Source organism: Colias croceus, chromosome 27, assembly GCF_905220415.1.
Source record: "Colias croceus chromosome 27, ilColCroc2.1".
Lineage (NCBI taxonomy): Eukaryota > Metazoa > Arthropoda > Insecta > Lepidoptera > Pieridae > Colias > Colias croceus.
The window spans coordinates 5,758,320-5,861,535 of NC_059563.1; the positions used below are offsets into that span (position 1 = coordinate 5,758,320).

Consider the following 103,216-nt stretch of genomic DNA (forward strand, 5'->3'; position numbering starts at 1 on the left):
ATCAACTGTCTCTGAGACGGGAGGCTGTATCGTTTGTCATTGTGGCGAATCAATGAGATCAGAAATAGTAGCTAGTGCCGAGCGGGGCTTTGTAAAACTTAAATAAATATGTATCTATGTTATATACGGCGGCGTTTTTCGGTTCGGAAGCCTTTGTTTTATAATATGTAAGCTCTGGACCGGCCAGCGATATTTTATCTTTCAAGTTGGATAAAACTGCACGCAGTGTGCAAAATTTTATTAAAGTCGGTTCAGTAGTTTAGGATTCGATAGAGCTCCCTGCTTTACATCCAAAAATATCATGATTTTAGCACAGTAGTTTTTGCGCATAATAAAACTGTTGAGACAGTTAGGTCAGTTTTCTTTCAGTTAGTTTAAAACTATTTCTTTAAATCCTTCCTATTTTATTTTATACTTCCGTGAGTTGAGGATTACTACAATTTATAAAAAGATGTCAAGTCTTTAAACGCTCTTTCAAAGGAATTTAATTAAAATCTAGAAGAAGAAGTAATTATGGGCGTTGAATTCAAAATGGTTAAAATAGTGTATTATGCGAGTAATTGAAATTGTATAAGAATTGAGAACGATTTTTAAAAAAGAACGCTATTAATTTTTTAAGTTTTATGTATCAAAGGTTCGACTTTTGTTACTACCTACATAGTAGGTACATACTAGGACTGTTTAGACTTTAGAGTAAGTCGTAATCGTTAATTGTAAAATGCTCTACCGATGATAATTTAACATCCCTATACTATAATATTATAAATGCGAAAGTAACTCTGTTTGTCTGTCTGTTACGCTTTCCCGCTTAAACCTCTCTACCGATTTTGATGAAATTTGGCACAGACAATCTTTAGACCCTGAGAAAGAACATAGGCTATCTTTTATTGCGAAATATGTACAACGGGCGAAGCCGGGGCGGACCGCTAGTTTATTATAATTTATGACATTGTAATTCATATTGATGAATAGTTATATAAAAATGTCAAAGCCCAAAGGAAGGATAGGATATGCGTGAGCGCATCGTATCCGATGATTGTCTATTTTTTTTCCAAATATATTTAATCTATAATTAAGAGCATAAAATATTATATAAAAGCTATAGTATAAACCTATTATACCTGATACGCCGTATATTATACGCAATTAATCATCGATGAAACTTTATTGACAATAGTTAATTGAATACAGCGAATCCTTTCTATTCTGACCTAAATATAAACAATTATGTTTAGCAACCAAACATGCGCAGGCGCAGAAAAATATAAATTTTTGATTTCACTGTACCCTGTCAATAGGATCGTGACTAAAATCTATTACACGGAAAAGCAATGACTACAATGATCTTTTCGCTTCAATAAAATAATATTTTTTTTTATCAATATCGGATGTCAACTGATAAGGCATTGGATATTCAGGTTAGTTGACAAGTATTTGATAACTGTGTCATGCTCTCAGTGTAATTGAGTTCTGCTTTATACTTGAATTTCAATCAGTTGTGCTCCGACACTCGTGGGGGGCGGACGTGTCGCGCATTGCGTTAGGTTGATACCACGATCGAGTTTTAAGTAATGTAAAAACATTTTACTATTACGTTTACATAGCGAGTACAAGGAAAAGAACCATCGATTATAATGAAACGATTGCAGTGATTAATTTATTTATAATTTATTATAGTGTGTGTAAATAAAAAATGGTGAGAGAATAGTGTGCAAAATGCGTCGTTCCAAACTGAATATCAATCCGGATCTGGGTGATCTGGAGGAGATGTTAGCGCATGTGCAAACGCAAATCGAACAAGAGATAGATCTAGAGAAAGAGAGCAAGATGCCGTCTTTAACCAGCGTGCAAGAGTCGCCAAAGATGAAACGCGCTTCTTCTTTCAATCAGGAAAACATGGAATACAGACGACCGCCTCGTCCTGTTAACAGAGTTAACAGTGAAGCGAATCAAGCGGTTGAATACAGAAATGGGGACTACGGTACAGTGCAGAATGGCTTCAAAGGGTCCCAGTCGAGTCTGCGCTCGAACGACGAAGGGTCCCAGGTGTCCTTTCAGTCGTTTCGTTCGGAGCCCGTTCAGAGGCACTCGGTGTTAAGCTTGCCGGATAAAAGGGACGCAGCGTCGTTAAATGGGCGGTGCAAGACGGCGACGCTGCCGCGTGGCTACGGGTCCAGTAAGGAGAAGAATTGGGAGGAATATTGGTCACAGTGAGTAGCTTTTATAATATTATCAGGTTGTATCGAGACGAAAGAACCAACGATGTCATCAAGCTTTAGGGGTCACTATGAAGTCTTAAAATGATGGCGACAGACGAGCTATAAAGCTCTGTCATATTTGCACACTTACTGCTTTAAGACATGGTAATTCTGCAGGAGTATCTAGTAACTAGTATTGCCTTTTTAAACGCTTTTGTTACGAGCTGGCCGTAAAAATGTAATATAATTTTAGACGATCAGTTTAATTTTAAATTGTACTCTTATCATGATGAAACTTTACAATTATACTTAGATTGAGGTGATCTGGAGCTCTAAAGAATAAATACAACAATATTGTCTGATGATTGAATTCGATAGAAGTAATCACATCGAGTGTGGGCTTGTCAGATTTCTCCTGTCATACTCTGTAGTAGTTTTTTAAACCACATAATCATTTAATATAATATGTGGGAGGGTTGTAGGTTGATGTTAGAGTAATGTATTGCGAAGTCGTAGTATGTTGTAATGTTAGTTTCCAGTATTCCGTACATGGTCAAGATTGGCCAGTTTGATATTACGATAAGCATTTTTTGACTATTTACAGTTTGGCCTGTGGTATATCTTCGGTAAGGTATGCATATAAGTCAGGATTGTAGTTACATCAGTTTGTAGAAGAGTTATAGTTTGATGTCACTTTATAAGCGTTATTTTGTAGTTATTTTGCTTATGATCAATGGTTTTGTAAAGTATCTTCCTGTTTACAAATTAATATTATTATTTATTACGTAATGTAACTCGTAGTCTACATAATATTTATACATTACCTTATAAGTTATAGTTAGTTGTTAAACCGGTAGACCCTAAAAGAAAGTATCTTATTTTATTTAGTAATTATAGAAAGAGTGTGTGTGTCGAGCACACGTGTTAGAAGTGAAACTTCTTTGACAAGATTTAAAAATACCAAAATCGTTGCCTTACTCCATCACGTGAGGGTATTGCCAAGCCAAGACGAAACCTTGTAATTTTATTCTCACGCGCCTGGAAGTTTTACTTCAAAAAATCTGTTCTATTTTGTTTCAAAATTATTATCACGTGATTTTTATCGAATGTCTTGTATAATATTAGTTCAAGTTTACAAAAAACTATCTCCGTGAGATAACTAGATTCCATGTCCACCATCCATCAAAATGATAAAATATAGTACCTGTGTTTATGTAAACACGCTCGTTTTAGACAGAATGGATGTGAGAACATCTTGTAGGATAGTGTGAATGTGGGATTGATATGTAAAAAGTTAAATAATTTGTGCTGATAATATAAATGTGGATGTTTATGAAGATGGATCCATGTTTGTTATCCTTTTACGTAAAAAGAGCTGATCAGATTGAATGAAATTTTATGGAGAATTAGACTTAACAGTGTCGGTTGTTATTTTGGTATTGTCTAAGTACGATGTGTAAATTTCTTCTTATAATTTTGGGAGTTTTTATAAAGAAGTATAGGTATTTTTTTATTTAGGGTGACCTACTAACATCTTAAAATATTTAACTAAAAAAATAATAATAAGATAACAATATACAGAGTGTGTACTAAATCCCACGTGCCGAGTGGAGTTTTTATCTTAACTGATTGAAGTCAAATACCATGATGTTTTATAGCAGCATTATTTCCAGTGTGGGAAAGTGATGGCGCTAGATGACCTATAGCTATACTTAATACATATTATAAAGCTGAATTTTGTTTTTTTTTTATTTGTTTGTTTGAACGCGCTAATCTCAGGAACTACTGGTCCGATTTGAAAAATTCTTTCAAAAAGCTCATTAATCGAGGACGGTTCTAGGCTATGTTATCAACAAGAGCGGAGCAATGCGGGTGAAACCGCGGGACAGAGCTAGTATAATTTATATACTTATAGCGTTGTTACTTTTACACACTGGAAATAATACTGCTTTACAATTTAACATTTAAATATTACGTTTTTACATTGCAATTAAGTTGAAAATAATAATTAATACCTTTAGGGCTGAATATTAAAAGTATTCGTGTCGCATAATTTATTTATTTGTCCATACGAATACTTGGAATTGTTAAAGAGGTCAGTGTGTTTGTGTGACCATAAATTTTAGTTGATGATCGAGATTGTAGTTTAATTAATCACCTTTTCTTGTAAGTAATGAGAAAGTGATCTTAAAACTACTTTATATTTAACCAGCTTTCCGCCCGCGGCTTCGCCCGCTTTGTCTAAACATAATAAATTAAATACTAAAACCTTCCTCTTGAATCACTCTATCTATTAAAAAAAACCGCATCAAAATCCGTTACGTAGTTTTAAAGATTTAAGCGTAGGTACATAGGGACATATGCATAGGGACAGAGAAAGCGACTTTGTTTTATACTATGTGATTTTACATTAGTTTGTTTATCGTCACATTCACGTCTTCATGTCCGAACTGCGGAATTCATTTTGATGAATTTTGTTAGATAAATAAATTTACATTTATTTAAATGATCGATACTAAATTTAGTACAGGATGGTACGGGCGAATTGAAAATTTCCTCTATTTTGAAGTCAATTCAGAACATGCTCATAATACTACATATTATAAAACGAAGTCGCTTTCTCTGTCCCTATGTCCCTATGTATGCTTAAATCTTTAAAACTACGCAACGGATTTTGATGCGGTTTTTTTTAATAGATAGAGTGATTCAAGAGGAAGGTTTTAGTATATAATTTATTATGTTTTAGATAAAGCGGGTGAAGCCGCGGGCGAAAAGCTAGTTTTGAATAATTAAGAGTAATGGATTTAAAACTCATATAACCTTTTTATTGTTCTGTGTATATACTATATAACCTGACATTTATTACGCTGTTAAACAAGCTTGAAACAATAATACTACAACAAATAAAGCGTGTTTTAAATCCGTTAAAATTCCACCTAAAATTAAACACGAGGAAACAAGTCTCCAGTTTAGACATGCTTCATTCGACTGACCACTAGAGTAGGTAGGTACTATATTTTTGTGTCGTAATACAATTCGGAACCCATTATTATAACGGTATTCAAACAATGGTTGGTAGGCGAAAACAATCGCTTTTGTAGAAACACAATCGGGTACGGAAGATGAAAGTTATCTCAGGTAGCCTGGTTTCGTAATAGTATAGTTTGGTTAATTGAGATGGTGTTTTTAAAGTGTTAGCCCTAGAGGTGGGATAGTTGCCTAAATGTGATTTAACGAATGATTACATAAACTTGAAAATTTGCACACTTAATACTACCATACTTATCTAATATATAAAAATCAATGCCACTTTTCGTTGTAATTCCATAACTCGAGAACGGCTGAACCGATTTCGATAATTCTTTTTTTATTATATTCCTTGAAGTACGAGGATGGTTCTTATGTAGAGAAAACGTTAATATGTACCACGGGCGAAGCCGGGGCGGACCGCTAGTTACTTATATGGATCAAGGGAATGAAAAGGGCTAGGTTTGTAATATTCGTCAATTTAGGATCTAGACAAAAATAAATTGTAAATCTTCGTGTTTTTGGACAGGAAGTTTTTGCGTCTTCTATGAGATGTCTCGAGGATATTCTTTTTTTATAATATGTATATGATTATTTATTTATTAATCTTTGAGACCTACCAATGAAGGATTAACTAGAGCTAGTTTTAATTATTGACAATATTTAAGCTGATAATTTCATTTTTTTTACAATGTAGCTTCAGTGGTCTCGATTTACAACACATACGTTTTGGGATGAATTATTATTATTTTTGTTATTTTTATATACGTTTTTTTACTGCAGATACATGAGTGTACACAATATATCCCTAGCATATCCTGCACTAGAAACTTGGAATATTTTCCCAGCATCAATTTCACTTTCGGGTCAACAATGCTCGACGTGTGTATAAATAAAAATATTAATATTCTGGTTTGTTTTATATTGCAGTCGCTTTTTATTCTGCACTCGTGAGTGTGATATGATACAGGTAATTTATTGTTGACTGGCTGGAGCCTGTGGGTTCGCCCGCGTAGTCGAATTAAATGGCATGTTTCGAAGCGCTTCTATAGTTAGTATATTTCTACTAAAATAGTTAGTAGATACTATTCTACTAAAGAGTAGCTTATGTCACTCTATAGTCTCTTTAGTTAGGACTAGCTCCAGGCATAAATTCGTACCATAAAATGGTTTTTTTGCGATGTGAAAGATACAAAACCACTTTCGCATGTATAGGTATTAGTTAGGATTCATAGACATGTTATTCATGTCATATTCATATCTGTATGTAACATTGTAACAGCATTTTTTAATTTTCATTATCGTCTTGTTATCTTTTTACATTTTATTTAATGAATCTGTAGAATACATGAAATTATAGCTGTAAATCACTGAGCTCACGGCTCTTACTACAATCTATACTTACCCATAGTAGGTATGGTACCAGAATTTGCTCCATTTTCTATGTAAGTCGGTGAACTTTTTTGTTAATAAGCTGTGTTGTTATTTATATTTCGGCTATTGTTTACGTTACCAAACATCTGGTGGCCATGTTTCGTTTGCGGATAAGTTGTTGCGCTTGACGAAATGAATAATGTGCGTGAAATATTTGGCAGTTGGTGTTTTGGGTGCATGGTTTTGGTTTAAAGGACATTGAATAGTTACAGGATGTAGGATATGTCAAGTGGACTTGTACATAAAAGTGTTAGTATGAATGATAGTAAAGATAAATTTTGTACAGTTTGATTCAAACTTAATGGCGGTTCGGAAGTTAGCTGCGAATGCACGAGCGCGCAGGAATGTCGGACCCTAAACTTTCCGGTAATATCAAAAATTGTTTTCTGCGCATCAGATTTTTCGATGTTCCGAGGTGGTTTGCTGGGTTTTGGTTGATATTTGAGGATTTAGTTTATGCAAGCGCGGTGTGAAAACAGCTATGAGATGAAGTTTGTTTAAACTTAAAAATGAGTGTCTCGTATTGTATAAAGTAATAGGTACGTTCTCGGTACGTTGCTCGTATTTCGAGGGGCGGTGAATGGTGATAATGAGAAATTTTGCAGACTCGATTTTTTAAACGGCTTAAAAAATTAAAGAAGTTATCGATTGTTGTTTGTGTTATAACATTTTCTAATGTGAAACCATATTTCATGAATTTTTAAGCTGTTTTCGGGTGAGCACATTTGATCCAGATTTGAGGAGTTGTTTTTGAGCTATCTTTAATAACGCTTACTTTACCTTCATCAGCTGTTTATTCGTACCTTTTTAGTGAATTAATTATTTTTTACCATATTATATTAATTCATATTTTCATACAAGTTAACATAATCCGATTTCGCGACACAACCTCAGCGTGGGCGTACCGTCCCGCGTGGGCACAGTTACGCAACACGTTGGGCAACACAGACAATGTATGTCTGTGTTGGGCAACGTTGGGCGACTGTTGAGCAACCGTCTGCGTCTGCGTGCCCTTTGAGTGGGTTTTGCATAATGTTGTAGGGTGTAGCTGGTTTTTGTGACGTTTTAATTTGGTTGGATTGTGTGAGGGGGGGTATTAAAAAGTTATAAGAGGTTTTTGAAGTGAGACTTTTGTAGGCGCGTTGAGTTGAGAGAGTAAAAATTGAAGGTCGCGTCATGGTAATACCGTCACGTGATGGAGATAAGCGACGATTTTGTTATCTTTGAATCTTTCCAAAGAAGTGTCACTTCTGAGTTCTGACACGTGTGCACAAACACTCTTTTTTATTTCTTAAAATATTTGATAATTTAATCGTTCTTAACATTAAGTATTGTTGGCTTACCTAACTTAATGAATTATTATATTACAAAATCATGTATTCATAACTTTCGCAAAATAAATTCGTTCTAATTCAAGTCATTTTATTTTATATCTTTCGCCATAGCGAGATACTAAACTAATATAATTTTGTATTGATATTTGCGGTCACCGAATCGTAGATAATTCACCAACCAAATGACTTAATCCAGAAGCGACTGACGAACTTAATTCCAACTTTCCCATCACTTTGAAAGCAAAACTTTCATTGGTACACCGCTACTGTGGTCTGCTTCTTAAAATGTACTTGTAGGTACAGTTTGTTTTGATAAACTATATGTAGGTATTTGTTTATATAAAATTGACATGAAAAAAAAACTGTATTATTTACATTTAACTAGATCTGTGTAGGTAATCAGGTAGGTACGGTAATTACGATATTCTAAAAAATACAAAACGTTTTTTTATTAAAAAAACAATTTACACAGTCTAGCCCATTTCAATGCTCCATATAAATCGATTTCTGAACTTAAAATCAACTTAATTAGGTACCTTTTATCTTGTGAAAAGTGGTATATTTACTCAATCAACAAAATAGATAGCAATCTACGTCAATATATTAAGTTTTGATTTGTCCTTTGCCTCAAGGTTGCCTGGCAGAGGTGGCTTTGAGCCATAAGGCCGTCATTTGTACATTTTGAATGGTTTTGTTTTACTTTTATTTTATAAGACTGTTATACAATAAAGAGTAAATAAATAAATATATAAACTAAATATTTATGTTGATTGGAACAATAATTGGATTTAAATCAATTATACGCTTCTTTTCATCTATCTATTTCACGTCATAAACATAGCATTACATAAAGCGTCAAAATCTCTATGACAACAACATGACTCTATGATTCTAATTACACCATCCCCTTTGTTCACAGCGAGCAATCAATAAGCAGCGCGCGCGCATCGGTAATGGTGTACGACGATGCGCTCAAGCGATGGATCCCCTCGGGCTCCAGCTCGGGTCTGTCCAAAGTGCACATCTACCATCACACGCAGCACAACACGTTCCGAGTTGTTGGCAGGAAACTAAATGACCATGAGGTTAGTAGCTAACTATCTTGAGGTTGGTATTTTAGTAGCCAAGTTCTGTGTAAGTCAGTCAGATGGTCAGATGGTCCAAAGTGCTCGTCTACCATCACACGAAGCACAACACGTTTAGAGTGGTGGGCAGAAAACTGAACGATGATGAGGTTGGTAGCCAAGTTTGTAACAAAAAAACTTTAATAACTTTTTAAGGAGACAATTTATCATCTTCAGCAGCATCAAATGTCGTATTGCATTAGCTTAATTCTCCTAGGGTATTCCGTCATTTTCAATAGCTTAATTACCAAATGGTGTTAACCTGGAAAAGAATGAACCAAGTGGCCGATCATATGGCTTATTATGGTAGCAAATTGAATACAGCAAAGAAAATCAAAGCAATACCTCAATTTCAACAATATATCTAAATGCACTATTATTTTTACTACATCATATACCACAAACATGCTAAGATATCGTTAATTATTATCAAATGGTATACTGCAATCCCTCATAGGAGGCCCGTGTCCCAGCAGTGGGAACATATATGGACTGATGATGATGATGATAATGATACTGAAATCAAGCGAAATCATCATTAAATTTAACCCTCCTCGTTCCAGGTGGTAATAAACTGCGGTATAGTCAGAGGCCTCAAGTACAACCAGGCGACGGCCACGTTCCACCAATGGAGGGACGCGCGGCACGTGTACGGGCTGAACTTCTCGTGTCGCGAGGACGCGGACAGCTTCGCGAGGGCCATGATGCATACGTTGGAGGTGAGGGTTTAGAATCTTCGCTATCAAAAGTTTTGTAGGTTTTTTTTTAAATTCAGAATTAGGCAAGCATTTGACCATCGCTTCGCCTGATTGAAAGCGACAAGCGTGGTCTAGGATGGAGCATGCTGACCTAAAAGATGCCTATTCACTTTTCTTTTAAATAAGCCCAGATTATAATTATTGGGAAAAACGCAGGCCGGAAGATTGTTCCATTCCTTACTGGTACGCACAAGGATGAAGCGTGGTGGTATTGTGTCGCCACTGTGTGGCCAAAGGTAATTTTGGGATAACTTCTATCAGCACGTAATAGCATGGCCAGGAGTAAGAACTTCGTTTCTCCATAACGTGTGTTCTTTTGGTAATAGTTTAGATTCTCTCGGGTAGATTATCAGCCTTTTATGTCTGATGGAGACTTTAAATTGCAATCATTTGTTACTATTTCAAGCTTGCTTTGCTTCAATGTCTTTTGGTATTGTATTGCCTCTAAGTGTTGCTAAAATTCTAATAAAAAAACATCTATAACCACCACGCAAATTCTTCTTCTCTGAGAAATAAAACCACCCAGTTCAGAACTTGAATCTGGAGCCAAAACATAGAACTAAACATAATAGGGTTTTACAAATTTAAGTGCATAAATTGACTTTGATAATTTCGTATAATTAGCTACATATAGACAATAACAACGATGTGCACGAATAAACTACGTGACTGTAATCACGCGTGTTTCCTTTACAACTGACTCACGGTTGGGGTATCAGGAAATTGACGGTAATAGTGCGAAAAATGCATTTTTGGTTGGGAAGTTTCTCTTCTGGGATAGGATTGATTAGAATATCTGTTGAAGATAGACTCAGTCAAGCAAATAAATACTTCAGCTGAGGCTTAACCCATTGAGCCCCGAGCGGCCCGATCCGACTACGACACAATAGATTTTCTATTGTGTCTGTGATTCCGGGGGCTGAGTACATAGAGGCCCTTTTGATTGGAATCATTTTGACTGATAAGATTTTACATCTACAAATTCACACTAAAATCATTGACTGTTGATTTAGATTGTTTTTAAACTAGTCATTCAATTCTGATTACTGGATGATAGATACAAGATAAATGCTCAGTTCTTATGAAGTTAAAACAATATTTGTATTGATGGTTTTACCGTAATATTTTCCGAACTTGTATGTAAGGACATTAGAGCATTAAAGCTGACTTATAAAGAGTCACTATTAGACTTGTCTGTTTCTCTTTACTCCACAAATTCTTTTTATATTAACATGTTTTTCAGTTTTATCCCGAACAAAGTTGTTTCACATAGCTAATCCTGCCTGAAATCCACCCAAACAACTTACAGGTACTAGCGAACAAGGCGAGCAACAACACCGCCCCCCCGCCCGTGCAGCCCAACCCCCCCGTGCCGTACAACGGGCATAACGCACATTATGACGAAGATATGGGATACAGGTGAGGTTTTATATAATTTAGTGTATAAGATTGAAAAAAATAGCCTATGCGTCTCTCAAAGGCCGGCAAAACAATCGCAAGGTTATCTGACGTTGTAATTGCTTATGGGCAGCGGTGATCACCGTACATCAGTGCACCGCCCGCTCCTTTGCCGTTTGTAGTATTAATAAAAAGATCTGATAATAATACTTAAATTCTGAAAAGTTGTTAAAAAGCTAAACGAAGAAACCAATTTGTTACACAATTAACACGCATACTCTATTATATAGTTTATTTTAATGTTTTATTAATGAAAACTATTTTAAAAACAAGCTATGAAAGTTCATTCAATAAATATTTCATTTCATTTCAATTTTTTTTTGTGAATTGTTAGATTAATATTTCTGTTTTACAAAAGTAAAAGAGAATACTTAAAGAACAAAAGCAGAATACTACACGCACGCACACTTTTTCGTCATATAATAAATACGCAAAAAAATATCCAACACCTTTTACAACACACTTTCAGAACGATGACGCGCGAAGACGCAGCGATGCTACAACAGCCACAATACCACGCGCCACACCACCAAATACCGCTTCAGTTACCACACCAAGCGATACCGACGCAACACCAAGCGTTGCCGACGCAACACCAAGCGTTGCCAACGCAACATCAAGCGTTGCCAACGCAGCATCAACAAATACCAACGCAGCATCAACAAATAGCGACGCAGCATCAACAAATAGCAACGCAACATCAAGCGTTGCCGACACAACACCAACAAATAGCGCAACAGTTGCCGAGTCAGCACGCGGTGCAAACGCCGCAGCATCATGCGGCGCAGAGTCAATATCACGCGCCGCATCATCATCATAATGTGAGTATCTTTTTCTATCTTACTAGATGATTCCTATAATTTTTCAATGTGTGTTTCACATACATTTTATTTATATAGCTAACCCAACAAAAACAGTGTCCAATACAATATGCAAGAAATAATATTTTTGGCATAGATAGGATCCTTAAGGAAATGAAACGATAAGTTAATTTTCCTTATATTTTTTATCTAATTACATTTTGGAGAAAAAAAAAACCAAAAAGGTATATGTCGCAGTGAGAGCGTAAAAATCGTTAGATTACAATCTAACTAGCTAGATTTTGATTGCGATTTAACTGTCGAAAGAAAGGTAATATGTATATATTTTTTTAGAGATTTTGTTTCAATATTAAATTTAATATAATAAGTTTACATTGACGTATTCCAGACGGTCCAAACAACGGTACAAACGGCGCCCACCCCGCCGCCGCACGGCGTGCACACGCTGCCGCACGCGCCCGCACCGCACTCGCACCACCGCACTAACAGGTGCGTACATAGTACATACATACATACAAACATATACAAACACACAGAATAGCTTACGAACACACACACGCAAACATACAGTAGGTACGTATACATGCAAAACATGCTAAGGCATACACGCACACACACACGCATGCACGCACAAAACAAGACGTGGATATATATTATATACTCCCACACGCACTAATAAGTGAATCATGTTTCACACAGCCGGAGGCCCAAAAAAAAAAACTACGAATTTACTTATAGAAATATACTTTAATTGTAAAATTACAATGTGTCTTGCACGATGCAAGTCTTAAAAATTTATGAATATAATACTAATTGAATTTAAAAGGAAAACTTAAAATTACGTCGCGCCAAAGGAATTCGCTAACGTTCATATAACACGTTCCCGTGCGAACCGTCGACTCAGCGATATATTAAGGACCCGTTGGCGTAACTAGTGCGTACATATTATATACAGACAAAACATTAGAAAATACAGACTAACATAGATGAAAAACATACGCAAACACGTGCCAACAAATGAGTACACACATATACGCATATTGACAATATATTATGCATACGCAAATAACACAAGCACACGCGTCCACATACGAACTCAGAATTCATTCACATCACAAACACACACACGCATAACAAAAAACGTTATTTATTTTCTTCTACAGGAAAATAAATATTATTTTGCAATAATAATAATATTGTACTTATAATCTTATAATAAATAAAAAAAAAATAACAAAAAATTATATATTTACTAGCGCAGTAAGTTCAACTCAATATATGTATTTCGCCCCATTGCCCCCAGTGCCCCAATGCCCCCGAACATGTCGCTGTCGGCGAGCGTGGTTGCCCCGCCGCCCGTGCCCCCGCACCAGAATCTGCCCGCGCCTGCTAATGTGAGTATTGTTTATTTTATAATTAACTAGCGGTCCGCCCCGGTTTCGCCCGTGGTACATATTTCGCAATAAAAGGTAGCCTATGTTCTTTCTCAGGGTCTAAAGATTATCTGTGCCAAATTTCATCAAAATCGGTCCAGTAGTTTATGCGTGAAAACCATACATACATACATACATACATACAAACCTTTCCTCTTTATAATATTAGTATTGATTATTTAACTAAATAAAACATTTTTAAATGGTTTAAAACAAAATTAATTTGGTGGTGTAATGTAACCATCACTAATATGGAATTTGCCTGTCTATTTTTTTCCTCGTTGATTTTTAAAACATTTTTTAAACAGATCCATAATGTTATGTACAAATTTTGAAATGTCATAATTATTCAATAAATACCATTTATTTCGAAAATTTATAAGCACGTTGAATATTTCAGGGCCCCGTTGCCCCACCGACACCGCCAGCGGCCCCACAACCGCCGCCCATGGTAAGATTATTTTTCATTTAATATTTATCATATTGTAATGTAAAATATGGTAAAAAAAATTGTGCATAGATTGCAGTTGTATTTTTCAGTTGTATATCTGTCGTGGTCATATCGTAGATTTGATCATTTCGTGATATGAGTGGCCATTTCACGAAATGGTCGCATATCGTGAAATGGCCAATTTAGTTTGGCCACATCATGATGTGGTTTGGGCAGATCAATGATAAGAAATCGTTTCACGATATGGCCAATTAACGCACGGTTTTTTCATGAAATGATCAAAATTATTTGATCATATCGTAAAATAGTTACATTAATCGTTGGTAGAGGCGCTGCAAGCTCTGTGTTTATGTGATAAGATGGCGGCCGCTGGCGAAAATTAAATTATTCGCAGTTAAAAACTTCATAATTCGTTTAATAACAATATTATGAAGAAAGTCATAGCAAAGAATTTACGACGAGAGGTACGAGTACTATGGAAAATGTGGATATCTTATATGTATTTAAGAAAAAATGCGACTTAAATAAAATAATTTAAGAAACTACTAAGTACTATATTATTATAATTGTTTGTTTTTTAAAAAGCGATCCGCTTCTGGCACTCGCCGGCCGCTGCCGCGGCACGCTCGCTTTGCTCGCTCGGCTCGTGCGCTGTTTATCAAAGTGTAACCTAACCTAACCTAATTGTTTTCTATTGCAAAAACGATTCGCTTCTGGCATTCGCCGGCCGCTGCCGCGGCACTAACTTAAATGACATTAAACAAGTTTTTAGAATATAGTTATTCTGAAATTTTTTAATATTTTATGGACTCTTTATATTTTATACGATCTGGCCAAATGTGGATGACCAAATCGTGAAACGTTGACGATTTAACGATCTGATCAAACTATGTTGGCCATTTCACGATATGCGACCATTTCGTGAAATGGCCACTCATATCATGAAATGATCAAATCTACGATATGACCACGACATATCCACTTATAAACATTAAAAAAAAAAAAATTGTGTGGATAAATTTTAAAGAATAGCAATTATATATTCTATCACGAGATGCAAACCTTCGTCTTTTTGCACGATCCGAAAACTCTAGAAAATTCTCATTTATCAAGCATTTGTATGCTGTCAGACAAAATATTAAATTATTGCGCTATTAGTTGAATAAATTGACTTTGATTTAGGGCCGATTTTTCAATCATTAGTTAAAACTTATTCATCGAATATCGTATTAAACAACAATTTTAAAGATGTGTTACTTTCCCACTTTTTGACAGTTTTTAGGTGACATGTGTATATTATTGTGTTATACTTTATTGGACGTATAAGATTTAACCAAGGATAGAAAAATCAGCCCTTAATGATGTAAGTTTAAACTGTACAGATAAAGACAGTTTGCTTGGATGAAATGGCGTATAGCCACGAAACAATCAATCATACACAATAAACTTGTGGACTTTACTTCCTGTGTACAATAAAGTATACATAATACTTCCCGTGTACAATAAAGTGTACATACATATAAACATACCACTATGTGTAATTACAGCAAGGCGCCCCACCCCCACCGCCCCAACAGCCCTCCACCACCACAGCGCCCCCTCCCCCTCCTCCCCCGCCGGGCGCTACAGCGTCCCCCCCTCCCCCACCGCCTCCCCCCCAGCCGCCAGCGGAGCCCCCGGCGATCGCGGGGCTCGCGGCGCAACTGCAGCAGGCGAGACTGAAGAGACAGGCGAAGGTATGTACATACATACGCACAAACACAAAGATGTAGACACTATAAGCACACTTACATAGCTATAGAACACTATAGATACTCCTAAACATGCTATACACAATATATATAACAATAAACACTTTGTACACACTATACACGGCAATAAACACGCTATACACACTATACACGGCAATAAACACTTTGTACACACTATACACGGCAATAAACACGCTATACACACTATACACGGCTATACACGCTATACACATTATACACGGCTATAAACACGCTATACACACTATACACAAACAGACTGGGTGCTATATATAATTATGAGAACTTTTTCCACACAATCATTTCATGACTTATAAAACGGAAATAACAAAATGTATTATTTTACACACACATTTAATACGCCATATCTCCAATTCCAGCAAGCCATCAACGCCGAAGCGGCATCTCCCCCCGGCGGAACGGACCAATCCGTCGGGTCCGGGTCCGGCGGGTCCGGCTCCGGGTCCGGTCGCGCCAGCCTGCACTGCATGATGCACGAGATGCAGCGCACGCTCGCCAGGCGACGGGCGCATCTCGATAGAGCCGAGGTATACATCCATACTAATATTATAAATGCGAAAGTAACTCTGTCTGTCTGTCTGTTACTCAATCACGCCTAAACTACTGGACCAATTTGCATGAAATTTGGTATGGAGATATTTTGATACCCGAGAAAGGACATAGGCTACCTTTTATTGCGAAATATGTACCACGGGCGAGCCGGGGCGGACCTCTAGTGTGTATATAAATTTGATATGCGGTTATTCTAAAATTTAAGAGCCGAGGTATTACATATATGTACAGATCTGTGATAGGATTCCGGATCCCGATGTATTATATCGGGATCCCGAGCCGGATCCGGAATCATTATGTGTGTGTGTATGTGTGTCTACTTACGCTAAGTAGTGTGTAATATAATTTATACTTTGTATTGCAGTACAAAAAAACTCGGGAATCTGAACGTAGTGTGTAATATGTATCAACATGTAATGTTGCTACTAAAGCCATCTATGTTAAGATATATGATTATGTCTCTTCAGCTTTATAATATTAGAACAGATATGTATAATATTTATCATTTCCAGGAGACATCAACAGACAACTCAGTAAACTCTACACCGATGAAGAGCTGGGAGCGATCAGCGACGTTGCCGCACCGCCTGCCCGCCAATTGTAATGGCAATACGCGTGAGTCGCTTTTTTGTGGGATTTTTTTGCGATTTTTTGTGATTTTTTGTTGATTTTTTCGAGTTTTATGGGAGTATGAATATTAATAAACGATTAAAATTAATTTGTATGTTTTGTTGATTTTTCGCGTGTATAAATGTGATGTAAGAATGAAAATGAAAATGCTGTGGGGGGGTAATTGAAAAAATGTATCGACTTTAAATAAAAAAAAAATAGTTATGTTTTTGAAAATATCTGCGTAATAATGGAAAATGTTTCACGTTTTCACTTAGTTTTATGTTTATAAATGTCTACTTATCTTTTTTATTTAAAATCATCTGCTTTGATACATCACGCAAGCAGCTATAGTGGCACGCATTGTTTTTATTCAAGCCTCAATTAATAGACACATTTTTCTATTTGTGTATGAATTATTTTTGAAATTATTTTAAACACATACTAATAATGAATAACGAAATATATTTGCAAATTTTGTACATTTTTCCAACAAAAATGATTACAACATGTAAAAAAGTAGTTTTGTTTTTCTAAAATGGTTTTAATTTAAAGTTATTACTAGTTAACTTCCATATAGTCTAAATATTATATTGTAAATCTTGAAATATATATTTTTCTATTCTTTAGCAAGCTCCGAGTCTCCCGCGCAACAACAAGCTCAATCCCCCCGGTCTGTCCGCAAACGGTTCGGTTCTGCGAGCGAAGAGACTATATTGAAGGTGAGTGTTATTTACTTACCTGTATAAAAACTTGCGAATAAAATTGTGTTTCTTTGCGTATGACTTTACGTGTGTATTATAAGTTTTAAATTATATAGCTTAGCGTGATGATATATAGCCTATAGTCTTCCTCGATAAATGGGCTATCTAACCCCGAAAGAATTTTTCAAATCGGACCAGTAGTTCCTGAGATTAGCGCGTTCAAACAAACAAACTCTTCAGCTTTATAATATTAGTATAGATTATAAATGTTGAAAGCGTATAGATAGACGCAAAGCGTACCTATAGATTTCCGCCTTTTTTTTGTTAAACTAAAGTACAATTTTATGTTACTTATAAACTTTATTTATTTATTTATTTATATACTCTTTATTGCACACACAAAGTTTGACAAAATCAGGATATTATACTAAGCAATTGGCGGCTTTATTGCTTAACAGCAATTTCTTCCAAGCAACCAAAAAATAAAAGCAGAAAGTTAATACAATTACAAAATTGGGAAGATAGTGTACACAGAAACAAAAAAAGAAGACAAAAAGAAGACAACATATCAGCGTAATAGGTTAAAAGGAAAAAAGATAACAATAATTACAAAAAAAAAAACACACATAAATTGAGGCAAAGATAATAAAAACAACACACACACACACACACACACACACACAATTATAAAGGTGAGTGCATTTAAAAGAAAAATAAAAGCAGATAAAAACAAAAACAAAACAAAGAAAAAAATAATAATAATAATAACAGTGAAGATTAGCAGCTTTGCAAATAATGATCCTTTACCAATTTTTTTATTGTGTGTCATAATTTTTTTGTTATTGACACTCCCCGCAGCAAGTGAAGAAGACTTTTTTTAGTGAAGAGAAAATGATTGTTTTTGTAATTTATTATGATATATTAATATTTATTGTCTCTCAACAGCAAGTGAACGGCGGTGGCGGTGAAGGCGGTTGTGTGACCGCCGCAGAGTGGGAGAGCTTCAAGCAGGAGCTAGTGAGGGAGATGCGCTCACAGATGGCGCTGATGAAGCGGGAGATACTTGACGGTGAGTGGGGAGGTGGGAAATGGGGAAAAATACAAAAAATGTGGGAAAATCTGCGAAAAAAATGCGAGAGAAATTGAGACAAATGCGTTTGGTGTAAGTGGCTAGGCTTGAAAAAAATACATCAAAAAATTGGGGAAATTCAATAGAAAAGTAAATTAATTTATGTATTGTGCTCGTAAAAATGAAACTGCATTATAAGTCACTTATATAATTATATTAGTCTAATTTAATATTACGTATTATGAAAACAAAAATATAAATACACCAAGCTGTTTTTTAAAATCTTTTTCTCAATTATAATTTATTTTTCCTTTTCTTTTACAGCCATGAAGGCGGAATTCGCTCGCAGATAAAAACGCCAGGCGACGCCGAACGATGCAACTAGTCTACCGCTGAGCTACACCGACTTTTTTATATATATATATACTTTTATATATACAAATATATCAAGATTTTTGTTCATGTTGCAGTCAAAGGAGGAAAACTATACTTTGAACAAATGCCTATCTTTTCAACGTCAATCAATTATTTACATATGTATGTTTTTTGTATTGAACGGTTGAATAGTTATTAAGGAATTATAGGTTTTTTGAATCATGAATACATCTTGATCTGTATTTATGTGTTTTTATATGATTTTTGCTATATATTGTTTGTAAAAAGCGGTGTTAGTTCGGTATATTGTGATTTAAAACAACGTAATAATTTAATGTTGCCAACTTCGCATTGAATATAACAACGATCGGGCAACATTGCTCCGCGAATGTTGTATGTAAAGAAAAAAGATACGAACAGCACACCGTCGAGTCGATGAGTAAAGTTGTGTTTTTCTTTTTTAATTTTATACTTAAAATATTTATTCTAATACGTATTAATGTATGTAGGATAAGGATTGCTAATGTGTTAATTTTAAACTGGACTTTTTATATAACGTCTGTTTCTCACACTTTATTTATTCTATAATAAAAAGTCCAGTATAAAGTATGTATTAAATGTAATCATTTTAGCGTGGAGTTAAATAATGGATAATCATATTTATCATGTAACACAAGTTTCCGTGTTGCAATGTGCATGAATATTTTCCTTTTGGTCGGGTTCAATCAGACGTTTAACAGTCTTCCACGTAAAGTAATAGTTTAAAAGATTCACAAATTAGTGTATTTATTTTTCGTCCAATTACGCAAGAGATTTATGTTTTTTTCAGATGTAACAAATTGTGTTCAAAATTAGTATTCCGTTGTTATTTTAATTGTTTTCGTACTTAATAGAAATTTTATTTTTCTATATAATTAACTGTATTTTATTTGAAAGTTTCATTCAATTAGTGCAAATAATAGGCCAAAATAGTCGTTAAGTGCTTATAGTGACTTTGAAACCCGACCAAATCACTTAATATTTTGCAATCACGATAAAGAAAAACAATCATTAAAAACACCAATTTTATATTTATCGTTCTTTTGTGTGCATTTTATAAAAATACATTTTTGACAGAAGTATAAAAGTAAAAAGATAGACGTTTTGTATTATGACTTTATGATAGTATTGACTTTAGCACGTGAAAAACTGGTAAAAAAAATAACAAATTTAGTACGAGTGTTTTATATTTCGGATTTAAAACGCGTTTTTTATCACAATTCTCAATATAACATACTCAACGAACAGTTTTTGAACGAAATAAATAAATGCGGTTTAAATTCGTTCTAAAATTTTACATTAAAAAATAATAAATACTAAAATAGGTTATTTCGAAAAATTGCGCGCAATACATACGCCATTTTGATTTTTAAATATGCACAAAATCAAATAATCGTGTAAGGGTTGGTATTTTAGAGAATAAAATATGAATAAAAAATAATTAAAAATAACAGTATATTGGAAGTACATTTTTAGAAAATAAATAAAAATTAGCCCCGTTAGAAGTGTCATAGTGTTAAGATAGGTGATGGTTGCGAGACGCTGATTTTATTCCGAAGGTATTTTTAATGATAGCAATTTCTTATTATTTTTTTCTTTATTGAAATTAGTTTTAATCTATAAAAGTGGAAATTTTTATGATGTTTAAGTTATTGCGTAATTAAGTTATACATTATTTTCGAAATAAAACGATTTCAAAAAATACATACAAGATTTTTTATAAAACCGAAATTTTTTTTGAATAAGAATACTATTTCACGTGAAAATATGTAAAAGATACCATATTTTAATGCAACGTGCAACAATTGTTTTTTTCAAATATAGAATAAAAAACAACCTCATTATTTATTACATACAGCCCTTTTTTATTAAATTCAATTTTCGTTAAAATACTTCGGAATAACATCGTTTCGCAGCTACATTCTCGACTGATAGTTCATTCCAATGAAATAAGGCCGGCGGCCTACACACGGCTCGTACAAAACTATATTATTATACAGTATGGACACCATTTTTTTATTGATTTTTTTTTCTTTTTTGAAACATTTTTTTGCATAATCCTCTATTGGGAGATTTACAAGGCATTTTCTTTGGTGCTCGAAGTCTGGTACTGTTGGTTAGGTGGTGTGGGAGCGAGATAGCCTACGTTTTTTTGAACTGTTTTTCATAAAAAAAAATATTTGGAAAAATAAAAAATGCTATGATCTTTTACAGATATTTTGAATCAATTTAAATTCGTATTTGCTAAATCAAAGAAACATTTTTTTTGCTTTTTGGATTTTTGTATTTTTGACGTTTATATCATAGCAGTTATGTTTAAAATCATTTGTCCATAAAGAAAATAAAATTTATTTGTATACATAGACGATATTCATAGAGAATATCCATTTTTTTCTATCACTATAAATAATTTATAGTCGTTAATCGAAATTATATATGTACTTTTTTTTTTACATTACTTCAAAACGTACCAGGCAATTCCATATCCTATTTTGACTGAGTATACGCATTTGTTACAATTCAGTTGATGTGTGTATTTGATACTTGAATTATGTCGTCTACTGATTTACATAGAAAAGTTATATAAACTACTGTTTATGTTCGTTATTAAATTATAAATTTCAAGTTTTTATTTTGAATGGTAGATTTTTTCTTAGAATTTTATTACGCAGTTAAAGAATATCGGTTATGACTATAAAACAGACAAACAAACATACATCATACATACATACATACATCATTTATATAATATGCACTTTTCTTTTTAATTTTATTCGTTCTTTTAAGCTATTGCATAGCTTCTATCGCGGGCCTTGAGTGCGGGGACCGAATCGAGAAATTCCGTAACGAAAAAACCTCACGCTCCCCACTCCGACGGGCGGAGGTGTGGCTTGAAGGTTATGCAATATGAAGGTTATGCATGCAATAGCGCAACCGCCCCAGACCTCGAGTGACACACGTCTTTTTTTAAACGGTGTTTTTTCTTGTGATTTTTGTAAGTTAATTCTTTATCATACATATTTTGAGGAATTTAGGAACTTAGGCAGTTATAGAATATCGGAAATGACGATCAAACAGACAAACAAACAATTGTAAATATGTAGTTTTCTTTTTAATATCATTCGTTATTTTTTAACAGCACAATAATCATTTAAATTTATTTTTCGTTGTGGTAAATAAATTTTCACGTAATAAAAAAACTAACATCGCGTTTAGATAATTTTCTATGTAAATCAGTAATTTATTAAAACAGCACTACTGTAATGATGGTGATTATAATGTAGTGATATTTATAATTATATTGTAACTGTAAGTTAAGTATAATGTTATCGTATTAGAAACGTAATAAATAAAAAACTAACCAAATTCTTAGTTCGATTATACTAACAAATATACAATTTTTGTATTGGTCTCAGTTATGTCAAAGATTTTTGTCGATCGGTATTTATTCGTATTTAATATATTGAAAATATTGTAACGTGTAAAATTGTATGCCATTTCGATGAATATATTATTGTAACGCCTAATTATTAATTATTGTAATCGCTTAGTTGATTTTAGTGTTGCGTATTTGTATGGGGGAAAAACGCGTCGGAAACGCGGCGTTTTGACCGCGCGTTTTCTGAACGCACATGTGTTGGTTATGATATGTCTATTTCGGTCTCAGCGCGCTACGTTTATATATTTGTATTGAGTCAACCGTCTTTGTATTGATGCAACTATATTTGTATTCAGGCAATTGTATTTGTATCGATGCAATTGTATTTGTATTGAGGCAATTGTATTTGTATGTTTATGTATTTGTAAAAGAGATTTTGTTTTGAACAAAGCAGAGCGCGCCTCACGTTTATCACAGTATTTAAATGATTTTTCGTGTGACGTCATTTATGTATATTTTTTTTGTGTTTGTAATACGCTATTTACCTTTTATAAAAATTATTATTTGTCACTAATGTTTTATTATGCATTAAGTACAAAATTATAGTTTGCAAAAGTGAAATAAAAGAAAGGAAAATATCAATAGTTATTATAAAAGGTGAACAGCGGAATAGTGATGTCCCGCTAGTTTAGGTTACCAAGTGATGTTCCATCACACAATTTTATCGACATTTGTAGTCAATGACATAGTGTACATATTTTCAAATTTATTTTTTGTGATCACAATGTTTTTTTTTTTTTGTTTCTTACACACGCTAAGAATCGAATATTGGACGTAGTTGTAATGTGAACGCCCAGGCTTATACACACTGCCAAAATGTTACTTATATTCCTTGATTTCTATTTTGTATTTATAACAATAGATGGCGTTTACGGATAGCTTGTTGTATGTGTACATATGCTGGAGTCAATAAAGTGATGACTTAATTTTGATGTTTTTTTTTACCCTTGATACTTCCTACTAATATTATAAATGGGAAAGTTTGGGAGGATGTGTATTTGTATGTTTATTACTCTTTTACGCAAATACTACTGAATCAGTTACAATGAAATTAAGCACACATTTAGAGGGTAACTTGGATTAACACATAGGATAGGTTTTATCCCGAAAATCCCACGGGAACTATACGGGTTTTTCTTTAAAATGCGGGCGTTGCCGCGGGCGGAAAGCTTGTTTAGTATAATTCTTGATAACTCTGATATGTAAAACATAGATAAATATGGTATTCAGTTATAGAAAGTATTTAAATATAGTGGTAGTAATAAAACTGGAATTTCATGTGTGATTTTTTTAAATTACTTATATTTTTTTGAGAGCTGATAATATGCTATTAAGAAATAATGAAAATAACCTATACAATATAATTAAAGAAACAGACATCTATCATCGTAACCCTATTACTTAGCTCAGGTGCTGATTTCTGGACTATTTCACACTGAGTACGAACCCAATTACTCAGAATATAGGTACCTATTCATTTATTTAATCGCAAAATATTTGATAAAATACATTCAGTGTAGTAACTACTGAACCAGCATATAGATTTCTAGATTTCTAACAAACTTACTTTGGTTAGTCTAATGTGTGGTACGAATCACTGAAATTTTTATTCGAAACTAAACTACTGAATTCTTATTGATCACAAATTGTTTGGAAATACATTAGTTTCTCTGACACAATAATGAAAAGAAAAGAACTAAAAAGACGTATGGTAAATCTCATGAGTACTGATAAAAGCAAAATATATCCGAATTGCTAACCTTTTTTAAAGTCGCATACATATCTTTAGTCCAAATTAACCCTGCATCAATCTAAATATTATTTAATTACTACCTATTATCGTCTCTGCAAAAGTTATATAGCCCGTACCTACATCCTAATCTCATAATAAATGTGAAAATCTTCACTTCACGAAGTAACAGAATGACTGAATTATAAAAAAAAAACAATTACAAAAAAAAAAAATCCAGCTTTTTGCCAGCTAAATTGTCACAAACTATATAATCTTATAAGAAAAAAAAAAGAATTAATTGTATGAATTTTCATCCTGACCATGCTCCAATGTCCAAACACATCTTAACAATTTAAACTTAACAATTATACTTAACCGGTGAAACACGAGCGGTTATAATAATTGAGTTAAAAATATGACGTCTTCTTATTATAAAATTGTCAAATGGCGCAATTCATATTTTTCCTAACCATTTACTATAACAAGGTTTTTATTGCTAAAGGAACATGGTGCAACCTAGCCTTAGAGAACCTAGTAGTTCTTTGCAATCTATCAGTGCAACTCTTACATTACATAATGTCAACTCTTTAAAAAAAAAACGTTATTAATACATAATGTAGACCGTACATATTACTTGCTCTGTGGTAGGTACTAAAGAACGGTTGATGATTGATTGATTTGATGATTTATTTAAAAAAATCAACGAAACACTGACAAGAAATTATGTATTATTACTACTTTTAACTAGGTACTGTATTCGCCAAAATAAAATGTATGCGTTGCCCGCAAGAGCGACTTGACAAGTCAACGCATCTGTTTGCAAAGTGTTGTAGATTTGTACTTGAGTACCTACACTTTATATTATCTGTGCACACATATTGTGATAAGCCGCACCCGCGGTTCGATCTTTTAACACAACAAACGTGTTTCAGTAGAGAATATGGTTTTCTTAGCGTGTACCTATGTAATGAAATAAATTTATTTGTCCACTAGATTTCCGCCCGCGTCTGCAAAGGAAAACCCGCATAGTTCCCGTTCCCGTGGGATTTCCGGGATAAAAACTATTCTATGTGTTAATCCAAGTTACCCTCTATATGTGAGCTAAATTTCATTGTAATCGGTTCAGTAGTTTTTACGTGAAAGAGTAACAAACATCCATACAAACTTTCGCATTTATAATATTAGTAGGATTTATGTTTTACAATGTGTTTTATCCGCCAACCCGCACTTGGCCAGCGTGGTGGATTATGGCCTGTACCCTCATAGGAGGCCCGTGTCCCAGCAGTGGGAACGTATATGGGCTGATGATGATGATGATGTTTTACAATTAATGTACGACTGTGGGTTCCAAACTAAGTGATATATCTTGGGACCCTGAGATTTTGTTAATTTTTCTATGAGAATTTGTTCATTTTTTATGATTACCAGAATAATAAATATGGCTCAAAAATACACTTTCTTTTTAATTTAGCCTGCTCTAATTGTGTTACTACTAACAAAATGAACTGAAGATTGTTATAATCATAACACTATTCTATTTTTTTCTCATAAGTTCAATTTCATAGAAATCAATAATATTTTTAACTACTTAGCAGCTCATCGCTCTCGACAGCAAGAATGTCACTTTCTGAAGGTGAAATAATAATTTTTCAAATCATACCTACCAGTTATTTCCTCTTTAAAGAGGAATTTTCGCAGATGGATAGAGAAATAAAACAAAGGTTAAAAAGGCATCCTTTTATTAAAAGAAGAAAATAAAATTACAGAAACACAATGCCAACATTTATAAACAATATTACTTGTATATAACCACATAAATTATGCAACAACCTTAATATAATAAAGTACACATTTGTCATGTAAGATTTTTACGACAGATAATATTTTACAATTACTCACAATTAAAAAAACATTGTCTATGTTATTGTGAATAAAATAACAGAACACATTACAAATTTCTGGTTTTACAACATAAAATAAATATAATAATCAGTAAAACACTGGTGGTATTACATGTTAAATATATTAAAGTTTATTATTCGAGAGAAGATTTCATTTGTAAATAATTATTGCACATTTGGACTTCATAGATTGTGCGTAAGCACTTATAGCTATGTTACAATCAAAATAACGATTTAACAGCTGCAGTTATTACTGTCACTACCGTCATTTATAACTTATAAAACAGATAAAAAGTATAAAGTTTTCGTTTGGTAACTTCGCGGTAAAGAGAAATGAGGTAGGGATTTTGAAAAATCGACGAACATTGGACAATTTTTTTATATAAGACTTTCAAAACAGTTTGATTAATGAATTTTTAATTAAAGGTGGGCTCTAGCGACGCTAAACTACTCTATAATTAGCCAATATAGTTATAGCAAGCAGATAAAATACTACACAGAGCACAAACTGCATAGACGCAATATGCACTTGAATGTATTTAAGGATTTTCAACTACTTCTTACCTTCTATCTCATATTTTATGAGACGAGACTTCGTAATATTTTAACAATTAAAAAATGTATAATCTCATACTCGACTCATAAAGTATGATGTATATAAATTTATATAATAAATATGTATAAAAAGCCTACACATTTCAGCGTGTTGTACTTATAGTATGGGTGTATATTATATATTTTTTTATAATTTAATAAACAATTTATATATTAAGTAACAGCTCATTTGTGCGTAAGCTACATTTATATAAAAGATCACAACATCCGTATATTCTTATCCGTGTATGGCGATGAGATGTAAGCCCTGAAAATAAAAAAAATACATTAATTTGAATTAAAAATAAATAAAAAAGAGCATGTGTGCTGAGCACGTGTCAGAAGTGAAACTTCTTTATATAGATTAACTTCTTCTTTTATTCATAGATACCAAAATCGTCGCTTTTATGACGTGACGCGACCTTGAAATGTTACTTTCAACGCGCCTAAAGAAGTTTCACTTCAAAATATGAAAGTAGAAAAAAAATGGTAACGGTTTACACGTCTTTTAAAACAAATTAATAGATAAACTGTAATCAAACATGTGCAAAAAAAAACTTTTTATTTGTGTTGTGTTAGGTATTGAATAAAATAACAAAGAAGTAGTTAGAAATAAAAATAAAACGCGTACATTAAAAAAATAATGCACATTTTGGTTAATGATCATTAGTATAAAAAATATCGTAAAGTATAGAATATTTCTTACATTAGATATTAATAATAAATATTGTAAATATTAAAAAGCCATGCAACTTTCTAACAAAACTACAAAATAAAAACATTTATTAGAGTATCCAATTTATATGAAAAAAAATGTTAATAAAATGCAAAAACAATCATGCTATAAAGCAAAAACGAGAACAGACTACAACATTATTTTTTAAAGAACCTGATTTTTTTGGATTTTTATTTTTTTTCTTGCAGTCTTCTTAGCTTGACTATTCATTTAGCACTGGGAGCATGGATCTAGAAAAATGTTTGGGTATTTTAAATATATATATTATACAAATATAAATTACAAGAATATATTTGTATTTTTTATAATTTTGTAAATATGCATTTCAACCATTTAATAAAATAGTTTTTATGTTGAAGAATATAGTTGAAAAACATAAAACACAAAATATATTATACATGATTATACACAATACCTAAATAATTATTATAAATGACATTTACGAATATTACTGTATAAAATAACGTCATATTACAATAAAACACAAACTAGTATATTAAAACTTGATTACAACAAATATCGCGATGTTATAATTTAAATTTATAAAAATGATAATAATTTGACGTTATTTCTAAGCTTAATTAAAATCATTAGCTTCGATAAATGCAGTCGGTGTAGCTTCTACCTTAGCTATGACATGATAATAATACAGATAGCTATAAAAATAAATCATAAAAAAAAGATAAAAAAAATAATACGCGTACCTAGCATTTCTAAACGTTTTGCAGGAATAGTTTTCTAACGGCCAAATACCAAAAATAAAAATTGACAACACCGTTGTATCTATTATTGCCACACTTTAAAATGAAGAAATTAGAAAACACTATAAAATCTTTCAAATCAAATTCCTTCAAACGTTTAGAAATGCGCAGTGTGCTTGGCAGTGTGTTATTTCAACACAGATATAAAAAATAATAAAAACAATTTTGGACAAAAGACTTTCACGAAAAATAATAACTGGAAGAAATACGCGAATTATATAAAATTACAATATACCTTCCATTTCCAAAACTATGGGAATGGGACCTTTGCAGCGTTGAAATAAAAAATATATATAAGCAAATATCTAGATTTATTTTTTTATTATGGCTCAATGTTACAAATATTAAATTAATAATTACAATGGGGCTTGAGCGATGAAGTATATTTAATTTATAACGGTAAAAATAATTATTTTTCATATTTTTTTAAATTAACGATTTCAAAAAAAATCTGATAGAGATGGTCTATGGTCTATATCTTATAGGACAGGGTTGCCAAAAGTGTTTCTATATTAAATTATTTAAAATCTAATTAATTTTTTATATATAATTCATCGCCCTACAATCGCTTAAGCCAAAATACGCCGAGTTTAATAAATTACAAAAATGCCACCAATATTTTTTTTACTTTGTGTCTTTAAACTATCGAAATGACTCGCTTAACTACAGTGTGTACTTGCATGATTTTTTTAAATGACAACACAAGATGATTAATGTCAAACTGAAATTATAGTTTGACAACCAAAAAAAAAGTTTTAGTTTTTTTTTACTTAATATTTTTCTGCATAAAATTGGAACAAAAATAATTGCATCTTGTATTGACAATGTATTACTGCATTAAGTAAGTATTACAAATTAGCATATTTTTTTTTCCAACAAAATGTGAATGTTAGTGAATTATAATTTAGTAATTAGTCCAACTTACCAATAAATTTAGCGTATGTTATTAATTATTGAAATGTAAAATGGTGATTAATATAGGATTAAATATGGCGGCATGGCAACTACGATAGCTTCAGGGTTACCAGTAAAATAATTCTTGCGAGTTTTCCCTTCATCGTCGGGAGGGCAACAAAATAATATTTTAATTAGTATGTGCCTTTGATTACGGGTGTGTGAAAGAGGGGTTAATACTGAATAGCATGCATGTATCATTTAGAAATTTAAAATATCTACGATACAGTTCTTTCCGCTAATTTGTTGGATAAAATGTACCAATTTAAATATTTCATTTTATAATGTCTTGAAGTCGTAATTGTTATAGGAAATTAATGTGTGTGTGTGAATATCATTAAGTTTTTTAATCCTCTTCTGAAATTGTTTTAAAATAGTCCATATTTTCATAGATAGTGTGAACGTAATATAAGATTCTTCGCGCCGTTCTCTTGTGTTAACTGTTATGAACTAGGTACATGTTGTGTGTGTGTGTGTATTTTGTAGTGGGAGAGCTGTGTGTATAGTATGTGTGTGTGTTTGTTTGAAGTATATGTATGTTGTGTATTGTGTGCAGCGTGAAGTATGTGTGTTTGGTGTGTGTGTATTGTTTGGTGTTTTGTATACAGTAGCGTATAGTGTGCGTGTGTGAAGTGTTTGGTGTGAAGTGTTTAGTGCAGTGCAGTGTGTAGCGTGTAGTGTGTGAATATTGTATTATGTATTTTCGTAGTTAAGAATTTAATTATGTGTAAACTGTGTAAATAGATGTAAGCTGGAAGAGACTATTCTCCACAACACAGGGAATCCTAGTGTGGAGATTAGTGCATTGTACTATCTACTAAATGTTTAAGTAACAATAATACGATTTTTGTATTTTTTTGTGTGTGTACACTCACAGCTCCATGTTGTGCACGGTGGAGCGCGGGCAGTGTGTAGCGTGTGTGTACAGTGTGTGTGTGTGCAGTGTGTGTACACTCACAGCTCCATGTTGTGCACGGTGGAGCGCGGGCAGTGTGTAGCGTGTAGCGTGTGTGTACAGTGTGTGTGCAGTGTGTGTACACTCACAGCTCCATGTTGTGCACGGTGGAGCGCGGGCAGTGTGTAGCGTGTGTGTACAGTGTGTGTGTGTGTGTGTGTGTACACTCACAGCTCCATGTTGTGCACGGTGGAGCGCGGGCAGTGTGTAGCGTGTAGTGTGTGTGTGCAGTGTGTACACTCACAGCTCCATGTTGTGCACGGTGGAGCGCGGGCAGTGTGTAGCGTGTAGTGTGTGTGTGCAGTGTGTGTACACTCACAGCTCCATGTTGTGCACGGTGGAGCGCGGGCAGTGTGTAGCGTGTAGTGTGTGTGTGCAGTGTGTGTACACTCACAGCTCCATGTTGTGCACGGTGGAGCGCGGGCAGTGTGTAGCGTGTAGTGTGTGTGTACAGAGTGCGGTGTGTAGTGTGTGTACACTCACAGCTCCATGTTGTGCACGGTGGAGCGCGGGCAGTGTGTAGCGTGTAGCGTGTGTGTACAGTGTGCGGTGTGTAGTGTGTACACTCACAGCTCCATGTTGTGCACGGTGGAGCGCGGGCAGGGCGCGGGCACACGCACGTGGCAGTGCTTGTGGCAGCGCATGGCGCAGTCGCGGCACTCGTAGCCCTGCTTGCCGAGCCGCCGCGCTACCGTCTTGTTGCACACCTCGCACACCGTTCCGCTGGACCGAAGGGTGGGGGTTATGAACGTCTTCAGTTAATAATTCCGCGGCAAAAGTATAGGTTAGAATGAAGGCAGCGTAGTTCTTAAAAGTGCAAAACTATAGGCACTCATTATAATAAGTCATTTCTGTCGTTCAAAAACGTATACTATCGTTATATAGGTAGGATGGGGTAACAATTGAAAGCGCGACAACATACTTCATACAGTTTTTGCAAATCACGCACTCTGACACGCTATCAATGAGCTCTCATCTCTCATCGAATGGTTAAAATATGACAAAGCCTAACTGCAGAGAAATTCAACAAAATTTATGAATTTATGACCTAGAATAGATCCCTGTGGAACACCAATTAGTGGATTATTAGAATTAATCGATACACTGCAAGAACTTTTCCCATTGTCAACAATATTTTATATTCTATCCTGAAGAAATCAATCTATGAGGTTCAGAGCACTCTTTAATTTAAAATTAGGTAAGAATTATGCAATAAAGTGGAATGTTGTACACATTCAAAAGCTTTTGACATTTCTATATCAATTTTAATAGTAATTTAACACTTTTATCAAATACTTTTATCCATTATTTGCCTTGTTTAAACAGATAGGCTAAATACAAATTACAAAAAGCGGTCAATGAGGAATTGAACCAACATAAAATTTCAATTGTCATCAAGGATTTTTCTTAATCTATCATTTTCTCCTAAGAACAACTTACCCGCTAAGACGTTTAGCAATACATGTATACTCGTTACAAAATATAATAAAATTCAATGACTATTAGGAATCTATTTAAAAATTGAATAACCCCATTTTAAATTACAAAAATAAACCCCTTCCTCTTATATTTTTCCAAAAATATACCTACCACTTTATAAACAACTTTTAAATCAACATAAAAAACAAATAAAACAACAAAAAACAACTCACCCGCTAAGATGTTTAGCGATGAACGTGTGCTCATTGTAAATGTGCAGTTTGACGCCTTTCCGCCGCCATCTTGATCTCTGCGCGACGGTCAGAGGAACAAGGTAATGTTTCTTGATACCAGCCTCTATTGTCTCCAGTACCAGCGTGGAAGCTTCGTGGATGAACGTCCTTGCTGATGCGGTACTAAATCCGGAGACTTCACTGAGAGAGGACCTTTTTTTTGTCAATTTTCCGTACCGATATTACGTGGACAATTTTGAATATGATTGCAGCGATGTTATGTTGATTTAGAATCGATAATGTACAGAAAAAATGTTTTGGAAACGTCAATTTTGAAAATTTACGGATAATAAATAGTAGAGATTGAAAAAGAACACGAAGAAATGAATTTATGTACAAAATAGTGCAAATGTAAAGCCAATTAGATCATGCAAAGTCGTTACAGGAAGAATTAGTTTGAAATACCGATGTTTCCATATTGCAGTGCGTTTGCCCCCGCGTGTGTTGAGATGGAAAGAGAGAGAAAATACATATTTAGTTTTAGTGTTACATAAATATATCAAATAAATACATAAATAATTAAAATAGCATTAGTTAACGATACTGCTATTAAAATAATATTTATTAAAGCATTTTTTATATAATACTAGCTTTGACCCGCGGATTTACCAGACAAAATCACAGATAAAACATAACAGACAGACCAACTTTCGCATTTATTAGTATGTATGATTGTATATCATTAACTAAGCCAAAAATGGCAAGACGGCATTATTAAAAGCATTTGCTTCTAACTACTAAATTTAGTTCAATCAATTTTATGTTAAAATGTAATTTGTTTTCATAATGTAGCCTTACCATGCAAAAAATCTGTGATTATTATCTTTCTTATTTTAATATTTCTCTGTTAATGTTTTAATATTCATAGTTTTCATAGACAAAAATAACATAGTGAATGATTAATTTCACTTTTTTTGGAATCAATTATTTTCACACAATATCGTAAAAAGGCACTTTTCCTAATTATATCAATTTTATACGTATTCCACAAAAAACATTTTTACAATAATAAATAAATTGTTTTAAGATGTAATTAATTAAATTCTTTTAAATTATTAATTGATTTCTTCAAAGAATATTGCTATCTATTATTTATCCTTACAAATAAGCATTTTAAATGGAAAAAATGAGATTTTCTCAACAAAATCACCAAGAAAATTACACTTAGGACAAAAAAATTCCTCTCCAAATAAATTAAATATTATATTATATCCAAGAAAGTACAATTACACTTATGAAAAAAAAAATTAAAATCATGTTACAATATTTAGAGTTAGGTCTCACCTTCTCGATGTCCTAGATTCGTCCCCGGACTGTGCAGGCGACGCGCCGGCGGAATAAACATTTCTATTCGCTAGTGATAACGTTTTATCTGAAATATAGATATTTTGTATCTATAGGTACTTGAGTAATATTGTGATTCGTAAAATTGTAGAAATTGCCAAGTCAAGATTCCGACATTTAATTCAACTAGTATTTATTTTCTTATTTAGATTTCAATAATAATCAATTTTTGGGAATAGATTCGTAACTATAAATGAAGTCGTTACGTTTTGCATTTTTAAATTCTCTTCGTGATTCTTGTATAGATTGAAATATACTTTGAAGAGTAATCTATACTAATATTATAAAACTGAAGAGTTTGTTTGTTTGAACGCGCTAATCTCAGGAACTACTGATCAGATTTGAAAAAATCTTTCAGTGTTAGATAGCCCATTTATCGAGGAAGGCTTATAGGCTATGCGGGTAAAACCGCGGGTCGCAGCTAGTGTTAAATGTACATCGTTGACATTATTACTAAATTAAATCTTAACTTCTACATTTATTACAAAATAAAATATGAAATTAAATTCTTTAACAGATATTATATTCACTGAAAAGAAACGTCTGGATAAATAACATAATGTAAAACTCGATCCGGCTCGAAGGACCAATATTTTTTTGATCCTTCAAGCCGGATCGTAGCATTTTCGTTGTGTTTTGCATTTTTATACTTATAACACTTTTTTATAGATGTCGACCGAACGATATATTTAAAATTTCAAGGTCGCGTCGTGGCAATACCGTCACGTCATGGAGTAAGGCGACGATTTTGAATAGAATAGAATAGAATAGTATCTTTGAATCTTGCCAAAGAAGTTTCACTTCTGACACGTGTGCTCGGCACACACGCTCTTCTTTGTTTTGTTTTTGTGCTATTTATCTCAACCTATGTGTTAGATAAACGTTGTTTCTTTCTTTTCTTGAAACTTACCATGGCTATTTCTCTCAGCACTGATGCTGCGTAAGCGCTGATTCTCGATCTCAGAGTCAGTCAGATCGAGCGATTGGCCTCTTGTACGGGATCTACCTAGCCTGTGAATGAATGAATGAGTGAATGAATAAATGAATGAATAATATTGTGAATAATTTATTGAATAAAATCTATTAATAAGACTTTAATATAGATTAAAGATTTGTTTGTTCGTTACTATTTAACTCAAAAACTGCTTAGGGTCAACTCACACCTAAAGAGCGTCGAAGCGCAGCGAAGCGGAGCGCAGTTTCCGTGCCATATGAATTTTAACTTTATTTTAATAACTATAATACTTATTATCGCATGAGAAACTCGAACGAGTCTCGCGGATGCTCGCCGCGCGAGTTTTTATAAGTTTGTTATGAACAAAACTTACATAGTTTTGTTATTTTTTTTCTTACCTTCTCTTAATGGTTCCAAAGAAATCTCGTTTCCTCTTTTGTCTTGGTGCAGGTTCTGGTGGTGGTTCTTGGTTATTTACATAGTCTCCTTGCTGGAAATACAAATAAATACCTATTAAAAAGTAAAATGTTATCATAATCGTTACGATACTAATCCAAATGGTAGCATAAATAGATAAGTATGCCTGTATTTAATTTCATAAAAATAGTAGGTAATTAATTGGAAATAAAAGTTTCCTGTTAAATCTATTCCTATTGTCTTTCATTCTTATTAATCGGTCCAGCTTTTAAACTGTGAATTCATACCAAATATGCCTGTTTAAGTCAGGTGTGTTGATATAAGATAAAAATTAATTAAATCTTGTAAATTAGCATAAAATCACAGCATAAAATAAATACAAAAAGTTGTAATATTTATATATAAAATTATTTGTGCAAAAATTGAAAAATGTGCCGATCATGAAAAAAATTTATAAATACCTACCAAAATATAAATACATCATGCCAATACAACAATCATACAAAAAAATGCAAAAATTAGTGGTTAATAAAAAAAAACACAAATTACCGCCTCCGTGCCGTTCGATTTCGCGCCATTTTCTTTTATCCTTACACTTTTGGCGGGAGATTGGCTCGGACTAACCGTTGATGACGTCACATCTTTTTTTTCCTCCACCGTTTCCGATTTTTTATCTGTGTCACTTGTGTTTTCGTCTTTTTCACTTATTTTGTCATTTATTTCGTTTGATTTTTCTTCTGGACTCTCTTTAATGCTTGCTTCGCGCTCAACTTCGATAAACTTGCCAGAGTCTGTCATTTCAACCTTTGGATGGGATTTAGTTAGTGGCAACACACACGCGGTTTTGAACATATTTTGTGATTACGATAAAATTAATACAGTAATAAAAGATTAACTGTATCATAAGAATGAAAGTCGAGTTCTTAAATTGAATTTTGATCGAGTTTTTCTTTTATAATATTGTAATTTCTAAATTTTCATAGTAAATATTGTTTTTTTATTACCAAAAAGCAAAAAGTTTTGCAAATCACAAAATCTTTCAAAACTGTATTAAATCAAACATGCTTGAACAACAGTATTTAAATTTAGATAAATATTTTTTTAAGGATTGTGACAACCCTATTATAATTAAGGTACCAAAATGCAATTTAAAACAGTTAATTCAAAATGCAAAGAAATCAGAAAATAACTCACCTTTATTGATTTCGTCGGCTCCTATACACAGACATGCAAAAAAATAAAAATTATTTCACACACACAAGGGTAAAACAAAAAAAATCACAAGTATACATTTTCGTAACTGTCTTACAAGTATCTTATTAGGAAATAAAACTTTTCGAAATTGTCATTTATACAAAAAATATTATTCATAAAAAACAACACATCAAATGTAAAAAAAACAAAAGTGACAATTGACAACCCTAACTCACGAGATCACAAAAAATTAGTAAAGGAATTTCACTAAAAAAAATTGACAACCCTGAAATAAAAAATAAAAAACATACCCTTTGTACTGAATGTATAATCAGTGTGGATTTGTTCGCGTTGCTAGGACTCCGTTCTAATTCTCTTAGGGCTGTCTCTGTTAGTGCTGAATTTTCGTGACCTGGAAAAAAATGAAAAAAAAAATATTTGTAACACGTGCTACCAGTATAAAATATAACAATATGAAAATGACAATAATGAATAACTATAGCAATATTGAACAATTTTTTTTAGTAAATCCATACTAATATTATTTATTTATTTAATTAAGGTCAGCCAACAGTTGTTTACATCAACACATACATACAGAAACAATACTTAACACAAAATAACTTATATAAATGCAACAGCTACTTAAAGGCTAACACACTTATATAAATTATAAATGCGAAAGTAACTGTCTGTCTGTCTGTTACTCAATCACGCCTTAACTACTGAACCAATTTGCATGAAATTTGATATAGAGATATTTTGATACCCGAGAAAGGACATAGGCTACTTTTTACCCCGGGAAATAGGATAGGTTTTGTTCCGGAAATCCCACGGGAACGGGAACTATGCGGGTTTTTCTTTGACTGCGTGGGCGAAGCTGCGGGTGGAAAGCTAGTTACTATTCAATTAAAATTTGAATTTTTTATCCGTCCTAATTCTTACCATTCTGTTTAAATATAGTTTTGGTCATTGTTGTCATTTGCCCTTGCGGTGATAGTGTTCGTAAACTCTCCTTGATTTTCATTGGCTTAGATCCTAAGTCTGGTATATCAGCGCCCTCTATGAAAAGGAACTGTAAGGTAAAATATTTTTTTTAATAGATTAACAAAAAAAGTGTGGGCACACGTGTCAGAAGTGAAACTTCTTTGGCAAGATTCAAAGATACCAAAATCGTTGTGGTAAATGATAAAAATACACGATTCGAAAGTGCTTCTAAAAGGGTATCATTTAAGCTATCACCAATTTAATTAGTTTTGTGTTTTGGTAGATCTGTCACCAAAATGTAGTCACCAAACAATGCAAAATCAGTTCCACAATAAATCACCTAAAATCCTGAGATATAAGGTCTAGTACCAAATAAATGTTTTTGTATGTATTATAATAGGTGTGTCCTAATAAGTTTTAAAGCAAACTAATTTAAAGAGATCACCAATAAATCATATTATGTTACTAAAAGTTAAAATAATCAATATTTATTCTTAAAAATAATAACCACTGAATAATCAGCTCTGGTTTAATAGCTGGCTAATGGTTAGCATAATTGTAGATAAAACACTTAATTAAAGTTAAAATAATCAATATTTATTGTTAAAAAACAATAATCACTGAATAATCGGCGCTAGTTTGGATTTCGAAGGGCGCCCCCTTTTTCTTTTCTGGCCGATAAGCACAATTTTTTTGCGTCTGGTGGGGGGTTGGCCAGCTTTAAGCGTATGGCTAATCCGATAATATGTTTGCACATGTCAATTTTTAAAGTGCGCCAATTTGTCTCCGCCCCTTTGATCATTTTTTCATTCAAATTATAAATTGATGTATTAAATTGATAACGAATACTATTAATTTATTATCTGAACGAAATAAAATGTTATTACTGTATTGGTGACAAAATATCAAATAAAAAGGAGTCGCAGTCAGGGATCTATAATCGATTTATTTGGTGACAGATCTACCATTCTGAGCACAGAGCTATTATTTAAGTAACAAAACTGTTATTATAAGAACGAAGTTTATATTCATGTAATGCAATATAATTTTATTGGTTATCGATCTCTTATTTTACACATATATTAACATTAATTTGATAATTCATTCCTGGGAACAATTTTTGTTTATCTGAGAACGAAAATATTTCGTGGTGATAGATCTATTTATAAGGTGATACAACTTGATGACAAATATAAATTTTGGTGATAGAAAATATAGTTCCCCTTCTAAAAGAAGTCTAATTGAATAAATAAATGTTTGAGTTTGAGTCGTTTTACTCCATGACGTGACGGTATTGCTATGACGCCCGCGACCTTGAAATTTTACTCTCAACACGCTTATAGAAGTTTCACTTAAAAAAATATCTTTACTTATTTATACTTAATATTATAAAGCTGAAGAGTTTGTTTGTTTGTTTGAACGCGCTAATCTCAGGAACTACTGGTCCGATTTGAAAAATTCTTTCGGTGTTAGATAGCCCATTTATCGAGGAAGGCTATAGGCTATATATCATCTTGTAAAAAATAAATAAATACCTCAACAGTAAGACAGCCGCTAACATCGTGTTCCTCCATCGGTCGAGTCTGTAGCGCTATCTGCTGGCGTTGTGAAGGTGCGGCCAGTAACTCGTCTATACCTACTAGACCTAGACCTAGGAACCTAGAATAGGGATACATTGAGTTTTATTACCAATTTTGACAAAAAAAAATATGAAAAAAATAATTTTGCATTTTTTAAGAATTTTTTTGAGCAAAGTTTTTCAGTTATTTTCAATGTTTTTTCAGCAGTTTCTGATTAATATTACAGTCATAAACATAAAAACTATTATTCCATACATTTATTGTTCATACAAATCTATTTATTTTTAGGAAGAGAAAAAGTTTTGTTTTTTATAAAAATAGATTTTGAGTCTTTCAATATATTTTATTACATATACAATTAGAATATAATAAATAATAATAATACCTATTTTGTGTAGTCGCCCCACCAGGGGAGGGGGGGCCGGTTCTGTCATACACTTCGAAGAGTAATTCCGCAGTTTGGGGCGATAGATCGCTGTGAAATAAAAAATTATTATGTTAAATATTTATTTAGGTATAAAAGTAGTTTTTGTTATTTTATATTTATTACTAGCTTTCCGCCCGCGGCTTCGCCCGTGCATTCAAATAAAAACCCGCATAATTCCCGTTCCCGTGGGATTTCCGGGATAAAACCTATCCTAAGTCCCGGGGTAAAAAGTAGCCTATGTCCTTTCTTGGGTATCAAAATATCTCTATACCAAATTTCATTGAAATTGGTTCAGTAGTTAAGGCGTGATTGAGTAACAGACAGACAGAGTTTTCGCATTTATAATATTAAGTATGGATTGCAGTTATAAAATTACATATTTCACTTGTTCTTGGGAAATAAAACAACTTTATTTTTGTAATAGCGGAATATTTATAACAATTTATGTCAGATAGTATTTATTTCAAGTAGCCATGAAAAGTTGTTTAAAACTTGTATCTATTTGGTATCAATAAATACGAATTACTAAGCTCTAAAATAGAAATGAATCCCAATCCCAAATGATAAACAAAATTATCACAATCCCAAAAAAGCTCTTACAATTTTTTTTTGTAAATAAAACACGTTCTTAGTACTTTTGAAATAAGGTTCAATTTTCAATATCTAGGCTATACTCAACTTTTTCGCAAATTAAACACCCATTTTCCTAAACATTGTTGTTATAAAATTTAGATAGGTACCTATTTCTCTGGAAATAAGGTCCAATTTCCTATATAATTAAATACTTACAATAGAAAATGTTCTTCCCACTGAGGGCTTGAGGTGTCCTTTTTGAATGCTGTCTGATTCCTCTGCGGTGGTTCATCCATTTCTACCACGCAGTATGGAGCTATACACCCGGTTTTGCCTGCAATTTTATATGTATTTTAGTAGGTATATTATACAGATACAAAAAACAAGTTTTTTTATTTGAATAAATAAATAATTTATTATTTACATTTTTATTTTTATTAAAACACTAGCGGTCCGCCCCGGCTTCACCCGTGGTAAATATTTATGTTTTCTCTACATAAGAACCATCCTCGTACTTCATGGAATATTATAATAAAAAAAGAATTATCGAAATCGGTCCACCCGTTCACGCACGCACGATGCCGAGACCAAGGAAAACTGGTTTCATTTTTATATTAGAAAAAATATTCTGAAAGTTTTTCCATTATTTTGTAAATTGATCCGAAAGAAATTGCATTTAATATCTTTAAATATGAAATTAAGAAAACATAGATAAGATATAATTATTATCTTCTTTCCTATTTACTCTATTTTAAAAAACTTATAATAATCTATTTTTAATAATTAAACACAATTATTACATTAATAGCTTAACGCCCGCGGCTTCGCTCGCGTTTTCAAAGAAAAACCCGCATAGTTCCCGTTCCCGTGGGATTTGTGTTGTGATTTGTTAATTAATTTATTTATTTATTTATTCAGGGCCACTTACAAAACATACACCAATAAAATAACAGATATACAAGTTACAAATATATATAGCTAAGTGTTGTTTTACTTAAAAGTTGCCACGGCTTGTTAACGGACAAAAATAAAAGAAAAATATACAATTTATTCAAATGACTAAATGACTATTTTGATAATTAACAAAATAAATCTTAGTTAAAAAAAATACATATTTAATTTTAATACAACTGCAGACTACATTAAAAATAAAATTCATTAAAATATAAACATTTAAATTCATAAAAATCAGTAGGGAATATAAAATATAACTTAATCCACATTTAAAAAATTAATATCACAGCAAAATAAATAGGTTATTAATCCAAGCAATAATAGTATTAGTATTAGTACCAAGTTAATAATAGCAAATTAATCCAAGTTACCCTCTATATGTGTGCCAAACTTTGTATTCGGTTCAGTAGAATTTGCGTAAAAGAGTAACAAACACAACCACACACATCCTCACAAACTTTTACATTTATAATATTAGTAGGATATATTAATTCCTCTTACCTCCAATATCCTTAGCACCAACGACTTTGACCAACAATCGTTTATCACCCAAGAGCTGAATGCAACCGGCCGTCGAATTTGGTGTTGATGTGTACATGTGTCTGTCTTGTTGTAACTGAAATAATTATTGTTTTATTTATTTACTAGCTTTTCACCCGCGGCATCGCCCGCGCAGTCAAAGAAAAACTCGAATATTTCCAGTTCCCGTGGGATTTTCGGGATAAAACCTATCCTATGTCCTTTCTCGGGTATCAAAATCCTCGTCCAATGTTAATTAGGCTTTATTTGGTAAAAAGCCATTTTATAAAGCTGTGTTAGAAAACTGTAATGATGCATGACCGTCATTGCAATTAATTAATTTAAGCATTATTACAAATGCATATAACTTCAGATGACTTCCAATTACAATAAACATTCTATTTCCAAAGTAGTCTTTTTTGTCTTTCTTCTTGACCTACGAATTTGTATTGAATAGTAATAATAAAACTTATCTAATCATTCAAATCACAAATTTAACTTAAAATCGACTTTTATTTGATTATCCTATATATCTACACCTTTTTAGTTATCCTAATATCATTGCCAATAGAATATTATTTGTGCACACTCCCGTCACATAAATTCACAGACTCAATATCCAACTACCCGCATTATTCACAAAAAATAACTTACCATAGAGTCATAATGTAGGGGCAGTCTCGGGGTAGATTCCGCCGTATACCGCCTCAGTCTGGGGCAAGTGGGGTAAGGGGCCAAATTGAACTTCAAATTGGTGTTGCGAAGAGCGCTTACTATGATGTCACTGAAAATTGATAGAAGTTATTTTAGTAACAATTTTTTGAAGTGAAACTTCTTTATCGGGGTTGGAAAAAAATTTAGTGTAACATTTTTTCGTTACGCGTGACATTTTTCCGTTACGCGCCATCTTTTTCTTATCCCTACCACGCGTGATTCGACGTATTTCTGTAAAGTTGCATATAGTAAATTATTTTTTAAAAATAAGGTCATAAAGAAGTTTCACTTCTTACGTGTGTACACTATTACACGGACAATTTTTTTTGTTAAGGAAATTTCTATGCGAATGAGCTGTTTCACTGCGTTAAAAAGAAGCCTGTTACTTTTTTTTACTTTTGTCAATTTTTATTTTTATTGTTATCCTACTAAGAATCTCTGGACACTAAAAAATATCGTAAAATAGCTCTATTACGGCGTGAATGAAAGACAAACTAACACACTTTCTATTTATAATATTAACCATATTTTTTTTTGTACATTAAATTTATTTACATTGCTACTCATTATATTACAAACTAGATTTCCGCCCGCGGCTTCGCCCGCGTTTTCAAAGAAAAACTCGCATAGTTCCCGTTCCCGTGGGATTTCCGGGATAAAGCCTCCTATCCTATGTGTTAATCCAAGTTACCCTCTATATGTGTGCTAAAATTTATTGTTATCGGTTCAGTACTATTTGCGTGAAAGAGTAACAAACACACACACATCCTCACAAACTTTCGCATTTATAATATTAGTAGGATATTTATTTTCTTTATTTCTCTCTATCCATACCTAACTAGCTGTTGTAGATTGCTCTCAGCGGTGTTCGGCCGTAACGGCCCCACGGGGGCAAGGGCCACTTTCACCTCGGGCCAACCGTCACATTTGAGTTCTCCTGTCAATTTCTCCGTTACGCATGTCACGTGGAGACGCGCGCGAAATCTAGAAAAAAATGGAAAAAAGTTAAAAGTAGGTAACTAAGTATGTATTATTTGGAAATGCTAAAAGTATGTATTTTTTGTAAAATTTTAAGTATTGATAAAATTAATTTTTGTTGTAAAAATTACAGGACTAGGGCGAACCGAATATTTAAAAACTATTATAGTATTTTATTATCATCTGGTAGAGATTTTTTTAAATGTTAGATGTTATTTTTATGTATGTAGAAACAATATAAATTGTCTGGAAGAAATCGCTACTTAGCGATAAGACCGCCGTATGTTATAATGTATCAGAGGTTAAGTCTCAAATTGTAAATCTAGAGCAATAAAGCTATTTTAACTTTAAATTTAAAATAATATAGTTTGTTGTTAAATATTTGTATAAGGTACGATGGGATTGTCATCGTCCTTTAGGACAAAAATCCCCAAATAAAAAAAAGATTAAAAAAAATGTAGGTAGTTACATTTTGTAAAATTAAATTGTAATAGTGAAATGATTTAAAAAGAGCAACTATGGAGTTTCTTGCCGGTTCTTCATTCGGTTTCATTCGGTCCATAGATACTGCTTTCCGAATCGGTGGTAAATGTTAAGAATGTTATGACGATTCAAGCTTTTATAAGAAGTCTAATTGAATAAATAAATGTTTGAGTTTGAATAGATAAATAAATAATGAGTGGCTACCATTTTGGCTCCACTTCTTAATTTTATATCTTTTAATTTAGTTACCTATATATATTTTAATTTTTTCTGTCATATTCTAATTGTATTGTGTGCTAATGTGTGTGTGTTGTGGAGTCAAATAAATGATCTTTCTTTCTTTCTTTCAAATAATAATTACCTGTTAACATTAACTCTATAATGTGAGACCTCCACTTTATCCCCCATTTGGCTGAAGGCTTTAAGCTGGAATGCGGGTGTCGCTTCGCAGTCGCAGGTGATCGTCTGGAATTAGTGAAAAATAACTATAATATACATAACTATTATATGATATTTTTCTACTATATAAAAGTAAGTCGGGTTTTCCTTCCTGACGCTATATAACTCCAGAATGCACGAACCGATTTCCACGGTTTTGCATTCGTTGGAAAGGTCTCGGGCTCCGTGAGGTTTATAGCAAAGAAAAGGTGTCTCTGGTGGCGAAACGGAATTCGCCCGGTTTTGCTAGTATTATTATAATAATATCTATTTTTAATGTTTTGATATTGTTTGTTTTTTTTTCTTTGTTTATTTTGATTTGTATGTTTTAGTATTATTTTATTTGCGTTTTTGTGTACACTATCTTCCCATATTTGCAACTGTATATTAATTTTCATGCTTGGTACTGGTTGCTTGGAAGAAATTGCTATTTAGCAATAAAGCCGCCAATTGCATATATATATTTTACAATATCCCTGTATTGTAAAATTAAAAATTGCGTGCAATAAAGAATATATAACTATAATATCGTAGGAAAGTCAAAACTCCTTGGGGCGTGATTTACAATCGATATGTAAGCCAAATATGCATAGTTATCTTAATATATATAAATCTCGTGTCACAATGTTTGTCCTCAATGGACTCCTTAGGACCTTAACTTATCTTATCCGATTATAAATTAAAATTCGCACACCATGTGCAATTCGATCCAACTTGAGAGATAGAATAGTTTAAATCTCAAATCGTTTTAGAGAAAGCGGGCGAAGCCGCGGGCGGTAAGCTAGTTACCTATATATAAAAATGAAACCCGTTTCGCGTTGTCACGGCATCACGCGTGAACGAGTGGACCGATTTCGATAATTCAGTAGTACGAAGTACTGCATGTATTTACATCAAAATATTTCAAGTATCAATTTTTGGACGATTTTAAGTCTCTTAAATCTTAGTTACCCATAAGTGTTTCGAACCCTGGACCACCATTTCTGATATAAACCATTGCACCATTTCAATCATGAATATAAATTGCATTTAAAATAACATTGACCCTTCCCAATTAAAAGTGAAAGGCACTTAAGTTATACTCAAGTTACACTGACATAACCACATGTCACCATTTTAAGTTAGGCTAAGTAATTTGTTCGCTTACTCACGACATACAACGCAATCCATTTATCCATACTTAATATTATAAATGCAAAAGTAACTCTGTCTGTCTGTCTGTTACTCAATCACGCCTAAACTACTGAACCAATTTTCATGAAATTTGGTATGGAGATACATATTTTGATACCAGAGAAAGGACATAGGCTACTTTTTATCCCGGGAAAATGACGCAATCCCGGAAATCCCACGGGAACGGGAACTATGCGGGTTTTTCTTTGACTGCGCGGGCGAAGCCGCGGGCAGAAACCTAGTTACGTATAATTAAAAAGTGTCTTTGATTTCAACATAATACCGAAACACATGTACGCGATTGTAAAACAAACTAACTGGGTTAATCTGTGAAACGGCTCTATCGATTTTAATGCATCTTACACTGGGAGATAGATTAATAAGTGGTGTCATATAACCTTCTCTCTATTTTTATTTAAAAATTCTCGTAGCGTAAAATTAAAATTATCGAAGCAAAAAATTGACTCCCACGTGAATGAAGACGCGGGCACAGCTAGATAAAATGTTTCTAAATTAGTGTACCTACACATATTTTGTTTGTTTGTATTTCAAAACAAATAATATAAAAAAATGTGTGCGTGTACTAGTGTACACACGTAAGAAGTGAAACTTCTTTATGACCTTATTTTCAAAAAAAAATTTACTATATGCAACTTTACAGAAATACGTCGAATCACGCGTGGTAGGGATAAGAAATGGATGGCGTGTAACGGAAAAATGTCACGCGTAACGAAAAAATGTTACACTAAATTTTTTTCCAACCCCGATAAAGAAGTTTCACTTCAAAAATAATAATTTACCACTCAAAAATTGAAGCGTGGTAAACATTACATTTTACGCGGACGAAGCCGCGAGCGTGAGCTAATAAGTAATTTGATCAACTAGTACTAGCCTAGTTTTCAATCTAAAATCAGGTTTATCTTACTATATTACGCCCGCGGTTTCACTTCTGTGGTGATTGGTGAAATATGTATACTAATTCAGACTTGGTTATACACCTCTATGAAAAATTTCATCGAAATCAGATAATCAATTTTGCACAATAGAATAACAAACCCATCCTCACAAACTTATAAATTATTATAAGTTACTTTATTAGTTATAATTTTTTTTTTTTATTATTAGTTTTCAAAGAAAAAACCCGCATTGTTCCCGTTCCCGTGGGATTTCTGGGATAAAACCTATCCTATGTGTTAATCCAAGTTACCCTCTATATGTGTGCTAAATTTCATGGTAATCGGTTCAGTAAGATTTGCGTGAAAGAGTAACAAACACACACAAACTTTCGCATTTATTAGGCCCAGTTTCATCATGCTCTGTTAGTTAGTTCTAACCTAACCTAACTTATTAGGTAGATAACTAATAAACTAATTACTTAAAAGGCTTACTAAAACATTAATAAACAAAATTGATGACGTCATGGCGGCAAATCCCTCAGACTCCGAGACGCCAACAATCCATACTAATATTATAAATGCGAAAGTAACTCTGTCTGTCTGTCTGTTACTCAATCACGCCTAAACTACTGAACCAATTTGCATGAAATTTGGTATGGAGATATTTTGATACCCGAGAAAGGACATAGGCTACCTTTTATTGCGAAATTTGACCACGGGCGAAGCCGGGGCGGACCTCTAGTAATTTATAAAAATGTAACTTATTTCCATTCTTCTATAAAAGCCACCTATCGGTCAATTAAGCAAAGCTGGCATGTTCACAGTACTCACACTTATGCAATTTCACTTACAGTATGTTCAAAAATAAATGCGACTCTAGTTTCATTTTAGAAAATATTCAAGTTTTAGACTGGCTTGCATATTCGCTCGTCTTTTAATTCTATTGAATATGCTTAGGATATGTCACAACTAAGCGCTCTAAAAGATTTTCCGCAAAATTTAATTACGGATCAACAACTTTACGAACACTTCCAAAGAACACATACTGCAATAAGACATTGGTATTCAATTTTAAGTAAGAACAACCGATATCGTTTGTAAATTAATGTAAATGGTGATAACTCTGATTATTAATTAGTAATTTGATTTTTGAAAAAAAAAATGCCGATTTTAGTCAAAATTTATATTTTTCTAACAAGATCTTTATCATCCAAATTTCCACCTTGGTGAGAAAAATTGACATTTCTAATGAAAATGAACAAAAAATTAAATGATTTTATTAAATACTGTAAAATAGTATATAATTCTTCCATTTACTGTATCACAAAATTCTTCATAGATTTTTAGATATTCGTACTACACCAATTACATCACCCTGTATTTATAAACAATTGCAAAATATGACACATACATAGGCCGGGAGATACTGACACAAAATTTCGGGTCATTTGTAACAGAATGGCGGTTCTACAGAGGTCTTATTACGCAATGACAAAAAGAAAAATGATGGTCAGAACGCTGGTACCGGCGGACTAGTCGCGTGGGCGTAAGTCACACTCGTCGGATAAGTAAGACCCCTCTAGACCGCCATCCTGTTACAAATGACCCGAAATTTTGTGTCAGTATCTCCCGGCCTAACATGTGCAATGTGTAAATGTGTTGACGTTCCAGCTCTTCTTAATATACTTTTACGCAAAACCTTAATTCCATTGTCAATCCATTTAATTCCTTATCGTAAACGAGATAAAGTCGCAAATAAATTGTTTTTATCAACCACCCACATGCAGTTTTGTTGTGAAATACGATAGCTTTATTTACGAACACTGGATATGGGGATATAGCTCAGTGGTAGAGCAATCGACTGCAGATCGATAGGTCCCCGGTTCAAACCCGGGTGTCCCCTGAGAACGGCCTTTTTTTTTCTTTTTATATTAATGACGGAATATTATTTAGTTTTGGGCACGAAATATCAAACAATGAAACTTACATTTTCAATGTTTTCATAAATATTTGGAAACATTTTACTTAAAACTTTTTGCTATAAAATAACACTGAAAATGGGGGGAAATCTGTACTTAGTAAACTATTCATTCTTTTTCGCTTTTTTAATAATTTTAGATTAACTTCAGTTCGTATCCGCTAGGACTATTATCCAATTGAAATCTAGATACGTTAGCGCAATTCAATTGCTGACTAAGTGACTTGTAGGCGTTTATAAGAACATGACACAATAAACAGTTAATCTGTATAAATCAATCTGTTTGTACGCGCATAACTTCCAAACGATTGTAGCAAATTGGATATGATTATATTATTCTTAATCGTGCACTGATTGTATATTATTATAATACAATTGAAAAACTTTCCAAAATGAATTAATATTGAGTGATAAAACTAGTTTAGTTTAGAATAAGCGTGGAGTTACGCTAGGATCAATATTAGGTACACTGCTTTTCATTATCTATACGGTTGGTATTATTAACATTTAAGGTAGTTATACAGTTAATTAAACAATTCTATTCATATTTATTTAAATACAAAATACATATATTACTTACGACGTCATCTTTGCTGTCGCACTCACAGAAGATGTTTGAGATGCTAGGCGGGTGGCTGTCTAACGCTCTCACTAGCTCCACGCCGATGCCTTGCTGAAACAGATAACAAAATCTATTAAAATTTGTTAAAAATACGAACAAAATAATCATACATATATAATTTATAGTAATATTAATAATTGAACTGGTTTGAGATATATATGAATGAAGTTATTTTTGCGTTGCGTTTACGCTCCCATATTAAGTAAAGATAAACAGTAGTAAATTGTATTACATACACAATTTTTCAACTACATACATAAGTATCAATATAATAATGTATCTTTTAACTACGATAATAATCTATCTACCCTCTCATAATCTCCCTTTATTTAATATCCACGAATTAAAATCAAAAATTTGCAAAGGGGCAGGTCAGCCAAGTTAAGTGGTTACCATTTAGGACAGCCTGCCTAATACAAATGAATTTTGAGTAGGCCAATATTTATTTGATATCCAATACCTTTTATTCACAAAAACTAGTTACATAAATAAAGTATATAATACTAGGCGAGTATCAAAAGCAAAAAGGACACTTAAAACCTTACAAAACCATTAAAAAAGCTACCTAATAACGGAAACAATCCATAAAAGATAAAGAAGACTGTTATTATCATAGATAAGGCAACAGACTAAATATATTTACGTGGGAACTGTCAAAGTGACATTATGAATACATTGAACTCAAATGTCAAGGTCAAATTTTAAATGTCATTTGTTGAGTGTTGAGCTTTTTATGTTTACAGTTTTCTCCCAAATACAGAAACTATTTTACATTTCTTATTGATGTTCATCATGTTGGATGGTTTTATTATTTATTTATTTAAATTTATTCTTCTAATTTTATACATTATAGATGTTGCGAATTCCCTCCAAAACGGCTGTCTCGATTTTGTTGAATTTTCATTTGAGGATAGGTTAACAACGGCTATTCTCTTATGCTATATTTGTCGCAACAAGAAAACTTAGCGATATTGTAATAGAGGGTGAATACTTGTATGAGGTAGACTTGTAACATTATAAGTAGAATGCACGCATGCAAAACGTGGGGCAGAAAGCTAGCATACATACATATTGTTTATTGGATAGGTACCTAGGCATTTCAGCGTTTTAACAATGGTGACTCAGTGGTTATGACCTTTGACTTCAACCAATTGATCTAATATTCGACACGGCGAGCGTTCTAGACATAAAAACAGTATTTTAATTTTATCCACTCTAGTCTCTACACATCATAGGTTAAGACGTCCGCGTCGTTGCCACTGCCCTACCTCTATAAATATAAAAACAGTGATTCAATCGCACAAAAATAAAAGCTACAGAAACTAAAGATACAATTTTAGATCTTCTCTTCATCGATCTCAAGAAACCAAAAATTTCGAGGACTTGACGTGACATCTGCACTTGGCCAGCGTGGTACGGAGCATTTACATCAAACGAACATAGAGCTAGAGCATACTTTCGTGACCTTTAGTGTAAACGAAAACTCGTATTCAGTGTTGTTCATTATTAGAACATTGCATGGAATATTTTCGAACGCACTAAGAGTCTAAGAACAACGAAAGAATGCTCTACGCCTGTTTACACTAAAAGAATTTGACATAGTAGGGTTAGAATGAGCATTCGCTCGTTTGATGTAACTGATCGGTAGCCTGTTCTACTCTCATAGGACTTAGGAGGCCCGTGTCCCAGCAGTGGGAACGTATATAGGCTGATGTATGTCATATATAGCAACAAGATACGACTCTACTTAACCCGTCCGATTAGGGCCCTTCTGGCCTCCTCCACTCAAGCGACAGCTCAAGCCGAGGTTCGTGGTCCCCGTCAAGGGGGGACGCCCTTGTGCATGTCGCTACCAGGGTGAACCTTCAGTTCACCCCCGCGTCCGCGTTAAAATGTAGTAGCCCGGCTAACATTGAGAAACACCTTACAAAAAAAAAAAAAAAAAGACTCTACTTATCTTATAAGAACTTGGCTTGCATCCAGACTACAAAATTAATCTTCGGATATCGTTTTCATGCATTTGATATGAATGGTTCATTGATAATAATCTGCAAATAGTTTCACAAGTTCTGGATTTGCTTAACTTATCTGCCAGTTAAATTACAAGTATATGAAAATTTAAGTTTCAAATAGGTTGTGACTTTATCAGCAAGGCGTAGAATTGGACCCGAATACATAAATTTTGTGGACAAAACATTTATGGTAAAGCTGAAATTCATCGAAATCTGTTCGTCCATTTCATTTAATGTTAAGACGTGTCTTAGAAAAAGAATAAAAGAAAAGAGCGTTTGCGCTGAGCATACGTGTCAGAAGTGAAACTTCTTTGGCAAAATTCAAAGATACCAAAATCATCGCCTCACGTCCATGAGGTGACGGTATTTCGATTCCGCTTCGATTAGTCGTAGCAAAATATAAAAATAAGTAAATCCCAAAACGTACGAAACCCACTAGAAATATGACTCACGTTTTACCACTTCAATGTAAAATGAAGAGCCAAATTAGGCTCATACATTGTAATGACAACATAATAAATGATTCAAGCCTAGCTCGCGACCGTGACACAACAATGATGTAATGTACTTATGTCACAGATAATGTAATTAAACTGACACTTAGTATTCTGTGAATAAATATGTCAATATTCTGTTTGTGGTTTTATGTTTAACTTTTGTATAACTCTCGTTCTATAGGTAACTATATTTATTTCTATATGATGTATTATAGTAATAACAACAATACAACAAACTACGCAACGCGTTTATTATATTTTCAGTACGTATCGCAAATTCGTTTGACTTTATCGCTAATAAATTCCTCTTCATTTTATTGTTATTGTATAGTTGAGTTTTTCAGTTGAATACACGTAAGATTAAATTACTTACAAGAGTTGACACTAAACATTGTTTACATAATTTTATTGACAGAATTGTTCATACTCGTACTGTTTATGTAAACATCTTTAGCACATTTTAAAAGTAACAAGCATTTTTTATCTGTACACTATTTTCCCAAATTTGCAACTGTAAAATTTCTGCTTGGCACTGGTTGCTTGGAAGAAATTGCTATATATTTACTAATTATTCAAATATCTTTATTTGCACTTGCATGTATATGGTTCATAAGGGTACTATTTAGCAATAAAGCCGCCAATTGCTTCTGATGTCTTTGTATTGTAAAATTAAAAATTGTGTGCAATAAATAACGTAACTATAGATTTTTTTACCATTACATTTTATGATTTTAGTACCGACTGACCGAAAAAGTTTAGAGTTCTAGGTGGTGTAGAATGTCCGTCCAAACGGCTGTACAGTTTTTAACATATGATTTGTGTAACGTAATGTAATTATCAGATTCATGGTAGTGACTAGTGATAGAACCCCTCGTTTTTAACCGACTTCAAAAAAAGGAGGATTATCAATTCGGCCGGTATATTTTTTCTTTTCTTACCTAAACAGTATGGATATTTTGATATCGAGTTTTTGATGTTTGAAATCCAGGAAGATCTTAACAATTAAAATTGATGCGTTTTGGGATATTTTGCTTCCATTAGTTATTATATTTTTTGTACTAACTGAACTGCAAAATTCTAGAGTAAACTTTCTGTTTTATTTATTGCTGAAACGATGCGTTTTAAAAATTGCAGATACTTCACAATTGTCAGTTTTACAGACTTTACATGTAACATAATAAATACAGTACAAAAAATTCAAACAAATTGCTTATAGAATCGTGTAAAAGTATTTACAATTAGACAATTTGATAAATGACTTGCTATTAACTTCATAGGTTATAGTAAAACTTATAGTTCAGAAAAGTTTGTGAAAAAACTATCCGTATTGTGATAGAAATTTATAACTAAGAAACTTTGTATAAAAGCAGCCATGGAAATAGTAGAAAATAAGAAAATCTACTGAAAAACGAACATAAGTTATAGTTACTAGCTTCCGCCCGCGGCTTCGCCCGCGTTTTGAAAGAAAACCCCGCATAGTTCCCGTTCCCGTGAGATTTCCGTATCCTATGTGTTAATCCAAGTTACCCTCTATATGTGTGCTAAATTTCATTGTAATAGGTTCAGTAGTATTTGCGTGAAAGAGTAACAAACACACACACACACATCCTCACAAACTTTTGCATTTATAATATTAAATAGTGGGATAGTTATAGTTGTATCTTATCTATACTACTATATATATTCTGGGTCTTCAGCTACCTACATACCAAATTTCATTGTAATCGGTTCAGTAGTATTTGTGTGAAAGAGTAACAAACATCCATACATCCATACAAACTTTCGCATTTATAATATTAGTATGATTAACAACTAACGAGCTTCATAGTGAATAAAATTAAAGTGACTAAACATTATGTCAGTTTTTAATGGAACATAACATTATAAAGATTTTTTTACTTCCCGTGTACCTATATAAAATAACATTACCTACGTTGCTATCCGTACAGCACACATAAAGTATCAAATCCATCAAGTACCGGCCAATGTACGGTCAACAAAAACGACATTCATCATAGTTTTTATATCACAGGTTGACTAAACATTATGTCAGTTTTTAATGGAACATAACATTATAAAGATTTTTTTACTTCCCGTGTACCTATATAAAATAACATTACCTACGTTGCTATCCGTACAGTACACATAAAGCATCAAATACATCAAGTACCGGCCAATGTACGGTCAACAAAAACGACATTCATCATAGTTTTTATATCACAGGTTGAACTGGTGTTCTGCCAACAACCTCAGGGTTGTCACACATATAATAAATTAAAAATAATTTATATTAAAGGATAATTGTCCCTATCTCTGTGATTGAAAGAAAATTGACTTGAAAATATTTTATTCCACATGGTTGTTTTGTACAATATTTATTTCATATGATTAGTTATTATCTATATTAAATACATTCTAAAATAGATAATATCTATCTCTAATAATTTCCATAAAATTCACTTGTCAATTCAATTCTTTAGCTAAAAATATTATAAATTTTTTAAATATTTTTCTATTAGACCAAAAAAAGTGACAACCCTATTCATAGTGTTAACTAAAAAAACTGGCAGACCGCCATTTAAAAACTGGGCAGAGCAATTTGAACTGCTATCAAGGACTCAGTTTGTTTTTCGAGTGTCGATATTAAGTTTTCAGCTTGTATTTATTATTTTTAAATAGATATCAGAAGCCAGCTGTTGTTTTTCCAAAAGGGTTGTTAATAATCACTATATGGTACATACATATTTGTATTTAAAGTAGCTTCCCGCTGTCTGTCTCTAATCTCTATGTATAAAGGAGGAACATTTAAGTTTATAATTTGTTAAAAGGCGAGCGAAGCCGCGGGCGAAAATGTAGTTTTATTTAATAGCTTCTTCTTTAAATTGCAATTAAAAAATCTCTTTAGGCTACATTTGTATGTGGATGCTTAATTTTATATATAAAAATCAATGCCACTTTTCGTTGTAATTCCATAACTCGAGAACGGCTGAACCGATTTCGATAATTCTTTTTTTATTATATTCCTTGAAGTACGAGGATGGTTCTTATGTAGAGAAAACGTTAATATGTACCACGGGCGAAGCCGGGGCGGACCGCTAGTATATAATATATTATGTAGGTATAAAATATTTTCAAACGATAGAAGAAACAATTCACACAGACTTGCTAATTTAAAAAGCTTTAAGAAATTATTTATTTGAAAGGTCCTAAATAATATCTACTGTATTGTAAAGTAGAGTAATTTGATAAAGTTTTTAATTTATTAGTGTATCAAAGTCGATACAAAGATTTTAATTCATAATTCATATCACTATCAAAACAACGTTCCAACTTTGTCATCTTCTTAACTACTTAACAAGTTGGCAACTTACGGCTTTTTGCAACATCAAGTACCTATTGTATAGCTATTATCAGGCTACTATACTATAAGAACTTGGCAGACTTTTCAGTAATGTCAGTTTTTTAACGTACTATAACAAATAATTGTAATTATTTATTTGTTTTTCTATTCTACCTTAGCTTTGAAGTAGTTTAATTTTAGAAATATCAAATAACATCTATTAGAAACCATAAACAAGAAAGCTTTGGACTATCGTTGTAATTCTTGTTCCACAATAATTCATGATTATACCTACTTTATTATAAAGTCTGTAATTTTCAATGCACTTATATGTATATGTCCTCCCCATTGTGCCAAAAATTCTTCCTCTTTTCTAAACGTAGGTACCTAGTTAGTAACTTAGAAATATTAATTAATTCTAAATTCAAAAATTCCTAACCGCCACATTCAGAACTGGCTAATCACCACCAATAGAATGCAATTCCAAATTCAAATATTCAAACTGCCACTAACGAACGTAATTCCAAATTCAAATAGCATTTTTCTCCACTGCAGCGGCCATTACAAGATGTTGACACTTCCTGCGCATGATACGCAATCCTATATCTAAAGTAACCTAAGACTTGTCGCAATGCATGTAACTTGTCCGGTTAAAGGATTGATCACATTATAGGTATATGGTAGCTTTCCGCCCGCGGCTTCGCACACGTTTTCATAGAACGCTGGTTGCGGCTTTGGTGGTTCCCGTGGGATTTCGGCAATAAAACTTATCCTAATAAGAACCTATCCTATAAGTTAATCCAAGTTACCCTCAATATGGGTGCTGAATTTCATTGTAATCGGTTCAGTAGTATTTACGTGAAAGAGTGACAAACATACGCATAAATCATCGAATCATCGTGGCATCCATTTCCCTTGAACATGCGGGCGAAGCCGCGGGCAGAAAATTTATATGTTACTAGCTGCGCTTCGCGGTTGCACTCGCGTGGCTCTGCTTCTGTTGGTCTTAGCGTAATGATAATATATAGCCTAGCTTTCCTCTTGGTTCGATAAATTGGCAATCTAACACTGAAAGAATTTTTCAAATCGGAGTAGTTCCTGAGATTAGCGTGTTCAAACAAACAAACAAACAAACTCTGCAAGCTTAGAATATTAGTATAGATTTAAATATTGTGAATAATTATACACACGTTATTAATTTATCAGTCTGCCCGTGACCACTCCATCACTCTTAAATTGGAATAATTAATATATCAAGTTCTTGCCATGTTCATAAAAAAAAAAAAAAACTCCCACGAACAAATCAACTCATCAAACTATATTTATCCACAGATATAAAACCTCTTTCCCATAGAGAACACGAATCAGAATTGCGTTCTAAATTTAAATCTCCCGCCAATCGACCTACATTCCCGCGCTAACGTTTCCTACGTTTTGACGGCTTTGTTTTAATTGAATGGATGGAAATTCTTGTTATTTATTATATTATTTGTGGCTATTTTTAGTTAGGTACCTATATTATGTTTATTTATTAAAAACGGAACAAAAATATCGTAAAATATGTTACATACCAACACAACATTCGATCTTCAAAAACGGCACACTAACGCACACACGATTAGTCGTCAAAGTGAGATGGCATGATTCAACTATCGTGAGCGAAAGAGACAACTGAAATAAATTGTGGCTAATTAGCTCCATTTACCTGATGTGCCACAGCATCTTTTAATTATAATAAATAATATTGCAATTTGTATGTTTGGGTGAAATCATAAGAATTGCTGAATACCGCATTTAATAATAATTTATTAATTAGGTACATACGACCTTACAATAACTAAAAACATATTTACGTTTATTAACAACCACTTTCGTTATTTACTATTTTGGAAAAGGAATTCCATAAAAAATTATATAAATTATAAAAAAAAGCCTGCAATAACATTGCACGGTAATGGTAACATATTTGAAAAAACTTAGATTAATAAGCAACAATATAACTGCATCAGAAGCTACATCCTTACACTACCCCTAATGACAGTTGATTATCCAGACACCTAGATACCTACTTCCAATTCCTCCAAAAATAATAAGAACCATCTAAACTTAATAGACTAAATAACAAACATAGGTACTCAAATAAACGCCTTCGTTTGACAGCTACACACATACAAGCCTCTTGTTTACAAGATTTAAAAATAAACTACCGCTTCTATAAACGTTATTTTCCATACACAAAATCATTGCACTTGCAAAAGAATACTATAATACATAATCTCCGAGTGATATGTACTATAAATAGGCCGCTGACACATCTTGTAAATGGCTGATGACGTCACGTATGACGTATGATGACGCGCCATATAAATAAAGAAGTTGCCCGCAGCTTCTGGCCGCGCGGTCTAAATAAATTTTCATTGTAACAACATATTTTTATTCCCTTTTTTTAAGGAAATTTTGCATAAGATCACGGCGCTCGAGGAAGGCGTGGTTATGTCAGAATACTTTTATCCTCTTAGGGAAAGAATTTATTAAATTGCTTTCTTAGCGAATGCCTACATAATAGTGGCTATCTGTAAATTTCAGCTCGATCGATCTAGTAGTTTAGGCTGTGCGTTGTTAGAGCGTGCGTTCAGCCACTTTTACTAGCGTTTCGCTTTGTAGAAAACTTAATAAATCACATACTAAAACCTTCCTCAAGAACCATTCTATCTATTTAAAAAATCGCATCAAAATCTGTTACGTAGTTTTAAAGATTTAAGCATACATAGAGACGGGCAGATAGCATCATCGACTGTGTTTTATACTATGTACTATGTAGTGAAGATTTCGCAAACCATGTGTAGCCCGGATAAACATGTGCCAAGCTATAGGCCGATCAACTTGTGCCAAAATAAGATAACCTTCGTGGCTTTTATTATGCAAAGTAGTAACTATTTGTATACGCGAGTAGTATTTACGGAGAGGATGAATCTTTGCTAATATCGTAACTGTATGTAAATAGATACATATCTACAATAATTAAAATTCTTCGAAGAGAAGGAGAGAAGTTGTTACAGATTTGGTTTCTTGTAGGTTGTTACTTAATAGCGTCGAGCTAGCGCGCAAGAGCAACTTTTGTCTCCGCAACTATTTTGTCTCTCCCATCAACGCTATGGGCTAGAAGAAAGTGCGCGCACGTAGCGACGCAACTCCCCATAGAGTTAATGGGAGAGACAAAATAGTTGCGGAGAAAAAAGTTGCTCTTGCGCGCTAGCAAAGAACTGAACAGGCTGATGATAATTGGCAAAGAGATAGATAGTCTGGATTATTACACAAACTTTTATACGTATACGACGCAAATAAAGTCTTTATGTTCCAGCTTCTGCTTATACTTATGGGCCCCCTTCACAAAAGGGAGCGTTGGCCCAACAAATGATGGTCGATGTTTGCCACCATTACAACGATAGCGAATAAACATCTACAATTACCGATCGCGACCATAGACATTTACTTTTAACTACTGGTCCGATTTGAAAAAGTCTTTCGGTGTTAGATAGCCCATTTATCGAGGAAGGCTTTAGGCTATATATATATCATCACGCTAAGACCAACAGGAGCGGAGCAATGCGGGTTAAACCGCGGGGCATGGTCGGTGAAGCTCTGCAACCGGTCTTAGGTATTATGAAATTTTCATCTAAATAGAGTCGTATTATGATCATAGATATAAATTGGCATAGTAACAAAACACAATCGTTTGGCAATCAGACAAATTGTCGCTCATGTAAGTGTCTCGTCGTCTCAAATACTTTCCGGTTATAGAAGTTTATAAAAATTCTCAATCTAATGGCATTTGTTGTGACTATAAAAAATCATTGAGAAAATCGAGAAATTATCTTGTTAAATAAATAGCGTTTAAATTCCTTGAAAATTCTTTTTCTAATAGAGCTATCGAAGCTACATACAAAATTAAATGCTTTGTAATTAGCTAAAAAGAGACATACAGACTGACAGACATATGTAACATATAAACTGGGGACTCAAATTAAGTGTATAAACTGTTTACGTGCTTCTATAACTATAATAAAAATAAACCATCATCTCTCACATCAGCAATTTTTTTCTGAAAGAGGAACTCATCTCATTCTCAACTCAAACAAACAAACATTTATTTATTAAACTAGCTTTCCGCCCGCGGCTTCGCCCGCGCAGTCAAAGAAAAACCCGCATAGTTCCCGTTCCCGTGGGATTTCCGGGATAAGACCTATCCTATTTCCCGGGGTAAAAAGTAGCCTTTCTCGGGTATCAATTATATCTCTATACCAAACTTCATGCAAATTGGTTCAGTAGTTAAGGCGTGATAACATATTATGTATAACATTTACCACCGATTCGGAAAGCAGTATCTATATGGAGCAGAACCGGCAAGAAACTTACAAACTAAATCTATTTAATAATAATAATGTCACATCTATTTAATACTCTTTGATATGTAAATCTCGGTCATAAACATCTTTTAACACATCCGTTCCCTCCCGTGACCTCTTTATTGCAAAAACGAGTAATTAATTGGATCTTATTACAAGGCAATTGGGATTAATTTCGCGTGACTAATAATACTAAGAAGCCATATGGTATTATGTAGTCGATGTATGTTTTTGTTAATTGTATTAGGACATCCTTTTATTATATTACGATAGAATCTATGCTCTATTTATATAAAAGACTAACTGTGCTCCGCGGTTTCACCCGCGTGGCTCCGTTCCTGTTGGTCTTAGCGTGATGATAATTATAATATTATAGCATATCCTGGCTCGATAAATGGGCTAACAGGACTATCTAACACCGACAGAATTTTTAAAATCGGACCAGTAGTTCCTGAGATTAGCGTGTCCAAACAAACAAACAAACTCTTCAGCTTAATATAAAATTAGTATAGATATGAAAAATTGTACTTCAAGATAAAATAAACGAATTTTAAATACATTTAATTTGGAAGTTGGTTATTGTCTCTTGGAATTTTGGAATGTTTTTGTGTTCAAAATGTCAAAAACTTCAATACCTATAAAGAACAATATTCAGCCTCGATAAACCTTGCATATACATAATTATATGACGTATACGTATAACTTAAATATTTTTAAAGTAACTGAAACTCTCACTCACGATTTCAATATTTCAGCTAATAAACTGATATATAATTATTAAATAATTTAAACTGATAAAAAATTCAGCACGTGTTTTAATACATTTGTATGTCAATACATAAGTGTTATGTACGTGACATAGACGTTTTTCAATCAATCAATCAATCGATATGCAAATCAATTATTAACATAGGAAATATTAATTGAAGCCGTTACCCGTCAGCTATACATACTCGTAAAGTAGTATATAATAATCTTCTTATATAAAAATGAATCGCAAAATGTGTTGGTAAGCGCATAACTCGAGAACGGCTGAACCGATTGCGATAATTCTTTTCTTATAATATTCCTTGAAGTTCGAGGATGGTTCTTATGTAAAGAAAACGTGAATATGTACCACGGGCGAAGCCGGGGCGGACCGCTAGTTAATAATATAATATACTACTGCAATTTCACTACATACCTAGTACATAGTATAAAACAAAGTCGCTTTCTCTGTCCCTATGTTCCTTTGTATGCTTAAATCTTTAAAACTACGCAACGGATTTTGATGCGGTTTTTTTTAATAGATAGAGCGATTGAAGAGGAAGGTTTTAGTATATAATTTATTAGGTTTTAGACAAAGCGGACGAAGCCGCGGGCGGTAAAACCCGCATAGTTCCCGTTCCCGTAGGATTTCCGGGATGAAACCTATCCTATGTGTTAATCCAAGTTAAATTTCATTTTAATCGGTTCAGTAGTATTTGAGTGAAAGAGTAACAAACATACACACACACATCCTCACAAACATTCGCATTTATAAGGATTTAGTAGATTCATAATACTATATTTATTTTTATAGCAATATATAGTTTGTTTGTTTGTTTCTCTTTAAATTCGAACAGAGCAAAGGTATCATGATATTTTGACAAACTTACTTTCTACAACATTGACGATTGACCAAAGAATGCGCTTACGCAGTACCGGATTAGCCACGTAGCAAGAGTAGCAAATGCTACGGGCCCCGCGACTCGGGGGGGCCCCGCGGTCTAATACCTGTCTGACCGTAAAAAAATATCAATTTATAATACACGTACCGTAAAAAAAATACACGTACCTACCACGAGAAACGTTGGTATCAAAATCTACAACAATAATTTAAAATTTTACCACGTTTCTACAATTGAGCGCTGGCTACACCAAAAGTTGGTAGCACGGCAAAGCTAACAGGGGAATCCCCTGATATTGTCATCGAACGAGCTAGTCGTAACAACCCGATCAAATAAAATAGGATTCTATTGACTATCAAACCTTAGATTACAAAATAAAAGGCAGATGGAGCATGACAATCATCCATCGCCCTTGTCAAAGAAAATACGAAATCAAAAACGAATACGAACCTCCGCCAGTGCTATAGCGATTATAGTGTCATGCAATACGTCAAAAGGGGTTTGCTATTTTAGTAAAAAAATGCTGTCTTGTGATATTAAAACGCTGTAAAATTTGTTCCCGAAAACAAACAAAAAGATAAAATATCGTTTTACAGGTTGTCTGTAGATTATTTGGCTTATTTAATTTTGTATACAAATAATAATTTTACATATACGAAGGAATACAAAACTTCAACGTATGCTGCCAGTATTTTGAAAATGAATTTGCCATTTTTATAGGTAAAACGGTAAAATGGTTAAAAGATCTTCGAGGTAGTGCTGTTGGATTTTTCGATCGTGAATGTGATTATTTCTATTGTGCAATAAAGGTTCATGATCATTATAAGCTAATTTGATAAGTATAATACTTTTTTTTTGTTACTTTTATATATAGCTTAAAAACGTCAGAGTCGTTTTCGCCCGCGATTTAATTCATTTGAACTCCGTATGACAAAATTATTATTCAGGAATTATATTTATTTATTATCCAGTAAAGCAGCTGACAATCTGGATGTCGTCTGAAAATCAGTGTTAAGGTATTATGCCTCAGGTATCCTGAGTGGCTTCCTTTTTTAGCGCAAGCAACCATACATAAATTTATGTTTTCTACTACCTATTATTCATAATTTACAATGCTATTGTTGTGTGTTTGTGTGTATTGGAATAAATGGTTTCTTCCTTCTTTCTTTCTAAAAATAAAATGTCCCGTGTTCTAGACTAAAAACTACCGCTATCCGCATTCATATATTTTGAAAATAAAAAATAATATAGGTAATCATTGTAATTTTGAAACATTTTTTTATGTAATTTATTTAATTAAAAATTTATCGTTTATGTAACAAAAGAATTTTTACAATATTATAAAAATTATCATACACAAATATTTATATTAAAACTAGCTTTCCGCCCGCGGCTTCATCCGCGTTTTTAAAGAAAAACCCGTTCCCGTAGGATTTCCGGGATAAAACCTATCCTATGTCCTTTCTCGGGTATCAAAATATCTCCATACCAAATTTCATGAAAATTGGTTCATTAGTTTAGGCGTGATTGAGTAACAGACAGACAGACAGAGTTACTTTCACTAAATTTATAATATTAATAAAAATATAAAAATTAAACCCTGACAGCTAATTGATGTAGAACGTCACTAACACCACTACCATAATAATTCAGATGATTGCAATGTCACCTCATAAATCAAAATCGGTTCAGCGGTTTATACTGCAGGGCGGTCTTGAGAAACTATAGCAAACGAAGGGCCTCTTGACAGAATTTGCTACAGGCCCCGCGCTGGCTTAATCCGGCACTGCGCTTACGCATACCCAGAGGAATACTTTCCACGATTGGAAATCTTTATTTTAAACATAAAGAAACTACTAAATACTATTAAGTTATTAACTGAATAATTCATCGTAAATTTCCTTAAATTTCTATGACATAAAACATTTATGGATTGCTACAGTACAAAAGTCGACCTTAAAGTTTATTAGCGATCTCTACCAGGCTGCTTATGTTATTTAAACAACTTGTTAAAAATTTTGGCTTGACCGGATACGTTTCAAATGTTTGAAATATAAAAAAAGTATTTTTTTAACAAAGATAATTTTTCCTCAAAATTGGTTTTTCAAATTTACAAGATTTGGTTTGAGGTTTCTGTGTAAAATGTATAAAATAAAGTATAGAGCAAACAATTTTTTTATAAATTTTCTTACAATTTCTTTATTTTTCAATTTAGGGCCAAAATTTATTTACCTAAACATATTTGTTTGTGTAACAACTTGGTAAGTTTGTACATTTTGTGTATTTTTGTTACAAATTATGTTATCAAATCCATACTTAATATTATAAATGCGAAAGTAACTCTGTCTGTCTGTTACTCAATCACGCCTAAACACACTTTGTGCGTACACTTGTTGCGTCAAAGCGACATGTCTACGCGTAGAGTGTCCTATGGTGGATTTAGTTTTTAGTTTTTAGATGTAATTTTACTAACATTAATACTTAGGTTGATTTTTTTACTAACAAATGGATCTGCGATATCCGAATTTTTGATGCTAAATAAATAAATAAAATAAACTACTGAACCAATTTTCATGAAATTTTACCAGGCTACTTTTTATACAAAGCAAACTCAGAGAGATTGATTTTGCTGAATTTCATAAAAGTTGCGGAAAGATATGCAGAGACACATATCATAAAGTGTGTCTTGATAAAGTGTACAATGAGATTATAGGAATTCTGTCCCATGCTGCCTCATTGTCTCATACAGAAATTGAGAAGAAAAAAGGTCAAGTTATTGGATGGAATAAACATGTACGCGAGGCTCACTGTGAGGCTCGGTCGAAATACCACATATGGCTGTCATATAATAAACCAAAAACTGGAAAGATCTGGGAAGATATGTGTATGAGCCGTAAAATATTTAAAAGTAGGCTAAGATGGTGTCAGAATCATCAAGATGAAATAAAAATGGACATGATTGCTTCTTACAGGTCAACAAAAAACTTTTCCAGATTTTGGAAAGCAACCAATAATCTCAATGTTCGACCGAGCTTACCAGTGAGTGTCGCGGGCTGCAATACTCCGAAAGAAATTGCAAATATGTTTAGGGATCACTTTAAGGTATCATCACCTTTGGGACCTTCCAAGCAAATGTTTAGCCTTGATAAAGATCTAAACAATGATCTTATTACTTTTTCAGCTAAGCAGGTGGCGAGTGTCATAAATAAGATGACGAGAGGTAAATCACCGGGCTATGATAGCCTCAGTGTGGAGCATTTGAGACATGCAGGTGTGCACTTGCCCCGAGTGCTTGCTAAGTTTTACTCTCTTTGTGTAAGTCATTCTTATATTCCCGCTGAGATGATGAGAACTATTGTGGTCCCTATTGTCAAAAACAAAACTGGCAATATTTCGGATAGGTCAAATTACAGACCAATATCACTGGCCACCATAGCAGCTAAGGTTTTGGATAGTTTGTTTGATAAATGTCTTGGCGAAGCGCTGAACCTGGATGATGCCCAATTCGGCTTTCAACCAGGTCTATCAACAGAAAGTGCGATACTCTGCCTAAAACAAACTATTCAATACTATACTAGCAGAAGAACCCCAGTGTACGCCTGCTTTCTCGATCTTTCTAAGGCTTTTGACCTTGTATCTTATGATATACTGTGGGAAAAGATGGAGAAGGCGGGAGTACAAAGGGAGTTGATAAGTGTACTTCAATTTTGGTATGCAAACCAAGTGAACAATGTCAGGTGGGGGACAGAGTTATCCGATTCATATAGGTTGGAGTGTGGCGTGAGGCAGGGAGGTTTAACCTCGCCAAAGCTTTTCAACCTATATGTGAATGAACTCATATTAGAGCTGAGGAAAAAGGGAGGCTGTTGGATAGATGGTGTATGCGTTAATAACATCAGCTACGCAGATGATATGGTTCTCTTAGGACCCACTGCAGGTTCCATTAGAGAACTACTGAATTCCTGCCAGGAGTATGCTGCCAAGCATGGATTATCATATAATGTCGCAAAAAGCGTTTATATGATCTTTGGAGTCCCCCGAAAGCACATTGGTTACGAACCGATACTCAACTTAAACCAAATAGCGTTAAAGAGGGTAAAACAGGTTAAATATCTCGGACACTGTGTTTCGGAGGACTTGAATGATCAAGTAGATATTGAGCGTGAAAGGAGATCCCTGGCGGCTAAATGCAATATGCTGGCCCGCAGGTTCGCCCGATGTAGCAAAGAGGCAAAAATAACTTTATTCAAAGCCTATTGCCAAAACTTCTACACGGGAAACCTGTGGTTCAAGTACTCCAAAAAGAGTATGAATGCATTACGGGTGCAATATAATAATGGGTTTAGGATGCTGATGGGCTTGCCGAGGCATTGTTCAGCGTCTGAAATGTTTGCGCAGGCTCATGCAAATGATTTTCATGCCATTTTGCGAAAAAAGACAGCTTCATTACTCCAGCGGTTACGTGCAAGTCCCAACGGAATCCTAAACACATTATCACAAAAAGTAGACTCACCAATACTAGAACATTTTATTAATGTGTTGGTGAGACGTGAAGTTTTTTAAATTGTATACCGAATAACTATTTGTATTTTTAGATTAATTATTTTTGTGCGTACTCTAATTTTAATTTTTGCTTAATTTTTCTGTGACTTTATGTATGCTTCTGATTATTTGTGACATGTCAATTTTATAATTTGTATTTCTAGATTTAATTTTATTGCGTATTTTAATTTTAATTGTTATTTCTATTTAATTTTGGGTCTTTGTTACTCTGAAATAAAGAATTTATTATTATTATTATTTATCCCGGGAAAATGACGCAATCCCGGAAATGCCACGGGAACGGGAACTATGCGGGTTTTTCTCTGACGGCGCGGGCGAAGCCGCGGGGGGAAACCTAGTTAAAATATAATTTTACTAAGAGACTATTTCTCTTGCCGGCTCTTTGTAGAAACTACGAACTGCTTTCCGTACCGTGGTTTTTCTTTCTTAATTTTGTCCATTCAAAAGCGCTTCACTACGTAGTATAAAACTAAGTCGCTTTATCTGTCCCTATGCCTTAAAACTATATGCAACGGATTTTGATGCGGTTTTTTAATAGATAGGAGGAAGGTTTTAGTATATAATTTATTAGGTTTTAGACAAAGCGGGCAAAGCCGCGGGCGGAAAGCTAGTCTAAAATAAACGATTCTAAAACCCTCCTAAAATATGTCTAAATGTTTGTGTTTAGAGATATGAAGCCCTTACTAACAAACATAACTCAATAATACACTTTTACTATTTATTTACAAAGGTTTGGCCGCTTATCAAGTGATAAAAAGACGAATTTAAATTTAATTTTACGTTCAACTATTACATTTGGAAATTAACAGGTGGCTTTGCCAAATTAACTTTTAGTTTCTGTTTCTAACTAGTTAGTTTTAACGTTAAAGGTCCGCTTATGCTTTGCAGAATTTGCGAATTTTCTTTTCCCACAACTTTTTGCTTTGGTCAAATTATTTTTTCTTTGAAGTTGTAGTTTTTTCATTATAACTGACTTATTCAGGAGAACATTATTATTAATCCAAATTATATTCGCATGGCCATTATTCGACCCTGAATCTACCTATTTATACCCCAGTTTACTCTAAATACCAATAACAACATCTTCTAAATCTGAATCTAAACTATATCCAAGGCTCTATCTCAAACAAAATATCATTGTTTCCCTACTATCAAATAAACAATCAACTCACCTCCTCCACCGATTTCTTCGAGAACTCGTTCATGGACACGATCCATTGCTGCACAAGTTCATTCACAATAACCAGATCATTATATAACCACGTCAACAGCTCGTTCACCCATTGAACGCTCGCCGCGTCCGCGCCCGTGCACGTCGGCACTATGACGCTCTGGTGCTTCTTGAGAGACAACTGCTCTGGTCCAGGGGACATCCGACCTAATCTCTTCTTGTTCGGCGGAGTCGCGGGGATAAATCCACTCGGCTTCGACGGCTTAAACGCCCCGGTCTTTATCTTTGCGCTCGTCGCCAACACACTATCAGCACTGCTGATTATCTCGTTCGCCGTCTTCTTCGTTTCGTCACTACCTTTCTTCTCCACCTTCTCCTCTACTTTCCTCGCCCCGAACTTGCCGTACGCCCATTTCGCGATCCCCAGCAACACTATCGAGAATACAATCCAAATGAATACGAGCATCACTAGGTTATCCATCGCTGTGTCCATATAGTCGAAACTACATATGAGGTCGTCGACGGCTTCTGCAAGGTCAGCCATAGTTTTCCATGGTGTTTCCCACCATGCGGCGTGTTCACCCGCCGACGGTCTCCCCGATACTGACTTGGAGCCCAACATTTTTTCACTATTTTTGAATGTTCTATTTTCGAATCCAGCTGTGCGTCTCGCTCGCTTCTCTTTCGCGCGTTCTAAAACTGCATCACAGTCGGTTTAATTTAATCTGTACGTTTCTGAACGCATCGCACAGATAAATAATTCGTTCGTTCGTATTTATTGGCGGTTTCCGAGTGTTCAAATCGTTGACATTTTGCAGGGGACTGTAACAAAGAAGATAGTGGTTAAAATTATAGTAATGGTGGTTTTAGAAATATTTTACGAAACGGTTTCTATTGAATGTGACGCGTGACTTAGCGTAATAAAAACTTTACAGTTCGTAAAACGTTGCGGAACATTCTTGTATTCAGAAAAATAAATCACGGCTCAATGAAACATAAACATTGTTGTAGTTTACTGCAGTATGACAACTCTCGTGTAGTTTGGTGCATTATAAGATATGACTGGAAGGTATGGGAATCAAAATTATATTACAATAAATAATATAACACAATATGCATGTGTAAGTGCCCACAAACCGCAAAACTGTGTAATATCTAATACCTATTATAGTAGGTAATGTAATAATGTGGTAATAACAACTTTTTACTGATAAATATGCAATATGTATTAAGGAATGATCTAGTGGGTATTTAGGATATAAGGTACCTACTTATTAGAGGTCAACCTAGATGACCTAGACGAGGCCGGAGCGAGTTGCTATAGTTTTTCATTTAGTATAAACTAGATTACCGCCTGCGGCATCGCCCGCTTTATCTAAAACCTAATAAATTATATTATACTAAAACCTTCCTCTTGAATCACTCTATCTATTAAAAAAAACCGCATCAAAATCCGTTGCGTAGTTTTAAAGATTTAAGCATACAAAGGGACATAGTATGTAGTGAATAGTGATATGTCTCAGTTCAATATAAATATGTAAATATATAAGTACGTATTAAATATTATACCGTACATAAAACTATTTAGTATCGAAAAGATCGAAAAAATCTAATTAGACCCTTTTTAAAACCTTTATTTTCATACAATATAAGAAATAATAATCAAATACATACAACCGATAAGACAAATAACAAAATAAAACATATAATTGGACATTACCTCACTCCTGACTCAGTGACCTCAACGTCTGACCTCAGACATGTTAATGATAAACCACTTCGGGTAACGAATTCAGATTAAAAATATTATTAATAATATCTTAATTATCATTTGAAACATATTAAAAAATGGATGGAGGTCTGTATGGGAAAAATAATTAAGAGACTTCACTACATATTATAAAACAAAGTCGCTTTTTCTGTACCTATGACCCTGTATGCTTAAATCAAAGTACGCAACGGATTTTGATGCGGTTTTTTTTAATAGATAGAGTGATTCAAGAGGAAGGTTTTCGTATATAATTTACTAGCTTTCCACCCGCGGCATCGCCCGCGCAGTCAAAGAAAAACCCGCATAGTTCCCGTTCCCGTGGGATTTCCGGGATTGCGTCATTTTCCCGGGATAAAAAGTAGCCTATGTCCTTTCTCGGGTATCAAAATATCTCCATACCAAATTTCATGCAAATTGGTTCACTAGTTTAGGCGTGATTGAGTAACAGACAGACAGACAGAGTTACTTTCGCATTTATAATATTAGTATGGATTAGATTTTAGACAAGCGGGGGAAGCCGCGGGCGGAAAGCTAGCAATATTTTAATATTATGTCATTGCATCTACCATAGAAAAGAGACATAAAATATAAACACACATACAAATAAAACGTCTTTTATGAGAGTCGTAAAAATCCTGCAGTAGTTATTTTAGTACTATTTTAACTGCTATAGAAAATGTGGTTAACAAAAGACTATAATATTTTATTGCAAAACTCAAACTCAAACTCAAACATTCATTTATTCAATTAGACTACTATTTAGTAGCACTTTCGAATCGTCATTACATAATTATTTTAACATTTACCACCGATTCGGAAAGCAGTGATCTATGGAGAAGAATCGGCAAGAAACTCCATAGTTGCTCTTTTAAAATCATGTAAATATTACAATATATGAAACTTATATCTAACTACATAATATGCCAATGAACTGTCTTGTGGTTTTTACGCGACAACCCTCCATGGGTTTTTATCGTCCATATATTCCTGAATACTGTAGTACGCTCTCTGAACTAATACATTTTTTATATAAGTTTTAAATTTAGAACTACTAAACTCTTTAATATTGTGAGGAATTCTATTGTAAAAGCGTATACCTTGACCCATAAATGAATTTTTAACTTTAGCTAATCGGAAAAATGGCATTTCAAATGGCAAAATAAATAATATCCTACTAATATTAATTATTATAAATGCGAAAGTTTGTGAGGATGTGTGTGTGTGTGTGTGTGTGTGTTTGAAACTCATTCACGCAAATACATACTACAGAACCGATTACAATGAAATTTAGCAGACATATAGAGGGTAACTTGGATACATAGGATAGATTTTATCCCGGAAATCCCACGGGAAGGAAAACTATGTAGGTTTTTCTTTGAAAACGCGGGTGAAGCCTCGGGCGGGAAAAAAAATTACATAATTTTCTTATACATTCAAACCCGTAACTCTTTCAAAGCACAACAATTCACCACTGAGCCACTGCTCCGCTATACGCTACTGGTGCCATACGATCTCTGTATTCAAGCATGACAATCCTTGTGACAAACACAAGGTCAGGTCAGTCATGCCGTGACGGCCATCTTTATGCCTAACCTAGAACATGACCTAGTGTCTTGACTCCATTGTATATTGTTTAGTCCTTGCGTAGAGATAAAAGAAACTTTTATTGTTTACTCCTTATTAGCAGGAGGTCCTCAAACTTGTAAGAAAATATGCCACGAACGTCAAACTACCTAATTTACAAAAATAACAATAAAATTTTGCCAAAAAAGATGAGAATTGAACGTCTCCGGACTCCGATGTTTTTAGGAGCGCCAACTAAATAGTATCTAAAATTGTAAATAATATTAACATCATAATAAAATTATAAATAAAACGTATCCGCGTATCATTCGCAAAATGTTCTACTACAAAACTGCATCCAGATAAAAATAACAAATGATTGTATTTTAAAAGGACCTGTTTTATCACAAAACATTGAAAATAAATTTTCATAATGTTAGAGGTACCTACACTACGAGTAGGTAGGTACCATTTGATAACCTTGGTAAAACCACATATTTCCTGAAGTAAATGATATAGTTATGAAATATAATTATGAAAAATAACAATAATTAAGAAAATTATATAATTATGAAACAATTTATACTATTAAATAATTTATTTGCACTTTCTTTTTCGGTGTACATTAAAATTTAAAATTATTGATGGAGTTTCTTGTCGGTTCTTCTCCATAGAAACTGCTTTCCGAATCGGATCTGATTGAGTAAATGTTTGAGTTTGAATTAAAAAAAATAAAAAAAATGAATTCTTTCAATGTTTCGAAAAAAAATTGTTACGCGTGATAAATAATAATTTATATAATATCATGTAAATTTAATTAACATTAAAATTAATTCGTTATCGCATAACCAACCTCGATGATGTCACTAGCAAGGTCATTAACTACTGCTTCGAACCATGGAGGTTTTTTATTTTATCAACCGACTGCAAAAAATGCGGTTTTCAATAAGTAACATTTTTTTCTGGGAGATTAGGCGTTGTACTATTTTCTTAGTGTGGATTTTTTGATGTGACAACGTCTTATAATTCGATAGAGCCGCGTGCATGCACGAAAAAACATGACTCATGCGGCGTTACCTCGCTCTGAGGCGTTCCATGTAAGGCTTGAAGTGTGAGCGAGAGCTCGGAACGAAAGACGAAGAAGCACAATCGGACGTTGTCACGTTTAACTATCGTCAGTAAACCGACTTTACAGACAACCATTTTTTTATACTACCGAAGTAAATATTATACATGCTCAGTAAAGCGTGGTAAAGCTCGTTATACATATACTAGCCGTGCTCCGCCGTTTTACCCGCAGTGCTCCGCTCCTGTTGGTCTTTGTCTTAGCAAGATGATATATAGCCTACGCCCTACAGCCTCCCTCGATAAATCGGCTATCTAACACCAAAGAACTTTCCAAATCGGACCAGTAGATCCCGAGATTAGCGCGTCCAAACAAATAAACTCTTCAGCTTTATAATATTAGTAAGGGTTATTGTAAATTTGCCACAAAGTTAATTCGTCACGTTTTTAAAACTCCATACATTGAAAGTAAATTCGTCACATGCCTTAAAAAGTATGTGTAAGTTCGTCACAGGTATATTCGGGTTATTGTAAATTTGCCACAAGTAGTAAAGTACCGCCAGCAAGCAAGGCAAGTGAATTATACCTTTCAGCCTGCGATGAAACCAGCAATATAATGATTTACATTTTAATATTACAGTCATCATTCACATAAGGTAAATTCATCAATAACATAAGGTAAATTCATTATTGAGTCAAATTGATTTGCGCTTTTTAAAAGTTTGAAATGATTTTTTATGTATTAGAATTTTTATTTCTATGGAAAACGAAAGTTGACTTATAAAAATAATTAATGTGATTTTAACTGTGATTTATTAAGTGTCATGATAATGAAACGCGCTAGTCTGTTTGAGTTTTGATTTTTATTTGCTTTGTGTTTTTCTAATATGATAGGATATGATTTAAGTAAAGTAAGAGCAATATCTTTACTTGTTAAAATAAAAGAATAATATTTTATCCTTATTTTTATAGGATTGTTATAAATATTGTAGAGCCGCTTTTAGTTCACTGTTCATTGCATTTTAAAAATATTTATAGAGAGAACTGTGATTTTTACGATTACCTATGTAGAATAATATAGATGTTAAGTAATATTTTTTATAACTGTTGTATATTTTTAGAACGTTCAGGGTATAAGTGACAGTCTTTCGAAAACTTTGACCATGGACTCAGGTCATCTTTCTGAGCAACTTTCCCCAAAGAAACCATATTGCGGAAATGAAAAAAAAAAATTCGGCTTCCCATACAAAATTTTCGAGTGAGATGCTAATTTTGTATGGGAGGTTGAAATTTTTTTTTTTCATTTCCACAATATGCTTTCTTTGAGAAAGTTGCTCAGAATGATTCCATGGTTAAAGTTTTCGGGAGGCTGTCCCTTACACCCTGTATACAAAATAGGTGAAAAATATTTTATCCTTATTTTTATACGATTGTGATAAATATTATAGAGCCGCTCTCATTTCATTACATTTTAAAAATATTTATAGAGAGAACTGTGATTTTTACCATTACCTATGTAGAATAATGTAGATGTTAAGTAATACTCTTTATAACTGCTGTGAATTTTTAGAACATATACAAAATAGATGTTCCTTGTTTTCCTTATGTTTTTAAAAAGTCCATCGCCATCCAATTTGACTGTGATTTTTTTACATGTAAGGTTGAAAATCTAAAACTGATTAAGAAATAAACATTTTAAATTAATTTATTGTTTAATTTTTTTGCTATCTGTACTTAAATTATCGATGTGACGAATTTACAATACTTGATATTAAATCGTGACGAATTAACTTTAAAAAAATAAAAGTGTGGCAAATTTACACATACTTTTTTAGGTGACGAATTAACTTTGTGGCAAATTTACAATAACCCATTAGTAGGGTTAGTTAGTAAGTAGTAAGTACATATAGTTAGATAAGCAATCTGTAGACTATTTAATATTTATTACGCTGTTACGTCTAAACCATAAAGCACAGTCCCATATTAAATAGTGCCTAGATTCGAATTTATTCCGTGAAAATATTTGAAGACAAAATAAATTTCGAAATAAAAAAATATATAAAACACACTCAAAAAAAATACCGTTCGCATTCCATCTCTCTTTTTATCACAAAAACCGGTATATAAAAATAAAACAAGACATAGCACACCGCAACCTTGCGACAATGTAGTATACAAGCTAATTAAAACATTAGACGATACAAGAATCACTCGAATAATTTATATGCTCGGCTAGAGTAATTAAAATCGTCTACACTCAACAGAATGCTTCAGAGGTTTTCGAATACTATTACTAATTTCTATTGTTTTGGGTAGGCTCCTTTTGACTTGTAAATATTAAAACTTTGTATTATAATTTCCCATTTACATATATGATATACATTAAATGAAAATATATAGAAAGACATCAATAATGAATTATCACTAACTAATACCTACTAATATTATCAAGCTAAAGTTTGTTTGTTTGTTTGAACGCGCTAATAAAAGGAACTACTGGTCAGATTTGAAAAATTCTTTCGGTGTTAGATAGCCCATTTATCGAAACAGGAGTTGAGCAGTACGGGTAAAAAAAAGAGCGGAGCACAGCTAGTCACTAATAAAATTATTTCATCTAAAACAATAATTTGACTGTCACCATTCATGACCCCAAGTTCAAATTAACAAATCCCTGATCAACAAAGATCTTAATGGTGTGTCTGCTCTCATGTCATTAACCTCTTGGGGTACATAAAGACGTCTTTGAGCAACACTTGATCTCATTTCCTGGAAGTAATTTGTTTATAAACACTTGTAAAAGCCAATTATGAAAATGTATTTAATTTGATAAGTAATACAGCGTTTATTTCATAAGATATTTTCCGAAGTTCTGTGTCCCCTTTTGTTGTATGGGCCATGGGGCAGATACATTAACATTCGTTTCACTGATCGATTTTCTTTACAAGCGAGTAGGATCAGCTGTATGACCTACTAAGTACTTTAAACTACTAACATACTTGGTACATCTTAGTAAAATATCCATGCAAAGCAAAAATACAGAATCCATAAAACACTTACCACTAACAAACTTCACAAATTAAATTCCAATTCAAAGTAAAAAAAAAAAATATACAAATATCGATTTTAACCAACCTCAACACACACACACACAACCACTCGCTCGGACAACCGCGCGGCGCCAAGACTCAAAGACTGATTAAATTGTGCAAAAAAAGAAACATTTATAAACAAACACGATTTACAACTTATTTAATTGGCAATAAGAGCTATTTTCGGATGCCGTAGGTGTAAGGCCGAGTTTATGCAAACATTGGTAAATGTTGCCAGAATTGTTTTTATGGAAGTACATAATGTTTTTGAATTCTGCTTTTTGTTGTGAATGAAAAAATATTTTTTATGGTAGTTTATAATGCAAGGACACGATTTATGTTAGCCTCATTTTATGTATGTGAAAAAGTGAGTCTATGTCCTTCAACATTCCATCTATTATATTAAATTAAACTTATCCAAATCTGGTCAGCAGTCATAACAGATGGACAAAAGATTTTTAATTTTTTTTTTAATAATATACCTAGTGCTTAATAGAATATAAATTATTTATAGATTGATTGACAAATTTTAGCGAATTTCTGTGAAAAAAAATGTATAATATAGTTGTAGATCAAGATAAAGTATGTGCCTATTACCTATTTAGCATAAAACGTACACTAGGGCACCAATTTTTTATATACGTTCGTCAATCACCCAAAAACGGCTGATGAATTTTCAATGAAAAATACAAACAATTTTTTTTCATACATCAATGAATACTACTGATTCATCAATTAGCACATTCCTAGAACATTGTAATACTAAAAAATAAAACCTTGTATGTAATAATGAATGATACTCAAAAACTAGATTCCTTTGCCCATCATATTAGAGATATGCTAATTATTAATTAATATGCATAATTTGTCTAATTTTTTGTTTGTACGCGATTTAATCATCACCTTATATTTTTTTTATAGTTTGTTTGTAATTCTAAATTAATGAAAAACTGGATAGACTTTTTAAGGGGAGTCTCTTCAGCGAAGCGGAGTAAAATTGGTTTGCAAGATCGAATTTTTCATGTATTTGCAATTATATGACGCTTTTAGAAAAAATCACTTCAAGATATTGCCTAAAAAGTGTGCTAATTTCATAATTTGTTACACAACCACGTGTATTTTGCTCGATCATATTAAATCATAAAAATAGGCTTAAATAAAAATCGAAAACGAATTATTTAATAAAGCAGAAACGTACATTACACGAAAGTTTGAAATAATGTGTGTAAGTAACTCTTTTACGCAAAACAGCTAATCGAATCTGTGTGAAACTTTAGTATACCTTATTTTTAGATTATAGTGTGGAATTCTTGATTATTTTTAACACGTTTTTTATTACATTCACCTGTATGTTTGTATGTATCCGATTCTTTTAGACTATTGTAAACGGATTGATTTAATTCAAACTTTGTACACTTATCAAGCATCGGTGACAACACGATAATAATAATTACAACAGTACATATGTATATTATCTTGTCAAGCCGTTTTATACATTTTTAAAGAACAGAAAGTAAACAGAAAAGGTGTTTTTAGTTTTTAACAATGCACTTATATATCTTTAATTTATAATTTTACTAGCTTACCGCCCGCGGCTTCGCCCGCTTTGTCTAAAACCTAATAAATTATTTACTAAGACCTTCCTCTTGAATCACTCTATGTATTAAAAAAATCCGCATCCAAATCCGTTACGTAGTTTGAAAGATTAGCATACAAAGGGACATAGGGACAGAGAAAGCGACTTTGTTTTATACTACCTATGTAGGGATGATCAGGTATTTCGCGAGAAAATCCGCGGATTTCGCTAGTTAGTTCTAAATAATACATAATATAGATTATGGATAAAATAAAATACACACAAATCAGCACTTTGGTAGGTATTTCGATATATTAGATAGTGTCGTTGATAACGCAGATGTCATTGATAAGAGCAAAATTATCTCAATCGCACGGGAATGAGGAGAAATTTTGTTTATTATATTTAGAAATATAAACTGAGGTAAAATATGATTCGTTTAATTTGAAAAAAAATGGGGGGGGGGGGGTTTAAAAATTGAGTTATAAGGGTGTTTAATTATTTGTCGATGGTTTAAAAATTACATTACCACATAAATAAACATCTGCGATTTTATAATATATCAGTACTTTATCTACAGATGTATTCTGTGACGATCAAATTCATCTGCTGAACAGATTTTGATGAATTTTGATACGTATTAGAAGTGTATTTTGTGGCGAGCGTGGTAGTTACGTACCATAAAACATTTTAAGTCCCAAATCTGTAACAATCTATGTTTTTTTCTACAGAAATGTCGGGCTTTTTCAAGTCTCAATTCTCATTGAATAAATAAATGTTTTAGTTTGAGTTTTGTACTTTAGACCGTGCTAGTATAGTGAAATAAAGGGCGATGACCAGTACCCTAATGCCAACCTAGTTGAAAATTACGTCACCATGACTTCACTCCACAAAAAGTGAGGCTGATGACGTCACCACTTAAATGCTAAGTGAATCAGGTATAATTAGGCGTGCCGTATCCACCTTCGAAAATACCTATGTACCTATAGATGAAAATGGACCGTATTTTACAAGAGTTAGAATTCGTTTTTGTTTGTTTTGGTTCTGATATTTTTAGTCTATGGTCATTATAGATTAAGATTGTTTTTAAGAAAAAAATCAAGGAGCAATTTCAAGTAGATACGTATAATGTACATGTATTGGTTTAAACTGTAATACAATTATGAACCAAAATACCATGTTATACTTTTTGATGCCTTTTTTATAGCTCGAATAGCACAAATTAATTTAATATGTACAAGAAACCATCCGTGTATAGAGCCTTACCTTACAAAATAACCTGAAAAGCTTTTTTTTAAGAATTGATTACTTCTTTCTGAAAATATTTCGTATAATAAATAATAATTACAATACTATATATAATATTCTACTAATATAATAAATGCGAAAGTTTGTGAGGATATGTTTGTGTTTGTTACTCTTTCACGCAAATACTACTGAACCGATTACAATGAAATTTAATAACTCAGCCCTCGGAATCACAGACACAATAGAAAATCTATTGTGTCGTGGCCCGATCGGGCCGCTCGGGGCTCAATGGGAATACACATATAGAAGGTAATATGAATTAACACATAGGATAGGTTTAATCCCGGAAATCTCACGGGAACGGGAACTATGCGAGTTTTTCTTTGAAAACGCGGGCGAAGCCGCGGGCGGAAATCTAGTCTACATATAAGATTCGCCAATAAACTTACATCCACCATTTTATTTCTTTAAATTACAGACCTATAAAAATGTAATATTCTACGTACATGCGTGCTTCAATTAAATAATATAATTTGGGCTAAAACGAGAACCAAAGGTGAAGGTCTGCCCCTTTGGGACTTAAGTATTGTAATTTGGTAATTTGATGATAAAGGTCAGTTTTTATTAACCCTGTTTGAAACTACTTTTACTTATGTAAGATTATTTTTATTAAAGTGTATTAATCTTCCGTTAAACGGAACGTTTTTCTTCCGGGTAATCTTCGTAATGGGTACCCACTACCCAGTTTTATTTAAAAAAATAGGTATACGAAATAGAGAATTTTAAGGTAAACTATTGGATGAATTTCTGATTATTACTTTAAATAATAAGGTTATAAAAATTAACGCGAACGGAATCAGTGAAAGAAGTCGGTTAAAAAAGAAACAAATACTATTTGTTAGTTTTCTTGCACGCGCTTATCTCGAACACAAATGGTCCGATTTGAAAAATTCTGTCAGTGTTACATAGCCCATTCATCGAGGAAGGTTATAGGCTTTAATACCTTCACGCTTAGACCGTAACGACTACGAGCGGAGAAAAGCGGGTAAAACCGCGTATCACATCTAGTTTATAGCATTAGTAAGTAGGTACAGGATATATCCATATTTAGCAGACTAAAGACATTATAGTGTTTTTACCCCACAATAGACGAAAAGGCGCCTGGCAAAATGCCATTTACAAGTAATATCGACCGAATACGCCACGCCGGGCAATCAGCAAGTTACAGAAGTACTAATATTTCAAAATAGGACAATAACAAAGGTACTAAATCTAGACATCAAAGGGGATAGATTTGATCTGTCTGAATGGCTCGAAAAAGTTTCTTTCTCTGTCCCTATGTAAGTATACTTAAATATTTAAAACTACGCAACGGATTTTGATGCGGTTTTAATAGATAGATTGATTCAAGAGGAAAGTTTTAGTTAATTTACTGGGTATTAGACAAAGCGGGCGAAGCCGCAGGCGGTCCAGCATGTTATATATAATATACATATTTACAATTGCATCCGGGTAATGCCAGGATAAGTGGCTCGTTAATTATAAATATGTACCTCGTTTAAAAAAAAAAACTACAAACAGTCTTGTTTTTAATGACTTATCTTATATATTATCTATGTTTAATCTTATATAGTTATTTAGCGGCAATTTTTTGCTTATTACATCATGCTTAAAAATATATGGAAAAATAACAAAATGTTACTTCAATGTCACACAGGCCTTCACGTAGGTACTGAGTTGTAATCTTTCCCACGATTATATAAAATAAAATACTTGTTTGTTTGTTCACATGATTATTTGAGAAATACAATATTGTAGGAATATTTGTGACTGTATATATTTTACAGAAACTCCCAAAAACAACTGAATAATAACAAAATAATCAATTGTGTTAGTACCTTAGAGCATTAAACGTTAGTACTAATAATCACTACATAGTATAAAACAAAGTCGCTTTCTCTGTCCCTATGTCCCTTTGTATGCTTAAATCTTAAAAACTACGCAACGGATTTTGATGCGTTTTTTTTTTTAATAGATAGAGTGATTCAAGAGGAAGGTTTAAGTATATAATTTATTAGGTTTTAGACAAAGCGGGCGAAGCCGCGGTCGGTAAGCTAGTATTTACATAGTTCTTTTGGTGGAAGAATCGCCCGCATTTTGAAAGAAAAAACCCGCATAGTTCCCGTTCCCGTTGGATTTCCGGGATGAAACCTATCCTATGTGTTAATCCAAGTTACCCTTTATATGTGTGCTAACATTGTAATCGGTTCAGTAGTATTTGCGTGAAAGAGAACAAACACACACACATCCTCAGAAACTTTCGCATTTATAATATTAGTAGGATAAAATTTGGTGCAGAGATAGACTATAGTTGGATAAGCACTTAGACTTGAGTACCACGCGAGTGAAGCCGCGAGTTCAGTCTAGCAAAAATATAAACGAGATTCGAATGTTCGAACTCCTAGCCTTATTCCTCAAACTTACATTATATACATACTTGTCATAACCACTGTACATTAGCGGTCATTTACTCCATAATACATATTAAAATCCATGACAGAACCAGTCCTACAAGGTCATATAATTATATAGGATAACCGTATATTTCATAGAGTACCAACGAGGTATATTAAAACTACTAACTTAAAAATGTATACGACATGAAACATTGCATAAATTTATCCATTAAGACTAGATTTCCGCCCGCGGGTTCACCCGCGTTTTCAAAGGAAAACCCGCATAGTTCCCGTTCCCGTTGGATTTCCGGGATAAAAGTTAAAACCTTATATTCTATGTGTTAATCCAAGTTACCCTCTATATGTGTGCTAGATTTCATTGTAATCGGTTCAGTAGAATTTGCGTGAAAGAGTAACAAACACTAACACACATCCTCACAAACTTCGCATTTATTATATTACTAGCTTACCGCCCGCGGCTTCGCCTGCTTTGTCTAAAACCTAATAAATTATATACTAAAACTTTCCTCTTGAATCACTCTATCTATTAAAAAAAGCACATCAAAATCCGTTGCGTAGTTTTAAAGATTTAAGCATACAAAGGGACATAGGGACAGAGAAAGCGACTTTGTTATATAGGTATGCTATGTAGTGATTATAATATTAGTAGGATATTTATGGTAAAAAGTATTAATTTAAGGTTTTATTATTTAATGTTACTGAATAAACCAATCTAGACGAATAGGTAATGAGGTTCTTAACTTCGTAATTTTTTAATATTAGTTATTGCTGTAGCCATTTTGAAGTCTTTGTTTTATTACAATTTAAAGTTAAAAGTTCTTACCTATCTATCTTCTATAATATAAAAATGAATCCCAAAATGTGTTGGTAAGCGCATAACTTGAGAACGGCTGAACCGATTTCGTTAATTCTTTATTTATTATATTAAGTACGAGGATGGTTCTTATGTAGAGAAAACGTAAATATGTACCACGGGCGAAGCCGGGGCGGACTGCTAGTATCAAATACCTACTACAGTTATTCTATATCAGGAATCAAATCCTAGACTTTTTACGAACTACAGTTAAAGAAAAATTTGATTTTTTTTCGCTTGCTTAAAATTACTCTATTTTAATTTTTAATAATTATTTCACCATTATAAAGCTACATTTTCCGAGCAACTGCATAGACTATTTTTATTCACTGTCAACACAAGCGAATCCTGGACAACCATCTAGTTATGAAAAAGTTACTACGAGGTCGGAACAGTGAAGGGAGAGCATAATATAACATGACGTAAGTATTTTTGACCTTTGACAAGGGCGCCTTGCATATTTTCGACAAATCGGTCAATGAATTCAAAACCACATCTCTGATTTTGGTGGGACTTTTAATGCATATAGTTTCCGGTTTACTTACATAATCTATAGGTACTTCTATACAACTAATATAAAACTGAAGAGTTTTGATTGTTTGTTTGAACACGCAAATCTCGGGAAGAACTTGATCTGCTTCCGAAAATTCTTTCACCGTCGGGTTCTATACCTACATGTACAATATCTTATTTACATCTCGCTACTCATGTTTAAATGTTTTTGTGATGATATTTTTAAACAAAGCTAATAAGCAGGTAGGTATTTAAAAGTTTTTTCAAGCATTTTTTTCTAGTCTAGGTCCTATTTAAAAACAAAAAAGTACAGTTGGTGTATGTTTATTTCATTTTCCCCAAAACATTGTTTCACATACTTAGTACTTAGTACTTACCTACCTTATGGCTTATCACATAGCTTCAATAGGTACCTATAGGCTATAACTATTAGGTACTACGATTCATATAGTGCACTAGCTTACCGCCCGCGGCTTCGCCCGCTTTCCCTAAAACGATTTGAGATTTAAACTATCCTATCTCTCAAGTTGGATTGAACTGAACATGGTGTGCGAATTTTATTATAATCGGTTAAGTGGTTTAGGAGTCCATTGAGGACAAACATTGTGACACGAGATTTATATATATTAAGAAGAAAGATAATAATGTAGGTATTTAAAGTTTAATCACGTTTTACAACTATTTAAGTTACTTTTATCAACCATGTCAGTTTATATGCAAAATGTAAATATTTAATTGCAAAGATAAATAATGTTTTATGTACCTATGTCGCGGAATCCATCCAGGATTGGTACCTACCTAGGTACTTATTAATTAACACACACATCACTTCAACTTTACATAGGTAGGTATCTAACCTATTTCTAAACTTACGATAAAGAGGAAAGATTTGATTGTTTAAAATGAAGACTTCGAAACTACTGGACCGATTTGAAAAATTCTTTCAGAGCAGAAAACAACATTATTCCGAGTTACTATGTTGTACCATGTTGTACCTATGTTGTTTAGGCTATACCTACCTGCACATTTTATTTATTTATTTTTCATTCCAGGACAATCCAGGTGGAACATTCTAAACTAACATAGGTAACATAAACACACACTCACACACACACACACACACACACACACACACACACACACACACACACACACACACATAAACACACACACACACTCACACACGCACACTCACTCATACATACACTGGAGTTTGTTAATATTTTGTCAATATTTTATTTTTCGTTTTTTATTATTATATTTCTTACACTGCAATTAAAAATACTTAATTTTTAGAAATTAAAAAATACTTCTGTTACATAGGAAGAGACTAGTTTCCCACAACACAGGGGATCTTAGTGTGGGGACTAGTGTATCTATTAAGTGCCCGCTATAATATGCAATTTTTACTGTACTACATATTCGAAACTATTGTACACTGTGTTATGAATCAAATACCTAAACGATTTTTATTTTTATTATTTTATATAAAATATTTAATAAGTGAAGTTTCAATGCACTATTCTCCGCAGGCGCTATACTATATGTACCTACTTGATGCCTCAGTGCTATAGGCTATACTTAGGTATATAATATTTATATGTACCACAAGCGAAGTCGGGGCGCACGTATTACATGTAAATCGATCGATATTTCTTAACGCCCCGTTTAACCCAATGACCTAGCTTTTAACCACGCGGCGACAATCGACGAAATTATTCCATTACTTAATTAATTTTTAATTCCAATGAGTGTAGAAGGTTCTTTATGTGGTCAGAGAAGAAATGTGTGTATCAAAAAATAATAACATAAAATATTGTTTACAATTAAGTGTAGGTAGGTACCTAGTAAGAAGACGTAACTACTGCAGTTTTTCCATATGCTTAAAAATATCTGCATAATGTGTGCATAATATATTAAAATAAGATATTTATTTTAAAATTCCAGTAGGTAATACATATTTTGATATGCAAGATACTTTTAATAAGTACTTATAAATTATAAATAACGTAAATAATAAACAGCTGATATACAAAACTTGGCCTAACAAGATTCAAATTAAGAACAACAATCGCAAAGCTTTCCAAATTAATTATGTGAAAATTAATATTCAGATGAGAAGTAAATATGTGGAAGCGTTAAGGAATTCTAATTTTATTCGCATCTTTACACTCTATTGATCAAGTTTAGTCGATTCTTAAACACGTATTCCATTATATTATGCGCATACATTTACGTGATGTCAACTACACTTGGCGTATCAAATTTTTATATTTACGAGCTTCAACGAATAAAACTGCATTATTTTATACCTTTACTAATAGGCCATAAAACCTAACTATTTACTTGATAAGTATCACTGTACATAGTTAAATAAAAAACTTTATTTACCTTGCTTAGAAATATAAACACAGGTTGGTCAGTCAATAATCAATATTATGATTGTTTATTGAATACTTTATACGAGCACACTCAAAGGAAAGCACATAAATACGATACGAATTTATTCCCGTGTCAAATTCGGCATGTTTTTAATACAAACACAAGAATAACACATTACTAACGAAGAAATCGATAAGCGAGCAGAAAGCGACAACCTCCAGTTACGAATTCAAACACCGCACTGATAAAAAAAATTAAAAATTCAATATGGCCGATGGCGACAAGTCCAGTGTTGCCACGACGCGGACGCAACGGCGACATGAAGGACCACAGAGCAATGAAGGACCATGGTGGACATGGATCAAGGATATTGTAATACCTCATCTACACGATGCGTTACATTTGCACAAGTTGCTTGTGCATGAAAGGGAAACGAATCAGGAACGGTATGTTGGAAGATAGAGCAGTTTTACGACTATTTACAGTTAAATATTTAAATTAAATTACTTACTTTATCTTAATCTTATTCAGTGAAGAAAAATATGAAATTTCGTAGTTACAATCTCTTGTTCATTATTCAAAACCATACAATTTATTAACATAATTGAATTTTAATTTACAATTGTATTGCTTTTACAAGTAGAGAAATCTATGAATTAAAACATAATTAAAATAACTATATAGTGGAATGTTAAACGGGAATAAATATTGTTTTGTAATTTACTTTGGATTATAGCAGATTTCTGAAAATCATCTTTGATTTTAATATTTAACAAAGAAATCAAATTTTTCACGGTTGGTACTTCGTTTTGCACCTGAAATGTGCCTGAAACTATATAAAAAAATGTGAAAAATACAAACATATTATAAATAATAAAAAAGTTTTTTGGAAGCTCGTCTTAAAAGACATATCTTCTTGCCATTTTAAAAGTTAGAGCGTTTTCACATTATCCGATCCGATATCGGATATCGGACGCCGATAGCCGATATCCGATATCGGATACAATTTGCCCTTTCACATTGTCCGATAAAATCGTTCCGATATCATCATGAGTGTTGCCAGAAATTTTTAGAGAAAACTGAGAAAACTAAACTAAATTGCCAGTTGATAAAAAAGGTATAATTAAAAAAAAAAAACAAATGATAGATCAAAGTTGTACATACACATTAAAAATAAATACGTTAAAAATAACAACTAATAAAGAAAAGTAAAATGTAAAAAAGATTTTATATCATTAATTACTGCATATTATTCAGATGTGCTATTTACTAAATAGTTTTGATATCGGTCATTTGTATAGCACATATATGTTAAGACATTATAAATTATATAAATTTATTGCACGCCTCATAAGCGAAGCGTTGAGGTGGGTACTACTGTCACTTCGCGCAAAACATCTGATTTTTCAAACTTAAAATGTATTTATGTATCATACATTGCACTTGTAAGATAATACATACACACACATATTAAGAAAAAACACTATTTTTAACATTCATGATATTTTTGATGTCATTTTTGTTATTTAAACTAGTTAAAAAACAGTTTAAAAAAGTTCTGTCTTGGACGTCCGTGTGTCTGTATGTGCGGAGGATTTTCTTGTTAACACGATAGCGACCGAAATACTTTACTAATCGAGTCTTTTTTTTTCTCTTACGCTTGAGTAGGTATGCTCAGGAATAGAACCCTTTCATTTTTCAGGGTCTGATTCGATGTGGTTTAATTGTTATTAAATAAACAAAAACAAAATATCGACTGTTCTCCATAATTTTAGTATATCTATATATTATATTCTTTATTTTTTTTTATTTTTTTTATATTTATAGTGTACTCAAAATTCACCATTATAAACTCGATTCTTTATACTATAAGCCAAGGTTTAAAAAAATAAGTTGGTAGTCAGTCCCTTAAACCTGCGCAGTTTCACATCTAGGTGGGGCGACAAGAAAAATAGCTCAATTATTACGGTACCGCTTTCTTTACTTTTCCAACTGTTTTATTTTATTTCTTTTTTTTTATATTTATAGTGTATCTACTCTTTATAAATAATCAATTTTATTGTAAAGGGTGAGATTATGAGGCGTGCTCTTTTGGATTTTCCAAACTATATCAATACCTACTATAACATAATATTAGTTATTAGTTTTAGTACCTAATACATATTAGTAAATACCTTTCAAAATCTATTAAATGTATTTTTAGCAAGACGCACCTAGTAATTTAGTCATTTTTTCACTATATACTATAACTATTGTCACCCGTTCAAATATATTTGTAATATGATTGTTGTAATTTCCTGTAAGTAAAGATACATAAATTATTTTACTGTCATAAGCAATTATTTTAGAATTAATAGTTTTCAAACTTTGTATTCTTTGTTGTAAATTCAAAATAAAAATAAAATTGGTGTGAAATCTCCTCCTTTTTTTGAAGTCTCTTAAAAACAAAGCACTCAATGACAACAATACAATAAACAGCACAACCAACATCCGAGTAGGAGGAGGAGCGAGGCAGAATGAGTTTGTTATGTACCTACATATAAGATTAGAGGATGCATGGGGCCACCCAAGAAGCTGCACCTGTTAGGAATTGCGACATCGCGCACACCTGCGCTTCCAGAGAGTGTTGCGGCAATCATCGCCACCGCGACGCTGCAGCTACCCCGCCAAGGAGGACGAGCACTCTTAGTTCTAACATCGAACGGGAGGGACGTAGATTAAGTTAGGAGTAATTTATTATGTAATTTTTTTTACAATAAATAATTTAAAGTAAATTTCGGTTTTTTTTGCGCCTTCGCGGGCCGGTCGATATAATTGGCGCAGTCTTGTGGATGATCCTCGAGAGCCGTCTCTCGGAACGCGAAACTACAAGCATCGAGAATTGCCATTCCATCGGAGGGACGACGACGGGGACCAAGAACCTACATCTATTGGCCGCCGCAACGCGAAGGGTATCCGAACATTGATACTGCAAGAAAGGCCGAAATGAAAATCCTGTAAGTACACTAATTCTCTTAGTGACTTGCCATTCCTAGATTTGTAAGTTTTCCTAGATTACCCATTCACGGGAACCGAGGAACTGTAGCGCGTAGGTTTAAAATATTAATTCATCGCGAATTAATTTTCGAATTTTACAAAATCAAATTGTAAAATTCAAATATAGATATTAGGTTGATAAAAGATTAATAAGTTTAAATATTAATTAATTACGAATTAATTAATTTTCAAATTTTGCGAATTAATTCATTTCATAATTCAGATATATTAATTAGGTAAAGATTATTATTTTTTTATAATAGTTTAACGAAGTAAATAAATTTAATTAAATTTAATATATTTTATATTATAAGTATAGGAAATACAGATATCTAAAATGTCAGATTTGGATAAAATTTTTAATGCACTTAGGCTTTTGCCAGAATTCGATGGTAATGTTAACGTTTTAACAAGATTTATACATTTAAGTGACCAATTGGCTGAGGAATTTATAGAAAAAGATCCCGGAAATACTTTAAAAACTGCCGCGTTATGTAATGGTATTTTAAATAAAATCACTGGGCCTGCAGCCCGAGTTATTAATGCAAACGGTATACCTACTACTTGGCACGGTATCAAAAGCGTATTAGTTAATAACTTTTCTGACCATAGAGATGAGACCGCCCTTTATAACGATTTAGCCTTATTAACGCAAGGTCGTAGCTCTCCTCAAGAGTTTTACGAAAAATGTCAACATCTTTTTAGTACTATAATGACGTATATAGCATTACATGAAACAGTCGTTACTACTCGTGAGGCAAAAAGGGACCTGTATCAAAAATTAACACTACAGGCTTTCCTACGTGGCCTACGAGATCCGTTAGGCTCACGTATACGTTGCATGCGCCCCGCAACCATTGAAAAAGCATTAGAATACGTGAATGAAGAACAAAGCACTTTATACCTTCAACAACGTAATGAAACTTTTGATAGGAAACCACACGTACCCTTTAGAATGCCGTACTCGAACCGTTTTATAGACATAATGATTTTAGTGAACCTATCTCTTCTAAACTACAGCCTTTACATTCGTTCAGACCGCAATTTAAGCCACCAAATTTTAATCGAAATTTTAATCAACCACAGGGACCAGCACGTCCTACTCGTACTATGCAAATTTTCCGCGCTGCACCCCCTAACTATAACCCGCAGAGCAATACGTTCAGATTACAGCCTAAACATCCCGCGCAACCGAAACCGCATCCTATGAGTGGCGTTAGCCATTACGTTACAAAGACTTTACCACCAACACCTTTTGCACGCGCTCATGATTGGTCAAAATTTGGTAATCCACCCCCGAGTAATTACTTTAAGACTAGGGAGATGAATCATAATGAATATATAGATAACGAAGAATATTACTGTACCGATTTATATCCTTATGAGGATAACTATTATAATAATGAATATTACTGTACGGAATATGAACCTTATGTACATTACGAACAGACAGACGCACCTGAAAATTCTGATGAAACGTGTGACGTACGTTCAGAACACGATCAGGATTTTCAGAATCCACCAAAATTAGAAAAACCAAAATAGAATTAAATCTACACACGCAACGTCAGCTTCCTTATATTCAAATTCATAATCCTCCACTTAAATTGTTAATTGATACTGGAGCTAACCAATCTTTTCTTAGCCCTGATGCAGTACAGAGATATTTTCCTGACGTTACTCTTAATTATGACCCCTTTGAAGTAAGTAATGTTCATGCTGTAACTCGTAGTAATTATTCTATAACATTACCTAGTTTTCCTGAATTTAATGACCCTGACGATATTACATTTTTCGTTTATAAATTTCACAATTATTTCGACGGCTTAATAGGTTCAGATTTGTTAGATAAATGGGAAGCATCAATTAATTATAAAACTAAAACTTTAAATACTTGCAATGCTACGAATCGGTTATTAGTATATGACTCACGGAACGCTAATCTTTATGAGGACGTCATACCCGCAGGAAGTAGTAAATTAGTTAGATTACCTATAGATGTTGAGAATGGAGACGCTATTATACCGGAACAAATTATATGTAATTGTCATATTTCTGAATGTTTAACGAAGGCGAAAAGCAATCGCGCTATCGTGGAAATTTCTAATCCAACCCGTAATGACGTAATTTTTTCAATGGATCGACCAGTATGTGCCGAGGTTTATAATAACGAGTGCACGCGCACCAAACGTTCGTCCTACCGTGTGAAACAGGTATTATCTCGCTTGCGTACTGATCACTTAAATAATGAGGAACGTTTAAATTTAGAGTCATTATGTTCACAGTATGCGGATGTATTTTATATAGAAGGAGAAACCTTAACATTTACGAATAAAATTAAGCATTCTATTAGAACTAAGGATGAAATACCGGTTTATACGAAAAGTTATCGCTATCCATTTATTCATAGACAGGAAGTACAGAATCAGATAAGTAAGATGTTAGAACAGGGTATTATTAGACCATCAGATTCAGCATGGAGCTCTCCTATTTGGGTGGTACCTAAAAAGGCAGATGCATCCGGCAAAGTTAAATGGCGTTTAGTTGTTGATTTTAGAAAGTTAAATGAGAAAACTTTGGATGACAAATATCCGATTCCTAATATTACAGATGTCTTACATAAATTGGGTAACTGTCAATACTTCACAACGTTAGATTTAGCAAGTGGGTTTTATCAAGTAGAAATGAACCCAGCTGACATTCCAAAAACCGCTTTTAGTGTAGAACATGGTCATTTTGAATTCTTAAGAATGCCCATGGGTCTAAAGAATAGTCCGTCTACTTTTCAAAGAGTAATGGATAATGTACTGAGAGAATTGCAAAATTCTATTTGTCTAGTCTACCTAGATGATATAATAGTATTTAGCACTTCTTTACAGGAGCATATCGTTAATCTTGGGAAAGTGTTTCAGAAATTGCGTGAATCCAACTTTAAAATACAAATGGATAAATCGGAATTTCTTAAACTCGAAACCGCGTATCTAGGTCACATTATTAGCAAAGATGGGATAAAACCTAACCCAGATAAGATATCTGCCATCCAAAAGTATCCCCTTCCGAAAACTCCAACCGATATTAAACGATTTCTAGGTCTATTAGGTTATTATCGGAAATTCATACCAGATTTCGCTAAAATCACGAAGCCCATGACACAATGCTTAAAAAAGGGTTCAAAGATAACATTTTCTAAAGATTACATTGAATGTTTCGATAGGTGTAAAACATTATTAATGAACGATCCAATTCTCCAGTATCCTGATTTCAATAAAGAATTTATTCTTACGACTGATGCGTCGAATTTAGCCATCGGTGCTGTACTCTCGCAAGGCCCCGTTGGTTCCGATAAACCAATTGCGTACGCTTCACGTACACTTAATAGTAGCGAAATTAATTATAGTACGATTGAGAAGGAATTATTAGCAATTGTCTGGGCAACGAAATATTTCCGTCCTTACCTTTTTGGCCGCAAGTTTAAAATTATAACTGATCATAGGCCCCTTCAATGGGTCATGAATTTAAAGGAACCTAATTCCCGTCTCACACGTTGGAGGCTCAAACTTAGCGAATACGATTACACCGTAATTTATAAGCAGGGAAAGCAAAATTGTAACGCCGATGCTTTATCGCGTATTCAAATTAACAATGAGGAAACAGATTCTTTAGCGGTTAATCCAACAGAAACAACACCTTCGTTAATAAGAAGAAGTTCAGATACAATTACTGTTAATTCAAATTCAAGTACGATTACTGCACATTCGAAATCAAGTACTCTTACAGCAAATTCCGACACCGTCACAGTTCATACTGACGCGGAGAACCCAATTCTAGATATACCTATAACAGATCACCCGTTGAATAAATTTAAGAGACAGATAGTTATTACTTTAATAGATAGAGTACCGAGTAAGCCTATAATTTCAAAACCTTTTGAAAATCATACTAAGATAGATATTAATGTTAACAAAGCGAATATTGATAGCGAAATAGTTTCACTAATTAAAAAATATGTAGATCCTAAGATAAAAACTGCAATTCTAGTTCATCCCCCTGATGCTATGTGTACTATAGTTCCAATAATACAGAGTAATTTTAAAAGTTCATGTATGGATTTAGTTCTTACAAAATTAGAATTGCAAAATGTCAAAGATTACTTTAAGCAACAGGAAATAATACGAAATTATCATGAAGGCAAAACTAACCATCGCGGAATTAACGAAACTCATTTATCTTTATCTAGGAAATACTTTTGGCCTAAAATGAAGGAAGCAGTAACTAAATATATTAATGAGTGTAGCATATGTGGTCAAGGGAAATATGATAGAATTCCAGTAAATCCAAAATTTCGAATCGTAGTTCCTCCTACAAAACCTTTTGAAATAGTACATCTCGATTTACTTAGTATTGATTCTCAGAAATATCTCACTATAATAGATGCATTCTCTAAGTATGCTCAAGCATATTGTTTAAAGGACGCAACCGCAATAAGCGTAGTTCAGGCTCTTTTGACGTTTGGTACACATCATGGCTTACCTATGACTGTCGTAACGGATCGAGGTCCTGAGTTCACGAACCAAATATTCAGTGAATTTGTAAGGCTTCATAGAATAAATCACCATAAGTTATTAGCTCATGCACCTAACGAAAATGGTATGGTAGAACGGCTTCACTCAACTTTATTAGAACACATACGTTTACTAAAACTTGAACGACGTGGTGAATTAATCATTAACTTAATGCCGTATGCTGTTCTTGCCTATAATAGTTCGATCCACAGTTTTACGAAGTGCAGGCCTCTTGACATTATAACCGGTCATTTAGATCCCCGCGATCCTGTAGATATCGATCTATCAGAAAATGTCTTACAGCAATATATGCAAGAACATCGCGATAGTATGCACAAAGTATTCAAAATTATTAATGAATCGTCTTTGGAACGCCGTACTCAAATTACAGAAAACATTAATAGGAACCGCGAACCCGAAATACAGTATTATCCAGATCAACAAATTTTTGTAAGAAATCCTAGGGCTAGTCGACAAAAGACCGCACCGCGTTTTACGCACGATACTGTACTGGCTGATTTACCTATTCATATCTATACTAAGAAGAAATATGGCGCTGTTGCTAAATCTAGGCTTAAGAGGGTACCTAAATTGTTACAGAATCCTTCCTCTGATCCTGTGCCAGATTCAAGCAGAAGATCCCACCCTGACTAGCTTGGATGACGGACCTGGTATATTACCATTTAATATTGGAACTGCTAGAATTGTCACTCATTATCATTCATTTTTGCAAATTATTAATTTAAAGGATATTCGTGATAGTATAACCATAGTAAAGGATCAATTAAATTCATTAACGCCTAATTTGCACGATAAATTATTTTCGCTTTATAATTCACATATTGAACACTTGCATTATAAGATTATTAAATTGTCAAATCAGTTGGAAACTTTTGAACCCAATCGCATAAAGAGAGGTCTCATAGATGGTTTAGGTTCAGTTATAAAAAGTATTTCTGGTAATCTAGACTATACAGATGCAATTAAATATGATACCGCAATTAAATTATTACAAAATAATGAGAATAAATTGGTCACAGAAATGAATAATCATATAAGCCTCAGTAAAGATTGGATAGAACAACAATCTGATATTTTAAACAACTTAATTAAAAATCAGGAAAAAATTGAAATAGCTATAAATGATTTAAAGGCCAATAATTTAAACGTTACTCTATACATAGATTTAATTCAACGCGTAGCGATTTTATCAGATAATATAGATGATATATCTGAAGAATTACATAGATTAGAAAATTTATTAGGTTTTATTCGTGCGAAAAGTACGCATCATCTTATGTTCAATTCAAATTCTCTAAAAGAAATGCTAAATAAATTACACAAATTTTATGGCAAAGAGCAAATCCCTCAAGTTAATTATAGAGAATATTTTGATTTAGTTAAACTAGGCTATTATTATAGTAATAGGAATATAGTTATAGTTTTTATGTTCCCGGTTGTCCTTCCTGCTACCTTTGAATTATTTAAATTATCCATAGTTCCTAATAAAGATAGTAAAGTCCTAATTCCACCCTATCCTTTTGTGGCAATTCACAACGAGGATTTTATGTACATGGAGGCAGAATGCCCGAAGTCTGGCCTAGGGTATCTATGTGAGGACAAGCTGAACCATCATCGATCCAAAAATGACTGCGTGTATCACCTTATTACCACGCAACGAGTCGTCGCATCGTGTCTCTTCACGCCTGTGGAGCTCGGAGCGCCCGCACTAGAAAAATTAGACGACGCCCACTACGTCATCAGTTTCCCCAAGCCATCAAAAATCCACTTATCATGCTCGCAAGATCAATATGACGTCATTAAAGGAAGCTACTTAGCCACAATACCCAAAAACTGCATTCTTCAAACGGAGGCTTTCAAGATAGTCAATCGAGAAGACCATATCAAAGGACAGATAATGAAAATTGCAAACCTGCCAGATTCCAGCCAATATAATACAGATGAAGAAGTTCTGAAGTTGAATTCGATAAATTTGGATAAATTACACGCTAGTAACAGAGCTATATCAATGGAAATGCCTATCAGTACTAACAACGGATACGAGATTCTCTATCTGCAGCCTTCCATAATACCGATATATGTTATATTAATAACGAGTGCAGTTGCCCTAGTGACATGGTACGTCGTACGGAGACTGCGTACATCAAAGCCTATTACTACGAGTGTTCATGGTAATCAAAAAGAAGAAATAGAACATCAATCGGCGGAGGGTGAAATTTCAGCGATATTAACGAGCCTTGCCCGCCAATAATCGCTGAACTTCAGGAGGGAGGTGTTATGTACCTACATATAAGATTAGAGGATGCATGGGGCCACCCAAGAAGCTGCACCTGTTAGGAATTGCGACATCGCGCACACCTGCGCTTCCAGAGAGTGTTGCGGCAATCATCGCCACCGCGACGCTGCAGCTACCCCGCCAAGGAGGACGAGCACTCTTAGTTCTAACATCGAACGGGAGGGACGTAGATTAAGTTAGGAGTAATTTATTATGTAATTTTTTTTACAATAAATAATTTAAAGTAAATTTCGGTTTTTTTTGCGCCTTCGCGGGCCGGTCGATATAATTAGTTAAAATAAAGATGATAAACACTAATGTTTTCGAAGATAGATATTTGAATTTAAGAACGCAATATTTTTGTTTACTAAGTTCAGCCAATAGCCGTATATTTTAATACGGTAATTAAATAGCTGCCGTATAAATCGTATTTTTAATGCCTAAATACTTTAATGTGTGTTTTCTTAATAAAAAAAGGTTTCTTTTAATAGAAAGGGTTTTAGGTTAAAGCAAAGAATTTCTTTAAAGATTTAGCGCCCTATAAGACTGAAAATACACAAACTAGTGCTTTTTTGCTGTTGGTATACTGCCTTTTCGAAAATTGAGTTGGCAACACTGAAAAAAATCGTCCGATAGCCACTGGCATATTGGGTCAGCTCCGATATCCGATATCGGACCGGACAATGTGAAAGACAGGTACATATTTCATTCATTTTACTTTTCTCCGATATCGGATATCGGCTATCGGCGTCCGATATCCGATATCGGATCGGATAATGTGAAAAAGCTCTTAAAAATCTTTAAAAAATATTTTATTTTCACAATAATGTCAATTGTCATACGTCACTTGTCAGTGCATAAAAGTTAAAACCGCGGTTTTTGTATTTTCAGTTTGTATTTTTCTTGTTATATTGAATTCTGATAATATTTAATGGTAGATTATTCTCAATAATGGCAGAAAAACTCGAAGATTTAAATTTACCGCTCACAGTGGTCACACGAATCGTCAAAGAGGCTTTGCCCGAAGGAGTATCTATATCGAAAGAGGCGCGAACGGGTTTGGCCAAAGCTGCCTCTGTTTTTGTACTATACGTGACTTCTGCGGCTACTAATATTGTTAAGAACCATAAAAGGAAAGCTTTAACCGGCCAGGATGTGTTGGAAGCGATGGCTGACATAGAGTTTGATAGATTCATGGAGCCTCTAAGAGATGCCTTAGAACAATACAAGATTACGGCTTTCGCCAAAAAAACTGCTGCTGGCAAGAAGAAGGACGAAGAAGATGTAGAAATGGTTGAAGAAGATGAATAATAAAATGTTTTAGTTTTAAATCTCGACATGACCTTTGTGATATTATGAATTGTACTTTGTAAGTTAAACATGGTTAATATTTTGTACAGTATCTATTTAGTTTTAATTAACGCCCTTGTCTTCTCAAATTCCTTTCTATATAAATTCAGGAAACTTTATTTTCACATAGTCAGAATTATTTAAGGAAATACCTATCTTATAATATAAAAATGAATCCCAAAATGTGTTGGTAAGCGCATAACTTGAGAATGGCTGAACCGATTTCATTAATTCTTTTTTTATTATATTCCTTGAAGTACGAGGATGGTTCTTATGTAGAGAAAACGTAAATATGTACCACGGGTGAAGCCACGGCGGACTGCTAGTGTCTAAATAAGTTCAAACTTAAGTACATATATTATTATATTTTTTATTATATTATATTCCCATGTAATTTTGATATAAAAGTGAAGTTCATTATGCATATGCCATGCATTATGCATACATCTGTTTCACTGATCGAATTTCTTTAGGGAAAAGTAGGTGACCTTCTGTGTCCTGCCTGACCGAGACATTTTTTCTTCGTCTCCACCAGGAATCGAACCCTGTACCTCTCGGTTCTATGCTCACACGTCAACAACTGTACCAAGGAGCATTCAATTATGATATGGTTCCCTATGATATATAAAAAGGCTAGATACGTTACCTGCTCTCTATTTTGGCAAGCAACTCAGCGAAGTGCCCGAGTTTCACTTAGTCACGCACCATTCAGCGTCGTGGCTGGACGTTCTTTTTATATTTTAATCGGCAGTTGTTATTACGAAGTACATGAGTGAGACATGTATTATGTCTCGTGCGTGAGAGTGAAAGAGAGAACAACTGTATTGGTGATAATGCGTTATTAAGTAGGTATGTATTAATTACGCTGTTTTTTAGTGCAATGATGTTGGCGTATGCCGCGTCTACTAGTATAATAGGTCATTGATGGTTCCTAGTTATTTTAGCAGGATATAAATGCAGCATCCATGCTGTATGCATATTAATAGCTATAGAAGCTTAGTAAATATTTAAACTACAAATTCAAAAAAAAAGGCCGTGTTCTGTTGTTGCAATATTGTGCTCAAAGCATATCTTTATACATGTAGGATCGGGGCTAAATGAAAAACACTTTTGAACTTCTTGAGATTTATTTTCAGACCACAATCTTAATTTTTAGAAAATTCTTTAACAGAGAAACAGCCGTCTTCACCCACAATCCCAATGAAAAAGAAAGATCATTCCTCATTCGCTCTCGACTTCACATTCACTCATTGATTCACTCATAGTCTATCGTTCTTTCATTCTCATCATCGTTAACAAGCCGTGGCAACTTGTAATTAAAACAACACTCGGCTATATATTTGTATCTTTTATATCTGTAATCATGTGTATGTTTTGTAAGTTGTCCTAAATATATAAATAAATCGTTCAGAAACTAATCTTACACACTTTCAGAAACATAAATTAATCATACATCTCATCTTATCATCCCACATACATATGAAATTGGTAGGAAAGTCCAAAACAGTCATTCAGTCATTGAATATCTATACATATAATAAAATCGTAGGAAAGTCAAAACTGTACATTGAATATTTTTTTAAAAGAATACATAATCCATGATCTATAATCGATATAGAAGCCAAAAACATAGTTTTTAGAATTTTTGTCTGTTTGTCTGTTTGTCGGTTTGTCTGTTTGTCTGTTTGTCTGTATATTTGTCCGAGCTAATCTCGAAAAGTACCGCATAGATTGACTTCAAATTTTGCATGAATATTACTAACAGGTCGGGTGAGGCTTTTATATACACATTATCATGCTATCACCTCCAGGGGAGGAGCTGTGAACCTTTATTTTTCTAACGTATTCCGTGTATTACACAGCGTACAATCTAAAGACTCATGTTTAAATGTTGTTTTTGGGTAAGCCACGCTATTATCTAGCTTTACACTATAAAAACTACGTCATTTACGTAATTTTGGCAGAGAAACAGTTTAATGAATCTTAGTAGTATAAAGACAAATTTGAAACAGCGCCATCTATGAGACTTCATTAAAATCAAATCAATTTACATGTTTAACGCTTCTTGCAATATTATAATTAAAAATTAAATAATATGATGTTGGTGGGGTTTTTAATTGTACTTATTTATTTAACTTTTTAACCCATGTCTTTCCAGAGTCCACTTCAGGTGCTTATATTTTATGTGAATATACTAAATAAAATTTTACAAGTGAGGGTAGATGTTTATTATTTGATGTCAAACAAGACACTATTAACAGTTAATTGTGACATTTTAAAAAATCCTTCTTGCGTTCCCACAAAAGGTAAGTTGTAGCTTTTATATTTATTCTTTATTAATTAATTATATAGTTAGACTCATGTTTTTAATTAGAATTGAAGTTACGACAAAATAAGAAAATGATGAAATTTTATTTTTATGTATAACTTTTACAAGACTATATTAAACGCCCAAAGAAGGTCACTTTAGTTCTTGATAGAATTTTATTTGTTAGTAGCTTTTTAATAAAATTAGGTAAAGTAATCTTTTCATTTTTTTTATTTACAGATTCAATGTTCATAAAAATTAACGATTTGCATGAGGATGTAGTAGAAATAAGTATCCTGGCGCGTGGTCAATTGTTGACTAAAGTTAATTTCCAACGTATGGTACAATCATTGGAAGAATCTTGGGTAATTTTAGAGGATATTTTTCGGGAATGAGAAAAGGGGCAGCCAACCACGTATCAGCGTGCGTGCGTGAGAATCTACCTACGTTTTAGTACCAAAAAAAATGTTATTTTGAAACGTAAATATTGCACTCACAACTACTGTAGAAGTATGATTTTTAATCGTGCTTTACTGTCATCTGATTGTTTTATTATCGTTATGGCTATCGCGGTACAGATCGTACTGGGATCAGAGTACATATTATTTATCAATTGGTGTGGTAATATACGTACCACACCAAGTAAAATATTTACAATCATACCAAATGGATTAACACGGTATGTACATAAGGCGGTCTTATCGCTTACTAGCGATCTCTTCCAGACTGCCCAAGGTAAGAGATAAAGAATTAGACTCATGATCCAGCAATTTTCAACCGAAAAAGAAGTTTTTCTGTAATTGGTAGTTGTTTCATTTATTTATTTTAAATACCTAATTTTACTTTTATATTTGCCCATTTGCATTACATTCAGCTTCCATAAAACTTATAAAAATTTTATGTTTATTTCTGTCTTATATAAATACTCTTTTTTAGATATAAATAACAAAAACAACTTTTTTATTAAAATTTAGTACCTTGGGAAGATATTATCTATGTGTTAATAGAACAATACATAAAGGAAATTATGTTACGATTTTATACAATGAAAATATGTAAAAAAAATATTAGCAGGTGTAATTATTAAATTGATCCCGAACCCAAAACTGTAGTTAATTTTTTTTGTCATTTAGTGTTTGATTCATGTCAATTGGTTCATTAATAAAAAAATTATGATCATTTAAATAATCACGGCGAACATTTGCTAAGGCATTCATGTACAAGGTGTAATCGATCAGTGTGCACAGGCGATTTTTTTTCGTAAGTATTACAGATAACAAAAAACTTTAAACTGATATCGAAAGTACTAAACCTAATAATGGCCGTAATCATTTTTTTTAAATAAATCGAGAAATATAAAAAAAAATATCTTTAAACCCTCCCATTCATTAAGTACATAATATGAAATATGAATATCCCATATACATTTAATATGAAAGATTTTTCTTTTTTTGGTTGTCTGCTTTAATTACTTCGCAAATTCGAAGTGGCATTTTCCACGCTTTTTCCGGACATTTTCACGCATTTTCCGGATATTTTCCGGGCATTTTCCGGGCAATTCCTCACGCATTTTCCGGGGATTTTCCAGGCATTTTCCACGCCTTTTCCGGACCATTTCACGCATTTTCCGGATATTTTCCAGATATTTCCCAGGCATTTCCCAAGCATTTTCCGGACATTCCCTGACATTTTTCCGGGGATTTCCAGGCATTTTCCACGCTTTTTCCGGACATTTTCACGCATTTTCCGGATATTTTCTAGATATTTTCCAGGCATTTTCCAGGCATTTTCTGAACATTTCCCTGACATTTTCCGGAGATTTTACAGGCATTTTCCACGCTTTTCCCGGACATTTTCACGCATTTTCCAGGCATTTTCCTGACATTTTCCGGGAATTTTCCAGGCATTTTCCACGCCTTTTCCGGACATTTTCACGCATTTTTTGAATATTTTCCAGGCATTTTCTGGGCATCTCTCAGGCATTTTCCGGGGATTTTCCAGGCATTTCTCACGCTTTTTCCGGATATTTTCCAGACATTTCCCTGGCATTTTCCGGAGATTTTTCAGTCATATTCCACGCTTTTCCCGAACATTTTCACGCATTTTCCGGGGGATTTTCCAGATATTTTACAGGCATTTTCCGGATATCCCCGGAAAATGCCCCGGAAAATACGTAAGTTTTTTAGCTTAGATTAGTAATAAATTCTATTGACAATTCTATGAATTGTTTATGGTAGTACGTGTTTACTAAATAATTGTATGTAAAGTAGTAACTACTATGCAGTCGCTATTCCACGCGGACGAAGTCGCGGGCACAGCTAGTTTAAAATAAATTACTTGAACGCTGGACAAAATTTACAATCAATATGGAAGCAAAAAATGTAGTTTTTACAATATTTGTGTTGTGTTGTGGGCTAAGCTCAAAAATTACTACATCTTAATATAATATATATGTATTTATAAATCTCGTGTCACAATGTTTGTCCTCAAAGGACTCCTAAACCACTTAACCGATTATAATAAAATTCGCACACCATGTGCAGTTCGATCCAACTTAAGAGATAGGATAGTTTAAATCTCAAATCGTTTTAGAGAAAGCGGGCGAAGCCGCGGGCGGTAAGCTAGTATTTTATATTATACAAGCTGTTGTTCGGGCATTGATCAAATATTTTATTTTAAACATTTATTACTTATAATCTATAGTTACATTACGTATATTATAATAAAATTCAACAATAGCGTAATTTAGGTCAAGCTAGATGTAGCTGCTGCAATACTGCTGATGAGCAGTATTATCGTGCGACGCCCGAGCAGGCCGAAAAGCGCTGTTCATTCATAGCAGCGCCCGAGTGCTCTACGTATCCGCTTGAATCGGCGTAAATCTATACTAATATTAAAAAAGCTAAAGAGTTTGTTTGAACGCACTTATCTCGGGAACTACTGGTCCGATTTGAAAAAGTCTTTCAGTGTTAGATAGCCCATTTATCGAGGAAGGCTATAGTTATATCATCACGCTAAGACCAACAGGAGCGGAGCAATAATATTGTTTGTTTGTTTGAACGCGCTAATCTCAGGAACTACTGGTTCGATTTGAACAAGTCTTGCAGTGTTTAGATAACCCATTTATCGAGGCACGCTATAGGCTATATATCATTACGCTCAGACTAACTAACAGGAACGGAACGAAACCAGTTTTTTTTTTCCTTTTTTAGTTTCTGTTGTAATATTTAGGTACAACCACAGTTTTCAATACATTTTTTTATCTTGACTACGACAACACAGGACGCATATGAATTTCCAAAATAAATCCTGCGGTTTGAAGTTTTTTCTAGTACGCTTGAAATAAGTACTTTTCTTGCAATGTTGTTTTTTTTATCACGTATAATAATTGTAATGTGTAAAATATTTTTTTGTACTGTATAGCATTGTGGTGCTTTGGCATGTCTGTAAGCCACATCACATAATATGTTCTATCTACATATAATAAATATGTAGAAGGGTCAATTCTGTACATTTTTATATTATTATAATAGTATAGTGATACTTTTTATCCTGGAAAAATACGTAGAAAAAAAAATCTTAATTTTTCCGCGTGGACGGCGCGGGCGTCGCGGGCGGAAGCTAGTAATTAAATAAATAAATAAAATAATACTGGCTCAACAAGGGCTCATCACGCATTCGAATTCCTCGTCAGAAGAGCGCAACCGCCGCGCCGGGCCTCGGAAATAAAATAAGTTAGGTATAAGGGAAAAAATCGTGAAGGAAAACAATGTGAGGAAACCGACATGTCGAAGAATTATAAGTTCGACATGTGTCATCCGCCAACACGCACTTGGCCAGCGTGGTGGATTATGGCCTGTACCCTCATAGGAGGCCCGTATCACAGTTGACAGATATATACTACGTACATACAGTTAGGAAACTAAGCCCCTGCGATGAAATTATGACGTATAGCTATAGGGCTGTTACCTTTTTGATATTTAACCGACTTCAAAAATGGAGGAGGTTATCAATTTGGCCTGTATATTTCTGTTTGCTTTTTTTCACAGTTGACTTTGTGGTAATTTTGAGATTAAAACCCGTTAAAATTAAAAAATGGTGTAGCCTAAATATGAATTTACAAGAAGAAACAATCTCAATAAAATATATACCTTGTAAAAGTAAATAGGTACGTTTTTTTCAGTGCTATATTTCGAAATCTTGTCTTTTTTGGACGCCGAAGGCTATTTTAATGTAGGTACCTACCTAAATTATTTATAATGCTTGATATTTGTATGATACATATATAAGTATTCAATAATTATTTTAAACCAGAATTAACAATACTTGTATGTAGGTATACCTACTAAATTATTTTTAAAATTAAATTTAATAAATTAAATTAAATTAAAAAACACAAAATATGCAAAAATAAATTAAAATTATTATTATACGAACATAGAACCTCCTTTTATATAACCTTTTTGTTTTAGGATGAAAAAGAAAATAGTTTGACAGGCTTAGTGCTTGACAAAGTGGTAAAGTCACGTATCGATAAAAATACAATAATTATTATAATATCTATCTTTTTCTTCCCTAATATTTACGTAATTAAGTATGCACATAAATTTAAACAAGATTTTTTAAGGTTTCCATTTTTTTGATTTTCGTGCTCTTCTAGATTGCGTAAAAAATAGATGCGGTCTTTAAACAGACTGGACTCCTAATAGGTACTATTTGTAGCTATCATTTTGGTAGAAAATATGTCAACATAATTTAAAACTCATAACTACTGCCATATCTATAGAAATTAAAAAATAGTCTCTTTTTAACTTGTAGTCATATACGATACAGATATATATTTATTGAAAGGGCAACAAACTGAAACAATCGATATTTATTTAATGTGAAATGACATCACTTTAAACTTTTTTCCATACTATATTCAAAATCTGTGGATGTGTCACCCGCTACTATCGATCCCCCTCAATACCCTCGAAAACACGCTTTATGGGGGGGGGGAGCCATTTCAAACATTTTGTATGAAGTTTCCTTACTGTATGTATCTGTATATTGTGCCCGTATCCCAGCAGTGGGAACGTATATATGGGCTGATGATGATGATGAAGGGAAAAAAATGAAACAAAATATAATTTAATACTTTTATTTGTCTGGAATAAAATTCAATATAATCTTGGATATTAACATTTAATCTCTCTGCTTATTCTATAGCTAACCATTATGTACAAGACAAATCTCATCTACTTTCATAACGAAAATAAATATATTGTTTTGTTATATCTAAATTATTTGTTTCTGAGAACTTCGAAATACTAAAGTACTAAACTAACGAAAATTGTCTTTGCTTTGTACCAGCTTTGGAGAGATTACATTTTTAAATAGATCTGTCAGTAAATAAGACATGCTATCTTCATGTATAGATATCTAATTAGCTTAGCTAATTAGTAATTGTTTTTATGTACTAAACATTAATTTATCATCAATCATCATCAATACATATAATAAAATTGTAGAAAAGTGATGTCTGTACAATGAAAATATAAAAAAAAAATAGCAGGTGTTATTATTAAATCGATCCTGAACCCAAAACTGTAGTTAAAAATTTTTTTGTCTGTTTGTCGGTTTGTCTGTTTGTCTGTATGTTTGAACACGCTAATCTCAGAAACGGCTTATCCGATTTAGATGTGGTTTTCACTAATATATTGTGGTAAGCTTCATTTAACATTTAGTGTTTATTTCATGTCAATCGGTTCATAAATAAAAAAGTTATGACCATTTAAGTAATCACAGCGAACATTTACTAAGGCATTCTATACATGAATTACTTTATTACATAAATTATACGCTAAAGTTATTCCTTGACATGTCCAGATGATCATATCGAAAGTCCCCAAGCGTGGGGGGGGGGGGGTTATGCTGAGGGGGTAGTAGGGGGGTCAAAGGATCTTTATTTACATTTTTGCTCATAAGTCTAAAACCTGCACAAATAGCATTATGGTTACTTCTAGGTAAATTTTCTATATAAAAGGTCTTTGAAATTATGTCGTAGGTATTATATATTTTTTAACCCCCGACGCAAGGGGTGTTATGTCCGCTATGTGTGTTTACATGTCTGTCTGTGCCACCGTAGCTCGCTAACGGGTAATACGAATTAGATGCGTTTTTTTTTGTTACATTAGTTGTTTATTATATATAGGGGTAAGTGGGAATGAAAAAAACGAATGCTGTCTGTTATACCCAAGTGATATATCAAATGAAAAAAGACGACCTGTCAGAAACAATTAGTCAAATATCAAAACAGCTAGTCCCTAATATATCGATGAATGTTGGTTTCTTTGGTAGTATCGTTTAGTTTGGTATTTTAAACCTAAATTATGTTTTAACGTAAAATGTAAATTGTTAAATAATTTAAGTTTACCGTAAAAAAATAAGAACCATTTTTATGATATATACACTTAAGTATACACATGCAGCATCATCTTAATTATGTTGGTAGCGGGGACATCAAATCATCTCAAAATATCATCAAAACAATTTTTGCAATCTGAAATTTCAAGGAAATTTCGGTCGCATTTTTATATTATGAATTTTCATTGTATTAGTCAGTACGTAACTATTCCAATGAATCGTTATGTATAGCTTATTTTTTTCTCTGGATGTGTTGTTTTTTAAATTTTAACAGTTGGAATGCACATGGGCGGTGTTGCAGTATTGTAAGTATTGCCATAAATTAGACAAAAAGGTAAACGAATGATCTCTGAATTTTACAAGTTTACAGTTTACTGACAGATCCGTATCCTAAATTACTTTGCCGATTTGAAGCAAATATTTTTGCGTAATTTGATTAATGCATTGTATGCAATCTAATGCCACATTATATACTAAAGAAGTTTAAAAATATCTCAATAATTTCAACGTTTCTTACGAGTTACACAAATAACTTTTAAACCTACGGAAATTTATGTCACTATTGTACTCTTAATAAAGATTGGTGTTCATTGTCTTACATCTAATAATTTCGAAACCTACGACTATTAAAACTTTTAAATCGAAAAAACTATATCTAATTATCGATATAGGGGAGTTATTTTAATACAGCCAATATTCAGTCCACTTGCCATAAGTGAATTTTGGCAATTTTGGAAGTGGGAAGCTTAGAAAATTCAAACTTGATAATAAATAGTTGACAAGTAAAGGTTTTGAAAGAAAAATTAGCACCAGTCTAGGTACTACACCGAGTCTATGGCTATGCTTAGTCTATGAAATAAATAAGTGCTACATTTACTCAATAATCGTA

At 33.3% G+C, this 103,216-nt stretch overlaps 4 protein-coding genes and 1 non-coding gene across 11 annotated transcripts; 4 read left to right on the forward strand and 1 right to left on the reverse strand.

The window, feature by feature from the left end:
- The first annotated feature begins 1,484 nt into the window (after positions 1 to 1,484).
- On the forward strand, positions 1,485 to 20,349 carry LOC123703641 (protein enabled). Its single transcript, XM_045651717.1, has 14 exons — positions 1,485 to 2,210; positions 8,913 to 9,078; positions 9,681 to 9,836; positions 11,185 to 11,294; positions 11,803 to 12,154; positions 12,543 to 12,643; positions 13,458 to 13,548; positions 13,988 to 14,038; positions 15,586 to 15,774; positions 16,188 to 16,355; positions 16,893 to 16,995; positions 17,620 to 17,711; positions 18,639 to 18,762; positions 19,087 to 20,349. The coding sequence occupies exons 1-14, from the start codon at positions 1,717 to 1,719 to the stop codon at positions 19,113 to 19,115; spliced, it is 2,226 nt and encodes a 741-aa protein (XP_045507673.1). The 5' UTR covers positions 1,485 to 1,716; the 3' UTR covers positions 19,116 to 20,349.
- A 5,720-nt stretch (positions 20,350 to 26,069) lies between these two features.
- On the reverse strand, positions 26,070 to 82,621 carry LOC123703630 (phospholipid transfer protein C2CD2L). Of its 7 annotated transcripts, XM_045651704.1 has the most exons (21): positions 82,377 to 82,621; positions 65,832 to 66,652; positions 48,151 to 48,243; positions 43,447 to 43,550; positions 42,459 to 42,608; positions 41,565 to 41,694; positions 40,893 to 41,007; positions 39,654 to 39,771; positions 38,823 to 38,912; positions 38,393 to 38,516; positions 36,816 to 36,945; positions 36,182 to 36,282; positions 35,871 to 35,891; positions 35,226 to 35,480; positions 34,658 to 34,749; positions 34,215 to 34,315; positions 33,245 to 33,332; positions 31,901 to 32,113; positions 30,819 to 30,971; positions 27,732 to 27,808; positions 26,070 to 27,110 (listed from the first exon to the last, which is right to left on the reverse strand). In XM_045651704.1, the coding sequence occupies exons 2-20, from the start codon at positions 66,450 to 66,452 to the stop codon at positions 27,781 to 27,783; spliced, it is 2,727 nt and encodes a 908-aa protein (XP_045507660.1). In that variant the 5' UTR covers positions 66,453 to 66,652; positions 82,377 to 82,621; the 3' UTR covers positions 26,070 to 27,110; positions 27,732 to 27,780. The 7 variants fall into 7 exon arrangements, with proteins under 7 accessions (XP_045507660.1, XP_045507659.1, XP_045507656.1 ...); XM_045651703.1 differs by lacking the exon at positions 27,732 to 27,808 and having other exon boundaries at positions 31,901 to 32,101; XM_045651700.1 differs by lacking the exon at positions 27,732 to 27,808.
- On the forward strand, positions 47,424 to 47,495 carry Trnac-gca. Its single transcript has one exon. It is a non-coding gene; the product is annotated as a tRNA-Cys (tRNA).
- A 2,272-nt stretch (positions 82,622 to 84,893) lies between the features above and the next one.
- On the forward strand, positions 84,894 to 92,549 carry LOC123703635. Its single transcript, XM_045651712.1, has 2 exons — positions 84,894 to 85,363; positions 90,566 to 92,549. The coding sequence occupies exons 1-2, from the start codon at positions 85,353 to 85,355 to the stop codon at positions 92,235 to 92,237; spliced, it is 1,683 nt and encodes a 560-aa protein (XP_045507668.1). The 5' UTR covers positions 84,894 to 85,352; the 3' UTR covers positions 92,238 to 92,549.
- A 552-nt stretch (positions 92,550 to 93,101) lies between these two features.
- Positions 93,102 to 93,663, forward strand: LOC123703643 (DNA polymerase epsilon subunit 3). The gene has a single exon (XM_045651718.1). The coding sequence runs from the start codon at positions 93,213 to 93,215 to the stop codon at positions 93,570 to 93,572; it is 360 nt and encodes a 119-aa protein (XP_045507674.1). The 5' UTR covers positions 93,102 to 93,212; the 3' UTR covers positions 93,573 to 93,663.
- Positions 93,664 to 103,216: the final 9,553 nt, after the last annotated feature.

Bases quoted from the DNA above. Each gene is read 5' to 3' on its own strand.
- LOC123703641 (XM_045651717.1), top strand. From the start codon at position 1,717: ATGCGTCGTTCCAAACTGAATATCAATCCGGATCTGGGTGATCTGGAG. The intron at 14,039-15,585 runs GTAAGATTATTT...GTGTAATTACAG, and splicing joins CCCCACAACCGCCGCCCATG to CAAGGCGCCCCACCCCCACC. The intron at 16,996-17,619 runs GTGAGTCGCTTT...TCTATTCTTTAG, and splicing joins CAATTGTAATGGCAATACGC to CAAGCTCCGAGTCTCCCGCG.
- LOC123703630 (XM_045651700.1), bottom strand. From the start codon at position 66,452: ATGTTGGGCTCCAAGTCAGTATCGGGGAGACCGTCGGCGGGTGAACAC. The intron at 33,333-34,214 runs GTAAGTTTCAAG...TCTATATTTCAG, and splicing joins TGCTGAGAGAAATAGCCATG to ATAAAACGTTATCACTAGCG. The intron at 32,114-33,244 runs GTGAGACCTAAC...GACAAAAAAAAG, and splicing joins GAATCTAGGACATCGAGAAG to GTCCTCTCTCAGTGAAGTCT.
- LOC123703643 (XM_045651718.1), top strand. From the start codon at position 93,213: ATGGCAGAAAAACTCGAAGATTTAAATTTACCGCTCACAGTGGTCACA.